Source organism: Pogona vitticeps, chromosome 6 (genome assembly GCF_051106095.1).
Source record: "Pogona vitticeps strain Pit_001003342236 chromosome 6, PviZW2.1, whole genome shotgun sequence".
In the NCBI taxonomy this organism is placed as follows: Eukaryota; Metazoa; Chordata; class Lepidosauria; order Squamata; family Agamidae; genus Pogona; species Pogona vitticeps.
In genome coordinates, this window is record NC_135788.1 from 43805513 (window position 1) to 43949691 (window position 144179).

Consider the following 144179-nt stretch of genomic DNA (forward strand, 5'->3'; position numbering starts at 1 on the left):
TTCGCAGTTGTTTGAAACCGCAGGGGTGGACGTAGGAATACTTGACCATCAGTATAGGGGGCTAAGGGATACTTGTTCCCAGGTGACCCTGTGCCATCCAGATATTATTCCTAGGGAGTATATAATCCCGAATGAGAGCCTAAAGGTGGCAGGGATTGAGGGACAGGTGATCTCGCTGCCAGTAGCGGAGGTACCTGTGAGCTTCCAAGGTTGGAGGGGAGTTTGGCGGCTAGTGATTTCATCGACTCTGCCAGCAGCCGTGCTCGTGGGAAATGACCTGGCTGAACATGTGAAACGGGTGCTAGTGATTACACGTTCACAAGCTACCACGGGGACAGTTCAGGGGGGTACTGATGAGCCCGAGACGGAAGCAGGTGGGGGGAGTTCAGAAACTGTGGTGGAAACCTTAACCACAGACAGTAGATTTGGCCAAGAGCAAAAGGCAGACGCCACTCTCCAAAAGTGTTTTGAACAGGTGACAGACGCCCAGCTAACACCTGAAACCCCAGTGAGATTTCGAGAGGAAAAGGGAATTTTATATAGAGAGACCCTGAGGAATATCTCAAAAGGGGGAGATGGGATCAGAAGTCAGCTAGTGGTACCTGAAAAGTATCGCCCCATGATCTTACAAAGGGGGCACTCTGACATGTTTGCTGCGCACTTAGGGGTGAACAAAACACAGCAGAGAATCACTCAGAATTTTTACTGGCCTGAAATAGGGAAGCAGATCAAGGAGTTCTGTAAACAATGTGATGTGTGTCAGAGGCAGGGGAATAACCGTGACAGGACCAAAGCAAAGTTGTGCCCTTTGCCTGTGATTGACACTCCGTTCAAATGCATAGGGGTGGATATTGTGGGACCTTTGCCCAAGGCCACAAAGAGGGGGAACAGGTTCATTCTCACCATTGTGGACCATGCCACGAGGTACCCTGAAGCCATTCCCTTGACTAACATTGAAACTAACACAGTGGCAGATGCCTTGGTGGGGTATATGTCCAGGATGGGATTCGCCTCAGAAATAATCACAGATTTGGGCGCATCGTTTACATCGAAGCTCATGAAACGGTTATGGCAAATCTGTGGAATTAAACACAAGGAAACCACTGCCTATCATCCTGAAAGTAATGGGTTAACGGAGAAGTTCAATGGGACTCTGATGCGCATGATTAGGGCTTACTTGGCGGAGAATCCAAACAATTGGGACCAGAAGCTGCAATCCCTTTTGTTTGCTTATCGATCAGTGCCACAAGCCAGTACCGGGTTCAGTCCGTTTGAACTTTTGTTTGGGAGAAGGGTGAAAGGGCCCCTTGATTTAATCAAACAAAATTGGGAGCAGATCACCCAGGATGACCCACAAGACGTTGTGACATATATAGACTCTTTAAGGAATGACCTAAAGAGAAACCTAGAGCTAGCAGCAGAGACCCTGCAAGCTCAAAAGGTCAGAAAGAAAGCTTGGGATGACCAGCAAGCCAGGGAGAGGCACTTTAACCCAGGGGAGGAAGTGCTTTGGCCTAGGCCCTGCAAAGAGAACAAACTGCAGCTGGGTAGCCCAGAAGTAAAGTGCTTGGGTCACATAGTAGGGGGAGGAGTGATCAAACCCCTAGAGGCCAAGATAGAAGCAGTTCGTGATTGGCCCAGACCCAACACCAAGAAAAAAGTCAAATCATTTTTTGGGTTGGTGGGCTACTACAGAAAGTTCATTCCGAGGTTTAGCGAGATAGCGACTCCGCTGACCGATCTGACGCGGAAGAAGACTGATGACCGCATCCCGTGGACCAGCGACTGTGAGGAGGCGTTCCAGAGGTTGAAGGAGGCCTTCATCAACTATCCAGTGCTGCGTGCTGCAGACTTCGACCGGGAGTTCATCATCTACACCGATGCGTCTAACAGCGGGGTAGGAGCAGTTCTTTGCCAGGAGGATGAAAATGGTGACCAGCATCCAGTGTCCTACCTGAGTAGGAAACTCCAGAAAGGTGAGAGACATTTGGCAACCGTGGAAAAGGAGTGCCTGGCCATAGTCTACGCGATCCAGAAGACCAAGCCTTACATCTGGGGGAGACATTTTATTCTGTGCACTGACCATTCACCACTGCAATGGTTAAAGACAATGAAAACCCACAATAGTAAACTTATGAGGTGGGCTTTAAACCTGCAAGACTATGACTTTGAAGTGAAGGTGGTCAGAGGGTCAGTGAACTGTGTTGCTGACGCCTTGTCAAGAAGACCCGAAGAATGAAGACGGCGAAAGAAACATGGACTATGTATATATTTTGGTGACCAAAGGTTAAATGTACTTGTTTATTAAACATGCTTGGTTTGTATGAATAAAGGTAACTTGATGTATTGTACATGGTAAATGTTTAAATGCCTAATTGATATGTTTATCCTAGAGTAAGTATGGTATTGTATGTTATTGTATAACTGTTTTTGTATGTTTTGGATCCAGGTTGTTTTTTGGAGAAAAGCACTTTAGCTTTCCCCCTACAAAACAACTTATAAAGAGGGGAGGTGTTACATACAGCACTGATGTTACCTGTCTGTCATGGGTTTGGAGGGAAAGTTCCATCCTATGGGGAGTGGAAGGCGGGACATCAGGAGGAGGGGCTGTACTGTATATATATGTGGAGCTTGTGTGGAGAAGCTGGGAAGAAGAAGCTGGTGTGGGAGTCTGTGTGTCAGACAGGGTACTACTGTGTGTCAGTCAGTACCTACCTGATAGGTTCAGGTGTCTGTATGGTTAGCCAGAACTGATAGGTTCAGGGTCTGTGCTTTATTTAAAGGTGTTCTGTGTGAACCAAACTGGTGTATGTATGATTGAGACTAAGCCACGTTACTGTATCTTATTCACTTGATCATTTTATTTTCCCTGTGTGTTATTTAAATAAACCTTATTCCTTTGTTTGTTAAAAATCCATTCCTAGTCTGTGTGACTCCTTACAGGGAATGGTTGGTGGCAGCTTAGTTAAAGTGTGGCATATCCCAGTAGGTCTGGGGTTGTCACAAGAGGTTCCCTCTATCCACTTTATCTATCTCCTGCAAAATTTTAATTGTCATTATTACTGGCTTACTACCTGAAGGTACTTTTACTTTCCAGATTTATTTTAAATGTCTTGAGGGTCAAATTATATATTACTTTAAATACATAGGCCAGCATCCTATTTAATGTGTATGTTTCCCTTCTCCAGAAAAACAAAGACACAACTTTTTGCATGACTAAACTCATAAACTGGACATGCACAGCAAAGTCAGACAGAGCTTAAGTGATTGTGTAACCCTTATGAAATTATAGTCCAGCCCAAATGGGTGGACTAAGAAAGAACAGAGCTGTGAGTAAGAGATTTGGATCAAAATGAGCAGGACAACTAAAGAGGCCAGAGCTGATGTTGCCACTTAAACTGCAAAGGTCCTTGCCACTTTGGTCTACGTTTGATTCCTATTAGACATGGGAGCATCTTATTTGCATCCCACAGGTGCCATGGCAGTCCATTCCCACCCCCCACCCTGATACAACCTGGTCCACTCACCAGGCTCCTTGTACCACGTGTTTCCTATAGCAGCAACATTGTGCCAGTTGCAGAAACAGTACCTCCAGTGCTGCCCCACCTCTCCCCACAGCCAACTGCTCCAGCAAGCAGGTGGGAAGATGAGTCTCTTCACTCAGCTGCTGAGCGGTTGGCTGAAGGGAGAGGCAGGGCAGTGCTGGTGGGACTATAGATTTGATTGGCATGATGTTGCCATTGGATATGCATGCTGCAAGGAGCCCGTGAGTGGACTAGGCTGGTTGTGGGTGGTGGAGTGGACCACTTTGGCATCTGGGGTGCAGAGTGTTAGGTCTTTAAGAAGAAGAAATGTAATTAACACTTGGTTAATGCAGGTGGAGTTATTTAGTCACTGCCTAGAAGGAGACAACCATGTGGGATTAACTACCATGAAGTGAACCACTAATTTGATTGGTTGGAGGTAGTATAAATTAAGAGGCTGGTTAGTGTGCCCTTCACAGTTCTGTTTTGACTGTCATGCTTATGTTCTGTCTGTTTGACTGCTGCATGCCTATGTTTATGTTCCTGTGAGTGCTATGTAAATATGTACATCAAGTAAATATTCTCTGCACTTATTCCTGGTGTCTTCCTGTGTGCCTTACTGCACTGGAGCTTCTGGTCCAAACCTTCGTAGGAGAAAAGGTGCTGTGATTTTAAATGCTAACCAGGCTGGTTCTGGGGGGTGGGAATGGACTACCTTGGCACCTGTGGTGCTGAGCTTTGTATCCGTATCCACTGAGATACGAATATGAAGCTCCCATATCTAATTCCTATATGTTTGTGTTGGAGAGGTGAATCCACATGGTCAATTCATGAATTGTATACAGTTGGAATTGATATTTTATGTATTGGCCACCAACCCCAGTTGAGGAAGAAGTCTAGATGTCTAAATAAGCAAACAGCCCCATAGAAATTTAAAGTGTTACAATTGCTTTTTCAGGATCATGCAATACAGCAGGAAACTGGTCATAGTTTGTGGATGACTCTTTGTTTTTTAAAGGAAGCCCAGGAGACTTTAATCTAGCCCTGAATAGTCAAATGCCATAAGGAGAGATTTAAATATTCCCCATGCCACTTCTGAAATTGCACCCTTCACTGCAAGTGGAGAATAGAAAAAAGAAATCAAATGAAAAAAAATGGCTCTAATGGAATTAAGATTTCTCCCCCCTGAAAACCAGAAATATCTTGTATCCAGATCCCTCTAGCCATGGAGAAAACTTTGCATAACTCCTATAAACTGAGATTTTTCTCTTAGATTTATCCGGAGATTTTAGTCTTTTAATGTCCTTTCTTCTCCCCTTAACAGGGAAAAAACCATTACGGCTTGTTTTGGTTTTGGTTTTCAGTATTTTGTAAGCTTCAATGGCATCTTCAAAGGTATTTCCTAACAAATGTTACCAAAGTGTGAACATTGGATTTGCATATTTTTGTGATTTCTATACTGATATTACATTTTATAGTACGTTTATATGATTTTCTTATAATAATATCACATGCTTTTAGAGGACTATGTGACAACAATGTAAGTAAAAAGATGGATTAAAAAGAAGAATGGGGCAATGATGCAAAGCCTGTATTAAAAAGAGATACAAAATCTAACATCCAGAAAGCAATTAGATTGGTTTACGTCTGCATGTTAGTGTTCTCTGTATGTTCCACCCTGTGCTGAAATGTTTACACAAAAGTATTTCAGCTGCCTCAATTCCTCCACAGAAAAAATTTGGGTGATTTTTTTTTCCCGGAGGGTTTTATCACTAGAATATCTCCCATTTTCTTTAGCATAGACAGTTCAGTAGGAACATTTAGTTCATGAACACATCAGCATATGACTTTTATAGCACTCTTAGAAATGAGCAGATTAAGCCACTATTTAAGAAGAATGTACTGTAACAGCCAGAGGTCATTTTGCACCTCTTTGTATACTAGAGTTATGTACCATACTTGCTGACTCTATGTACACAGCTATGAAAGGTGATCAAAATGAACAAACTACAATGCTTAGTTTCTTAATTACTGCATTAAAAATAATTAATAAACTTTATTAATAAACTGAAATTGTTGGCACAACAATTTTTGCTTTAGCAGATAAAAGTAACTATAAGCAAAAGTTTTACAACTCATTTTTAAATATTTATAAATACTAATTAGCATTATCTTTATATATTTTTATGTCTATGAGGTCTGCTCTAGGCTTTTCTCATTTTTTTCATAACTGTATATAACAAGGTCAGTGCATATTACTGCTTCTTGCTACACTGTAGAAAAATCAGATGACCTTCTTTTGATCCATTAAACATACATTCTTCCTTTTTAATGGGGGCTTAATCCTTTTATGACTAACAATGGTATAAAAATTGCATGCTGTTGAGTTAATGAGCAAAGGTTCCCAAGTACCCATTTTCAGAAATGTATTTTAAAAATGCATTTTAAAAATTTAACTGGTTCTTGTCATCCCAGAAATAGCATGTATATCTACCTACTGAAAATAAGAAAATCCTTTGACAACAGGCCTACTAAAATGTGCATCTTCAAACAGAATATTGGAGGGATATACACACAGGTAATTTGCTCAAAGGACATGCCCAGTTCCTCAGACATGATGCATTGAAACCACATAGTGGATTGAGGATGGCTTCAGCAATCTATAGTGGAGAATGTGGGTTATGGGGAATCTGGAAGATAGTGAAGTAACCCTTATCAGTACATCAGTGTATTCTAATACTCTTGGTCACCGTACGGGCATACATTGTTTGAGTGGATCCTCCAAACTTTGAGGCTTGCCCCCAGATTGGGAATAAGCAGTACTTCAGAAACCGCAAGCCACATCCTATTCATATATGGCAGTGCAGGGTGGCAGTCGTAAGCCATTCTTATACAGATGACACCAATGAACTGGCAGACTGATGCCTAACAAATACTGTAGAACCAGAAGTAAATTGCTGCAACACTGAATACTCCTAACCAGGTTTCTAATCACTCCATCCCACCCTTTTTTGCTCTCCATTTTGCAGGCCATTCCCCAAGTCAGCCAACATCCGATACCTACAAAACATGTTTAGTGTTCACTGTGCTGTTCCCTTAGTTTTCCCCCTTAAAAAAAAGGAGGGGGGACCTTTCTTTTCCTGACTCCTGGCCAAATAAAAATGCAACCCATGCAGGAACACTGGCAGTATCTCTTTCAGTTCAGTGTAACAGTTGAGCTACAATCATGATCTCATTCTTATGGGATGAGACTAGCTGGCAGTATTATTTATAGCAAAGAAGCCTGAACCTCCATTTGTGTTTAGAGGGTTGAAAGGACTGCTCCAAGGACCCAGATTCATTTTTGGGGTGAACATGAACCTGATAGCTCATCACTGGCCAGAATACTATTAGTGTTCATATAAGGTTTGCATAATTTGCCATGGTAAATGGGCAAGTTGTCAGTTGGTCCTGGTGATATGTCTTTGTTACACACCAGATTGTATAACCAAAGCCATGCTCTGGCACCTTACTAATTAGCTGCAGACCTGTAGCCAATTACACAAAACCTATGCAAACACCAATAATATTCCAGCCACTATTCCCAATGGCAGCATATACAGTACTGTGAACTATCAGAGAATGTAAAGGAGCTGTAAACAGAGATGTGTATGTATGTAAACATTCCAGAGAAAGGGCAAATTCTGGTCTGCATCAGTTCCACAGCCTGATATGTATATTTATTCCTTAGAAGACAATGGAAATCATTACTTGTTATAGTCTTCTCATATTCCCACCTACCTAGCCTTGTATAGATGGTGGGAATTTGGGGATAAATATGGAGACTGTAAATAAAAAACTGGAATAAACTAAGGTACCTCAAAATGCCAGATGCAGGGGAGGAGTATCAGGAGACAGGTATCTAGTTGTCTCATCTGCTCCCACAGGCATCAGGTGGGGCCACTGTGAGATACAGGAAGCTGGACTAGATGGGCCCTTGGCCTGATCTAGCAGGGCTCTTCTTATGGAGTTAATGTGATGAACCCAAGGTATTTTACAGTACTTTGGCATAGGTAGCTTCATGATTTATTTATTTACTTGCACAGTACAGGTAAAGTGGTTATCTGTGTTTACGGGAAAGGTGAAGTGCTTGGCAAAAAAGTTTCGACCAAACAGAATGAATATTTTAGATTTGTCTCCCATACAATGTAGTCTGTTGTGCTTTAGTTTACTTAATTGATTTACCTTAATTACTGTTTCACTTGATTCTTCTCTTTTCCCTTACCACACTCCTCCACAACCAGCAGTTTTATTTTGAAAAGTCAAAATGACAGCAGGATTCTGATGAATGCTAAATGTGCTATAAGTGTGATTTCTCCTTAGAAAGATCAATATATTCCCATCTCGTTAGTAGAGCACTTATTTCCACCACAACAATCAGTTCCTGGAGATTACAGCATTTTTTCCTGAAGCTTGTCCTGCACCCGTTTTGAATAGTAGAAAACCAACAATTCGGCTTTGAAACTGGGTCCGTTAACCTTCTTATTGAGAATGGTCTTCAGTTTTAATATTGCTCAACACAACTGGCTAGTATCTGGAAGTCAGATTGATCTGATGAATACAAATTAAATACATTATTTATGTCATGCAAGTATTTAAGAATTTATGTTTTCCATAGACCATGGGATTACTTGACAGATAAGGAATAAGCAGATAACCTCAGAAGGAATGTTCTATAAAGAGGCAATACCTACCAACCCCAGTCAGACTTGATAAACCAAATGCTACAGAAGCTTTTTAATTCTTTCTGCTGCTTTCTGGCCACCAAATGTTGTTGCACTTCACATTCCAGCAGCCCTGCCAGCATGGCCAATAGTAAAAAATGAAGAGTGTGAGAGTCAAGAACATCTGGAGGGCTAAAATTATTTTGCAGTATGAGATGCATATTCCATGAGTTTACAATATTTTTCCCCAATTAAGAGTTTTAAAAAATATGTTTGCTTAGTTCTTGATCCCTTTCCATTCTTTTTAAAAACTTTGTTCTCCTGTTGCCGATTGTGCTTCGATCAATGTTATTCCAATTTTCTTATATTTTTCACATAATTTTATTGTACCGTCCCTACATGCTTTGCCTATTTGTTGGGAAAGCCTGAGGGAGGAGGCTTTGATGCAATCAACCAACTAACGAATATGATGTAGTGGCACCAAGTACTGGCAGAGAGGTGTTTCACCTTATTTCCCCTTGTAATTAGAATCCCACAACCACATTCCTATTTGCCTCCCTCTCATCCCAAGGTTTCTGATCTGGGGGGTTGGGCTGACCTCACTTTCTGTTACCCCCTAGCCAAGCCCCCCCCCCCGGCCCCAACGGTGTAGGCTGTAGGGCGAAACGGAGGGCTGGTGTTAAAAAGGCTTCTCCCGGAACCCCCTTCCTGGGTTCAGTCCCTGGCAAGATGTCCTCGCTTCGGGAAAGCGCTGGCAGCACCTTCAGCAGGCCTAGGCGCAAGGGACAGACAGTCTTTGAGTAGCCATTTCTTTCTCCGCCGTCTCCTCCTCCACCCAAAAAGAAGTCTCTCCTCTGCGTGTCTGTGTGTGTGTGCGTGTGCGTGCGCGCGCTATGTGTGGAGCAGAGCCGGCGGGAAGGGAGCTAGGCTTGGGCTGAGGTAAGGCGGCGGCCGCCTGTTGCATTTCCTGTCAGGAGGAAGCGCGCGCTCTTTCTCCCTCTTGCAAACGCGCCTTTCTCCCTCAGCGGCCGCTTGCGCCCGGCGGTGGCTTCGGGCTTCGGTATAAGGCTCAAGGGAAGGGTGCGGGCGTGGAGGAGGGAGAGAACGAGCACGGATTCAGTGTTTACATCGCAGGGATATTCCGTAAGGTTGCATTTGGGCGGGTAGTCTCTTAATATTAAACTGCCTCGCTCTCTCCCCCTCCGATACCTCCTTGCCAAGTTGCTGCTTGCTGATAAGAAGGGGGTGCAAAGAAAAACCGAGAGAGTGTGCGTGTGAGGGAGTCATTTCGGCTCGACTCAAAAGGGCACAAAATCAACTAGTACGGATGAGGAGGAGAGCCCTCTCTTCCGTCTCCGGTGTATCTAAACACACACACACACACGAAACCTGAGGGAAGGGACGTTATCTGCGGAGATACGGATTCTGCCCGGGCTTGAAGATAGAAAGCGGCATCCTTGGATATCAGTTGAAAAAAGGGAGAGGTTGCGGACGTGTGCGCAGTAACCATTCTACCAAGCTTGGTGTTTAAAATGAGCCTGGGACACGCCCTGTGGTGTTTTCTCGGTGATCCACAGGCAGCCCAAGCGGAGCATCTGGGGGGATCCCGGAGCGCTAGAAGCAAAAGCTGGGGCCAGTAGGAGCAACAGGAGTGAGAGTTTCTGGAGCGTTGGGAAACAGGGGGAGGGGAGGGAAAAGAGAGACCCTACGGAGAAGCTGAGGAAGGGAAAAATGAAAGCACGAGCCCTTGGCGTGCTACCCGGAGCTCGTTTGCTGTGCGGGAGGGTGGCGACTTGCGGGCCTCTCTCGAATCCGTCTCTTGGGCGGACAGATTGTAGTAAAGGGAATAGGAATCAGAAGCGTAACCGAGCATGCCTGGCAGACGCTCTCATCTCGGAGGCCAGGAGGCTCCGAATGGCAGGGGCGAAACCCAACCCAACCGGAGAGACCTAGCTTGGCCTGACACGACGGGCAAAAGAGAAGAGAACGCAAACCTTTTCTTCCCCGGCGGGCGGGGCGAATCAAGGGATGCCCATTTAGGAAAGACGTGTTGAATACACAACGTGCAGACGCTCCCCCCCCCCCACTTAGCCGGGCTGGGAGGGTAAGGAAGCTCCCGCCGGAGGCTTCGCGTCCGCCACTTCTGCTTTTGGCACGTCGTCGGAAGAAACTCTCAGTAGGGGTCTACCCTGCCACCGAAGGCACATCTACCACTCCCTGATCGCAGAGGTTGCATGTGGCATAAATGATCCCCCCCTCTCAGGTAGGAAGGGGGCGAGGTCTCAAATGTAGAATGAGAGAGATGGGAGGGGGGAACCTTTCCGTGATCTCTCCGTCGCGGCAACACCTGTAGAGCACAGGCGATCGCCCCCCCCTCTGCAGAGTGACTCTCAATCGTTCACACGTCTGTATCTCTTGCAAGGCACTGCCTTTGCCACGCCCGGGTTGCAGGATGTTGCCGCCGCCGCGCTGCTTCAGCCGCCGCCGCCGCTGCTCCTGATCAGCATTCGGGGGGCGAGGGAAGCGAAGTGCGGCCAGAGCGATCGGGACGTGCCAGCCGGCTGGCGGTGCAACATGAGGCGAAGAGTCAGCGCGCAGCAGCCGCCGAACCGAGCTCTGGTGGGAAGCGCCTCGGGTTGCCTTGGGATTTTGCCACACTGAAGCACTGGGCGGGGAGAAAAACCAAACCGGAGAGAGCCCCTCCTCGCCGCCACCGGGTCAGTTCCTTAACGGCGCGGGACCACCTCGGGGAAAAAGGCTGCCTCCTTCATGCCTCGCTTGCGGCTTCCCCCAGAAAGCGTGCAACAAATGGCAGCCAGAGCTGTTATCCGGGCTGCGGTAGCGGCGGCGGCGGCGGCGGCGACTCCTAGGTGAGACGCAAAGGCTCCGATCTGCAAGCTGCAGCGCTCCATGCATGCATGCATGCCTGCGCCTCGCCTTCCTCGCCTCCTCCTGAGTCACCCCGCTGCAACTGGTAAGGCTCGTCCCCTCGCCGGTCACGCGTGTCTCGGGTGGGCTGATCATCCCTTCGCAGCCCAGAGCCCAACTTCAGATTTACGCTGTGGGGTCTCCTCCATTCCCTTTGGGCTCAGCACAATCCCCTTGTGGAGGGCAAGAGTGGGGGAGTTCAGACGTGTGTTCAAATGTGTGGCGGTCAGGCAGAATCAGAAAATGAAATGAAAACCAAGACAGCGGAATGCCCCCATCCACTGGGGCACCCTGACCTTAGCGTGTGTTATTTCATAGTCGTGTGTAGTAAAGGTGGTGCAGCAGTGTTCTCCAAGTGTCTTTCTGTGCACCCATTTCTGTTTATGTGTTCGGAAACCCCACACCCTTTGAGAAAGTGTATGCCTGTAGGTTGCACTTGCAACGTTTTGAGAAGATTGGGCAATGGCTGTAGGAGATAAAATGTTCTAATTGTGCCCGATTTTGCTTCTCATGGGGTGCATGGGTGATGATGACCAAACTACATAAGGTACAGGAATTGGTGCATGAGAGGTAGTAGAAATCCGGCTGCTGATAATTTATGAAACACAAAACAATAAATTCGTTTGAAATGTGTTGTTGATGTGTTCTATGCAAGGATCTGTTAGGAGAAAACATTGATTCTGAAAAGAACATTGATTCTGAAAAGTTTAGATGGAATCTAAACAGCATTTCCACATCATGGAAGTTATATGCTTTGGTGTATTGGAAACTAGAATTTTCAAAGCAAAAAAACCCTACATGTTTAATTTTTCTTCTGATAGCCATGACTTTTTCATAATGTGCAAGTTAGTGTGTGGTTTGGTGACAAAGAGCAGAATATATAAGCTGTGCTATAAATTGACATTCACATACCCCTTCACAGGATCAGTTTCTCATATTGCTGTAATAGTTTCGTTAAGACAAATCTGACTCAGAGTACCAGAACAATTTGCACTCTTGAGCCAATTCCCTGCTCATTGTTTCTCCAAATAACCCTTAACATCAGTATGAGACAGAATTCCAAATCTTCTCTTAAACTAGTAATACTGCAAAACAAAGGGTAGAATCTTAATCCTTGAATGTGAATGTGAAATTTCCATTAATTTCAAGAGGACATGGCTTGTGCCCAAAATTAAATTTGGACTTAGTTCTCCTAACCTCTGCAGTCAATGAGCAATATCCCGTTTGACTTTCCAGAGGGAAGTGAACTGTCAGCTTCAACTTCAGTCTAAATTCCCATTGCCCTTGTATTTCTAATAACTTATATCCTTTTGGAGACATTTACTATTTTGTGGTGTTTGGGGCCTTTAGTAATCTTTCCATGGCAAAAATGGAAGTTTAGCTTTTTGATGCTAAGAAAGAGGATTGTTAATAAGTCCCATGTGCCAGAAGGCAAGGATGGTGAAAATAAAGATTTGTTTGCATGAAACAAAATAAGCATATAATCATGAGAAGAATTCATGCTGAAGTAGTTCAGTAAGTAGGTAGTCCAATGAAGGCAGATCAGGAATCTTTATCTTGCTTATGGTAATTGGACTACTTTGTATCCCTTAGATGCATACTGAATGCATATTGAACCTAGTTAACTCCCTTAAGTATCAAGCTGCTGAAGCTACTTTTCAAAGCAAGGCGACTTGTTTATGTGATCAGTTATCTGATATCACAGTCCATTAATTCACTTTAGCTGCTGGTTTGTTTACACATTCAAGGGATGAACTGGAGGATGAAGTGAGTTGTGAAATCATACAGTCCAAAGGTGTTGACTTCCTGCTTTTTAAGCCCAAGGAAAGTGATCTATCCTAACAGCAACAACTGGAGCATTACCTTTGGTGGGTAAACATGGTGAAGAGCCATGCAAACACAATGTTCATGTGTGAGTAACCTGAAATGATCAGCAAAGGGATATAGTTGAAATGAGAGCTAGTGAGGTGGTGGATAGATGATTGGACTAGGACTGGCGATTTGGGTTCATTTCACTACTTGACTATTGGAACTCACAGGAGGATGGCAATGATAAATCATTCCTTGAATATCTCCCATACCTCAAAGACCCTATTAGGATGACCATAAGTTGGAAGTGACTGGATGGCATGGAATAAACAAATAGCTGAAATGACATAAAATTGTCCTTGAGTCAAGATTCTCAACAAGCACAGAAGATTTAGTAGAATTTTCACAGCTGTCTTGAAGTGAAATAGAAAGCCAAAAACAATTCTCCATCTGAAGGCAATTTTTCCAGAAATCAAAAAGAGAAATTAAATGTGATTATGTTTCCATTTGGATCTAAACTAGATATTGAATCACTTAATGGGATTTTTCTAGTTTTGAATTCACATCTTCATGCTTTGTCTCATTTATGGATAGCATTCATCAATTTGGGTGGCATTTCTTACATAATCAGAGAAAGGAAAGTATGGTTACACCTTGCCTGTGCATTTCAGAAAAAAACATTTGCTGTATAGGGCTCCATAGTATTTGCTAAAGTAGAGAACGTTTTGCCTCCTCAAGTGAAGCATTTTTATGCTTTTCATAGGGAGAAATGTAAGCATGTGCTTAAATCCATGGCAAGAAATGTGTAACATTGCAGGTGTTGTTGGACTGCAACTCCCATAATTCCAAAACATTAAATAAACGGGTTAGGACTTGTTGCGGTACTGTCCTACTCAGTGAAGTCCTTTGCTTTTGTATACAGAAAGAAACACAATTGAGTTCAATAACAGAGAGGAGCAAAGTGTGGATCGCCGCATGTTTTTGCACTGTGGCTCCCATTTTCCATGGTCAGCATAGCCAGTGGCAAGGGACGGTGTGAATTATACTCCATCATCTGGACACCTGCACTTTGCCCACCTCTGGATTAAAACCAAAATTGGTTTTGGTTTGGCCAGACCATGTTCTTGGTTGGAGCATTACCTTTGGGGAAGGGCCCTCCCCCCCCCTTTTTTTTGGTGCTGTGGGGAAGGAGAGTAATAAGTTCTTAGATACGGTAATATCACTTTAGGAATGCTTGCTGAAATCTTTGTTGGTCTTTTTTCTGGGCTGATAATGTTTTTTCACAGATTTCTCAAGTTTTGGGAGTTCTGTACCATCCATAAAAACAAGGGAGGAAACTGGTAATATGGATTCTCCTGGAAAATTGTAGAATGAATTAAAGGGTAGAATTGTATGCTATGGGTGATCTATAATTAGAAGAGAAAATTCTTTAACTGCTGGAAGCTTGATTGTCACAGCAACCACTTTTTTCATCTCACATAATCTATACATTACCTTGTTTTGTTTGTGATTGGTTTTCAAGAGCCAGACTTGGACTTTTATTTGTCAGTCTGATTTCTCAAACATGAAAGTCTTTCTAAATCACAACTCTGGACCAATTAGCATGATTTTGAACTATTTAGTGGAAGTTTCTAGAATTAATGAACTGTAGTTACACTTGTTTGTTCTTGAAATAAATCCATTGAAACCAATAGAATTTAAATTAATCATGATGAAATGTAAGCTTATTTCATTAGGACTACTCTAAGTACAACATTGATGCTCCTGTGTAGATTCAAATGGCAGTTGTTAGACTAGAGCTGTGTCCCTTCCCAAAATAAGTTCCTTTGCAGTTCATGGAAACCCATTAATTCTGCTAACAAGAGCTTGTCTTACACAGTGGTGCCTCGACTTACAAATGTCCCAACATACGACCACTTTGAGTTATGACCAGCTCTGGTGGCAAAATTTTGCTTCTACTTGCGATCAGAGCTTCGAGTTACAACCAGAAAATGGCAGGGAAAAAGGCAGGGAATTCACATCGCTAACCATTGGTGGTGAAGAGGCTTCTTCTTTGTAGCTCTTTCGCCCCAGCAGTTAGAGAGTGTGTGATCAGAGGAGGCTTTGGACTGCCTGGTAAGGTGTTGCTTTTTACTTTTTAAAAACTGTTCTGGGTGGGTTTTGCAGCGTGGTTTTGGGCTGGGTGGTGGGATTATGTTTCTATACTGTGATGGGTCTTGCAGGATTTGTTTGTTTTTTGGTATTCCCATTTATGATGGGTCTTTCAAGGTTTGTCTGTTTTTTGGGTCCCCCCCCATTTCCGATAGGTCTTGGGGTTTTTTTTGTGTGTGTGTGTTTTCCCCATTTCCTATGGGTCTTGAGAGGGTTGTTTGTTTTTTTCTTTGCTTTTTTTGCATTTCTGATGGGTCTTGCAGGGTTTGTTTGCTTTCTGCTTTGGTTTTTTACATTTCCGAAGAGTCTTGCAGGGTTTGTCTGCTTCCTGCTTTACTTTTTTTTGCATTTCTGAAGGGTCTTGCGGGGTTTATTTGCTTTTTGCTTTGCTTTTTTGCATTTCTGAAGGGTCTTACATGGTTTGTTTGCTTTCTGCTTTGCTTTTTTTGCATTTCCAAAGGGTCTTGCATGGTTTGTTTGCTTTCTGCTTTGATCTTTTTGCATTTCCAAAGGGTCTTGTACTGTTTGTTTGCTTTCCCCCACCCCCCTCAGCCGAAATGGATTAATTGCATTTCCGATAGGTCTTGCACGGTTTGTTTGGTTTTCTTTCATTTTTTCCCCTTCAGCCAGAACAGACTAATCGCATTTCCGATAGGTCTTTTTTTTTGGTGTTTTTTTTCCGGCCGGAACGCATTCCTATGATAAATGGTGCTTCAACTTAACGACCATTTCAAGTTACAACCAGAGTTCCAGAACCAATTAAGTTTGTAGTTGTGGCACCGTTATAGTTGAGAACTATAGTCACTGCAATTCCCATTTTTTCTCTAAGACAGAACTGGAACCAGTCAAAATCATGGTTTTCTTTATTTGTGTTGAAGCAAGTTGGTTTGTAGTAGCTGTTTGCCAGTTCAGATATAATGACAAATCATAGTTAGAGCAAACCCGAAAAAGAAAAAGTTGGATTGGAATATGAGAATCAGAGATACGACACCAGAAGTCAAATTGTGTGTATCTGAAATGAGCTATAAAGTGATACAGATGAGAAGAAATTCAGTCAAGAAGATGCAAACACAGGTGCACTGTTAATGAAGACAAGTTTTCACCAAGTGATTATATGTAGGAATGCAAAGTGTATATTACATGTCCACATTCAGCATATTTATACCATAGCAGGTAGCTGGCAGGCATGACAATGAATATTGCAGCTGGACTTTATAAAGTACTTGTCTGCAAGAGGTGGGGACTCACAGGCATTTTTATTGCTTAGATAAATTACGTTTCAGAGTGTTCTTTATGGATGTCCACCCATTAATGAGGTCAGTGTTAGATTACTGCGAAACTCATGATTGAGTTTTCTGTGTTCATTGCAGTAGAGCATTAACTGAAAAGTTCCAGTTCTAAAAACCACACACTCAGAGTGAGGCCCATAAGATATTAGTTGCCCTTAGTTGCCTTACCATGAACTATCCAACTTGTGCCTTTGCAAGATGGGGAGTGGCAAATACAATATTGCATAATCCATTTTTAAAATTATGATTGTAGTCTTCAGATAATCAAGACTTCTCATTTTTACAAGTCTTCCTGTTTAGTTAAGATGGTAACAAGATATTTCTCCTGGACACTTCCCTAGCACTGACCACCTGTTCATGGAGGAAACCACAGATTCTGGACAACCCCCTTCAGTTCCCAAGCAGGTGATCAGTGCTATCAAAAGCTGACAAGACCATCTGTTCAACAGTGGAAACCCTCGCAGATAGTGGCATATGTACAATCTGTTGTTGTACATGAGGATTTTTGGATTAAGATCATTGTGTTCAAATATACTGTACTATGCATAGAAAGTAAATGGAAGTCATTCTGTGTTGTGTTGGTAATTTGTGAATACATTTCTACAGGCTTTCAGTGACAAAAAAAATCATTATGCTGGAATCTTGTTGCTTTATATGCGGAGCATGAACAAGTACAAATGCCTTTTGCTTTAACAATCTATTTTTGTTCTGGGATTAAAAAAAGAAAGAAATCCAATCCATATGAAACGTCTTCCGAGCTCCTTTCTGTTCCAGCTTGAGCTTCAAGTATCTGTGAACATTAGTCTGTGTGAAAAGTGTTATGTAATTCTTCAAGCCAAATTTCCTGATGGCAGCTTTTGATTTAGAGAATTCTCAAGGCCAAAGCTTGTTATCACTTTTTTCAGCAATGACTAAGGGAAAAACTCTTAATGCTCATTGACTGGTGCCTGCAACAGTTGTTTCTAATTATGGCCTAGTGACTTGTGCAGTTCTGTAGGCTGAACTAGTCCTCAAATGTCTGTATTTGGTTGAAGTGGAAGAACTCTGCATTGAGATGGTAGGGCAGATCCGCACACTTTTGGCTTCTGGTTCTTCAAAGAATAACAACTATTATAATTTCTTTTTTACAGTGCTATGAATGGAAAATAGATCTGAATGTGAGGGTTTAATTCCACAGAATCACATTTTATTACTGACTCTGCACAGAACTAGATCTGTGGTGTAAGCATTTATAATATTACTTACCTGAAGAACTCAGGTTCAGAAATACCTCTGGATGTCAGTCACTTGTCATTTATATCTGGCTTTTTCTTTTTGAATACACAAAAAACACCTGGGAAAAAATTGTTCCAACAAATTGGCAACATTTTGCCACTGAGGGACTTTTTTTGTCCTGATCAATGTAACGGATTGAGACAAAAAAGGGTCCTATATTGCTTTCCAGTAAACTATGCAGAAAAACAGAGTGGTTTGTCAGTGTGTTGGCTGCATTCAGGAGAGATATGGACTTCCCACTGGGGTCAGAAAGTACAAGGTGAATATATTAAACACTAACCCTAACACTGTTGCTAACCCTCAATATGCTTGGATTGTCACAGGGTCAAAAAGATGCCACAGCACAATCGGTGCAAGTTGTTGTTGTTGTAGGCATCCTTCAGTCTCGAGAGACTATGGTAATGTGCTGTGAATAGAGGTCTTGGAACAGCGTCTAGTGTGGCTGAGAAGGCCAATTCGGGAGTGACAATCCCTTCCACACTGAAGACAAATCCAATCTATCCCCTGTCCAGCTCCCTGATTTTGCTGGTGTTGGGACTGCCTCTTTTGTAGTTGTAGTAGTAGCTGAGGTTTAACAAACATTTCTCCCACAGTACAAAGTGATCATGACTCTCTAGACTGTTGAATTGTAAGAAAGGCACAAGTGGTCAAAATGAAATGACTTGATCTTCTTTGTAGAGATTATTTGAAGGAGAAAAGGATGAGATTTTAAGGGATGGTAGAGCATATGCTCGGTTAGGTAAAGAGAAGGAGGAGAATGATGATGTTCACCTACTGTGCCTGAGAAGTAATCCCCAGGGCTAACTATAGGCACTAACATTCCTTTTAGAGTGCATGTATGAATTTTGCTTTGTTTTAATTCTCTTACCTTGTTTTAGGCTTCAGGTACACATCTTTCAGCTAAAAAGCAATATCTATTAGAAGTTTTCCGGAAGCATCAAATTTAGAGCAGTAGCTTTCATCTGAAGAGAATATAGAGGAGGGGAGCGAATCTGTACCACATTAGCAAAGATTTCTTCAGCTTGCCTTCAGAGTCAAGAGATATGTTTTCCCCAGGTTGGGCCATATTAGAAACTGACCGTTTATGTTTTGTTGTATTTTGCTCTGTGGTGCCTTGTTTAGGAGAGCCCAGTGTATACATCTTTTTTTTTTCCCCTGAAGAGAGAAATCAGAATTAACAGAGGAATGAAAAATGTCTCTTCTTGTATTCTGTGCATTTGGCCAAGAAAGAATGGCCGGAGAGTGGAGAATTCGCATTTGAGCCAGTACTTGGCTTTTGCTCTTATGTTTAATGCCTGGGCTTGGCTCTGGCACTTGCAGAGCAGTACCCCTGTGCCCCCAGCTGTCAGTTCTCTTGCACTGATGGTTTAAAGGGCAAGGCGCTTGGCCAGAGAGTGTACTTCTAGACATTCTTGAGCCACAATGCATTTCTTTTTAGATATTAGGTGCTGACTTAAATGTTGCCATATTTCTTGCCAGTATGATGCTGCTATTAACAGATGGCCTAATCTTCGGTCATGCTGTGGCAGAATGACGGAGTGTTCTGCTATTGTGAATCCAGTCATGTTGCTATTTTCTGGGGGGGGGCACAGCCCATTGTTTTAAACAACAAGGAAATTGAGCATAGGCTGAATGTAATCGTTCGTCACAACTGGAATAGCCCTGTTGGAATTAAGGATTGATTTAACAAGTTCCATTCATTCAACGGATTGGCCCTACTTGGGAACTGTTAAATTTATCTCAAGGTGTTTTTTGGTTACTGGCATGATGGACAGAGTTTTAAAGCAATAATAAGGTCCGAAGCCCTGCACGCTAAGGTACAAAAACTTGGTGACATGTGAACACCATGTGGTATAAATATTGTTTATCTCTGCTGTAGCCTCATGATTCATTCAAATGCTCTCTTTAATGAGAATTAAGAAAAGTTCCCAAGCTCTTGCATGAGGCAGCTATCTCTATATGCAGGTGCAGTTTTTTATATATTCAGGAAGTATGCCTTTACTGAATACAAACAACTGCAAGGAAATATAGCTAAAATGTGCTAAGCCCTATGGTTCAACACTGCACCTTTGGCTCTGTGGAAGAGATGACCTGGAAACCAAAACACTTTAAAGCTATCTACTGTAAGTAACTTTTGATCATTCAAAATGCCCTCATGAAGGAGTGATGGGAACGCAACTTTTTCAGAACTGAAGTTTTATTAAGAAAGTATAGCAAGATGACAGTTGAATAGTGAACTGTGGAGGCTGTAACAGCAATAGGAAGGAAGGAGAGGGAGGCGAGGCGTATAATAGCTTTGAGGGGATAGCTTTGGCTTCTGGAAAAGGATAGATGTGTTGTAGTGGGAATTGAAAAGCTAACAATAGAACAAGGTATGGAAGACATACCTTTCCTTCTTCATGCTTAGTCCAAACAGATAGAATAAGGATTTTTTTTACATTGTGATAAAATCCATAAAGAATACACCAGAAGAACATTCTTTTCTTGATAGTGGAAAGGCTTTTCTGGGCAGAGTCCACTGGAAGTGGGAATGCCTAAAAAGGAACGTTTAATGCAACTGAGGATAGCACAGATCCTAAGAGTTATACATTGCCGGGATAACTCAAGCCAGCATAAATCTTGGTGGCGAATTGTCTCAGTGACAAGTCAACCTAGGCATTTGCTTTGCTATTCTTGACTCAGTACTAGAGATTGGGGTACTTGTATATGAATATGAATACCCCTGCACAGCTGGACTTAATGAGGGTCTGGCCCCTGGGGCTGGACCGTCCACTTGTGGCTGGCAGCGGTGGCCTTGGTCAGCCTTCCAGTCACTCCCAGAGTGCCGCTCTCTTTCTCCTCATCTAGCCACTTGACAGCTGTACAGAGAGACTCCCCCTGCCTGGAGTTAGCTAGATGAGCAGAAAGACAGCGGCACTCCGTGAAGGAATCCGGACCCCTCATTAAGTCCAACTGTGTGGAAGTATTCATATACAAATGCCCCATCTCTATTCAGTACACAACAACTGCCTATGTTGATTTCTTAACTTGTGACAATTTACAGTTCTGATTTATGCTACTTGTGTTGTGTGAGTGAAAAATGTAATAGGATTTTGGCCAGCAGTCCAGAGTTAATCAGGTTAAGAATATCCCAGTCAGGATCCTTTTCTTGGATCACCTGGACTTCAGGCTTCAAAGGTGCAGGTGGTAGCATCCAGCCATGAATTCCAAAAACACACCTAAGACAAAATATTTGACAACAAGGGTGCTTCTGAAATCATACTGCTTGTGTGACTTGCTAGAGCAGTGATTCCCATCCTGGGCTATGTGTACCCTCCAGGTTTATGAACCAAGACATTTAGGGGTACATGAAAAAAAAAGAATAATGGCAGGAAAAGGCACTTACATCAACACTGCGAGACAAAATACAAGTAAAATGTCATGGAATTAATTGAACATTATGATGAGGGGTGGAGCAGGTTTTCTTCATTATTTAACTTTGGGATAAGCCCATTTCCTCACTTTGTTGTTTTGGTTAATGGTGGGGAGTCCTCTCAAAATGTGTTGCAAACATGCCACTACAGCGTGCATGCTTGGTGGCATGCCCCTCACACATTCAACTTTCACTCTCTGTTTTGTAAACATCTGAGTGCTGTCAAGCTGGTAGCTGAGTGCAGTATTGTAAGCAGACACCTTGGTCATTCCTGTGAGTGGTATTCTACTGGGTCTTCTGTGATGTATTTACTTGAATTTATTGTATCTTTTGAGTTTTGAATGTAAATATGTATCCTCTGTTCATCTTATTAGTAATTTGCTTTTTAGTCCCTATATTGGGCTGTATATTTTCAATTACGGCATATATTAATTACAAACATTTTGTTAATATGAAGGGTATAGTTTATGGGAATGGGCTGCCAAGGGGTTTGCAAGTGAAAAAAATTGGGAACCACTGGTGGTAGAATATCTCTGGGAATTTAAGTTTGGTTTTTCTTAGGCTCTGAGGCCAGTTATAGCTCTTGATTAAAAGGGTCATCAAGGATTAAGATGGTCCTAGAATGGAAATTTCAGAAACCCAAAAGAGAGAACATTATTACTTTCTTCCTGCTTGATAATGGAATCAGAGGAGGTTTAGGCGTTAGGTAGAGTTTAAAGTATTTTTTCGAAGGACATGTGGGATTTCTTGTAGCTAATTTCTTGTAGTAATAAACTTATTACTAAGTAATAAGTAATAAACTAAGTAATAAACTACAAGAAATTCATTAGATAATGAACAAAGAAATGTTGTACATCTGTCATTTCCAGAGATATCCTACACTAGTATATTAAAAAAGGCTTCCCAAACCATTCCCTTCAGATATGTTGGACTATAATTTCCATCCAAAGCTGTTTTGACATTGGGTTAATTAGCATTGTAGTGCAGCATATTTGGAAGGGACCAGGTTGGGGAAAATTAGCATGGAAGGTGTGTAGATCTTCCTATGTATTTCAGAAGCTTTTGTTAGGAAACTTTTAACTGTATGTGTCATAATTTGCTAGATTCTTTGCTGACTGTGTCCTAATTTGCCAAGTTCTTAAGAGCTCACCTTCCCAGACAAAATATAGCCTTTGGAGTCAAGATAAAGCTCTCTGGTAGAGCTCTTTAGCAACAGAACTGATGGCAACCTACTAACTATGCATGGTGGCTGGTTTGAGAACCCTTTGTTTTTGGTAGTTCCAGGTATGCATCAAAGCCCACGTAGTTCATGGAAGCTGTTAGGGCTTATGGCCACTTTGATGTATCACATATTGTACAGGAAGCGTATGTACATAAAAATGTAAAGCGTGTTCCCAGCTCATACAACTACTTGAAGCAGAAGAACTAAATGCTCTCTTATCTAATACATGTACAGTATTCAATTTATGTAGAATAGATGTGTGGTGAAGAGTGGGGGGAGGGAATCAGTGTGATTCAAACATGTACTTCACGCTTGGGCAAAAGTGACACCATTTTGTTACAAATGAGATATCTCTTTGAATCTTTTTTTTGAAAGTTGGACGCTTTCTAAAATTTAAAATTGGTCTTGCTACCAAAATAAGTGTTCCGTCCCTTGAGCGCTGCCTGGAGACTGTCCTACAATGGATGCAGTTGAATGGACTGAGGTTGAACCCGGACAAGATGGAGGTCTTGTGGGTGGGCGCTCCTGATGTCAGTGGTTTGGGGAACTCCCTCTCTTTTGGAGGGGTGACTCAGCACAAAGAATGTGGTTCACAATCTGGGTCCATCTTTACCCGGTGTTTTCCATGGAGACCCAGGTAGCATGGTTTGGTCCGCCCACTTACACCTTTGGCGGATTGCCCAGCTGTGTCCCTATCTAGACACAGGGGCGCTCACCATGCTGGTCCATGCGCTCGTAGTCTCAAGAATAGACTACTGTAATGCTCTCTACATGGGGTTTCCTTTGAGAGTGATGCAGAAGCTTCAGATGGTCCAGAATATGGTGGCCAGGCTATTAACTGGGGTGAAAAGATGGCACCATATTTTCCCCACCCTGGCCACCTTGCACTGACTACCTATTTGCTTCCACGTTTATTTGAAGGTGCTGACTATTACATACAAAGTCCTAAACAGTTTAGGCCTTCGATACCTGGCAGAGCACCTTCCACCTAGTTCTGCCTGTATCACCTGTCCCAGTAAGGCTGGCGTCTGGGGCCTAACGCTGAGTGAGGTCCAAAGGGAAAAAAACTAAAAATCGGGCCTTCTCGGCAGTCGTCCCTCGTCTCTGGAACAATTTACCTGTAGAGAACCACCTGTCCACCTCGCCGAGGGCCTTTAAGATCAATCTGAAGACATGGCTATACAGGCAGGCCTTCCCTACAGCCATCACCTTGCCTATTTTTCCTTTTCTTTTTTCATCTTGGATTCTGGTTAATTTGGGTCTTATTCTTAGTGCATTTATACTTCCATAGTTTATTTTCTATATTTTGTGTAAACTGCCCAGAGTGGACACATTCTAGATGGGCGGTATATAAGTTTAAATAAATAAATAAATAAATAAATAAATAAATAAATAAATAAATAAATAAATAAATAAATAAATAAGGCTCACTGTTGGGATTTTCATTTTTCAAACTATTTGATGCAGTGTATTCTTTTGACAGATTTGAGATGATAATTTTTAAATTTATAGATTTTCAGTGTTCAGTATTTTAAACCCATAGTTCTAGATACGACTGGAAAGCCAATATTTGTACCTTCATGACAGATCAGCTGTGGAGCAGTGGAGGGGGGAGCTGAGTGCACAGTTAAGCAGGGGTTCGAACTATTGGGTCTTAGACTTCTGTCTAATTGTGTAAATTAACCACACAGATCATTAGGGATGATTGAGTCATTGATCTGTTTAACTACACATAGATTGTTATAGGATTACTGAGAATGTCTGTAAAACAGTTGCCTTGGTTTGAACATCAGATTTGAAAGTCTTACTTGGAGGAGACAAAGAAAGAATGTAGTGATACTGTGATTATAGGGCAAAGGAGTTGACCTTGATTTCCTCCTGGGTAATTGAACTATCCTGTATGTTAGCATGCATTTTAAAATTTTTGTCTGGGTCCTTGTCTGTTTGTGAGGCAGCACTCCACATTGAAATGGAATGCTACAGCATTTGAAGTTTTTGACATTATTTCCCTTAACTGTGAATTTCTGATTTTAGAGCAATAGCTCTTCAATAGATCAGATACTCAGTGCTGGTGCTGGAGAAAGGTCTTCTCTTCAGTCTGCTGCAAATTGGAGATAAGCCATTTCCCTCCTTCAGTGAGTTGCAGATGGGGATTATATGCAAGTGTGTGAATGATTGTGTGAGAGAGACATTGGTGTGTTCCTTTGTGCCTGTGATGTGTGAGGGTTCAGTTTGTAGGTCTATTGAGAGTTACCTCAATACAGACTTTCGGTACACTTGTGGGGAAAATTTATGCTGTTATGCTGTTACAATGTATATGTCTGTGGCAGTAGCAAATGTATATATCTATGGCAATGGCAGGCCTCATGCTAAAACTGCAAGTCACTAGTTTCCAGTAAGGATGATCATTAACCTGCTGTCTATTGTCTCTGGGTAATGTAGTTAAAGAGTCTACCTCAGGAATGTTTACATTGGCTGTGTATTTGAAGTTAGCTGTGTCTGTTTACTATTAACTGTCTGTTTACCAGCCTGTCTGTTTACCAACCACTCTGTTTACTGATGCCTGTGTATTCAAGGAAATTAGCTGTCTCTGTTTATCAGCACTCTGGTTACTCTGTTGTGTATTCAAGGAAATTAGTTACCTCTGTATTGATTAACTAGTGCAAAGGTAGTAGAGTACAATAAAAAAGGGGGCGCGGCAAAGGAGAGAGAGATTCCTTCTGAACAGCCTGACGGCATGCTGTTGTTCCCGTCCTGAAACCACACTCGAGTGTCCCGTCTTTTCTTTTCCCCCTTGCTGGTCAAGGAGAAAGATCCCTGCCCTGAGGCTTCATCTGCAAGACCCCTACTTCCTCTCATCTTGCAGATCCCGACAAAATGGTGCCCTCTCTGAGGTAATTCACCTCTCTGAGGTCCATTCTTGAAGACCACCTACTCATCACGCCCGGTACGGAAGGGCTACAGCGCGCGCATGCATCCTCTGGATCCCGATGAGTAGGACTGAGGTCAACTTTCGGCAATTCGCACTCATCTCGCCTGGCACAGGCCCCAAGACGCGTCAATCATCCGCAAGGATCCCTCGGGTGAGTGGAATTTGTCAAGTAAGACACCTACTGTACACTTCTAAGAAATATGGGGACTTCGTTATCAAGTCTTCAGGAACAATTTGTAGTGTGTACTTGCCTCCAAGACACACGTAACATATTTTTCGATCCAGAATTCGAGGCTAATCTAATCAAACAACTCCCTCAAATTCTGCCTCCACTCCCTTCAGCTTCTTTGGCTTGCCTGGAGCAGCATGAGAACACCTCCTGGAAAACTCAGTTGCCTCCAAGTTCTGCCGTACCTCAGGCAACTGAGATTGATAACCATCCTTCAATGGATAGAACAGAAATTTGTCCAGAAACTAGCTGTGCAATTTCTGCTATCATGCAAGAATCTGCCATAGCAGTTCCTGTTGGATCTGAACTGCCCCCATCTCAAGGCATTCGCAAGCTGCAACTCAGTCTTAAAGACAAAGGGACAGCGGCTCTCCCTGAATGCTCTTCTGTCCAACGGCCTGTCTCTAACGACTGCAAGGCCTTGATAAAAGATTTTTTTCCAACAGCAGAAGGACTCACTTGCCTTCAAGAATGGCAGGATTTAGCATTTAAGCGAGCAAAAATTAATGCTGGTGCATCACCTGATGGTCCTCTAATGTTTATGGGAGGAGTTGCATTTGCTACTGCTGTTCAGCAAAGCTCCACGACAACAGCTCTAACTCAAGCAGCAGAAGTATCTATAAACGCATTCCAATCAGCAAATCAAACTGCATGCCTGACTCCCTTCCTTGCTGGTCTAAAAGAAGCAGCAGCTACCTCAGTGACTCCGCCAGTTCAGCCAAAGTTGCATTATGTCCCAGCGAATTGGGATCCAGGCCCAGATTTCTGTGATCATGGACTGGGGTACAAAAGCAGCTTTACAAGCATTAGATGCATCATATAAGGAAGGGGAGGAAGAAGAGAATCTAAGGGGGGTAACTGTTACACCCCAACATGAAGCTTGTTTTGAACTGTGTTTTCCATGTGCTAATCCTGTTTGAATGAAAAGTCCTACTCAGCCGGACATGGCAGTTATACAGATCATCAAAGAATGCCTCCCACCTGGCCAGTAGAGAGACTAATGCTGCATATTGGGGTGGGAGGAGGCGAACCAGAAAGTTTTCCCCCATCACCTTCCAATCTGGAGAAAGCATTGTTTACACTCAAGCCACTTGTAAGGATCCAAATGATGTCCTGCACACTCTAGGTTCCATGTTCTTAGAACTACAAATCCTATCATACTTTGCATTGCTGTGAGCATATGGGACTTCATACAAGCCTGCATTCCTGTCTCTGCCTTCCAGGAGTAACAGTGTCACATCCCTGAGAAAATGTTTGTTCCAAATGCTGTAATTTGTCAAAAATGTTTGTTTTTCTTTCTGCAGGATAAAGGTGCATGGCATGTGTTTCCTCTGTTAGCCAGATTTTAAAGGATAATGGATATTGAATTTTAGAGAAGCAATTCTTAGTTTTATACTCAGAATTAACTGCAGTTTTAGCCTTTGAGTTTTTCCTAATATGAATTTAATTTTGTTGTAGACACGATATGTTTATAAGTTTTTTCTTATTACATTTGATTGTGGGTTCCTTCATGAACTCATCCCTCGAAATAAGTTGCTGTTCTTTTGCCAAGCTCTATATGTATCTCTCCAGTCAAGTGTCATACAAGAAATTCATAGTGTGTGTGTCTTCAGTGGGGAAGTTGTCTGTGTCACATATTTCTATGCAAAAAATCTGTATACCTTAAGATGTTTTGCTTTTGCCTTTTAGCAATATGTTGTGCTTATATATTTGAATAATATGTTATCAATATGTTTTCTTTTCCTGAAAATTGTTATTACTCTTGTTATGCAAACATTATTGTAATTGTAATTTTAGCTATCCAATATTGTGTTTTCTTTAATCTACACTGTAATGCTGATGTCATCAGACTGTAAATCTAATTCTCTTGCCAAGATTCCAGGTTTCATCTGAACAATGTTTTAAAGTTGTAAAGAATGAGTTTTGCCTCTCAGTGCTACAAGGAAGCAGGTTTGGCTATTTGAATGCTTCCCTTATTTCCAGTGGTCTGGAACATTCCACATCTTGATACTATTCCGCCCTCTGCTGAAGATGAGCCTGACTTCATGCCATCATATCTGGATTCAGAAGATTCAAGTGGACAACAGCCATTGTTTTCAACAAAATAAATAAAAAACGGTTGGGATGTGGGGAAAATTTATGCTGTTATGCTGTTACAATGTATATGTCTGTGGCAGTAGCAAATGTATATATCTATGGCAATGGCAGGCCTCATGCTAAAACTGCAAGTCACTAGTTTCCAGTAAGGATGATCATTAACCTGCTGTCTATTGTCTCTGGGTAATGTAGTTAAAGAGTCTACCTCAGGAATGTTTACATTGGCTGTGTATTTGAAGTTAGCTGTGTCTGTTTACTATTAACTGTCTGTTTACCAGCCTGTCTGTTTACCAACCACTCTGTTTACTGATGCCTGTGTATTCAAGGAAATTAGCTGTCTCTGTTTATCAGCACTCTGGTTACTCTGTTGTGTATTCAAGGAAATTAGTTACCTCTGTATTGATTAACTAGTGCAAAGGTAGTAGAGTACAATAAAAAAGGGGGCGCGGCAAAGGAGAGAGAGATTCCTTCTGAACAGCCTGACGGCATGCTGTTGTTCCCGTCCTGAAACCACACTCGAGTGTCCCGTCTTTTCTTTTCCCCCTTGCTGGTCAAGGAGAAAGATCCCTGCCCTGAGGCTTCATCTGCAAGACCCCTACTTCCTCTCATCTTGCAGATCCCGACATACACTAGTTCCTGAAGTTCTCACTCCTTTCCCTAGAGCCCTGCGTATCTCTTTCCGTTTCCTCATTATATTCTCATCAGCTATGCCTTAGTTACTAATTGGTCTCTTGGTGCAACCATAGCCATCCGAAGAGTTCAACAAATGAGTAAGGTGTCATATTTTCTGGATCTTTCACCTCCTTTTCTCCCTCTTTTTGAAAAGATATTTTAGATGACACTACTACATTCTTTACTGCAGCAAGGTTTTATTGAAGACAACTGCAACTGGTGAAACTTGGCGTTTGACAATTCTCTCTTAGATTTTGGTTCCACCATTTGAAACCTTCTGTTCTCTCCTTCCAACTGAAACTGTCCATTATCAACACCGAATAAAGTTGGAGAGGGTATACAGTCGTGCCCCGCTGGACGATTACCCTGCTCTACGACGAATCCGCATTACGTTGACATTTTTGCAGTCGCTTTTGCGATCGCAAAACAATGTTTTAAATGGGAGAATTTCGCTTCAGGTTGATTGGTCCCCTGTTTCGGGAACCAATTTTTTGTTTTACGACGATCAGCAAACAGCTGATCGTTGGGTTTCAAAATGGCCGCCGGCTTTCAAAATGCCCCCCGCTGTTTTGTAGGATGGATTCCTCGCTATACAGGCACCAAAAATGGCCGCCGTATGGAGGATTTTCGCTGAACGAGCTGGTATTCAGCCCATTGGAATGCATTAACCGGGTTTTAATGCGTTTCAATGGGTTTTTTCATTCCGTTTGACGATGTTTTCGGTCTACAGCGATTTCGCTGGAATGAATTAACATCGTCAAGTGAGGCACCACTGTATATAGGCTTTGACACTTCTGCTCCTGACCCTTCTGGTTCTGAGGATAATAGACCCATACCTTCTTGTCTTGGGATTTGTGTGGTTTGGGCATGAAGCCTGTCAGTCTAGGGCTGGTCCCACTGCAACTGGGCCATTCCTGGTTCCCTCATGGACTGTTTCAGTTGGAAGGAGAGAACAAAAAGTCCCCTCTCTCTCTTCCCATCGTTGTTCTCACACGTCAGTTTATCCAAGTATGGCAGCTTGTGGGAAGGTTTACTGTGCCTTTCTTGTTCAGCTACTTCTTTGGGTTCCCTCAGCTGTACTCATTCCCCTGCTCAGGGATCTTCTTTGACAATATAGACCCATTTTCATGTCTAGTCTCTCCTCCTCCTCCTCCTCCTCCTGCCCCTCTGTCTCCCCTTTCTTTATACTTTCCTTGTTTCTACCCCTTTTAACAGTTACTTTATTCTCGGGCTTTTATTTTTCTCCTGAGTAAGGTTTAATGTTCCCTGTATCTCTTCTGCCTGGGGAATATTTTCCACTCTTTTAGGTTTTCCACATGGGTGAGGGGACGGTACAATGAGAGAGAGAGGGCTTCCTCCTTTCTCACAGTAAGTCTCTGGAAGTATCTTTCCTCAGTATATGTTCTTGTGAAAACCCATCATGTCAGTTAGATAAAGCAGCATGAAGATTTGATTTTTGAAGGTGCAGTGAAACATTTAAATGAGAATAATGGCATGTTATTTAATATAAAAAAAGAGTACAAAGAGGGAAAAGTTGGATGAGGAAAGGGGGGGAAAGATAAAGCATGCACATATTTGCAACAGCAAAGTAAGCATTTTTATGTCTCTCCAGTGAAAAGACATTAAAGCTTAGTTTTGTCCCTCCCATTGAAAATGAGGAGACTGCTTAAAGTTGATGAGATCATGCCTATCATATTTTAAACCAGAAATTAAATACCAAATGTTATGGAGATGAATAAATACTTGCAAGTCAGGTATAAAGTAAATAAGAGGAAATGGGCATTGTTATGCAATAAAATCAAAACAAACATAACCACAAATGTAGACCTAGGCAAGGAAGTAGAGAATGGGTGCATTGCATTATGCTGCTTGAATATATAGGGTTAAGTGCTTCATTCCTATCAGGCCCACATCTCCAGATCTTTTGATAATCCTGACCAATAGGAAAATTTCTTTTGCATCCCAAATATGACAAATAGTTCCTTTGTTAAAGCTGCTATATAAACCAGCCTGGATATGATCCTAAGCCTTACTTTCCTTCCTTCCTTCCACTAAAGTGTGTGGAGTCCACATTCACTGAGGAAAGCATGCCATCCTGCCCCTATTATTGCCTATTTAATCATTAAAATACAGCTGCTCTAAGGGGAGAGGTTAGTCTACTTCGGTAATCAAAACTTATCAAATTTGTGGTACAGGCTCTATTTAGAAGTGACCAGGGCACAGCAACATCTTTTTCTTCAGTCGTATTTCCTTTATGAAGAGTGCAGAGATGGCCAGCTGTTCTCATTATGTACAGGCTCCACATACTTTAAAAAATGACTTGGGGCTTCTCTTTCTCTCTCCTTGTCACACAAATAGCAAGAAACAAAGCCAGTCTATTTTGTAATCAGATATTTAGTCTCTCTATGGGGAAAGAGACTCATAATTTATTTCTGTGACTTCAGATGCACGGTAAGCTCACTTGCTATTTGCACCACAAGAGCCCACCTAGCAGTTCGTTTCTGGAGGTGATCCCTTATGAATGTTAGACTTGTGTGTTTCTCACCAGATCTGTGTTTTCGTTCCAAGAGTAAATGAAAACAATTTCTAGAGTGCCATTGTGATGTCTGTTTTTAACTTCTTCATTCCAGGGCAAAGATGGGCAAAGTTTGGCCCTCTAGATGTTGTTCAACTGCAGCTGATAGCTGATAGCATTCCTCACCATCGCTGTGCTGGCTAGGAGTGATGAGAATTGCAATCTAGCAATATCTGGAACAACGCACTTTGCCTATCTCTATACCACAGCATAGTCCTATGACTTATTTCTTTGCAGATATTCCACCCTCCATATTCACTGAGTATGTGGAAATAGGAGCGGTAGGCTGCTCCCTAGCTTTATTTCAGACCTCTTTGCATTTCGTGTGGGTCTTAATGATCTATGAACAATTTATAATTTTGAGTGACTTTGTAGGTTTGTTACTACTACTTAATAACATAATTGCTAGCGTTTGGGTTAGGGCAAGGGAAGGTTGACTCTAACTTTATCTTCACCTTGAACTATCTTTCACATGGCATGGAAAGAATAATTGATTGAATGGGACTGCAGCTCCCAGAATTCTTCGTGCAGCAGGGCCAGTTCCGGCCAGTGTCAAGTAGAACAGTGTCAGCCAAACAGAAATATCCCAGGAGAGTCCCAGATAGAATTCCATACAGTTGTGGGATGAGTTGTCTGCTGTTCTTTTTCATATATTAACTGCACACATAAGACTTGTATCCATTGCTTGGATAAGCATTGTAAAACTACTGTAGGAGCCCAGTATCCATGGGATCCGTATATACAATTTCATTATGGTCTGCAGAGCTCCTCTTATCTGTGAAGAGTCTCCCTAAGAGTTTAAAATAAGATTTTCCAGGGTATTTAACATCTCAAAAAGACTTTTCAGAGGTAAATGAGGTACTTCTCTTTCCACAGTTGTCCCCTACATGTAAAAGGCAATGACAATGGTCAGCAAGGAGGAAGAGGGCCAGCTCACTTGTTTCTACTACTCTTCATAGTTCAGCACTTACATCTGAGATGCTTTTCAGCAGAGCAGATGCAGGAGTGATCCCTATATAGGAACAGACACTGATTAAGTGCCATGGAGGGAACTTACATCCTAAGCCTGCTACGGTAATAACACAAACATGGTAAGAAAAAGCAGGGATGTGGACTTGAGTTATGTGACTCGTTGTCAAGCCAGACTTAAGTTACACCAATGTCTTTACTTGGACTTGACTCGCTTTTTTAAAAAAAGAATGATTTGGACTTGGAAGCCACCCCCTTTTTTTCTGGGGGAAAAAGCTTATTTTTAACGTGGCTCCGACTTGGAGCTTGGGACTCAGGGCTTGGTACCAAAGACTTGGACTTGGATCCAAAGACTTGGCAACATCCCTGAGAAAGAGCAGGGTGGTTTATGAAGTGACCTGTGCTAGCATAATGGTCTATATAGTGGTTGTTGATCAGTCTGTAAAGGTTATTAAAATGCAGTGCTTTTTGAATATTGGCTCTGATTGAATCTAATTATGTTGTAGTGTAGAACTGCTTCGTTAAAAACAAAAAAACAAGCCATATACATTCAAAATATTATAGTTAAAAATGTAGAACTGAGGAAACTGATTCACTCCATCATTCCACAGTGTAATTAGGCTGGTGCAGGCATAATCTACCTGCTGCTAATCATGGTTAGCCAGTTGAGAGCTACCATTAAGACAAACATATGCATCCTTCCACTTGGTATTCCATCTCTTCTTGCCTTGCTTAAGTAATTAATCAGCATCATAGGATTAGGGTTAATAGGGGATTTCCTTATCTGAAACTGTGGTGATAGCCTCAGTAAAGCTAATGCAAAAAAATCTGTAAAACTGATTCATTTGTGTTCGTGTGAATATGTCATAGATTTTTCACAGTTTTCATTGTAATTAAACTGATAATGAAAACATGTGTTTGGTTATTTGATTAGACCCCATTTTGCTGAATGTTGTAACTTGTGTGATCCTGACGTGATTTTGAAAGTGAAATTCTTGACAAAGCTTTAGGAGAATACATAATGAACAATGAACTACTGAAAAACATTGTGCTTACCCCAGGACGAGCTTTTTCAGGCTTCTGTCTCTCCCTTTCTCTCCCTCTCTTGATTTTTAGGCAGATAGAGTTGAGGATGTTGCGGTGTTTCTCCTTGAAAAGGACATGCTTTTTTCCCCAGTTCCAAGGAAGTTTTTTTTAAAGGTCTTACTCTGTTTCTATTGATCATGATATATGATTGGCTATTTGAACATAAACTAAGGTCAACGGCTGGATGATGTCCTTGTTCTTTTCCACTCATGGTGTCTGCCAGCAAAGCTGATTTTAATTAGCTCCAGCAAGGTAACTCTAAAGGTTCTCTGGAGGGAAGCAGCCTTTTGGATATAAATAATAGTATGGAGAATGTATGGTCACTTCAGCTCCCATGCAGCCCAGAATTCATCTTTGCTTCAATTTGATTTGGGGAAACAGTGCAGCATTGAAATAGTTCAAGATTAGCTTCATGTTATGGCCATTTCTGTCCACAGCATTTTAAAAAATTATTATTTTAACATCTATAGTCCACTGTATATCATTAGGACAGGTTGCACTATCTTTCTCATTCTCCAACTTTCATTTATCTCCCCCCTAAACAAAAAGAAATTGTTACGCATTAGTCATCATTTGTCTTCCCGTGGTTTTCCTGGTTTTTATGGCATCCACAGGCCCATTCAAAAAGTGTGCAGTTTGTTCAAAGAAGATTCACCTAACAGACATTCTAAGTGCCTCCATTGTCTCAGGGAGGGGCACCAGACTGAAAATTGCCAATTGGGTAAGACCTTCGCCATGGTAGCCTTGGGACGCAGGCAATTGTGTCACAGCTTTGGGAGAAATCGCTAAAAGTGATTGATATAAAGGCTACTCCTCTACCACCAGTTTTGATTTGCAAAACCCTGTTGAAACAAGTCCTTATGGAGACAATTCATATGAGTCTGTACCTCCCAAACCCTCTGACATGACAAAAGAGTCCATAGATTCAACACAGCGGACACTGAATCTAACACCCAACACTGAAGAAAGACCCCCAACATCAAGATCAGCATTGATTCCCAAATCAGTACAGTGGTGCCTCTACTTATGATCATAATCCGTTCCAGAAGATGGACGTAACTTGAAATGGTTGTAAGTTGAAGCACCATTTCCCATAGGAATGCATTGAAATGCAATTAATCCGTCCCAGCCAAATAAAAAAAATCACACAAAATCACTGCAAGACTCATTGGAAACGTGATTAATCCCTTCTAGCCAAAGGGGGGGGGGGGAGAAATGCAATCAAGTGTGCAAGACCCATTGGAAATGCACAGAAGGAAATGCACAAAGGGGGCAGGTTGAAAATGCAAAGAAAACAAAGAAAAAAACAGAAGCATGGAGGACCCACTGGAAATGGGGAACCCCCCCTCCCAAAGCAACCAAACCCCCAAGACCCATCGGAAATGGGGGGAAAAATCCAAAAAGCAGCCAACCCCCCCAAGACCCATCGGAAATGGGGGAAAGGCAAAAAACAACCCCCCAAGACCCATCGGAAATGGGGAGAACCCACGAAAAAGCAACCAAACCCCTCAAGACCCACCGGAAATGGGGAGAACCCCCAAAAAGCATCCAAACCCCCCAAGACCCATCAGAAATGGGGAAAAAACCCAAAAGCATCCAACCCCCCCAAGACCCATCAGAAATGGGGAAAAACACTCCAAAAAGCAACAAAAAAGCCAAAGGCGCATTGGAAATGAGGGGAAAAAAAACTAAAAACAAATCCCCCAAGACCCATCACAGCACAGAAACATAACCCCCCCCAGCCCAAAACCTCACTGCAAAAACGCCCAGAACAGGTTTTAATAAGCAGAAAATAGCACCTTACCTTACCAGGCAGCCTGAAGCCTCCCTGGAAACACACACACATACTCACAAGCAGAAGCGAGGCAGTCCCAAGCCTTCTCTGATCGCACACACTCTAACTGCTGGGGTGAAAGAGCTACAAAGAAGCAGCACCGTCACCACCTACAGTTAGAAATTTGAATTTCCTGCCTTTTCCCCCTGCCTTTTTCTGTTCATAAGTGGAAGCTCTGGTTGCAAGTAGAAGTAAAATTTTGCAGCCGGAGCTGATCGTAATTCAAAATGGTCGTAAGTAGGGACGTCCGTAAGTCGAGGCACCACTGTATTGTCATCTACCCAGAAAAAGAAAGAAATTAACTGTTTCTGACACTGGCTAAAAAGACAAACCCTAAACAGAAATCAAAACCAAAAGGTAAAAAAACCATATGTTTCTCAAGTGTCTACTTCAGAATCACCTCAATGCCAGTTCCCTCTAAACAAGGAGAGCAAGGATTTGCCCTGGGTCCACCTAGTTTGCCCTAGGTCCGCCTTGAAGGAAGAAACCTCTCTCTCTCTCGGCCTTGAGTAATGTTTTGCCTATTCCTGCCCTATAAATACCGTAAGTCCCCTGAACCTAGTGGAGCTTACTCCCAAGTAGTCATGTATAGAATTACATGGCAAGGCCATGACCTTCCTGTCTTTTGACCACCATTTGTAAAACCTTTTATTTATATGATCTATTGCCTGTCTTACCCTGGGAGGAATTGAGCATCCTTCTTCCTTACAGCCTATCTGAAATCAACTGTTGTTTGTTTCAAATCCCTTGTGTCACTGCATCATTTTCTTTTGCAGGTTTTTTGTTGCCATTTTAGTTTCAAGAGATCAGCAGTGCGTTAAAAAGAACCTTGCTCTCTAAGTCAAAATTGTATTTTTCATTTTCCATGGATAGTGATCCTGTTCACAACAGGGCTTATGATGGAAGGTGATGAAGTGAAACAAAGGTTATAATAAGATGCAGCTTACCAAAACTGCTGGTACCAGCATGAATAGCTCTTTGTTGAGTTTTCAAAAGACATCAAAAAACTTGTTTCTTTATGTATTCTCCCCCGACCCCCAATCCCTAGCTCCTGCTGCATCACTTGATAGTAAACTACTTCTTATTAGTTCTTAATTAAAAGTACAGCTGAATAAAATAAAGTTAGAAATTAATTATCTGTTTTTTCTGTTTTTAATTATCAGTAATGAAACCTTTCAAGACTTGTAAGGAATGCAGCTCAAATACAGTATTTAAGGGTTTGTCTTAATGGTCCAGTTTGGGTGACTGGGCTGGTTCTCTTTGAAGGCTTGGAAGTGATGTGTAGGGCTGCTGCTGCTGTTTACCAAGGAATTGCACCAGTTACAGGAACTAAACTGCTTGATTAAAATGAGTTATTTAAGCTACAAAAATTAGAACTCCCCAAAGCGGGTTTGATTGTAAACGCATTTGTCAAATCAGCCCATTTTGCTTAAACTTTCGTAATATTTTTTTGCCATCCCCCTCCCCCTTTAGAGGACTCTTCTCCTGAAGTTTGGACAGCCTTTTGCAGAGATGTGAGATAAATAGAGGCAATCTTCAGGGCAAGCAGAAGAAAGCAAACAGTACATATTTGTCAGAGAAATTAACCTGATAACAGCAAAGGGAGCACAACTGCTATTTTTGTAAGGCTGCACAACTGGAAATATAAATTCATGGGGAACATTTCAGATTGGACATCCAGTGAAGGTGGGATCTTGAAAGAAGACGTTGGAATATGATAGCAGCGCCTGGGGCAACATATATAAGCTTAAGCCCTGGAGGCAAAAACCTGACTTGAATGAGAAGTATCTCAGCTTGAGTTCAGTTTAAAGCCTGTTATGGTCATTCATCATAAACACTGCAACAAGCCATACTGACTATGCATACAGAAGGATGGTAGGGTGTGACTAGACAAGGGTTTGTCTTACGGTTTGGTCCAATTTGGGGAATGGGCTACAGTAGTTCGCTCCTTTTTCTGGCAGCCACATGATGTACAAATCAGTTGGGCTCTTATCCATGTCTGTCCACATCTTTCTGGGTTCCTGTCAGAGGCTACTTTTTTTTTTTTTTTTAGTTTGGGTAGGATTGCTCCATTTTCATTCCGTTTCTGACATGTATAATTGCTGGTATCGAACCAAAGTAGCATTGCTAGTTGTTTCCCCCAACAATTCAACTCTGTATCACTTGGGTGGCAAGCCAATGAAATGAGATGTCACTTACCAACAAATGAAAAAGAACACTTCCAGCTTTCTCCTGCTCCCCATGGAAGAGGGTAACAGGAGAGGATGCGGAGAGCAATCTTCCCCCTTCCTTTGGAATCCAGCACTGTTTCACTTTGGTGATGCAATGATGTGTCTCTTACCATTTTTTTTAATCCAGCTTTCCTCACTCCCCATGAAAAGGGAGATAGAAGAGAAGGTTGAGGGGAGGTGCCCTTTTCTTTTCTTTATAATCAAATGCTGTTTCACTGCAATAGAAAGCTGATGCAGTGATATGTCAGTTATAAATAGAGATGGGATATTTGTATTTGTGTCCTCCAGGAGACAAATATGAATATTGCCACCACAGGTGGCTGGGCCAAATGGACCCTCCCCACTGGAACGGGTCTGTCTACTTGCTGCTTGTGGCATGGCAGGTGCAGCCATCGTCATTTGTGCCTTGCCAATCACAGAGCTAGTCCAGCTGGAAGCTTTCCTGCCTCCCTGCACTGCTGGCCAATACAGTGAGGAGGCAGGATGACAAGTCTGCCCACTCAGCTGCTGAATGGTCAGCTCAGGGAGGCTGGGAACTCCAGCCAGGCTGCTTCTGTAATTGGTGTGGTGTGAACAACAGTGGTTGCGCCTGCCAACCTGCAAGCAATAAATGGATGGCCCGGTTATGGGGGGGGGGGAGGGTCCAATTGGCCCAGACACCTGTGGTAGTGATATTTGTATTCTATCCTGGGAGATAAATATGAATGTCCCATCTCTAGTTATAAATAAAATGCATCCTTCCCCTACTCCTTGCAGAGGGGGAGGCAGGAGAGGTTGCGGGTGCATGGAGACTGAGGAAGGAACACATGAAGTAAGATTACTTTGAGATGTGTTGTGGCTTCCTGTCCTGAAACCATCCAGTCCTAGCATGTGGATATAAAGATTGCTCTAAATCTCAGACCACATGTTCAAGTGATAGTGTTTAGCCTGATCCAGCCTAAGATAACTTCACTCTCCCGTCACACCTTTACAGGCCATCCTTGTGAGTTTCTCTCCTGCATAGTGTATCGGACTGAATATAGCTTTCAACAGCATCCTATGGAATATGGGATGTAGAACATGTTTGGTCTGCACATAGACAAGAATGGTGAGATCTGCCATCTCAAAACTGAATTTATATTCTGCTTTCCTCAGAGATTTTAATATTTGTCAAAGTGACATCTTCCGTGAATGTGATTTCTTTCCAGTGAACTCTGGATTCATTACTTGTGGTGAATTATTTCAAAATTGTGATCACTTGGGTACAAATAATTTTAAAGAACCATGCCCTTTTTTATGTTCAGAGTGTTCTAATTAGGGTGGAAACATCTGAACAACAGATTTTATTGATGTTGGTATCTTGCAATCAGCAAGTGTTCTGAAATAATTACTGTAAATGTGTTTGTATCTTCAAACAGTCAAAATGTCCATTTGCTTAAGATTCTCTTCCTTGAGACGCTGAAAAAATAATCCCTTACTCTTTGAACACATAATTGTCTAAAGTTGCCTTTTGTCAGTTTATTATGAATGATGTTGCAATAAATTAAATAAGGGGAGAAAAGGTGGAATACAGTAAATGTAGATTTCTCTAGATTTTGATTTGTTTTGGAAGTCTTCCTAATTCTATTCTTTCGCATTTAATTCTTTACACCATGTAAAGATGCTTATAGATGATATTTCTTTGTGCCAATTACGTAACTTTATTTGAAGCTGACAGTAAAATTGTTTGAAAATAAATGTAATTAGGTAAAGGTAAAGGTTCCCCTTAACATTTAGGCCAGTCATGTCCAACTCTAGGGCGTGGTGCTCATCCCCGTTTCCAAGCTATAGAGCCAGTGTTTGTCCGAAGACAGTTTCTGTGGTCACGTGGCCAGTGCGTTCCCTGTCTAGTTGCAGGTGGTACCTATTTATCTACTCACATTTTTACATGCTTTCGAACTGTTAGCAGTTCGAAAAGTAATTAGGTCTTTGTTTAAAAGAGAAGAATAAGATGGAAAAAGTGAACTAATTTAACAGAAAGGAACAATAATGACTGATAACATAAAAGCAAACATCAGTGTTTGAATTGGGATGTTAGTAAAGCCCACAAAATCTATCTTCAATTCACCTTACACATTTGTTTCTAGATGTACCATATTTTTCACTCCATAAGATGCATCTGAGGATAAGACGCACATAATGATAATGATGATGATGACGACAACAACAACAACAACAACTGCCCAGCCAGCTCATCATCCGGACGTTCTCCCTGTCCCAGAATGGGAGGAGAAGGGCGGTGTGGTGGTGATGGCGGCAGTGGGAAGCCAAAGAAAATTTGTCTCGATTGGTCGGGTATAAAATCCTGGTTTCTTTCCGCGTGCTATTGGGCTTGGGTTGGGAGGGTAAAAAAAGACTGGTGGGGGGATATGGAGCAAAAAATATGGTACTTGTTTTCTTTAGAATAAATTAAAATAAAAATATTTAAAAAATTAAACTCCGCCTCATCATCCGGAAGCGCTCCCTGCCCCGGAAGGGGAGGAGAAGGGCGGCATGGTGGTGGTGGTAAGCCAGTATCCATCTACAACAATTTACATTTATTTAAATACAGTCCTGTCATCTTCTGGTTGCTGCACAATGGTGGAGGGTGGGGTTTCACTTAACTGGGGCTTATTTTGGGGAGGGTAGTGCTTATATTACGAGCATCCCGAAAAATCTTACTATGGCTTATTTTCAGGTTAGGTCTTATTTTCAGGGAAACAGGGTAGCTACATGGTTGCCTGTAAGTAGATCATGTTGTTATCAATACCATGCCTTAAAGAAGGGGTGGGGAGCAACATACTCTCTAACTTTCAGCTCTGCTGGGCAGGGCTCTGCCTCTGTCATGCACGACTGCTGCCGCGTGTGCAGCCCCTGCCCCTCCCACCCACACGCAGGGTTTTGTTGCAACTGGAACCTAACTTGATCATTGTGCAGGGGGGAAGACAGCTGCATGAAGGGAGGTGGACGTGCGCGCGGGGCTCATATACCCAACTCAGAGGAAACCTTGATAGGGAATATTTGGCCCTCTTAATGTTAGTTGTTTTGCAACTACAGGCAACCCTATCCAGCAGAGCCAATGTGGAAGAAGAATAGGAATTGTAGTCTGACTTCTGGAAGGTTCTCCATTCCCATATTAAAGGCAAATTGGGGAAAATATTATAATTTAATTTATGTTGTTATGGACTGTGTTTGCTAAGTAGATATCCAGTTGTCCTGGTTTTATGTAAAATTTATTTGAAAGGCAGAAATGAAATAATGTGTTGAAGAAAGGGGACATTTCAGAACGTTTAACCAACATACTGACCCAGCAGAATTCTGCGTTTCCTGACTACTTTTTGCAGCCATGTCACCTATTACTATTTTCATTGAAGTCTTGGTGTTTATAGGCTGTCTTTAAGTCCTTAAAGAATTTTGTTGAATAGGCAAGAAAGAAAATATTGAGAACAATTGCATTGATGAATGGCAAATATTATGATAGAGCTTTGTAAATAGCAAACAATAAGTGAATAAAACAGCTAATGAACGAATAAAATAATTTCAGAATATGGAAATATTAATTCAAAGACTCATACTTGCATGAGTTGACAGGTATCTTCACTGGGCTACAAAGTCACAGCTCCAAAGTAACAGTTTTGCGGTGCTTGAGAAAGAACCATGCCATTCATGTAGGATAGGATTTATTGAGTAGAAAGATGGGGAACAGGATGCCGTAGTTCCTGTAAAGAAAACTCCATGGCTCTATAGCAAAGGGTGCTGGAGAGGCTTCTAGATTAGAACATAAGAAGAGCCAGGCAGGATCAGGCCAAGGGCCCATCTAGTCCAGCTTCCTGTATCTCACAGTGGCCCCACCAGATGCCTCTGGGAACACACGAGACAACTAGATACTTGTCTCCTGATGCCACTCCTCTGCATCTGGCATTTTGAGGTACCTTCTTTTTAAGCCTGGAGATTATACATCTTCATCACGGCTTGTAACCTGCAATGGACTTTTCCTCCAGGAATCTGTCCAATCCCCTTTTAAAGGTATCTAGGCCAGATGCCATCACCACATCCTGTGGCAAGGAGTTCTTAGGGTTTCAGCTGAGGCATTCCTTGAATTTTAGATGCCTGGCCACACTTATGCTCCTCGCCTTAGGCAGAGAGGCTACTACACCTGTTTGGAGCAGTTGGGGGGCAGTCATCAGGAAAAGAAAGCACCCCCCTTCTTTCATTTTAAAAGCATATTAAAATAAGTTAAATGGGGAGCAGTAAACTGCAGGAGGCAGCTCCCTTCCTTCCAGATATGGTTTAACTTCTCAGGAGAAACCACCAGTATCCTCTTTTCAGCTTACCTGGAAAAGCAGGACTGTTTACATTAGTACAGCCTCACACAAGGATGCCCTTTCAAGAACATACAAGCCAAAGAAAACAATAGCTTTTATTTCCTGAAAGCAAGGAATAGAAATCAAAATGCTCACCGAATGTGAAGGACAGGAAATGTACACTTCAATCTAATTTTCACAATTACAAGAGGGTTCTAAATTCCACATCTGAAAATAAAGAGAGTTGGGTGTAGATTCCAGGAGATGGTAGGGATTTGGACTTGGCAATTTGAGATCCAGAGTTTGCTGGGAAAAGAAAGGCTCGAGAATTTCAAGAAAGGGAAGACAGTCCTCCGCCCATGCTGTGTCTAAGGAAAGAACATCATGATCAGGGTTGGCAAAAACAACCTTCTTCTAGGCTCCTGTTGAACCTTCCTGAAAAGGTGCTGTCAGATTGAAACAGCTGGAAGAGAGGGAGATCTTTGGACAAATCTCAGGAGGGGAAAAACTTTTGAAGAGCCTCAAAACAAGAACGGGATTTTAGAACAAAGAAGGACTGGCAAGATTCTCTGGCTGAAGTTCCAGGTTCTTTAGATCAAGTTAGATTGCTGATGTTGTGCTAGAAAACTTCGTTGCACCACTTGACTAACAAATGGAAATATCAAGCCCGTCTTTTTGTGTCATCTTATAAAAGTTGATTTCCTTATCCTTTGGGCAATGTTGCCCATTGCAGAGATTTCTGAGGGTAAAGCTTCTTGCCTGGATGGATTCCCTCTCACCTTAATCAGTATTCCTCATGCGTGAGAGAGAGGGCGGGGAGGTCATGAATAGGGATACCTGACTGAGAGTTATTTTCCTTTAATGAAAGCTCAGTGATTTGACCAAATTCAGCATATTCAGCAAATGGCAAAGCCCTAACTTTCCTGAAGGACTGTGTCTTTCCAGCCAGCCTTCCTTTTCCAAACAGATTTCAGCTTCATCGGTGATTTCCACATAAAAACATATTCACACGTCTATTAATCTTTACGGAGATATTGTGCAAATGCAAGCAGCTGCCCTAGACAGGAATATGGGGATTTGGGGAGCTTGTTGAAGTTATTCAGTTCTGTGTTGAAGCTTGTTCTGTTCTAGTTCTGTATAAACTTTTCTCCTCATACAGAAATGTGTGTATGTATGTGCACTCATCGACAAAAGCATGTTTTAATGTATTATTGAATTGCAGCCAGTTTTCTTTGTGTGTCTTTAAAATGTGTGCATGTTGTCAAAAATATTTTTTTCCTTATTTCATGGAATGCATATGCAGATTCTAGCTGCAAATTTCAAGATGTTTAGTGTTTTGAAGAAGTGGATTTTATCTGAGAAAGCTCACACTGAGGTAAATTCATTAGTTTTAAAGATGCCACAAGTACTATTATTTGTGTTACAATTTTATTTGTACTTCTGCCAAAGGTAGTACCTGAGAAAAAGTGTCATGTACAACGCCATTTTTCCATTGGGCTTCTGAAACTGGTAGTGGATGCTCTGCTGGAGCTCTAAAACTGGCAGCCAAAAGTTTCACCTTTGCCCAAGAGTCCTCCACATTTGAGGCTGAGTAAGAGGAAGTAGCTACAAAGAGGTGTTTGCTATAAACACTTTATAAGTACTCAGTTCAAATGCTTGCAAAAGATCAAATTGTTTTCCAGGGCTAGACAACAATACGTCTTGATGACATCCAGTGTCAGATGTCTGATGAAGCTGTCTCACTGCTTAGTGTGAGAGTCAGCTCCACATTCAGGACCCATTAGATCGCACTTGGCTCAAGACAAGGAATGCTGATGGAGATTGCCAAGCCTGGCCCTCTGAACTGTTTTGGAAGACAGATGAAACTTACTTGTAAATCAGTAATATTGCAGAGCCTGGAAAAGTTACAGTACCATTATGAACTGTAGCTCCCAGAATTGCCAGCTAGCCTGGCCACTGGTGCTGCTGACTGAGGGTTTTAGGAACTTTTATGAGCTCAGTTGGTAATACATATTCTTTCCAGTCCATTTCTACAAAAACATACTTAAAAACAGACTGTAGAGCAAATTTAGTGAGGCTTGCTTTTGTTGTGTTTTTCCGCACACCTGTCAGAGAGCGAACTGAAATATTAGCCATTTATTTTAATATGATACAAATAAGAGCTGTGCAGATTTGTGGTTTTGGGTTATGTATTTGTCTTTTGCATAGATGGGAACTGTAGTCCAAAAAACATAGATGTGCACACCTCTAAAACAAATGTATCAAGAAGAACATAACCTGTACAGTGGTGCCTCGCTTAACGACGATAATCCATTCCAGGAAAATCGCCATTAAGCAAAAACATCGTAAAGCAAAAAAACCCCCATTGAAACGCATTGAAACCCCTTCAATGTGTTCCAATGGGGTCAAAACTCACAGTCCAGAGAAGATCCTCCATAGGGCAGCCGTTTTCGCTGCCTGTCTTGCGAGGAATCCGTCCCAGAAAACAGCGGGGAGCCATTTTGTTTACCCGGTGGCCATTTTGAAACTGCCAATCAGCTGTTTTAAAATCCTCGTTTTGCGAAGAATCGGTTCCTGAAGCAGGGAACCGATCATCGCAAAGCAAAAAAACTCCATTTAGACTATCGTTTTGCGATCACAATTGCGATCGCAAAAAGATAGTCGTAATGCGGTTTTGTCGTAATGCGGGGCAATCGTAAAGCGAGGCCCGACTATACTATTGTATCACCATGTTCTTGGCTCTAGATGAAGTTTAAAGAGGTACAAGAGTACCCTGAAATGTTTATTGGGTTTCTTATTGGTAGCAATCCATATCTGCTGCAGTCTTGAACTTGTGGGTCATAAGTCTTTTGTTCAGTGCCAAGTGCTTTGAAAGAGCACTGATGGGTGTTTTGACCTTTGCTGTGCAATACTCCCTGGCAATGGAATATTCCTTCTTAATTTTTAATGGGGCAGATTGTTTTCAGTAAAGGCATATTAAATTTTAAAATAAGATTTAAGTTATTTTATTCTTTTCTGTGGGTGGGTTGATAGCCACATTGGCTGGTAACAACAAGGGGTCTTGTGGCCTCTTGAAGAGTAACACATATTTATCATAAGCTTTTATGAATCTGATGCAATCCGCAGTCCATGACCCACCCCCCAAATGTTGTTAATCTGTAAGATGCCACCACCATCTCCTCCTTGTTTTCAGTTGATACAGAAAACTAAGGCTTGCTGGTTAGCTCTTTCATGATTCTGTGCACATCTACTCAGAATCAAAGCCCATTGGCATCAGTGGGGCTCAATGGTAAATAAATGCACGTCTTCATCATTAGTATGCATACAACTGCACAGTGAAGACTCGTGTCTCAATAGAACTGGGGTGAGTATTGAAAGCAAGAGCTAGTTGTGTCCCTAGCCATGTCTTTAAACAAGTGTGTTCTACTTCGCTGATTTTATTTTAAAGAAAAACTGCCATAAGGTCCTGATCCAAAATGTGCTTTTAATTTAGAATAGATCCATGTATCAGGTTTGTTTGCTTGTTTGTTGAAAATTGCCTTCTAACTTTTTGCTGTTTGCCCCTAAATGTTCTGTTAGCATTGAATAACACTTTTAGAGTAAAACAGTATGTGATTTCCATGCTCCCAGTCCACATCTGGAATGGAAATCTGCAGCTATTCTTCTCCCAAATAAAGGTGACCAGGTTAAGTATACAGTACTTGTTTAAATGTGTTACTAAAGCTTTGTGCCTTTGGTGATGAGAGAGGAGTATGAGAAGGGCACTTGCAAGTAGAATTCCTTGAAGAGTTTGGTATCTTGTAAAAGCGACAAATACTAGCTTTACAGCAAAAGGATGGAATATTTCTGAAGCTAAAGTTAGATTTTAGTTTGTGTTGGTTTATCCTGGGTGATATGTGTATGTTTATGAGTTTGCTGTATGGATTGTTTCCACAAAGATATAATTTTATGAACTGGTTTTTCATTAACTGCTTTGCTTATTTTGGTCTGAAAATACGTGGACTGTTATTCAGCAGGCAGACTGATGACTCATTCCTTTGCTTCCCTGACTTTTTGTAGCTGATTCTATCTGCTAGTGTACCTAAGGTCTAATAGGTATCTAATGAGATGTTAACAGCGTCCAAGAGTAGATCTTGTACTGCCACAAAGTGATTTCTTTTCTCTGGAATGACCCCAGATATACCGCTTTTGGATCCTATGCAGTATATCTGCAGTGGTATGCCCTTCAGGCTTTACTATGGCCAAACACCGCAGTCCTCTTCAGGCATGATGAAATAGTAGCAAGCAAATCCTTCCATGGGTGATTCCATCATTCTCCTCACTGGGAGAGTGGCCTTCTGAGGGTCTGCTGTCCTCTCTCCATGGGACTGAAGATCCTGTAAAATCAGCATTCCCAGTCATGGGGAGAAGTTCCATGTGTAGCTGACTGTCTCTTTTCGAGACTGTCCTTTCTCACTTGGAGATAATGACAGGCAGGAGACAGGCCTCAAACTATCTCCCTCCTCAGGCTTTAATATTAATTCTTTTTGAACACCTAAGTTTGGGTACTAACCACACAAAAGAGAATGCTCTAGCCCTATCTCCTTCCATTTCTGGTTTTGTTGCCCTCCTGATCAATCTGAAGAGGCAGAGCTCTGCTATTTGTGTATGCTTTCCGTGTAAGTAGGGACTCTCAGGGTCCTAACTCATTGACTGCACCTGACGTAGCAGGGCAGAAATACTGTACTAGAAACAGAAGGTGATGGGGCTAGAATGGTCGTATAGACCAGATGGGTGGGATACAAATCAATCAATCAATCAATCAATCAATCAATCAATCAATCAATCAATCAATCAATCAATCAATAGAACATTCCCATTTACCAGTAGTAATGGCAGAATAAGGCTTAAGAGAAAAATTCCATGGGGACAGAGTGAGCTGATGTAATCTGTGTGGAGGAGCAAAGATGAGCAACCTTTGCTTGTTTATCTCTTCTCTTGAAACTAAATCCTCAGCCAGCATTCAGTAGTCACATTGTATTCTGGTTCTGTGTGCACAGGATTGCAGACGTGTAGGTTCTTGCATCCTACTAGGTTTCCTCCAGATTAGATGTGCAAGAGATTGCAATTCCGTATGCATTCACCTAGGAATAAAGATCTGAACTCAGTAGAACTTACTTCTGAATAGATATGTATAGTTTGGACTGCTGATCTTTTAAGTACTTCCAGTGCTTTCATTACAAAAAGTGTTTTAAATTGCACAGAATAAAGAACATTCCTCCTTTTCACAAGGAGCCATGTTTTGGAGACAAAAATGTTTGCTCAAATAGATACCATTTGCATGAAAAATGATTTTTGCACTTCATTGAACTAAAAATAAGGAAGACCCATAATCACAGACCTTATTTATTTTATAATGCCATGCATGGATACACCATGTAAAGGATTTTTTGTTGCTGTTGATACTAGTTAATTTTCTGCATTTTTGATGTATAGACCTACAGGCTAAAGGAAATGGTTTGCAGCAATTTTTTGGAAGAGACTTAATTGAAGGATCAAAATAATTCACATTACATGCTTCAGTAATTTTTAATTTTGTTTCTTTGTTTGACTGTTCTTCTTAGCTTTTGCTGTTTGATGTTGCAGTGTTACTCCATGGGTCTTTTTTTCTCAATATTAGTTGTCAGTTCTTCAGTTTCTTCTTCTGGTGTCAGCTGACCAGGCTGCTGTGATGGGCACTGACACTCGCCCAACAAGGGAGCTGCCTTTTGTAATTATTGGTCACCCAGTAAATATGGCCTCGATGTACCTTGCATTCATGTTCTCTTATTGTTATCGTGGGTATAATGAAGAACTGAACAGGGATGTAGGCTGGCAGAAATGTTCCCTTCAGTGAGAAAGAAAAAGGAATCAAGTGTCTCTGGGATTTTGAGGCTTGGAGATATGAATGCTTTGTCTGAAGCTTATTTCCCACACAACACAAAATGTGGTGTATTTTCTGCTCCCCTTGGGGAGCTGCAGAAACCTGGGTGTGTGACACCTGCTGTACTGTTTCCTCTTATTAAATTCTAAGGAGTGAAGATAGCATAAAATGCATATGCAGAGATATAATTCATTTAAGTTTGCAAGGGATTTCTGAAGCAATCAGATTATTGATAGGCCTGCACACAGTATGGAAAAAATGTTCATTCCTGCTGCTGTGTTTGGAATGGTGGGGAACTGAGTACTTGAGGAAGGAACCTCATCTGACTGTCTGTGGAGACGGCAATCCACTGTTAATATTTGTGCTGTTGTGTGCTTAGGGTTGCCATATTCCAAGTCTTCAGATCTAGGTGGTCTAATCTGCATATCATACAAATTATGTGCCCTTACTTGAAGTCAGTATGCACCATATTCAATTAAGCAATTTAATTGCAGTGTTTTTTTTACCACAGTGTTTCAGCTTTGCCATCATATGTAGTAACCACTGTTCTGAGAAACTGATAGAGTGTAATGGTTAGAATATTGGGCCTGTAAAAGGGGAGATACAAGTTTAACTCCTGACTTGCAGTGCAATCCAACCTCAAATATACTGTATGCTGGTTGTAGTGGGTTTGGAATGCGCAGCAGGCTCTTGTGCTGGCACAACAACCCTTGTGTCCATACAACCACTTTCTGCTGGCTGATCACAATACTGTGATCATAGCACTGTTGCTACACCTGGATCAGCCGGCCCAGCTACTGTGCTGGCTGAGGTCTGCCAGCCCAAGAGCCATAAAAAGGGGTGAAGAAAAGGAGGAGTGGAGGAGAAGCTGACATCCCACATCAAACCCCTCTTAGCCTAAAATTCTTTGACCCACAACAAAAAAGAGGCATAATCGAAACACTGGTAGACTGTGCAAATTGGAACTGTGAAACTGAATTTCTCAGCACCAGACTCAACCATCTGAATTGGGCCCTACAGGCAAATGGCTATTCTAAGAATGAAATCACAAGAGCCATCAAACCAAGAAATAAAGTATTTCTGCCATACATCAAAGGGACCACGGACCGCATTGGGAAACTTTTGAAAAAACACAACCTACAAACAATATTCAGGTCCACCACAAAAATACAACAAATGTTACAGTCAGCAAAGGACAAAAGGGACCCCTTCACCACTGCAGCAGTATACCGGATACCTTGCAGTTATGGCCAGGTATACCGTATTTTTCGCTCCATAAGACGCACCTGACCTTAATACATACCTAATTTTTAGAGGAGGAAAAGAGGAAAAAAATATTCTGAACCAAATAGTGTAATAAAATATTTAATACAGAGCACCTTTTCACCCAAGCACGGTTTAACCCCAAACAAGCAGCTTTTAAAGCAAAACTAGCAGCTTTTAAATCAAGCATGCACGTTTCTACACAAGGAGGTTTCAACTCAAATGGAGCACCTTTTCACCCAAGCACGGTTTAACCCAAAACAAGTAGCTTTTAAACTAAATTTTACATTTTAAAATGAGAATACCAGGCAGCCCCAGGTCTCTCTCCCAGCTCTCTAACTGCTTGGACGAGCAAGGAAGCAGACAAGCAGCCTCTTCGCTAACTGAAAGTTTGAATTTCCCACTTTCCCTGCCTTCCACGCACATTAGGTATGCTAATATCTGTGCACTGGAGGATTGTGGGAGGAACACCCAGCCCCTGATGGGGGTCCTGCAGGGCACCCCAAAACATTGAGGAGCTCTCTTGGCCTCTGGCGGGACTGGGGCTGTGCAGCCCTGTTCTGAGTGGGAGGTCCAGCCAGGGGGTCACCATACCTTGGGGGGGCAGGGCACAAAAGGGGGCAGGAGATGCAGGGGCCACTCCAACTCATACTTACCTGGCAGGGGAGATACCATGATTATTAAAGTGGTTTTCCTAGGGTGAGGCAAATCCATTGCACTTCAGGTGTGCTGATTCCTGTGATTTCCCCAAATGTGGGAAAATCAACTGCATAATTTGTGGTAGTGGGGGACTGTGTTTGTGCTTTCCCCTGGTCTTTCTAGAATCACTCTTTCCCCTTCGGTCCTTGGCTGTTTTCACTGCCCTCTGCCATTTAAATTTGCTGCCATAGGCCCATTGTCCATGTTGGCTTTCCAGGTGGGCTCCAGGAGGCAGATTCTGGAAAGCCAGCAGCGCAGATGGCAGAGTGGTGAGTTCCAATGTGGCTGCCATGGTGAGCAGCTCTAGTGCCAGTTTAGAGACCTCCCAGCACAGTGGTGGGAGGCTTCTGGGTGGTGGTGGCTGAACCCTTTTTACAGTATTCGCTGCATAAGATGCACATACACTTTTTTTGGGGGGAAACTGTGTCTTATGGAGCAAAAAATACAGTATATTGGAACCACAAAACACAGCATCCACACTAGAATCAAAGAACATGAAAGACACTGCAGACTAAAACAACCAGAAAAATTGGAAGTAGCTGAACATGCCCTAAAACAAGTGGCACATGAAATTCTATTTCAACAGACAGAAGTACTGGACAACACCAGCAATCATGTTAGACTGCACAGGGAAGCCATTGGAATCCACAAAAACAAGCAGAGCTTCAACAAAAAAGAAGAAAGTTGAAAATTCAGCTCCCAGCACTGAAAAATACAGCCTGCAAAAGGTCAACAAACTCTACCCAGCAACAATGACCAGTGATCACTGCACACAAAGGACCAGCTAACAGCCATCAATCACAGTGACAGATAATCTCTCCCCCTTATCACAACAATACACCCACAACAAAAAACACACTGATCACCATAATCATCCAATCTCCTGAAATAGATAAAAGCTGATCCCACAGCTATAAATACTCAACTATCCAACAAACTGCAACAGAACACAGACTGAGTTCTGACTCCTGTCCTCTGAAGATGCCGGCCACAGAGACTGGTGAAACTTTAGGAAGAAAAACCTTAAGAACATGGCCAAACAGCTGAGAAAACTCACAACAACCATTGGATCCCGTCTGTAAAAGCCTTCAAGAATTCTTTGCACATTTATTGAGGTGTAAGATCCATTTAACTTAGGACATATATTTGAAAACCTATTCAAAGAGCCATACAAGTACAGGTTTTTCAAAAATGATATTGTAATTTCCTTATTGCTATTTGAAATGTTTTTACAGAAATTTACGATTCACAGCCATCATGAACTCAACATGTTCATTATGACTATTAATGAATATATGTTTCTAATTATTTATGTGCCTCCTTTTCTTCTTGTTCTTCCCAACTCTTTCTTCCAGGGTGGAAAATTAAATAGAACTTGATTTTTCTGGAGTCCAGTAAGATGCACAAGATTAAGGCTTGAGAAAGTTCATTTTTGATACCACACATAGTCCCTTGTCCAGCATTTATTATTGTGGTTTCATTTGTTTCTATGTACTGTTTGTAATCAGCTCTACAACCAGTTTTAGTTGACTGCAAACCAGTCTTTTCTGGAACTAAAATGTTCACCCATGAATGGGGAGACAATGAGCCTTTAATTTGGACGACTAAGAGATCCTGTCAAAGTGGATGGCTTTACTGTGCATTGGCCAGAGCCATGCTTTGATACTTCAGTGTCTGAGGCAAAGTCACAAATGACATGCCATCCCAAGTTGTTCTAGCATTTGTGACAGAAAATCTCATAAGTGTCTTCCCCCTCACTGATAGCAGAAATGCAACAGTAGCTAAAGTATCTAATCATTTGCCACCCATTCATGATACTCCAGATCAGCATAAGTTAAATACAACTTTTGAAAACAGCTATCAAATTGCTTCTTTGTGTGCATTCGTTTTCTTTACCCACCCAATCCAATCTATATCTATCACTGTCACGTTCCTTGTGGTTGGTTTCAGAATTTGCAGGGTACAATATAGAACATTGTGAAATGTGCAAACATGGTTGACAAGAAACAGTGGCGAGATGGAAATGAGTATGTTCTGCATCTTGGACAGTGAAAAACCATATTTTGCAAACAATTTATGAAAGTTCAATAGAGATAGGTATGTAAAATGCTCTAGATGTTTCCATATGTTACAAAACAAGGGACATGTAGAAAGATAATAGGCTGCTGATGCAGCCCCAAGTTCTCTATCTGCAGAGTTATGGTGTGGCAATGATTTGTCTTGGTGTTACTTCATTTACTCCTTAAACGTCAATGTCCATGCATCGTCCAAGGCAGTGAGGCTTCAATCTAGGAAGGTATATTTGTGAAACGCATACTTGAATCACACTAGCAGCCATCCATGCTAGTGTGCACATGAAACCAAGTTCAGCAAATTAAGCATACCACCAGTTGATCATTTAATCTGCAAGAATATTCCTTAATAGTGTTTACTAGAAAAAAATTCAAGAGGCAAAGCTGCAGCAAAGATTAAGATCAATACAAGAAGCCTAATTACCTATCTGTGACACCTATACTATTAGGGGGAGCTTGCCACAACCAAGGTACAGAAGGACTCCAGGAAAGGTTTTCTGTAATATCATTCTAAAACAAGGCTGAGTAATAACTTTATTAGACCACTAGAATAATAGCAGAGATTGAATCTGCTGAGTCAGTATTGGGGGCTATATTCTGCTACATTTGGAGTCTGGAGTCTTTTTTGTCCTTGTGGCTGGGAAGTCTAGAACCTAAATGCAGCAGATCACACATTAGATAAATCCCTAAAGCTGCAATCCTACATACATTTAGCTGTGAGTCTTGGGCAAATTGCTAAATCCTAGTGAGCCCCCAGAAGAAGGGACTAGTCTACCACTTCTAACTACTTTGTATCTAGAAACCCTATCAGAGGTTGCTGCAAATCAGAATGAATTTCATGTTGCATAATTATAATTTATAATCACCTTTCATTTGCTGGGGATTACTTCTTTCTAGATATAGTTAAGACAGCAGTCTAAGCTATTTTAACAGGAAATAGGCTGCCTTTGTTTATTCTTTCCCATCTGAGATAGGAAATATGGCTACTCTAATACCCTAGCCTAGATAATTAAAGAGGTAAGGTTAACATATTAATGTCTTCCAAGAGGCTTTGATATTCATGAGCAAAAGGAATGGGCACAAATATAGTAGCTCTCATTTGCAAATAAATTTGGGTCTTCATAAGAACCGTGTCAACATGTCTTGTGACGAGTGCTTACAAGAGACAGAAGACTACACTGAAATGATTTTTGTAAGTGCTTGGGAAAGGATAGGATTTTGAAAATAGAGTTTGCTGGAGGTAACAAGATCCCTCTGCCCAATACACACATTTGAAGCCAGCAACTCATAACAGACCAAAAGGTAGAAAATTCTTGCTCTAATATTTATGAAGTTTTTAAAAAGGATACAGTAAACAATGCAGTTGAATTTGAAATAACCTTCCTTCCAGCCACTATATGTGAAAAAAAAATGAATGTAGATGTCAGGGATTTGCTCTGTGCTACATTTGGAGAAGGTTGGACAGCATCTTTAACAATCTGATTTTCAAAAACTATTCTCACCCACTCATTACGTTAACGTATTTCTGCTCACATTTTTTGTCAACATCTGGCATATTCGCTAGTTGTATTTCAAATGCCAACCATTGATTGCTAATTTAAGCAGATATTTCATCACAGCTACTGATGATAACTCAGACATCCACACTTCAACGGAGGCTTTCCTTTAGGCATTTGCTTTGTGCCCTAAGCAATAAGTAGCTAGGGAACTTGTTGAAAAGCAGTCGTGACAATTGCTTTGTGTTTGGGTGAGAAGTGGTTAACTGATGCAGAAAGCCAGGTTCTTCGATTTTCGATTTTCGCTTGCTTGGTGAAAAGCAGTGACCACAAGAGGGGATCGTGGAGAACATCTGAACTGTTGACATGGGTGTTGTCAACATTCCAACTGGCCTTTGCTGCACAAAATTTTACATGCATTTTTCTGCTGGCAGCAGAAGCATTATATTGCAAGGCAGTGTCTGGCCTTTTGCTGATACAGTATCCTATACTCAAAAATTGAACAGAGACATTTTCTTCCAACGAATAGCAAATACAATAGGTCTTACAATATGTTGGGAAATGGTTTTTAAAATGATTTCAGCCTAAAATTATCAGCTTCCTAGGATCGTCATTGTTTAGTCGCGTCTGACTCTTCGTGACCCCATGGACCAGAGCACGCCAGGCCCTCCTATTTTCCACTGCCTCCTGTAGTTCTGTCAAATTCATGTTGGTTGCTTCGATGACACTGTCCAACCATCTCATCCTCTGTCGTCCCCTTCTCCTCTTGCCTTCACACTTTCCCAACATCAAGGTCTTTTCCAAGGAGTCTTCTCTTCTCATGAGATGGCCAAAGTACTGGAGCCTCAGCTTCAGGATCTATCCTTCCAGTGAGCACTCTGGTTTGATTTCCTTTAGAATTGATAGGTTTGTTCTCCTTGCAGTCCAGGGGACTCTCAAGAGCCTCTTCCAGCACCACAATTCAAAGGCATCAATTCTTCGGCGGTCAGCTTTCTTTATGGTCCAGCTCTCACTTCCATACATCACTGCAGGAAAAACCATACCTTTGACTATTCAGACTTTTGTTGGCAAGGTGATATCTCTGCTTTTTTAAGATGCTGTCAAGGTTTGTCATCGCTTTCCTCCCAAGAAGCAGGCGTTTTTTCATTTTGTGGCTGCTGTCTCCATCTGCAGTGATCATGGAGCCCAAGAAAGTAAAATCTGTCACTGCCTCCATATCTTCCCCTTCTATTTCCCAGGAGGTGGTGGGACCACTGGCCATGATCTTAGTTTTTTTGATGTTGAGTTTCAGACTGTTTTTTGCACTCTCCTCTTTCACCCTCATTACAAGGTTCTTTAATTCCTCCTCACTTTCTGCCATCAGAGTGGTATCATCTGCATATCGGAGGTTGTTGATATTTCTTCCGGCAATCTTAATTCTGGTTTGGGATTCCTCCAGTCCAGCCTTCCACATGATGTATTCTGCATAGAAGTTAAATAAGCAGGGAGACAATATACAGCCTTGTCATACTCCTTACCCAATTTTGAGTCAATCAGTTGTTCCATATCCAGTTCTAACTGTTGCTTCCTGTCCCACATATAGACTTCTCAGTAGATAGATAAGGTGGTCAGGCACTCCCATTTCTTTAAAGACTTACCATAGTTTGCTGTGGTTCACACAGTCAAAGGCTTTTGCATAGTCAATGAAGCAGAAGTAGATATTTTTCTGGAACTCTCTGGCTTTCTCCATAATCCAGTGCATGTTAGCAATTTGGTCTCTAGTTCCTCTGCCCCTTCGGAATCCAGCTTGTACTTCTGGGAGTTCTCGGTCCACATACTGCTGAAGCCTGCCTTGGAGGATTTTGAGCATAACCTTGCTAGCGTGTGAAATGAGTGCAATTATACGGTAGTTGGAGCATTCTTTGGCACTGCCCTTCTTTAGGATTGGGATGTAGACTGATCTTTTCCAGTCCTCTGGCTACTGTTGGGTTTTCCAAACTTGCTGGCATATTGAATGTAGCACCTTAACAGCATCATCTTTTAAGATTTTAAATACAGTGGGGTCTCTACTTAAGAACTTAATCCGTATTGGACGGTGGTTCTCAAGTTGAAAAGTTCTTATGTTGAATCTGCATTTCCCATAGGAATGCATTGAAAGCCATTTAATCCGTATCTGGTCTTTTCCGTCCATAGAAGTTTTTTTTTTTTCCTGTTCTTATCTTGGATTTCTATTCTCAAGGAGAAGCAAAATTTAGCAAATGGAGCTGTTCTTAAGTTGGATTGTTCTTAAGTAGGGACGTTCTTAAGTAGAGACCCCACTGTAGTTCAACTGGAATGCCATCACCTCCACTGGCTTTGTTGTTAGCCAGACTTTCTAAGGCCCACTTGACTTCACTCTCCAGGATGTCTGGCTCAAGGTCAGCAATTACATTGTCTGGGTTGTCCGGGATATCCAAATCTTTCTGATATAATTCCTCTGTGTATTCTTGCCACCTCTTCTTGATGTCTTCTGCTTCTTTTAGTTCCCTCCCATTTTTATCCTTTATCATGTCCATCTTTGCACAAAATGTTCCTCTAATATCTCCAATTTTCCTGAACAGATCTCTGGTTTTTCCTTTTCTGTTATTTTCCTCCATTTCTTTGCATTGTTCATTTAAAAAGGCCCTCTTGTCTCTCCTTGCTATTCTTTGGAAGTCTGCATTCAATTTTCTGTAACCTTCCCTATCTCCCTTGCATTTTGTTTCCTTTCTCTTCTCTGCTATTTGTAAGGCCTCGTTGGAGTGCTCCCCCCCGTCCTCCCAAAGCCCCCGCTGGCATTTTCGCCCAGCTGATCGGCGGGGCTTCGGGATGATGGGGGGAAGCGCTTTCCTCCATTATCCCGAAGCCCTGCCGATCAGCTGCGCGAAAATGGGGGGTATGGGGAAAAATTGCAAAGTGATTTTCCCCATAGGGAACATTGCAATGCGATCACAAAAGCGATCACAAAATCCACATTGCTATACGGATTCATTGTTAACCGGGGCGCCCGTTAAGCGAGGCACCACTATATATCCCATTACAGCTTTTCTCACTCTTTTGTTGACCATGAGAGCTACTCCATTCCTTCTACGGGATTCTTGCCCACAATAGTAGATATGATAATCATCTGAGTTGAATTCACCCATTCCTGTCCATTTTAGTTCACTGATGCCCAGGATGTCGATGTTTATTCTTGCCATCTTCTGTTCGACCACCTCCAGCTTCCCAAGGTTCATAGATCTTACATTCCAGGTTCCTATGCAGTATTTTTCTTTGCAGCATTAGACTTTCTTTTCACTTCCAGGCACGTCCACAGCTGAGCGTCCTTTCGGCTTTGGCCCAACCACTTTATTAGCTCTGGAGCTACTTGTACTTATCCTCCACTCTTCCTCAGTAGCATGTTGGACGCCTTTCGACCTGAGGGGCCCATCTTCCAGCGTCATATCTTTTAGCCTTTTGTTTCTGATCATGGGGTGTTCTTGGCAAAGATACTGGAGTGGCATTTCCAGTTCCTACTCCAGGTAGATTGCGTTTAGTCGGAACTCTCCACTATGACCTGTCCCTGCACAGCATAGCCCATAGCTTCTCTGAGTTACTCAAGCCCCTTCGCCACGACAAGGCAGCAATCCATGAAGGAGATTTTGGTAATGGATTTTGCAGTATACCTCCACACAGTGTGTCCTTTTTGTTTCGCTTTTGTGTCCCTAGTATCACAAGAGAAAGTTTCCAAATCTCAGGAGGGAAAATAAAGTTCCTCAGTAGGCTTGAGTGAAGGGAGGCTCAGACACTTGCTGAGTTTGCTTCAGGAGACCTGGCCTTTCTTCTCTTTCACTCATCCTCTTCTTTGGTCTGGAATGAAGATGATAGTTTAAATTTGAGCATCTCATGCTGTGTACTTTACTCATACAAATGGACTTTGTGACTTGCTTATATTTACAACAGAGGTTAAAAACCTTGAATTTTGTGACTGTGCTGAATGATGAGCAAGAGGAATAAGGCCCTTGTCTGTGTATAACGAGACGTGGTGGCGCTGTGGGCTAAACCACAGAAGCCTGTGCTGCAGGGTCAGAAGACCAGCAGTCGTAAGATCGAATCCACGCAACGGAGTGAGCGCCCGTCGCTTGTCCCAGCTCCCGCCAACCTAGCGGTTTGAAAGCGTGCAAATGCGAGTAGATAAATAGGGACCACCTCGGTGGGAAGGTAAACAGCGTTCCATGTCTAAATCATACTGGCCATGTGACCACAGAAAGATTGTCTTCGGACAAACGCTGGCTCTATGGCTTGAAGAGCGGGATGAGCGCCGCCCCCTAGAGTCGGACACGACTGGACAAAAATTGTCAAGGGGAACCTTTACCTTTTACTGTGTATAACAAAAGGACAAATAGACAGAAGACCCAAAAATGGAATAGGTACCCTCCCAAAGACCCCAAAAATGGACCAAACCCCAAAGATTTCCATGTGCATGACCCTAGTACACACCCACAGGCTCAGATGCAGAAGATAGCAGAGGAAAGCATAAGAAAACAAAACACCAGTATGGATCGGTTGTCTTGTGATACCAGGGACATAAAAGCAAAACAAAAAGGACACACTGTGTGGAGGTATACTGCAAAATCGATTACCAAAATTGTGAGGGAATTTTGGTGACAACAATTGAACAAATGGCTACAGTGTGGATTTCCTTTGTGACTGCATGTTTTGTCTTATATCTCCAGTATCTGTAAAGGCTGTAGCTTTGCTTCAGGTTCTTCGGGGGGTTTAAATTTGTGTTTGTGCGTGTGTGTGTGTGTGTGCGTGTGTGTGCGTGTGTGTGTGTTTAATGAAAGCTTGGATTTGGAGCCGTCTGATGGACTAGGTACTGGATGGCATTCCTGAAGTCCAGTGAAAAGCTAACCAACTGTGCAATATGGCAACTCTAATTGTGCCAGTGTATTTTGATATCATATGTAGATGATTTATCAGGAGCAAGTACACATCATATAGCAGTTTCCTAACTGGATCTTCTAATGCTTTTGATTTAAATATAAAGTATCATATTGGACTATATTCCCTATTGTATAGGAGCTGTAAAACTGGGAAAGGGAAATATAGGCCCATTCCCTCATGCTGTCTTCCTGAGATGTGAACAGACTTGTGAATACCTATACATGGGAGTTCCATAGTTGGGGGAGCATACTTTAGATAATAAAAATGCCTCATGAAAAAAGGATAAAATATTTCTTCTTACAGCACCATTGCTTCGGTCAAATTCAGTGTAATGCCCCATTCTCCTACTTCAAAGTGACAAAGGCACAAATTATGGTGGCCTTTAACAGGGAGAGCGTTAGACAGAAACTTTTACAGTATTTGATAAACATATAAGGCTTCTATTTCTGTCCCCAAAAGGTATTCAGTATTTTAAAACATCTCTGCAGAATATGAGAATAAAACTTTAGATTAGAGACATACTTAAGTATGCTGACCCAAGTCTAGATCTAACTATGCTGATGATTAAGATATATGGTAAAGGAAGGAAAGGAGATTTTTCAGGTCAGTTGGCTTCAAATAAATGGTTTTTTTAAGCTAGAGGGAATGGAATTTTTTTTTGTCATTTAGACCAAAGAAAATATGTAGGAGTTATAAAGCAGGTGATGATCCTGGTGGTGGTGGCCTATTTCTCATGCCTAGGAAAGTTTTCTTTCTGTCTGTTATTAATTTCATTTATCCAGGTTATCTTTAGAATACTCCTGTGAAGTAGGTCAACCTGATATGAAAATCAGTAGAAGGTTCCTTGTTGAACTTTGACTGAGCAGATGTTTGAGTGTGTATTCTTTACTAGATGGGTTCACAGACAGCCATATCCAAATATTTCCCATTGAAAGGCCAAAGCTTCAGTTTCTAGTTCATTCCTTGGTGGTCCTAGTGAATGGTTGCAACTGGACCTCTGGATATGCTAAAATGTTGAATTGCTTTCACTTTACCACCCCCTTCATCTCACCCCCAGTATCCAAACTACATGTATTGAATTAAACTGTTGGTTGCAAGTCTTTGCCACAGCCATTTTTAAAGGAAAATTGCTGGGGTTTTGAATCGTGTCCACATTTTAATATGGTTTCCTAACAGAAATAAGGCTTGAAATTCTAGCCATAATCCAATATGCACTTGTGTTGTTTTAATCCCAATTGAAAGTAGTGACCTTAAACTGGGTTTCAGTGCTGGATTGTCTTACTGGTGAACCTTCATTGAGTATTAACTTTAAAGACAGCTCAGATTTCGACATTGGAATGTGTTTGAGGAAATGCTACTCTTGAGTGAAAAGGTCCTTCATATCTGCAAATTATGTAGTGAATTTATTTTTGTGTTGTAAATCTAAATGTTGTACAGATTGTTCTGTCTCCATTAACAGAATAACTTTACAATAAATTTTATAGTTAGCCTACGATAAGCAAAATAAGCATGTCTGATCTGCTTTCATACACAACCCAGCCTGTTGTAACATTTACATTGAATAGACCATGGATTTAATTTTCAAAAATTGTTATATGGAATCATTTGCATATGCACTTGGACTTCATAACCATACAATTGTTTATTATGCATTTTGCTGTACAGTTATAACACATATTAAAAGTATAATTGGATTTCTAATAATGAAGGTTAAATACTTTGAATGGCAAAATAAGTCTTTTGACATTTCTCCCTGTTTACTTATCCGTTAAGAGAATGTTCATTGTTGCTTTATCTCTTAGGTGCCTTTTGTAGAAACTACATTGTGTAGCCTTCTGCAGTCTAGACTCTTTTAGTGAGTCATTGTTTATGCTGCTCATTACTTTTCTAAGAGTTTGGATGGAATGTTTTATTGCCATCTAATCATAAGTGAATTATCAGAGTATGTATAATTTTTCATTTTTATGGAGGTTATTGATGCTTATTTCATACTGAATGTTTGTTCAGAAATATTAACAAAAAGCACAAACTTTTTATCTGACAAAGTGACGAAGCTCACATCGAAATGAGTCCATCAGTCTTAAAATTGTTCTATATCAACTTTGGTATTTGACTCTTCATGTGTCAGGCAGCCAACTTGTTCATGACTGTCCTCAGTATCTATCTGGTGAAAGTATTAGAATGTATTAACTCTCATCTGAGTCTGTAGTGGCTAAAGAGCAGGGGCATGGAAGAGGGCACAGTGTAAAGAAATATATACAACTTTATTGGTTATAGCAACAAGATTTGGCATAGCGTAGGGCAAAAGATCTATTCATTGGCTGATCTGCCTGCCAGCTGATGTACTCATTTATTTTTATTTGTTTATTTCATTTTTATGCCATGGTGACTAACTCAGGACAGCTCACAAATTATGCAAAATAAAATACAGTGGTTTAAATTATTTTGCTTCTTTTACACAGGCAGAAGGCAAATGATATAACAGTCACTCATTTCCAGCTGACAATTAAAACTTCCCTGCTGGGATTCTCAAATATCTGCAAGCGAGCAGACCTATATGTCCCCGAGAATCACAGCAGTGCCTTTTAATTGCTGTCTGTAAGCCAGTATACCTGTGCAACAGGATTTCAGCCAATAAGTTGAAAAACAATTAAACATAATAATTATGTCTGCACAGGTGGACATAACGAGGTTCCAGCTTGGGGCTGGACCATCCACTCACCTCCTGCTGTTGCCACGAACTCCCCACTCCCTTTCTATTGCTCTGGAGCTTGAGGTCTGCGAGCCACTCTTGGACCTGTGGCAAAAGAAAAAGGCTCTAGAAATAAAACAACATGAAACTGGGCAGGTTTTATGAAAAATTCTGTCCCAACTTAAACAAGAAATAGAGGGCTGGAAAGGGAGCCAACAGTGCTGATTGGCTGGTCCATAGAATGGGCTCCAAGGAGCCAGCACAGCCATGCTGGCAGCCCGATATTCATCTGTAGCCCCCAAAAGGTTGTCACCACCCATCCCTTCATCTCCTGAGCCTTGAAGGATGCAAATGGAGACTGCAATAAGTTAGGGATCCTGGCTTCTGGACATTGTGCTTTTTTATGCAAATTCACAGTGAGTTCATATTATTTATTAACTGAAATCCTATTGCAAGAAGTTACAATCATATAACGCTGTGATATTATTAAATTTCTAAGTCTCCCCAAAGGTTCTGATGCTGCCGTGGGATCCTTTTCATCATTGGAAAGCCTCTGGGGCCTGCAAGATGGGAGGGAGTTCTTTAATTTCCAAAAATCACCACTGTCAAGAAAATTATCATGATGTTTGCAATTCTGAAAATTAAAGATTCTCTCCCCCACTCCGTGGCCCTCAGCAACTCCACCATGATGAAAAGCATCCCAGTGGCTGCTAATGTCATCGGCCATATGTGGCTTAGATCACAGAACAGGGTTTCAGCCGTTGTTTACTGTAGTTCTGTTTTGTTATCCAACTTTGCTAAGTACGTTGTGTATCTTTAGACAAACAATACCCTTAAACTATGTAGATTGAATTCAGGCTACATTAGTCATGCTTTAATTCCTCCCATTTAGTGACACTAAAGTTAGTTGTGGAATGATTGCCTTGTCTCATAGGTTTGGGTGGGATTAAAGCCTGAATGATTTTAAGATGCTTCTACCCCACCCCCGAAAAATATTAGCACAACAGTGCTTGGAACATTACATTAACTGAAAAAGTAGCATGACAAGATAAATCTTAGAGAACTTTATAAATACATCTTAGACTTTTATAACATTTAGAAACAGAAAAACAGTACAATGAAACCAGCCAGTGGCACATTTGGGTTCTTGTGGAAAGGCATCATCAAATAATTCTTGACACTTTATTGAACATTCTTGAGTTTTAATATACATCAAATGTACAATTCACCTAAATGAAACAGGTAATAACTCTGCCTTTCACCTTGTTCTTTCCTAACATGTTATGACTAATAAATTTCTTAGAAATATATGTGTTTGTTTTTGTGTGTGTTTCTCTCAGAGTTTCCCACTGATTTGCTTTTCTTTTTTCCAACCACCAGAAGTCGGGGTGGTGGTGATGGGCAGGATAGCTGTACAAAGCCTGTTCGCTATTAGTTCTATGACGACTGCTTCTGAGAGCACCTCTGGTTCCAATTGTATGATGAAAAATTACTTGCAAGTGGCTGTCATGTGTGCAGATATCCATATAATTGAACAAAGCTGTTTATGAGTGTTCTGCTTTTATTCTTTGTCTGAAACCAATATATAACAGTAGACTAACATTCTATGTAAATGGGCATTTATACAGTGGAATCCCATAGAAATATGTTCCAATGTATTCGACGAGTTTTACTCCTATTTCTTGGAATACTTAGGATCATATCCTTGCTTGAATATGTGCCAGCTGTGCACATGCAAGACGCCTAACAAATTACTAAGTCCCCCGAGTCATGATATTTGGAGGCAATGATGCCAGTGCAACATCCATCCTATTTTGGCCTTTCTTTTAAGAGCAGACCCAATTTAATTTTCCCTCTTATGTTACCCTGAATTCCCTCTTGGCAAGGGAGCCTCAGGAGGCTGATGGAGCCATCTTTCTTGAATGATTTGTGCTGCCACAGTGAGCCAGCTTTCGTAGGTACTGTGTACTAATGTGTTCCTTGCTGAATATTTCTGTCTGGTGTTTATGTCTTTTCCACCTCAGTGACTTTATTATCAACAGATCTTCCTTAGCCTAATTACAGTGGTGCTTTCTTCAGTGTTTCCTGTTCTAAATTACTGGTATGTGCATCTCATTCATTCTCTCCAAACACTCTCACTGCATAAACCATGTGCTAATTAGGGCAGGCTAGCAGGTGCTAAATTGTTGAGTTCTACCTTATTACTTCTCTAGGCTTGCTTTTGTGTGCGTGCGTGTGTGCATGTCTGTATGCATATATGTATACCGTGTAGCCCTGAAAATAAGACAGGGTTATATTAATTTTTGCTCCAAAAAACGCATTAGAGCTTATTTGCAGGGGATGTTTTATTTTACAGTCATGTCATCTTCTGGTTGCTGCACAATGCTGCACAATGGTGGTGGGGTTTCACTTAGCTAGGGCTTATTTTTGGGGTAGGGCTTATATTACGAGCATCCTGAAAAATCATACTATGGCATATTCTCAGGTTAGGTCTTATTTTCATGGAAATGGTATATATAAAAATGTTGTCCAATAGTCACTGCAGACTTTGGTAAAACTTAGAACTGCCGGATAGCTCTACAATTTTAAGATTGCTGTTGTTATTTCTGACTTTATTCCAATCTGTTTATAAAAGCCAAAGGAAACACCTCACCTTTCCTCTGCCTCATCCAGTTTACTTTCAGAGATAGCTGCATTCCCTCCTCCCACTACCTTGTGTTTATACTCTAAAGTAAGCTGTTCAGTGAGAGCATTAGGTGGTCCTGAAGATGATCAATAAAGAAAAGGAAGTTGACACCCTGTTTCCCCAGAAATAAGACCTAACCTGAAAATAAGCCCTAGTATGATTTTTCAGGATGCTCGTAATATAAGCCCTACCCCCCAAAATAAGCCCAAGTTAAGTGAAACCCTGCCCTCCACCATTGTGCAGCAACCAGAAGATGACATGACTGTATCTGAATAAATGTAGATTGTTGTATATGAAAAAAAAATCCCCTGAAAAGAAGCTCTAATGTGTTTTTTTGGAGCAAAAAGTAATACAAGCCCCTCTCTTATTGTCAGGGAAACACGGTATTGTCTAGAAAAGAGATGATAAACTTTATTTTTCTAGTGTCCTTAATCTGTTAGGGGTCACATGGTAGCAGTATGTGTGGCTAGTAGCACAGCTGGCAGGAGTCAAAGCTCAAAGTGGGCTAATTATCTCCCTTAAAAGACAAATATACCGTATTTTTCGCTCTATAAGACGCACCTTTTCTCCACAAAACAGGGGTGGTGGAAAGTCTGTGCGTCTTATGGAGCGAAGAAAACAGATTATTTTTCCTGTTTTCTTCTCCTAAAAATCTGGTGCGTTTTATGGAGAGGTGCATCTTATGGAGCGAAAAATACGGTACCTAATATAGCTTTCTAAAAGAGTGATACAATTGCTCGCAGGGGGTTGCAAGTTGCCTACCCTGACCAAAGAGGAAAAAAGTCACATATCCCAATCTCTTAGACATAATATGACAAATGGAGAATCACATTATAAATAAATGCAGTTTCAACTGGATTTTATAAGAAAGAAAGAAAGAAAGAAAGAAAGAAAGAGAAAAGGAAGGGGGGAAGGCCAAATCATCAGAAATATAAGAGTATGCCTTGAATTTACTCATAGAATAACATTGTCTGTGGAAGTAAACTACAGAGCCAAGTTCGGGCTGAAAATACAAGAAATTGTTAGAAGGAAAATCTGCAGTTTTGAATGGCCTTCTCTGCCTGCATTTTTCATTCTTCTGGTGAGGGCTGGCTATCATGATGCACACCTAGACTTCTGCATGGACCATTGATTACACACAAAGAAGGATTTGGGGAAATGTGCTTGTAACCCCTAATTAAATGAGCCTCTACTCTGACTGCATGTAAACTAACCAAGTGAGAACTCCACTTGCACAGAATTTCATGAGGAGGGACTGCTTATGCAGAGACGTCACTAAACACCCATTTTTTATAACATCCATGGAGGTTTAGACAAGGAGTGTGAAGACCAGGTAGTACCATTTAGCATGGTTACATCCCCACCCCCTACGTATTAGTTACAGTGGTGCCTCGACTTACGAACGTCCCAACTTAGTACCATTTTGAGTTACGACCAGCTCCAGTCGCAAAATTTTGCTTCAACTTGCGGCCGGAGCTTCCAGGAATGAACACAAAAAAGCAGGGGGTCAAAGGTGGGAAATTCAAATTGCTAACTGTTGGTGGTGAAGAGGCTGCTTCTTTGTAGCTCTTTTACCCCAGCAGTTAGAGAGTGTGCGATCGGAGGAGGCTTGGGACTGCCTGGCTTCTGCTTCTGAGTGAGAGTGTGTGCGTTTGCAAGGAGGCTTCGGACTGCCTGGTAAGATAAGGTGCTGCTTTCTGCTTTTTAAAAAGTGCATGTTCTGGGTGGGTTTTGCGAGGTGGGTTTGGGCTGGGGGTTGTGTTTCTGTGTTGTTTTGTTTTTTGGTTTTGTTTTGTTTGTTTGTGTTTTGTTGTTGTTGTTGTTTTTTGCAGCCCCAGCATCTTATGGGCTTGCTCCATGGTTTATTTTTGGTTTGTTTTTGCTTTGTTTTCATTTTTTTTAAGCCCAAGCTCCTTCGGGGCTTGCTCTCTGGTTTATTTTTTTGTTTTGTTTTTTGCAGGCCCAGCACATTTTTATGGGGCTTTGCAGTGTTTTATTTTTATTTTATTTTGGGGGTATTTTTTTTCCCTTCCGGAACGAATTAATTGCATTTCCATGCATTTCAATGGGAAATGGTGCTTTGACTTACGATCATTTCGCATTACGTCCATCTTCTGTAACGGATTATGGTCGTAAATCGAGGCACCACTGTATTCCATGAGACCGTCCAGTCTGAGCTAGAGACTTTTATATGTGCTATCTGAAGCCATGTTTATTGAATTTACAATGCAAAATAGAAGAATAGGACAGAAGGAGAAACTGAAAATATGGATCTTTTAGAAATTGAAGGGCACATTTTTAATTTTTGAACTTTTTAGAAAAATCTGTATATGATTCTGTTAAGGGAGGACCCTTGAATGCTTTACTTCACAGCTGTTTGTTTTAGTGACTGTTTTCTGTATGAAAACCATGCACAATATGTTTTAGTTTAATCAGAATTTTCAAGTATAAAAATGATGAATGAAAGTGGAAACTTGCTTTCTCATTCTCTCTTGCTCTATGGATTAAAAGTTGTGTGTGTGAAGATTTACCCACCCAATCAATTATAAAGTAGTATTTATAGAAGAATTTATGACTTGAAAGCTGGAGAAGCAAAGTATAAGGCTTTTTTAACATGAAATGAACCTATCAATCAGAAAGTGCTGATTCATTTCTACACACAGTATAATTAAGTGACTCTTTAATCTGTAATACAGAGCCAATCTATGCAGTAATGGTGTAATCAAAGCATAATTATAGCTTTAAAATTATGTTCATGTAGGTTCTCCTTACCACTTTATAATTACATAATTGCCTGGAGTTAACAGTTCATTGTGTGAGGTCATTAACTCTTTCCCTAATGTAAGGTTTTTCAGAAGTTGGAATAAACATTTCTAACTGAAGCCGAATTTAGAGAAATTTTATTAAGGAAATCTCTTAACTCCAGAGATTTCCCTCTTAATTGTGTCTCTTGATTTTGGTACTATATATCATGAGTTGTTTCATTAGATAATGACTATGCTGCATAACTTGAAAACTACTGATTAATGGTGACATCTCAATTATTCATTGAATCAGTGATCTTTTGAACTCCTTTTTTTTTACCTAATCTGCTGCTCACTTAAAAAAAATGTTTCCCTTATTTCATTAATATTTTGTCCTTCAAGGTGTTGTGGTCATTTATTAGCTGTTGATGACACTTAGCACTTTACAAAGGGCTACTCCAAACAGAGACACTACCAAGTCCTTGTATCCCACCCAAAGCACCATAAAAATTGTCAGATTATGCACTCAGTGGACCAAAGAGCAGAAGCTGGAAAAACTGCCTCTTTTCATTACAATTCTAGAATCCTCCAGTCAATATCACCACTGGATTAGGGGATTCTGGAAACTCTAATCCGAAGAAATAATTTCTCCAGCCTCTGAGCAAGTGGTAAGACTTTTCTGAAGCATCCTACTTTGGGTTGCTGTAGCATGATAGTGTTGGTGCTGTCAATTGTACCTGTGAAAGAGAACTCTGGCATTTGAAAACTACATATAAGGAGGTGCATGGCACTGCACAAGTGGTTTCACAACTTGTTTGGGCTTCATTGCTATACATGTTGCATGCACTGTTGTTTTGTTAGTGAAACATGCAACCCCTGGCAGACCAATGCCAGCTTTTGAACTTTTCCCTCAAGCATCACATTGGGTATAAGCCACAACATACTGGAAGATGGGAAATGTCACCGTTCTCCCTTCATCAGTTCTCCAATTACAGTACCCTCCTCCATAGATTTTCCCTGTGAGGAACCATTCAGATGTCTTTGTACTTCATCATGCTGCATAAAACATAACAACTGAATAGACCTAGTGGGATTCACTCTAAAGGTACAAAATTATTCTGTTCAGATCTTAATTGATTTTTAGTTAGTTAGGCATCCTTCAGTCTCGAAAGACTATGATAATGTGCTCTGTATGGAGGATTTGGAACAGCGTCTAGTGTGGCTGAGGAGGCCAATTCGAGAGTGACAATCCCTTCCACACTGAAGACAAATCCAATCTGTCCCCTGTCCAGCTCCCTGATTTTGCTGCTTTTGTGACTTCCTCTTTGCCTCGGCCTGCTGGACAACGGTCTCTTCAAATTAAGAGAGGCCATGATGCAATGCCTGCCTCCAGGCTGAACGCTCAGATGTCAGGGTTTTCCATCTGTTGAGGTCCATTCGTAAGGCCTTCAGATCCCACTTGCAGATGTCCTTGTATCGCAGCTGTGGTCTCCCTCTAGGGCAGTTTCCCTGCACTAATTCTCCATACAGGAAATCCTTTGGAATCCAACCATCAGCCATTCTCATGATGTGCCAAAGCCAACGTAGATGTTGCTGTTTCAGTAATGTATACATGCTGAAAATTCCAACTTAGTCTAGGACTACTCTACAGTGGTGCCTCGCTTTACGATTGCCCTGCATTACGACAAATCCGCTTTACAACGATCTTTTTGCGATCGCAAGACGATAGTCTAAATGGGGGGATTTCGCTTTGCGATGATCAGTTCCATGCTTCGGGAACCGATTCCTTGCAAAATGATGTTTTTCTAATAGCTGATCAGTGGTTTCAAAATGGTCACTGGGTAATTGAAATGGCTCCCCACTGTGTTTAGGGATGGATTCCTCGCTATACAGGCACCAAAAATGGCCACCGTATGGAGGATCTTCGCTGGACGGTGAGTTTTTACCCCATTGGAATGCATTGAATGGGTTTCAGTGGGGTTTTTTATTTCACTTTATGATGTTTTCGCGTAAAGGCAATTTTCCTGGGACAGATTATCGTTGTTAAGCAAGGCACCGCTGTATTTGGAACTTTGTCCTGCCAGGTGATGCCAAAAATCTGTCGGAAGCAACGCATATGGAAGGTGTTCACCTTCCTCTACTGCCGTGCATGAAGGGTCCAGGACTCACTGCAGTACAGGAGTGTGCTCAGGACACAGGCTCTATAGACCTGGATCTTGATATGTGTCATCAGCTTCTTATTGAGCCATACTGTCTTTGTGAGCAGAGAACATGGTAGCTGCTTTGCCAACGCGTTTATCCAGCTCGACATCTAGAGAGAGTGTGTCAGAGATGGTTGAGCCAAGGTACACAAAGTCATGAACAACTTCCAATTCTTGTGTGGAGATGGTGATAGAGAGAGGTGAATCCACACCCTGGCCCATGACTTGTGTTTTCTTCAGGCTGATTGTTAGTCCAAAGTCTTGGCAGGCCTTGCTGAAACAATTCATGAGTTGTTGGAGGTCTTCAGCAGAGTGGGCAACAATGGCTGCATCATCTGCGAAGAGGAGGTCCCGTATGCATTTCAGTTGGACTTTGCTCCTTGCTCTCAATCTAGAGAGATTAAAGAGCTTTCCGTCTGATCTAGTCCGGAGATAGACACCTTCTGTTGCAGTTCCAAAGGCGTACGTCAGCATGACAGCAAAAAAGATCCCAAAAAGGGTTGGTGCGAGGACACAGCCTGTTTCACTCTGCTTCGGATATCCATGGGATCTGATGTTGAGCCATCAAAAACTACAGTGCCTTTCATTCCCTCATGGAAGGATCTGATGATGTTTGTTCCCTGCATTTCTCCTGCAACTGTCTGAGGGAGAATACTATGTCAGTGGTGGATCTATTAGCTCGAAATCCACACTGTGATTCTGGATAAACTCTGTCTGCAAGCACCTGGAGCCTCTTCAGCACAACACGGGCAAGCAGCTTCCGTACACCGCTAAGAAGAGAGATGCCACGGTAGTTATTGCAGTCACCCCTGTCTCCTTTGTTCTTGTACAATGTGACGATGTTTGCATCCTTCATGTCCTGTGGTACTCCACCTTCCATCCAGCAGAGGTTAGATTAGGGGTTTCATGTTCATGACTTGTGCTTTAGCATGCAAAAGATGGAGGTAGATTAGTAGAATTGTTATTAAAGTACTGTACATTTATCCTCCATTAAATATTTAAATGAAGCTAATTTACCCAGGTTCAGCATGTTCCACTCAGCACATTGAAAAAAATTGTTCTCTACCTGACAGAGAAAACATTTTGATCCATCAGTGATTATATTTTAATATGCTTCTGCTTTAGGAAGCTCTCAGATGTAGAAAATATTCCAGATGTTAACTGAAGTCAAGCAAAAAATGAAACCCACTAATCATGGTTGTATCTAGTGCGTCCTGTTGGTTAGTTTTGTTTTTATTTGAGTGTATGGATAAGGTGGTAGATGGAGCAAAATGCTCACTTGCTACCCGGCTTTACAGGAGACTCCCTTTGGTCTTATAAACTGCCTGTGATCAAAAATCTAGTTACTTTTATAATTTGTTTTTCAACATTTGTAAATTTCCTTTGTTTACAAATTGATATGATGTTGAGATTTTTAAGAATTATTTACAGATTCCAACTACAGCATCAGTTATAACTATAATGGAAGAATCAGAAGGGGAAATAGTGTCAATTTCATTTTAGAGCCTACACTCTCTTTCAGGAGATGAAAGATTACACGAAAACATTTAATTGAGTATATTTGCGTGAAACTTTAAGCTACATGCATTGAACAGTCCTTAGACTTTTCAGCTGACCAACAAGATTTGTTTTTTCGATTTATATGAGCTATTTTAAATCTGGGGTCCTATCGGGCCACTTATTTCTAAACAGGGAGTAAACAGTTCTACTTTTAAAAAAATCATAACTCTAAAACGCTTTGCCAAAGATCCTCCAAATTTGGCACAAGCAAGAGCAGACTGCAAAATTTGGTGGTGATCTGAAGCCCAGTTTAAAAGTTACACTCCTTTGTTTAAGCTGCCTCAATTTTTAGAATTGTCTTACAGAATGTTCATTTGCTTTGCCAGCACAAGATAAAAATTATCTGTCTCTTAATTGTTATCTTGAGCTACACAGTCATATGGAAAACAGCATGTGCATTGTTTTGTGTCTGGAAAAGTGAGTGCAGTATAAGGTAAACAAGATGCAAAGGAAATACAGTGGTGCCTTGACTTACGACCATAATCCATTCCAAAAGATGGAATATAAGTCAAAATGGTTGTATGTTGAAGCATGCATTCCCATAGGAATGCATGGAAATGTGATTAATCCGTTCCGACCACACACAAAAAAATCCCCTAAAAATAAAAGAGTGCAAGTCCCATAGGGCTGGGGAAAAAAACCAACCCCAAAATAAACAGAGCAAGCCCCACACTGGGACTGCAAAAAAAACCCTCACAGAAACATAACCCCCCCATCCAAAACCCACACAGAAGAGTTTTTTAAAAAGAAAAAAACAGCACCTTACCTTACCAGGCAGTCCCAAGCCTCCTCCGATGGCGTCTACTCCCGGGCTGCCACTGAGGAGGAGGAGGCGGCGAGGCCAACCATGGCAAAGGGCAAGGCCGGGGTGAGCGGCCGGAGGTGCAGGTGTGGCCACAATGGCAGCCCGGCTCTGGTGGCTGCTCTTTGGGGCACCTCGCCACCCTCCGCGGGGCCGTTGGTGGCTCCCAGTCCTCAGCACGGGGGCAGAGGGGGCCCTGATCCTGGAGGCGGCGGCATGGGACCCTTCCTCCGGGATCAGGGCCCCCTTTGCCCCGGTGCCGAGGACCAGGAGCCAGCAGCAGCGGTGGCAGTGGCCCCGCGGAGGGCGGCGAGGAGGACTGAGGGACGCCTACACCTGTCCCTGCCACTGCTTCCCTTTCCCGGTAAAAATTAAAGTTAAAAGTTACAGTTAAAAAAATTTCCCTGACCCCTGCTCTCTAACCGTTGGGGCGAAAGAGCTACAAAGAAGCAGCCTATTCGCCACCAATGGTTAGCTATTTGAATTTCCCACCTTTCCCTCCCTGCCTTTTCCTGGTCGTAAGTGGAAGCTCCGGCCGCAAGTTGAAGCAAAATTTTGCGGCCGGAGCTGGTCGTAACTCGAAGTGGTCGTAAGCAGGGACGGTCGTAAGTTGAGGTACCACTGTAACATCATCTTGTGGGCAAGGAGTCTCAGGTTATGCAATTTAAAAAAAATTAAATTGCATAAAGATTTCTTGAAAAATACACAGAGGTAAAGGTGAGGATTCTCCTTAATATGTATTAATTTTGGTAGTAACATTTATACATCGTGGGTGTCCTGTATGGTTTAATTGTGTGTACCGGATATGTTCAGAAAGGGAAGCAACATATTAAAATCCTCAAACATTTGATATTTTTGGTTGGTGAAAACTTACTGGTATTCTTAATTATGCAAACAAGCATCAGATCTGTTTTACAGATTCAAAATCAAGCTTCATTTCAGTCTCTTTCTGTGGATAGTAATGTCTATATTGATCATTTATAGGCCAGTGCCACGCTTGTGTATTTGATTTCACAAGAACCCAGGAGTTAAATGTCATCCAACCCTAGCAGTGACCTTAGTGAGATTGATCTGCAGAATCCATCATCCTTTAGGCATAAACATGGTACATGGGTATTTTTGCTATACAGGCTGAGTGCATTAGTTTAAGTTGTTAATTGTCCTATTCATTCTTCTTAATTCCAGAAATCCCAATTTATGGTAACTAAAACTAAATCTGTCTTAAAGCATCTCATGGTGTTTTTATTTGGCTTTGGAAATAATGCTTTAAATCCGCACATATATTTACAGTTTTTCAGAATGCTGAAAAGCATCCCCAGAATACAATGGACTGTATCCTTAAAAATTAAATAAATGAATTTGGGGCATGCTTTCCCCTGAAACCTCTATTTTGGTGTTTTAGACTAGTCTCTCTGCAACTTGTAAATGTGTGATGGAGCCTATTAGATGTTTTCTAACTGGTGATTGGGGACCATAGCCATTCATTTATTGTTCCCTTCTGAAATTATGTCTTCCCTTCTGGAGTTGTTCGTTTTGCAATTTCCTTCCTAGGAGGGTGCTCACCTTAATCGTATCTTAGTGATTGTTACTAGATGTTCAGTTCCTTAACTCTATTAGAGATTTGTGTGCTAAAGCAGGAATTGCCTTTCTTGTGTTCCACAACTGTTTCGCATATTAAATCTCTTAGAGTGGCCAGAATCTTCTATCTGTGTACTTCTAAGTTACATTTCAAAGGGAATATTGTAGGGACTTAAACTTTCACATCCTACTTTGTGCTTGCTGCTATTTCAGTTTTCATGTGCTTTTTCTTCATGCTTCAAAAAGTTTTACGTTACACTTGCACTATGTCATTGGTGTTCCAGCTGTTACAATACATAGTAACATTCCATGTGTTTAGAAGATTTTCTTTAGTGCAGTTTTGCTAAAAAGCATTTCAGATCTAGAACTGTTGTTTCCTTTAAGAGCATGATCTGTCAATTTTGCCTCCATAGTTTATAGTCTTAATTTCTGTAGAATGTCTTAATTCTTGTCACCTTTTTTGATGCTACATAATAAAATGAAGTATTTTATTTTACCTCTTCGACTGTCCTAACATAATAATTCTATTACTATTATATTTTTCAGACATGAAATTACTATAGAATAATGTTTTCCCCAGGGAGAGCAGTAGTACTAATAGCCATCTGTGTATGGTATATAATGATAATTATTGTGTACCAACAAGTGCACTGAAAACCGATTAATCCATTCCAGCTGTTGTTTGTCCTTATGTCAAGGCACTGTTCGTACGTCAAAGCATTAGTTCCCATAGGAACTAGTGCTAAGCCGGTTAATCCGTACTCTACCACTAGGGGGAGAATTTTTTTCCTTTTTTCTTCTTTCGACCTAAGATGAACATAGGTCAAAAAAGGGCAGGAAAGATTTTTTTTATTCATAAGTCAAAGCTCTGTTCGTAACTCAAAGCAATATTTAGCGTCCAGAGCTGTTTGTAAGTCAAATTGTTCGTAGGTCAGGGCACCACTGTACTCAAAAGCACTTTACCATTACCATCTTTTGGAAAGTTCTCAGACTGCAGCCCAAGGTTATGCAGGGTGTCTTTTCTGGGTAATACACAAGGGAATCAAATTCCCAACCTCTGGCTCCACTGCCAGATACTTACCTTACTGAGCTATCCATATATGATATATGTGTAAGAATAAAATAGTAATGTTTTCCACTGGTGGCCCATAGTCTGACTGGCTTGGGGTAAGGTGCTTTCCTCTGATTGGACTATTTTCCCCTGAATTATAATTGGTTGTCTCTGTGCAGTGACAATGGGAATAGTGACTTTATTATCTTTTGGATTTTGTTGGCATTTTAAGCTGTGGACCAATACATTCAGTAGGATCTGTTGAACTCCTTTGGACATGTTTCACGTCATATTTATACATGTATATGTAGTCGACTAATATATGTTTAAAAAAAACTTCAGGAAGAAAGACAAATGTTGCTCATAAATGACAGCTAATTGTGCAAATATACCCATGCTTGTTTCTCATAATGCAAATGCATTTTATGAATACAGATTTTTAGACACTGAACTCAGTGTGCCAATATTTTATTTACATTTCCTGTCTCAGAGGTGAAGAACTGATGACTGTCTTTATATTTGTATGTAAGTTTAAAAAGAGCTTGACAAACAAAAATACTTCTGACTTATCCAACTTATCCAATGTATATAAGACCTTTACCAGGATTTAGCTTAGAACATTTTTTCTGAAGGTTTAATAATTATATAAAACAGGTGATTTTATACCGCACAGAACAAAAAAAATACATGTCCACATTATAAGAAAGAGGGGGAAACCTAATTCTGCATCCAGTTTGCTGAAGTATAGTTATTTGGATTTCCCCTCATTTTTTAAATAATTGTTTTGTCTAATTCTTATGTTACATTCCAGAGTCTAAAAGGAACAACAGAGAGTGTTGCAGGATCAGTTTTGTACAAACTTATCAACAATTCTTTTCTTTTCTTTTTGTCCCAAAGACCTCTTGCTCACAGGATATGAGATGGCACCATGTGATTCATTCAGCAAAATATCTTTCTACCTCGAGAGAAAAAGGGAACATCCAGTGAGGAGACTCACGCTGCTGTCTTGTGAGTAGAAGCACTAAAGAACTATAGTCATCAGTAATAAGAAACCAAAACGCCACCCTTATCAATATATTCCTACACTCTATAAAAGCAACTAAAATGGCTCCCCAGCTTTACTGTCTGCAACTGTGTGATTAAGTCAGTTGGGGTATTTTGACTTAGTATTAGTATAATGGTGGTTACTAGTTGGTTGGTTGGTTGGTTGGTTGGTTGGTTGGTTGGTTGGTTGGTTGGTTGGTTGGTTGGTTGGTTGGTTGGTTGGTTGGTTAGTTAGTTAGTTAGTTAGTTAGTTAGTTAGTTAGTTAGTTAGTTAGATAGTTAGTTATACGCCACCTTTCTCCCCATAAAGGACTCAGGGTGGCTTACAGTGGGTAAAATAAGACATTTAAAAACACTATATAAACATCATATTTAAAAACAATTAAATGCACAGTCAAGCATAAAAAATTGAAAAACATTTAAAACCGCAAGTTAAAAACCAGCATTCCTGAGTTAAATTAGTGATTAAAGGCCTGCCTGAAGAGGAAGATCTTTGCTTGGCAAGGAAAGGGGGAGGGGGCAACCTGGCGTTTTGAGGGGCAGTGTATTCCAAAGCCTGGGAGCAGCCACGGAGAAGGCCTTCTCTCATATCCACAATGTGAACTTGGGAAGGTGGTAGACCTGAGAGAAGGACTTCCTAAGAACATCTTAAAAGCCTAGAAGGCTCATGATACAATTCTTCAAATAGCCTGGACCCAAGCTGTTTACAATTTTATATGTAATAACTAGCATTTTCAATTGGGCCCGGAAACAGTCAGTGAAGCTGTTGTAATGAGGGAGTTACATACTCCCTGTAACCAGCACAAGTCAGCAATTTGGCTTCAACATTTTGAACCAGCTGAAATCTCTGTATAGTCTTCAAAGGCCAGCTCCACAAAGAGCATGTTGCAGTTGTCCAAGTGGGATGTAACTAAGGCATGTGTCACTGTGGCCAAACCAGACATCTTAAATAATGGGTGCAACTGGCACACAAGTTTTAATTGTGCAAATGCTCTCCTAGCCAACAGTGAAACGTGTGAATCCAAATTCAGGGTTCAATCCAGATTGTGGATCCGACTTTTCAGGGGGAGTGTAACCCCATCCAGTACAGGTTGAAACCCTATTAGGTTGGCAAAAAAGCTATAATGAATTTCCCGTAACCAGTCAGGGAGTTTAATCACTGATCTGAACTGAGATGTACCATGTCTGTGATGCTCCTCTATCATGCTCCTCTATCATGTGTTTAAAATAATACTTATTTTGATACAGTATATGGAGCAGAACAAAAGTTCATTTAATTCAGATGGTTATTTAGACCACATTGATTAGCTCTTGGGTCAGTTGTTTTCTTATATTGTAGCTGATATGTGAAAATCAAAAGTAAAAAACGTATTAGGTACAACTTCATTTCTGGAGGTAGTACTAATGTATAAGAATGTACTAATTGGTAGCTCAGTAACATCACAACACTCTCAGCATGCATGGTGTTGTGTCCATTTTAGATGTATGGCTGCCCTTTAAGGTGGATCCCTGTTTCTCCCATTTTATAGATCAGAAACTAAGACTGAACTGTTGTGAGATGCCAGGAGTATCTATGGCTGGGTTAGGATACCCAGGTAGAGGCTTTATAACATAGTTTAAAACATGTGCAAATTCTTCCCAAATCCAGAAACTAAAAGTGAAGATGAGTGAAATTTCATTCTTTTTCTGTGCAGTGTCACATTATGAGAATTTAATTGGCATTAACCTTTTTTTATGTTCAGATTCATTTATGTATAAATATAACTTGGAAGATGTGCAAGCTCTTCACTTCTAAATGAAAGAAAATATTAAGATAAATAAACTTTAGACCACATGGCTTGTAGTTCATAATTTAATTTTTTTAAAAGAAACTATGTTGTGGAATTTTGTACATTAGTATTCATAGTCTGCTCCTCTGTTTGAAGTTTACTGAGGAAAAACTATTGGAATACTAGATTTTCTTTGGTGGTATAACATAGAGAGCTTTCTATTTTATTTTATTTGTACAATAGTACATTCCATCCTTTATGTTTTATTTTGTTGCTATAGATCAGTGATAGCGAACCTATGGCATCCGTGCCACAGCTGGCACGCGGAGACCTCTCTCTCTCTCTCTCTCTCTCTCTCTCTCTCTCTCTCTCGGCATGCGGGCGGAGCACTACCCCCCACAGCCATCCACCCCCCACAGCCAAACCTCAAACTGCATGATTGTAAGCCACCTATCCCTGCAACCTTCCTTGGTTGCAGCACTTGTAGATCAGTTCTTTTAGAGATTGAATATAAGGCTGCTTTATTGTTTACTGCTATAGAACAACCCGGGGTAGTCAATCTGGCTTGTGAATTACTGCTTCCGCCACAGGTGACTGCAAGCAGGAGGGAAAGCTCCAATTAAGGTGGGAAGGAAGGTGTGAGAGAGGGATGGGTGGATTCATCAGCTTGTTTAAATGTAATGAGAGGAAACAGGGACATACTGAACTGATGCAAATTATTGCTGAAAATTTAGAGAGAGATGGAAGGAGGTTGTGTGTGAGAGAAACTGACTCTTTCATAAAACCATCAAAAATCTTTCCAAAGTGTTTGGGTGTGTGTATGTGTGTGAGAGAAAAAGTGAGACACAGAGAGACTTGACTCATAAAACCAGAATTAAAAAGGCATCAATAGCTAATCCCAATTGGTGGATTGCATTGCATTCAAAAGTACCCAGTAAAGGATTTTGGTAAGATTGTATTATGGTACATACTTGATTTTTTTCTGGCCAGCCTTACAAATTGCTTTCTGTTTGACAGAGTGGGAGGTGGAAGTAATTTTAAGACATTTTCCACATAGTTCTATTTTTAATCCAAAATATGGCCCTACAATGTCTTTTTCTGGTAAGTAGGGAAATTTAAAAAAGAAGCCTAAACATATTTGTCTTAAAACAGCCTTTGATGAAAAGATTTTTCTGCCCTCTGCACCATTTGAAATATTTAAAAATCTAATATTTTATTATGTGATTATTTGCCATTATATTTTATGACATTTTATATGTTGAATTTATATTATATTATATTATATTTGTAGTTACGTTTTTTGTTTGATTATGTTGTGAACCACCCAAAATAGCCTGGCTAGATGGGTAGCATACGAAGGAAGGAAGGAAGGAAGGAAGGAAGGAAGGAAGGAAGGAAGGAAGGAAGGAAGGAAGGAACATTTAATTTGGCAGCAATAGGTCAAGGTTTGAAAAATTATAGTACTCTAGAAATATATCAGAAATATATTATTAGAGCTTCATTGTATGTTATGGCATGGAGCTCTGCAATCCTGTGATGTAACACTTCTGAAGTGCAATGCTATCCCTGTTTATATAAGCGTAAGTCCCTTGTAGTCAATGGTGCTTATAGGAAGACAGGCTTTATAAATGATTATTCATTAATCTTTCTGGATTTTTAAAGGACAAAGTAACAGTATGAGTACTTAATCCATTCATTGCTTAAGTATAACATTCACAATTCCTCCACCTATCTTTAATTGAATTCAGTTATGCCATTTGTCAGGTTCCTTAGGTGATCTTCATTAAGATACTGGTTAGATCCCGATCATCTGAGGCTTCAGCAAAGTCCCCAGACTCTGTTTTTGATTCCCAGGGTCCCCAAACTGGGAACAGTAAGAAGCGCTGCCATGATAGATGTGACCAGTCATGGGATACTCTGCAAAACAAACTGTTGAAGTGAAAACAAAAGTAGCTTTTCTAAGTAAAGCATACAACAGAGATGGGGGTTGAGCTTTAAAAGACAATACTCTTTAGGGAGGCCTTTCAATCCAACCCTGTCTGAGCACCTCCCATCTGGTCCTCTTTATTGTGAAAATTTGTTGGTGTCTTTGGCTTTTATAGCTTTGATTTGTCATTGCTGTTTCTGTTACATTTTAGTGTCCATAGTTTGTTTGTCCTGGCTTATAATTGTCTGTAAACTGCCCAGAATAGTGCTTTGGGACTAATGGGGTGGTATATAAATTAAATATAAATAAATATAAATAAAACCATGAAAAAAGGAACCTTGCAAAGTTCCTCTCCACTGCATTTAATTTAGCTCTGCAATTTTTGCTGAGAACAGCAAGTACAGTATTTCAAGATTCTATTTAGACTCTAAATTGAACTGGGCAGAACTGGAATATTTAGCAGAGTCTCACTAACAGCAAACACCTAGTAAAAGACAACCAACAAACCTAGAACTAGATTTCTGAAGTGTGTAGCAATCACATTTCTGATTTTCTCATCCCCAAAGCAGGCAGAAGTATCATAGTTTATTCCCCAAATCTGAATCCCAGTCTCTCTGTTCCTGGTCCTGCTTTGACTGCAACACCAAACAAAAGGTCTTACTGTACAAACAAATGAGTGTGGCTTTCTTTATTGAGTCAGTCCACCTCATGTGCAGCCTTCCTATTTTGCTACTGCATTGCACTTTTTCCTGCATTGCTGCCTTTTCCAGTGAGCTTGTCTTCTCAAGATGTCACTGTAGTACACTACCCTTTCCTTGGTTATTTTAGCTTTTAGTGAGAGTTCACACTTAATTTGCTTTACTTATCTTTCTGATAAGTCATGATATCTGAAAATCTCATTTCCAACACTACATTTCAAATAAGTGAAATGTATTTATACATTTTATGTAGTGTATAAAATGTAGGTATACACTTATAAAAATTTGCACTGCTATATATAGCTGCTTTTCTAAGGGTAGCTTACTTTGGAGGAAACAAGTTCAGGATTTTCAGTGTACTTAATAATCTTTATAAATAGGGTGAATTTAATTCAGTGTAGCATTTTGCACTTGACTTTTTTCTGGAAGAGCTGTCAGTTGGAGGAATCAATAAAGAACCAGACAGACAAAATGTGTAAATGACATGAGTTGTTCTTTTAAACTAAAACCTCAGTATTCAGGTTTAATTGCAGTGTTGGCACTTTGAAATAAATTATTTGGCTTTGTGTTGCCGTTTGAGCACTCGGGCTCAAAAAGGTTCACCATCATTGCTATAGATACTTAAAACAAAATTGATAATGTTATGAGATATTATTTCCAGAGCTTCTGCCATAAACACATAGCAAAATGTTGTGCTACTTTTTTCCATCCAAGTAGACAAAAATGTTTTAAAGCAAATTAAAATTGGAAAGGAATTAGATGCTAAGAGTTGTGTTTGTGCTGTAAAAGCCCACAATATTTTGTTTTCCTTTGTTTTCCTTGATATTAAGTATATTATTTCCCTTCTAAAATAGTTTAATTTGGATTTGAAGTGATACAGATTATTTTGTTGCATGGTCATTAACCACAAAAATGCTTGCCTAATTTGTTACTTCTGCTTGAATCCTACTGTAGATCTTGTTAATGTGTCTTCTACTATAAAAGGAAGAAAGTAATTAAGTTTTATTACTATTGTTCTAGAAAACCTGTATTAAGAAAAGAAAGTCTCCCTTAAGAATTGTGATATTAGACTACGATGACGTCTGTTCTCGTGAAGATAGAAATGTGAAGCTGGAATTGGTAGTAATGTGATCCCACTTGTATATAAATAAAGTTACAGCTCTTTCTGTTGAAATTTCCATTTTATGCATCTAAAAACAAGCCCAACTGAACTACGTTTGGGTGAACTATTTCTGAATGTTCACATATAAGTTTGCACTGTAAACTGCATCTGTATCTTTTTGGAATTTGGCTCTTCTGATCTGGAAAGTGGTTGATTTATTTATTTGTCTGTTTTACTTTCCAGTGATGTTCTTTTAAAAAAGAAAATTGACCATGAAGAAATCTATGTATTAACACATCTCCAGTAACATCAACGAAGTGAATGAAGTTGTGGTTTTGTGCCTGACATCCTTTGCCACCACTGTTGGGTAAATGAGAAGTGGTTGTGTGATTATGCTGACATCCCAGCATGCATTTGGTAGACCTGTGGTTAACTCGCTCCCTCTCCATGTGTCTGCTCTTACAAAGCTTTGTCCTCATGATACTGTGTTTTCATTCTGCCAGTATGTGCCCCAAAGGATGCCTTTGTTCCCATTCTGGAGGCTTAAATGTCAGTTGCAGCAATGCAAACCTCAAGGAAATACCCCGAGATCTTCCTCCTGAAACTGTCTTGCTTTACTTAGACTCCAATCAGATTACATCCATCCCCAATGAGATTTTCAAGGACTTGCACCAATTAAAAGTCCTCAACTTATCCAAAAACATTATTGAGTTCATTGATGAACACTCCTTCAAAGGGGTGGCAGAAACTTTACAGATGCTGGACTTGTCTGACAATCGGATTAAAAGTGTGCACAAAAATGCTTTTAACAATCTAAAGGCCAGGGCTCGGATTGCAAACAATCCTTGGCACTGTGACTGCACCCTGCAGCAGGTCTTGAGAAGCATGGCATCCAACCATGAAACACCCAACAGTATCATCTGTAAGACTGCAGAGTTTGATGAACATGCTGGGAGGCCGTTCCTCAATGCTGCTGATCCTGACCTCTGTAACATACCTAAAAGGACTACCGACTATGCCATGCTGGTCACCATGTTTGGCTGGTTCACCATGGTGATCTCCTATGTAGTTTACTATGTGCGGCAAAATCAAGAGGATGCACGCCGGCACCTTGAGTACTTGAAATCCCTGCCAAGCAGGCAAAAGAAACCAGAGGAAGCAGATGATATCAGCACTGTCGTATAGTGCCCTGAATACAGTTACAGACTTAACAGAAATTAGATGTGGCTATCACAGATGCCAGATGTTTACTTCTAACATTCGTTGTAGACATGAGATTTTTTCCAATTAAACTGAATTCTACCACTGTCAAACTTTCTAACAAAGATTTCTGTTTCAGGGTGATAACACCTTTATTGTTTCTCTGGTGGTATTCTAAAATCAAGTAAACTAATATGTAAACATTAGTTTAGACCCATTCCAATCTTTAATAATGAAATTTATTTTTTTAATTTAAGACTGAATAAAAGCTTAACTTTGAACCATGTAAATATCAAGTTTTGTTGATCCCCAAAGTTGTCTGGTGATTTAACTGTGTGTGTGTGTCTGTGGACAAGAGAGTGTGTATTGGGTGGGCTACAGTCAGGGACTCCAGGTGTTACAAACTGGTGAGTATTCAACTGCACTTTCTCTGTTGTCACTTACTTTGCCTTCCTACATATGGACAATGATCAGTCTGAAGGAGGAGACAGTCTGCTTCCTGTGCCTGTGAGAATTCTAAAGATACGGGTCTTTATTCACATGGAATGGATACCTAGTGTGCTGTAATGGATATAATTATGGACCTGGGCTCAAATTCCTGATCAGCCATGGAAAATCACAAGGTGTGTGGAACTGGTAAAACCACTCACTAATATTTACCTTGAAAGCTCCATTAGGGTCACTTTAGGTCAGTTTTAACTTGATGGCACATAACATAACAAATTCATATATAAGATATCTATTGAGAGCAAAGAATCTTTTATTCAAATGTGTTGCCCTCCACATCAAGGACAATAAAATGGTGGATGTGGGGGGCAAGACTAGAATGATTCCCTTATCTGAGACTATCTGATATCTAACATGCAATAGTATTCACTCAGATGGCAAACTCTTTGACACCTAAGTATGTGTGAAGAGAAAATCTAAAAAAAATGGAAGCAAAAAAAATGAACCATTATGATTTACGCTACTCAAAATTCTTAGTATGTTTCAGGTATATTAGTCTGAGCTTTCTGAATCCTATGGAACTCAACCTGCTGAAGATCTGGTGAAAATGGATTTGTTCAGTTCCTAAATAAGCCCGTAAACCCCTGAAAAGATGCTGTGTAGTGTTAACGCTCTTGTTCTGAAATATGCTACAAGTATGAAAATATCACCCATTGTATTGGAAGAACAATACCAATTGTTATCATTATTTCCAGACAATTCACACATAGAGTACATTTTGTTTATGCAGTCTTGCCTCAGTTAATTCTAATTATTTCATTTCCAGAACCTGTAGCATTATGAAGAGAGTTTCAGAAACAAATATCTTTTTAAAAGGCATCCTTCGAATTAAGTTGTTAAAGCTTTAAAGAATACAATGGTATTGTGCCTCAGGATTGAATTAGTGTTCCCAGGAATTTTGTTACAGCATGGCAATTCAAAATAGAATTTCTTGTGTTTTCTGCGACATTTTCCAACTGCTACTTGATTGCTTTTAGCTGTTTTTTTCCCAGATAGGGAAAGCAAAAGAGTTCCTGGGCCAAGCACAAGGTGAAAAAAGTTCCACACAGTGCTTTGGCTGAAGACGCAGATGCCATAGGCTTGACTTTACCCCCAGACACCAGGAAGTGGCCAAACTCACTGATATTATGCAAACAGTGGAAGCATCTGAGTCTCAGTCCCAAATATTTCTGTACTACACTGCTCAGGAGGTCTACTGCTCTGTATCAAGTAGGTGATGGTAGCTCAACTTGCAGGCTGAAGCAACAAACAACGGCTGTTGCTTCAGCAACAAAGATGTAATATTCAGACGTTCAGTTAAGATTTGCTTTCCATGTTACTCTTATCCAATGCCATGGAAAAGTGATGGTGCCGAGAGCCTCAATAGGAAGAGAAGGAGGATAGAGGAACTACTTTTCTCTCTTTCTTTGTTATCTAGTTTAGTCCTATCCTGAACACCTTTTAGGGCTGATGTCATAAATGGGGGTAGAGGGTCTGACCTGGAAAAGTCACCTCTCAAAAGAGTAAGGCTGCAATGCTGTTGCCGAAATGAAGAATAAAAGGGGAACTGAAGAAGCATCCTCGTATTCTGGGAAAATCCACCCTCACATACCTGGTTGCAATGTTGGTCATGCAGTGGACTTGTGGAGGTGAGGAGGACACATATACACAATTTCCCTTGTCTTCTGCATTTAGGCAACAGGATACTAGCCTAGCACAAATGCCTTTTCCACCTCAGGTACATAGAGCTCATCTCTTCCAGTTGGATACTCTGCAAATTTAGGTGCATGGTGTGGAATTTTAAAAAAGTACAGTGTCAGTTTTTGCCTGTTATCACATTTGAAACCTAACATTATACTGTATTCCACATCATGTGTAAGTTAGACATCTCTCTCTTTGCCGCCTTGGAATTTAATTAAACTACACCAAATATAAGTGGAAACGAGATTTTTTTAGTAGGCAAAGAAAACTGAAAGATGCTTTTCAGCCAGAAAATAGCTCTATATAATAATTTATATATATATATATTTATTATTTATATATATATAACATTATTTATCTATAACATTATATATATATATATATATATATATATATATATATATATATATATATATATATATATATATATATATATATATATATATATATATATATATATATATATATATATATATATATATATATATATATATATATAAAGATTATATATTCTTCACATTTTCATTTACATTACAATGGATCAGAAGTTCTTGAACTTGGAAGTGCTAATCTACCAAAGATCTCAATGCACTGATATTTGAATTCTTGCTACAGTGTTTCATAAATGCAAAGGATTTTGATGCTTAGATATCACTTTATCTATACTTTGAGTTTTGCTTTCAGATTATTCTTGGGTAATGGAAATTCTCTTGGACATGTCTGAAACAGCAGCAGCAACAACAAGAACCACAACCAACCTATGACAAAACCCATATACTGCTCAGGTCTGCAGGTGGTGGATAGCAGAACAGTCTACAGATATGCAGGCTACCACTGATGATTGAAATAATTGTTGAGTTGCCCAGAACTGAGTTGACGGTGCTAGCAGGTTCTTCTTCGAGGCCTCTGAATGCACACAAATGGGTTGTTCTGTGAGAACATTTCGGAAGTTTCTAAAGCTTAAAAAATTTGACAATGAGACATCCCTCCGTGGAGCACATGCTCTGCCCTCCAAATGTCCCCTCAGTTCCTTTTTACCACCGTGTTGGTAGGATGTATAGGAACGACTAGAGCAAAAGAGCGAGTATTCTCTAATAGAATTATCTGGTTTTTTTTAATATTTATTGTTTAACTACTAGTAATAGGGTAGGGAATACAAAAGGTAAAAGGAAGTGGGGGGAAAGGGAAAAAAATTAGAGGATAGGAGAACACAGAATATACAATCATCCAAACTGTTCATATTTCAATAACAAATCAATTTTCTGCTTTTTAAAAAAACTTTGATTACCCTCCAGTTATCAACCTACAGTTATATTTTAGTTTAAACCTAAGTTACTCCAACACTGTGAGGAAACCGACACCATTTGTATTATACAGTGGTGCCTCGCACAACGAGTGCCTCACACAACGATAAATTCACACAACGATGGCTTTTTCTGAAAAATTTGCCGCCTCACACAACGATGTTTCCTATGGGGAATTTTCGCACAACAATGTCTCTTTTCACTCATTTAAAAGTGCCTTAAACTGTTTGAAACCTGTTTTAAATGCTTGGCATCGATAGTCCAGCTTGTGAAACGTAAGCAGACTTAATTTGGTGTTGTTCTGAGGCGTCGTTAATTTTTGGTGAATTTTTTTATTCTCCATTGAAAGCCATTGGACCGTCCAATGGCTTTCAATGGAGAATAAAAAAATTCACCAAAAATTAACGAAAACTCAGAACCACACCAAATTAAGTTTGCGTAGGTTTCAGGAGGTGGGCTAACGATTGCAAGCATTTAAAACAGGTTTCAAACTGTTTAAGACAATTTTACAGGAGCGAAAAGGGACTTCGCAAACCCATTCAAATGCATTGAGTCGGCTTCAATGCATTTCAATTGGGGAACCGCGTTCCCCTCAATGATGTTTCCTATGCCGATTTTCACTTAAGGACGGCAATCTGTTCCAATTGGAACGGATTAACCGGTTTTCAATGCATTCCTATGGGAAATGGTGTTTCACAGAACGATGTTTTCACAGAACATTTTTTTTGAACCAATTAACATCGTTGTGCGAGGCACCACTGTACATCCCATCGTTCAATTTCCTTTTGATTTGGACAGTCATTCAGCACGCCTGAAAGAGTATCCCTTTCTGTCACTTCCCGTATTTTCTCAGTACGATCCTCTTGTTTCCATAGCTCTGCTTTCTTCCAATTTTCGGAAAAGAAGGATGGATCCAAGACAGTAATCCAATTTTTAACATAACATTTTTTGACTGTAGTGGCTAAATAGCTCACTGGGTAACTGTTTAACCCATCTATGTTACCTGGTATCTTACTCAATAAAGGCAGTTCTGGAGTTAGTACAATTTCATTTAACTGTTGTTTAACATCTGATAACTTATCTTTCATCAGATCCTCTATCTGGCTCATTTACTTGCTGAAATCCTGTTATTATCTTTTGCATGGTAGCCTGCCATTCCTCATCTGATTTTTGTGCCCCTATTCCCAAATTTTGAGATTGGGCAAAGTTCCCAACATTTGATATTTTAATTCTTCAGAGGCCATTTCAATCTTTCCAATGAGTAGGGTCTGTATAAGTAGTACTATATCCTTGACCAAAGTGGCCAACACTCAAATATCTTTCCGAAATTTCCACTATTTTATCAACAAACCCAACCTACAATCATATACCTCCCCTAGGTTCTTCCATCCTTACACAGATGTTATAGTATATAAATCAACTTTTAGCTCAACAATTTAAATTACACCTGTGGCAATATTATGAGAGTCCCACACAGTCCATCCAAAAAAAAATCCAGACTAAACAGCAGTCTCTCCAGTAGATATCCTTATAATCTGCCTGATGTTCTTTCCATTAATCCAAAGATTCAATTAAAAAAAAAAACTCCAGTCCTGGTTTTCCTAGCTTCTCAGTCTAGTCGGTTGTGTCGTCTCACTGATGATTCACAGTCCAATTTCTTTCTTCCAAAAGCTTATTCCTCCTCCAAAAACCCAGCAAGATTCTGTTCTCAGAGTCCCACACAGTCTAGGGAGAAAGGTCCAGGCTAAACAGCATTCACAAAATTTCAGTCTCTTAAAGCCTGTTCAGTGGTATTTCACTCTGGGATTTTTTCCAGAAATAAAAGATTTTTCCGTCTCACTCTCTCTCTCTTTCGGCCTTGAACCAGCCTGCTGTTTAAGAATCAGTTTCGTTTTTGGAGAAGCAGGCTGGTAAGCAAAACTCGCTGCTCCTAATCTTCTTTTGGCCAAGTATTTTCACTCTAATTTCTTTTTCAGCTTAATGGGGTTGTTCATAAATCAAAGTCTTCAGCTTACTTTGTTGTTATATATTTTCAATGCTGTATTGCTTGTTCTCCTCTCCTCGGGGGGTGGGGGTGGAGTTGCTCACAGCTCCACCCAGAGCACAGAGTGCGGTCCTCTGAAGATGCCGGCCACAGAGAAGATGCCAGCCTTCAGAACACGCCCAAAAAGGCTGAAAAACCCACAACAACCATTGCTCACAGCTCTCTGCCAAAATGGCTCCCGCATCCGATCTGTGCTCAGGTGAATTTTCAGAGGGAAGAAATACCATGTTGCTGCCCAATCTTCTTCATTCTGGTGCTCACCAACTGCTTCAGAGAGACTTCTACTGTTCTCCCCATCGATCCCCCATTTCTAGAGGGACCCCAGACAGGGTAGTTACAGCTTTTCCCGGGAGCTGCTGGCAGCACCATGACAAAGCTCCGCCTCCAGAATTATCCAGTTTTTATTATTGATTATTATAGAATTGGAGTCTATTATTGTTTGACATCCCCTTGTGATTAGCCTGTATTTTTTACACTTATGCAACAGTTTTCTACCTTCCCACATTTTTCTACCCCCCCTTCCCCCACAATTCCGGTTTCCCTTTCTTTCCCATTTTTATGTCCCCTCCAGGACTGTTTAAGCAGTGTGTTATATGTACAAATAAAATATCACTTACTGACTGGCACGATAAATGCTTATTTTGTCTCGGAGAGCAACACCAAACCCAATCGTGCCCTGGGTGCAAAAAATTGACAAAACCGGCACTCAAACTAAGATTACAATGCCTCAGATCTTACCTCTGGAAGTGTTCTCTCAATTCAAGTATGGAAGTGATAGCTTCTCCAACAGCTAAGGAACCACCGCGAGCAGACTCTGCTCGTTCCCTATTGAGCCCAACAGCTCGCTCAATATCGAGCCCGACGCCACTATCGGGTAGACAAAAAGAAACACAGAAGTCTTCGAAGTCAAGGTTGAGTTCCACATCTAGAGCTCAGACTCATTCTGAAGATCTTACGAAAAAGAAAAAGAATAAAATCAAATCAAAGAAACCAAAGAAAACATCTAAATCAACCACTTTTGAACCACCACAGACTATGATTCCCTCACCGATCTTAGAGGAATTGTCTCGAGAGGCCCATGTCTCAACATCTGACAGGGATGAACAAACCTTGACATTGGCACAGGCTGCAGCATCAATAGCTAGCCTATCGCCTAGCATAGGCCCCTCACAGGCTGAAGTGCAGTGCAGCCCGGCCTCGGCCCATTGAAGCCTTCATTCATCAGGGCGGGCAATGCTTATCCAGCTGTCGGATTCGGAGTATTCTAGTCACTCCCCGCATAAACACAAGGAAAAACAATGACACATTTCTCCATCTCAGCACGTTTCTCAACACGGAGAGCAGTATTATACTGAACCACATCACTATCTTACCATACCTGATTATAGATACAGGCAACACTATTATGACCCATATTATCCAGAAATGCTTGGAAACCAAATCTATTATGGCGAACCCACACAAGTCAGGTATACGTCTCCATCATGGCATTTCCCATCCAGATCACCATCTCCAACAAGACATCAATCTCAATCAGCTATGATCCATCATCTAACCAGGCCGGTACTTAAAAGGTCCACAATATGAGAAACTACGCTACCAGCAAAAAGAGCTAAACAATAAAAATGACATACTTCTGTGCATGTGTCCACAACCTATACAGGTCCTTCCTCACATGACACGAAAATACAGTCGGTACCGACCTGTTCAACCCGCAATCTGTTACCGCAGGCATCAATCACCAGGTCACATCGTTCTCCTTCTGTATCGTCTACAACATCCCAAGTCTCGGCCTCCACAACATCTCGAGAGTCACCATCAAACCTTCCCACCCCTCTGTCCATGTCGGAGAAAGCCACCCTCCATCACCCTCGGAGGATTTCACCTCCTATTCACAACTAATCCTCAGGATGGCCAAATCTCTGCAACTGGACATTCAAGAACCACCCACACAGAAAAAAGATTTGGTCTTCAATGATTTAAATCAAAATAAGACTGCACTAATCAGCTTAAGTTTCATACTGGCCATGTTTGAACTTATAAAGAAGTCATGGGACAAGTCACCCTCATCTCTTCAAATTCCATGCTGTGTTGAGAATCATTGTAAGACACATGGATCAGATACAGCATTCCTCTATAAGCACCCAATGCTGAACTCCATAATCGTAGAACCAACACAACCCAGAGCCCGGAACAAGTCGGCTGTGGCACCAACAAATAGAGAGGGTCGCAAACTTGATATACTAGGTAGAAGTCTTTACTCACGTCATTCTTAATGAGGGTAGCAAACTACCAGGCAGCCATGGGCACCTACCAGCGACAACTATGGGACAAAATCTTACTGACTCTTCAGGTGGCACCAGAGGCCATTAGAAGCAAGATACTTAATACATATACGGAAGCGTCAACGTTAGCAAAACAACAAAGAATTGCAACAAGACATACGGCAGATGCAGCCATGTCTACCTCAATTGCTCTTAGATGACATGTATGGCTGTGTTCTTCAAACATTCTAGATGACACCAAAACACAAATAAAGGACTTGCCATTTGATGCCACCAGCCTCTTCAATTCTAAGACAGACGAATTAATGGAAAATATTCACAAGATTAGAAAAACTGCACATTCAGCCCTACTGGTACCAACAGCCCTACCAGTACCAAATACCACAGTATCGTAAGCAACCCTACTATCAAGAACTGTATCTACCCTTTCAACAATCATACCAGTCATTTCAACAACAAGCTCAGGGAAGATCTTACCCACCAGCATCGACACCTGCACCTCAGTCCTTTCGACCTCAACAATCTCAGAACTGACATCAACCCTTTCGAAAACAACGGAGAAAGGGTAAGCGGTACCAGTAACTCTTTACCATCCATATTCCAAATAAGACTTTCCCCTTTCCTCTCGACATGCAAAAAAAAAAAAAAATTACTAAGGACAATTGGGTCTTCTCTATCATTCAAAATGGTTACTTTATTGAATTCTTATGTACCCCACCCTCAGGCATCATTTGAACCACCCCATACTCATTGGCTCTACGTGAGAAAGTATTCTCACTCCTACAAAAACAGGCCATACTCATAGTTCCTTCATCTCTATCTAATGAAGGATTCTACTCCCAATACTTCACGGTCCCTAAAAAAGGATGGAGGACCTCGACCTCAGAAACCTAAAAAAATTTATTTGACCTCGATGATTCCGAATGTTAACTCTTGACATTATTATTCCCCTCCTTTCACAGGGAGATTGGTTCGTTGTCATAGACCTACAAGATGCTTACTTCCATATTCCATTCAACCTCTCCATCACAAATTTCTTTGATTCAGATTCGACAAGGTATCTTACCAATTCTGCTCCCTCCCTTTCAGACTTTATACAGCACCGAGGACATTGACTAAATGAATGCCACCAGTCGCAGCCTATTTCGACTCCAGGATGTCACTATTTTCCCATCTATAGATGACTGGCTCATAGTTCATACCAAAATGCTACACAACTAACCCCCGACACCTTGCATGACCTGGGCCTCAAGGTGAACACAACCAAATCTCATCTGGAACCCGCACAGACAGCCACCGACATCGGCGCCTACTTCAGTTCTCTCCAGGCCAGAGCATTCTTACCCCAAGAAAGGCTCACCAAATTAAGATAGGCCATTCGACCTTTCGAACCTTTGACATCAGTATCAGCCCACCAAGCCCCACATCTACTCGGGCTCTTTGCATCTACTACATTCGTCATTCAACACGCACAGCTCAAGATGAGATCATTACAAGCATGGTTCCTGTCACTATTTGACCCCATGACAGATCAGCAATCAAAACTTCTTACTGTGACACCAGAACTTACAAGCCAGCTCATCTGGTGGACATTCCTCCCGCATCTAGCAGTAGCAGAACCTTCCAGCCTCTGTAATTATCTATATAGGTGACTACCAATGCCAGTCCTTCGGGATGGGGAGCCCATTGTCGAGGACACAAAATACATGGCCTGTGGATGAAAAAGGAACAGTTATTACCTAGAACTCTTAGCAATCATAAAAGCCTTTCACGCCTTCTTACCACTTACTGAAGGACAAGCAGTACAGATAGCCACAGACAACACCATGGTGCTGTACTATGTGAACAAACAGGGAGGTACCCACTCCCTTTCACTCCTGTATCTGACCATAGAATTATGGGAATGGTGTTATCTTCACCACATCTTCCCAGTGGCAGTGCATGTCTCAACAGAAGACAACTACATTGCAGATTACCTGAGTTGACTTCCCACACGAACACACACATGGTCATTGGACAATCATATCTTCATATCATTTGCCATCGATGGGGACATCCATCTGTTACATACAGCACTGATGTTACCTGTCTGTCATGGGTTTGGAGGGAAAGTTCCATCCTATGGGGAGTGGAAGGCGGGACATCAGGAGGAGGGGCTGTACTGTATATATATGTGGAGCGTGTGTGGAGAGCTAGGAGAAGCTGGAGGAAAAGCTGAGAGAAGAAGCTTGAGTGGGAGTCTGTGTGTCAGACAGGGTACTACTGTGTGTCAGTCAGTACCAACCTGATAGGTTCAGGTGTCTGTATGGTTAGCCAGAACTGATAGGTTCAGGGTCTGTGCTTCAAGTTAAGTGTTCTGTGTGAACCAAACTGTGTGTGTGTATGATTGAGACTAAGCCACGTTACTGTATCTTATTCATTTGATCATTTTATTTTCCCTGTGTGTTGTTTAAATAAACCTTATTCCTTTATTTGTTAAAAATCCATCCCTGGTCTGTGTGACTTCTTAGAGGGAATGGTTGGTGGCAGCTTAGTGAAACTGTGGCATATCCCAGTAGGTCTGGGTTTGTCACATTGATTGGTGTCCAGCGTGTGGGATACGACTGGTCCAGTTGTCCAGTGGTCCAGCAAAGCCTTGGCAAGAGTGCCCAGAGCAAGGGGGGTCTAGTCAGGGACAATCTGAGAGCACGTAGGTAATCTTCTAGGTGTACCTCACGGGGAGGTGCGCTAGTAGAAGAACGTGTAACCTCAGATTGGGGACTAGATTAGGGAGCTCTGAGGCAGCCTGTTTTGGCGGGAAAAAAGCTGAGGCAAAACTGTGTAGTAGCAGTGATCTAGCCTGCCTGCTGAGAGGCCTAGCAGAGGGGGGTAGACTCTGGCTCGCAACTGTTGCAAGTTAGTGCTGAAGAACAGCAGTAATCTATAGAAAGCTGGTTCTGAGGAAAAAGAAAAAAAAAAGTGGTCGCTTTATTTTGAGGCTTGACTTTTGAAAGCAGCCTGTTCTGGGGGGGGGATTATGCCCTTGACTCGAAGCCAAATGGCAGAAATGGGTGAAGTGAAAGACCCCCAGGTTGACCAAGGTTCTGAGGATGAATTTGGCTCAGTGCAGGGTGACAGCACGGGAGAACAACCCAGAACTCAGAAAATTGCTCATAGCCCAACAGCATGAACTGAGGGTGAGGGAAATGGAGGAAAGATTAGAGAGAGAGAGAATGGAAAAAGAAGAAAGACTAGAGAGACAGAGAATGGAAATGGAGAGGGAGAGAGAGAAAATTGCTCTGGAAAAAGAAAGAATGGCGTTTGAGTTAAGAAAATTGGAACTGATGAACCAGAACAATAATAACAATAGGGATTCTGAGGGAGGCCAATTGTCTAAAGCTGACCTGAAGAAATTCCCTGTGTACCACAAGGGAGATTGTCCTGAGGTGTTCTTTTCCCTCGTGGAAAGAGCGTTTGTGGACTTCTCAGTAAGGGAAACTGAGAAGATGACCATTATGCGATCTTTAATCAGTGGCAGCCTGGCAGAAGTCTATGCAGAGATGCCACAGGAACTGATGAAAGATTTTGCAGAGTTTAAAAAACTGGTGTTTGCCAGACATGGGATAAATGCGGAACAGCTGAGGCAAAGATTCAGGTCAATCACCAAGAAACCAGAGCAGACTTTTACCCAAGTGGGGGCCCAATTGGTGAGGCTGCTAGAGAAATGGCTATCTCAGGAGGGGACAGAGACCTTTCAGCAGCTCAAAGACTTGATAGCGCTGGAACAGTTCTATTCAGTCCTGCATGGGGAACTGAAATTCCAGGTGAGGGAAAGGAAACCGAAATCTGTGGCAGAAGCAGCCGAGATCGCAGATTTTATTTCCCAAATAAGAAAGCCCTTGGTTGAGGGGAAATCGATGGGGAAACCTAAAGAAACCTACAGCAAGTACTCTCAGGGACCAGGGAAAAGCCAGCAAGGGGGAGGGGCCCATGGTGAAGGGAAGCCCTCAGACATGAAACCAAGACCTCAGATTTTGGAGGGAAAACCAAAACAAGATGAGAAAGACTCAAAATATAGCAGAAAATGTTATTTCTGTCAGGGAAAGGGCCATCTAATCTCAGAGTGTGAGAAATTAAAGCAGCTAAAAGGAATTGTGCCTCAGGATTCGAGTGGAACCAAGCCAAAAGCTGTGTTCTGTGTCCAGAAAGAGCAGAGCTCCTTGTCACTGAGGGAGCCTGTTGCCATGGCTACTCAATCTGGAACAGTTACATCTGCTGATCAGGCTGAGGAAAATGGTCCTCTTGTGGAGGTCAAGCGCTGCTTGCTCGTGAGAACAGATTCACAGTTGTTTGAAACAGCAGGGGTGGACGTAGGAATACTTGACCATCAGTATCGGGGGTTGAGGGACACTTGTTCCCAGGTGACCCTGTGCCATCCAGATATTATTCCTAGGGAGTTTATAATCCCAAATGAGAGCATGAAGGTGGCAGGGATTGAGGGGCAGGTGATCTCACTGCCAGTAGCGGAGGTACCTGTGAACTTTCAAGGCTGGAGGGGAGTTTGGCGGCTAGCGATTTCATCGACTCTGCCAGCAGCCGTGCTCGTGGGAAATGACCTGGCTGAACATGTGAAACGGGTGCTAGTGATTACACGTTCACAAGCCACCACGGGGACAGTTCAGGGGGGTAATGATGAGCCCGAGACGGAAGCAGAGGGGAGTTCAGAAGCTGTGGTGGAAACCTTAACCACAGACAGCCGATTTGGCCAAGAGCAAAAGGCAGACGCCACTCTCCAAAAGTGTTTTGAACAGGTGACTGACGCCCAGCTAACACCTGAAACCCCAGTGAGATTTCTAGAGAAAAAAGGGAATTTTGTATAGAGAGACACTGAGGAATATCTCAAAAGGGGGAGATAGGATCCGAAGTCAGCTAGTGGTACCTGAAAAGTATCGCCCCATGATCTTACAAAAGGGGCACTCTGACATGTTTGCTGCGCACTTAGGGGTGAACAAAACACAGCAGAGAATCACACAGAATTTTTACTGGCCTGACATAGGGAAGCAGATCAGGGAGTTCTGTAAACAATGTGATGTGTGTCAAAGGCAGGGGAATAGCCGCGACAGGACCAAAGCAAAGTTGTGCCCTTTGCCTGTGATTGACACTCCGTTCAAATGCATAGGGGTGGATATTGTGGGACCTTTGCCCAAGGCCACAAAGAGGGGGAACAGGTTCATTCTCACCATTGTGGACCATGCCACGAGGTACCCTGAAGCCATTCCCTTGACTAACATTGAAACTAACACAGTGGCAGATGCCTTGGTGGGGTATATGTCCAGGATGGGATTTGCCTCAGAAATAATCACAGATTTGGGCGCATCGTTCACATCGAAGCTCATGAAACGGTTATGGCAAATCTGTGGAATTAAACACAAGGAAACCACTGCCTATCACCCTGAAAGTAATGGGTTAACTGAGAAGTTCAATGGGACTCTAATGCGCATGATTAGGGCTTACTTGGCAGAGAATCCAAACAATTGGGACCAGAAGCTGCAATCCCTTTTGTTTGCTTATCGATCAGTGCCACAAGCCAGTACCGGGTTCAGTCCGTTTGAACTTTTATTTGGGAGAAGGGTGAAAGGGCCCCTTGATTTGATCAAACAAAATTGGGAGCAGATCACCCAGGATGACCCAGAAGACTCTTTAAGGAATGACCTAAAGAGAAACCTAGAGCTAGCAGCAGAGACCCTGCAAGCTCAAAAGGTCAGAAAGAAAACTTGGGATGACCAGGAAGGCAGGGAGAGGCACTTTGACCCAGGGGAGGAAGTGCTTTGGCCTAGGCTCTGCAAAGAGAACAAACTGCAGCTGGGTAACCCAGAAATAAAATACTTGGGTCACATAGTAGGGGGAGGAGTGATAAAACCCCTAGAGGCCAAGATAGAAGCAGTTCGTGATTGGCCCAGACCCAACACCAAGAAAAAAGTCAAATCATTTCTTGGGTTGGTGGGCTACTACAGAAAGTTCATCCCGAGGTTTAGCGAGATTGCAGCTCCGCTGACCGATCTGACGAGGAAGAAGACTGATGACCGCATCCCGTGGACCAGCGACTGTGAGGAGGCGTTCCAGAGGTTGAAGCAGGCGCTCATCAACTATCCAGTGCTGCGTGCTCCAGACTTCGACCGGGAGTTCATCATCTACACCGATGCGTCTAACAACGGGGTAGGAGCAGTTCTTTGCCAGGAGGATGAGAATGGTGAGCAGCATCCAGTGTCCTACCTGAGTAGGAAACTCCAGAAAGGTGAGAGACATTTGGCAACCGTGGAAAAGGAGTGTCTGGCCATAGTCTACGCGATCCAGAAGGCCAAGCCTTACATCTGGGGAAGACATTTTATTCTGTGCACTGACCATTCACCACTGCAATGGTTAAAGACAATGAAAACCCACAATAGTAAACTTATGAGGTGAGCTTTAAACCTGCAAGACTATGACTTTGAAGTGAAGGTGGTCAGAGGGTCAGTGAACTGTGTTGCTGACGCCTTGTCAAGAAGACCTGAAGAATGAAGACGGCGAAAGAAACATGGACTATGTATATATTTTGATGACAAAAAGTCAAATGTGTCTGTTTATTAAACATGTTGGTTTGTATGAATAAAGGTAACTTGATGTATTGTTAATGGTAAATGTTTAAATGCCTAATAGAGTGTAAGTATAAGTAAGTATGGTATTGTATGTTATTATATGACTGTTTTTGTTTGTTTTGGGTCCAGGTTGTTTTTTGGTGAAAAGCACCTTAGCTTTCCCCCTACAAAACAACTTATAAAGAGGGGAGGTGTTACATACAGCACTGATGTTACCTGTCTGTCATGGGTTTGGAGGGAAAGTTCCATCCTATGGGGAGTGGAAGGCGGGACATCAGGAGGAGGGGCTGTACTGTATATATATGTGGAGCGTGTGTGGAGAGCTAGGAGAAGCTGGAGGAAAAGCTGAGAGAAGAAGCTTGAGTGGGAGTCTGTGTGTCAGACAGGGTACTACTGTGTGTCAGTCAGTACCAACCTGATAGGTTCAGGTGTCTGTATGGTTAGCCAGAACTGATAGGTTCAGGGTCTGTGCTTCAAGTTAAGTGTTCTGTGTTAACCAAACTGTGTGTGTGTATGATTGAGACTAAGCCACGTTACTGTATCTTATTCATTTGATCATTTTATTTTCCCTGTGTGTTGTTTAAAGAAACCTTATTCCTTTATTTGTTAAAAATCCATCCCTGGTCTGTGTGACTTCTTAGAGGGAATGGTTGGTGGCAGCTTAGTGAAACTGTGGCATATCCCAGTAGGTCTGGGTTTGTCACACCATCTATCAATCTTTTTGTGTCAGAGAACAACACCAAATGTCTGAGGTACTGCTCCCGAGCCGGCATCGACCTGAAATCATTAGGTGATGCATTCATGATAGACTGGACTGGAGAACTACTATACCTGTTCCCTCCAATCCCTTTGATTCAGAGATCAGTCATTCGGATCCGTCAATTCCAAGCCAACACCATACTCATAGCTCCGTGGTGGCCACGGCAACCGTGGTTCACTCACATGAACCATGGTCACAATGTTGACGGATGAATTCCATCTGCCGTTTATACCCAGCCTCCTGTCCCAGAGCAACAGGATGATCCTCCACCCCGACTTTCAGTCTCTGACTCTAACAGCTTGGAGGATACTCCTGTCTTTTGAACCGTCTTAGACCGAGCTTGAAAACCATCTACCCAAAAGCTCTATCAGAATAAATGGAAGTCTTTCATTTCCTTCACTGAATCCCAAGACTTGATTGCAGTTCCAACTTCTCTCAGAACAATACTTACCTACATTCCACACCTCTTTGATCTAGGACTATCACACTCAACCTTGAAGGTTTATATATCAGCTCTTGTGGCCCATCAACCTCCTCATTCACAATCAGCAAAACTTTTCTCACACTTGACATTAAAAAGATTCCTTAAAGGACTTCAAAATATTCAACCTCCAAGACAACATATTATACGCCAATGGTCATTAAAACTGGTCCTAAACTCTCTCACTAAACCACCTTTTGAACCAATGGCTACCTGTAATATAAAATTATTGTCCCTGAAGACAGCATTTCCTGTGGCAATAACAACTGCTAAGCATGCCAGTGAATTAGCAGCTCTTTGATCAGACCCACCATACCTACAATTCCATCTAGACAAAGTCACCCCGTATTTTGATGTGTCATTTCTGCCTGAGATTGTCTCTGATTTTCACCTGAATCAACCTTTGATTTTACCAACTTTATTCTCTTTTCCTTCTACATCCATTGAGTGCATGCTCCATATGCTGGACGTCCGAAAGTCTCTAGCCTTATATATCAACAGGACAAATGCATTTAGGAAGTTTCCAGGGCTCTTCTTTTGTTTCCAAGGTACTCACAAGGGCACTCCAGCATCAGCTCAGACCGTCTCTCGTTGGATAGTTCAGAATAGCCTATGAACTTTCAGGCAATCACCTCCTGAGCATTTAAAGGCTCATTCCACTAGAGCATTATCAACATCCACTGCTCTCCACCGTGGAATAGAACTACCAAATATCTGCCTAGCAACAACTTGGTCCAATCCTTCAACCTTTGTCAAACATTATTGCCTTGATGTCAAGGCAAAGAATGATGCTGCATTTGGCAGAGCGATCCTGACATCTCTTCTACCATGACGTCCCACCATCTGGTAAGTGAGCTTGTCAGTCACCCATTTGTGTGCATTCACAGAGGCCACGAAGAAGAAAGAGAGGTTACCTACCTGTAACCATGGTTCTTCTAGTGGTCCTCTGTGAATTCACACATCCCTCCCTTCCTCCCCTCTGTCCGTCATGTTGTCTTTTAATATGCTACCTTGACAGTGGCAGACTATGGAAGGAACTGAGGGCACTCCACGGGGGGATGTCTCATTGTCAATTTTTTTTAAGATCTAAAAACTTCCAAAATGTCCTGCGCAGGCACAGAACAACCCGTTTGTGTGAATGCACAGAGGATCACTAGAAGAACCATGATTACAGATAGGTAATCTCTCTGTTTGGGTGTGTAGTCCATGGCTGGACTATGCCCATTAAAACTAATTAGGCTGCATAATGGCACTTAGACATGGCAGAAAAGCACCACCATCAACAAAATGCTACCCCCTGCTGTCTTGCAGGTAGGGGAAGAGTCTCTAAAGATTAAGGGAAAGAAGACCTGGGAAACACCTGTTGGCATCAAGAAGGATCATAGGAACACTATTACTGAATGACTGTATTAGCAGACAAGCTCTGATGTGAACAACCTCAAATCCCAGGACTAGGTTCTGGACCAAGACCCAAGCCAAAATTTGCAGAGGCAGGAGTGCCAAAGAGCCCAGCACAAGGATGAGAAATACATAAGTGTTCTGTGCTGTCAAGTGGGAACCAAGTTATAGCTACCCTAATAGGTAAGTGAGATATTTAAAGTAAATATTTCAAGGTAAGTGAAATATTTAAGCAGTGATCTTACCAGTTCCACTCCCTCAGTTTCCATGGCGGAGTGGGGATTCAAACCACACTGAGAATCTCAGATACCATTAGGCTGCAGAAGGGGACAAAAGAAGATAACGAGATTGTGCATTTATTATATACTGTAATGTGAATGACTGTCAAGACCTGTAATGTCTGGGATAGAGGAAAAAAAACTACATGAATCTTATCAATGCAGACCAAGGACACATTTTGTCAGCAGAACATTGCAGGCTGTAAGTGCATCATATGAAGAAGAAAAAAACAAGTTATGTTGCACAGTTGAAGATTTGAGGGAACCTCCCCAACCCACAGACCTCTCTGAAATAAATATCAACAAGCATGTCTATAGTATAATTTCATATTTCAATCAAATTTATTTTGGTCATTTCTGCATATGTACACCTCTCTGTCACTGCAAATTGCACCTTTGGGTAATGTGTGGAAGTGGTGGTGGAGGCAGCAGGATGGAAGGAGGGACGGACAGGCACAGGAGAGGGAGGGTCTGCTTTCCCAAGCTGCTTGTTCCTTTAGGAAGCTTGGCTGCTTCTGTCTCTTTAAGAATGCTCCAGCTGTTCCCTGGGAGGTGGAGAGAAGGGGAGGATGTGACCAGTCAACCAGTCTCCTTCCCAGGCAGCCTTTTGTGGGACAAAGTTTGAAAGGGCAGAGAGAAACCAGGAGACACCTGCAGGGCTGCTTGGGAAACTGGGCAGCTGACAAGCTGCTTCAGTGTTCTTAAAGGGACAGAAGTAGCCAATCTTTCTAAAAGGACAAGCAGCTTTGCCAGCAGACCATCTCCCTCTCACCACAGTGGCAGGGGTGAGTGGCCAGTTTGAGGGCAGGGCAGGCAGACGCAGGACATAGCTGATATAACCCCTCAACCAAGATACTACACAACTTAAAAGCAGATTAAAAGTTTTCCAGAGAGGATGCACATACGAACCCAAATATCATGTGACATGTGATTTATAAACCAATTTAGATTGGAGCTTATTGCAAGGCAAATGTAAATATAAAAAAGCCCTTAGCCTTTAGAATGCCACAGTGTTTTCGTCTTTGTTTTTTATTCCTTATTTTGGCTTTGCCCGATATGCTAGCAGAAATTATTATAGCTACCTCTTCTAAAACTACATCTCTGAATTGTTAAATATTCTAAGATCACAGAACACACAAAGAAAGAAAGAAAGAAAGAAAGAAAGAAAGAAAGAAAGAAAGAAAGAAAGAAAGAAAGAAAGAAAGAAAGAAAGAAAGAAAGAAAGAAAGAAAAAGAATTCTGCCTGGTAATTAAGACTAGAGTAAGATTTAAACAGTATTCAAAGGAATATTGGACAGCCCATTGCTTTTCTCTGTGGCTGAAGGGGTAGCAAAACTTAGTTAAGATGTAGGTTAAGGTAAATGTTCCCCTTGACATTTTTAGTCCAGTCGTGTCCGACTCTAGGGGGCGGTGCTCATCCCGTTTTCAAGCCGTAGAGCCAGCGCTTGTCCGAAGACAGTTTCCGTGGTCACGTGGCCAGCATGACTAGGGAACGCCGTTTTACCTTCCCGCCAAGGTGGTGCCTATTTATCTACTCACATTTACATGCTTTTGAACTGTTAGGTTGGCGAGGAGCTGGGACAAACTGATGGGAGCTCAGTCACGTGGATTCGATCTTATGACTGCTGGTCTTCTGACCCTGCAGCACAGGCTTCTGCAGTTTAGGCCGCAGTGCCATCACGTCCTAAGATGTAGGACCTGTGTTTAAAAGCTTAAAATCAAGTTTGAAACACTACAACTGAATAAAACTCAAAATTCCAAGCTATCTTGACTCATTGAAACAGAAACTTAAGGTAAAAAGCTTATGGAGATATGTATCCACCAAAGTAAACTACAGAACTATATCTTTCAAATGAACTAGAAACAGTTCTACCACAGTTTGTCCTGAGCAGAAGAGAAGTTGGAAGCTATTATTCCACCTGAGGAAGATCTTGAGTAGTACTGGGTAAATCTGGGGTCTTGTGTTGCTAGACAGAACTTAAACATGCCTTGGCTACAATATGAATGTTGAGCGTATAAGTCCCTGACATGTTTGTTCCTCTGTGAAGGAAAAGAGGGAGATGTGTGAAGCACTGGAGAAAACACAAGATTAGAATGCCCCTAGAATAGATACAATCCATATGTTTTGGTGGAAACAATTGTGTTCAGCTCACTTAAACTTGCCTATTTTTAATGAGGCTCTCAGCAACCCTGATCTTATTTCAGAATTCTTTACACAAGGAATAAGTCATCTCCTTCATAAATCTGGTTATCATTTAAATCCTAAAAATTATTGACCTCTCAGCTATTTACCTCCAGTTTACAAGTTGTTTATATCAATTATTTCAAAAAACATTTACAGTTTTCTCAAGTGCAACTGCATCCTAACAGACTGGCAGAGGGGCTGCATCAAGAAATCCTCCAGTTGTAAGGAACTGCTCACTGTAGATTCCTTCATATTGAAACAGGCTCAGAGGAATTCCAGAAATGTTTCAATTGCTCAGAGTGATTACCAAAACGAATTTGATTCCATGTCCCACTCATGGCATCTGGAAATTTTGAAGATCTGTAAAATTCATACTACAATTATTACTTTTGTATCTAAACTCATGACAAAGTGGAGGACAAAATTAAGGTGCAGATACCTCCTCTTTAATAATATGATGCAAGGGGGGCATTCAGAGTGATTCTTTAAGGCCTTTGTGATTCTGCTTAGCTTTAAATCTCCGGTCAAGACAGATTAGCAATAGTGCTAAATGCTACAAGTTTGATTATTAGAGAAATGGCCCCTGTGTTTCACACTTCATGTATATAGATTATACTGTACTAAGTTGTTTGCAAGCAGTCCTGTGAATTGAATAAACTTAAATACCATGGAAATATCAAAGTGAATTTTGGTAATAATAACTGTTCCTGTTCTCACAAAAAGAGGCAAATTCTTGGACGACAGCAACTATGAGCTCACTAAAATGGACGGCTTTTTCAGTGCTTAAGGAGCAGAAAATCTATAAATATTTTAGGCATCTAAAAAATCTCTGCACAAACCACAAAAAACTTAAATCCTTATTCAGGAGCAAGTATTTCAATAGAGTGAAGGTGGTACTCAGAACAGAACTCAATGGAAAATGAAAAAATACTGCTGTCAATAGCTGGCCAAGCTGAGTGTTAACATGTTATTTTGGAATTGTGGCTTTAAATAAGGCCATCTTTAGACTGAAACTAAAAGATTCATATGCACAATCCATAACTAAGTTATCTGGACTAGATACTATAAGAAAACAATTATGAAACAAGGTGTAAGTAACATATGTAGGACCTGTCATGAATCTGAAGAAGCAGTTCATCATGTCATATCCAAATGCCCTAATCAGTGGAGTAGGTGTGCTGTCATAAACAAGTTGCAAAGATCATTTTTTTAGCAGTTGCCTAAGTCTCATTGCTCACATCTTTTCCTCCATATTACATATTGCAGACACCTCCAATTTTAGAGAATGAAACTGCAATCCTATCCTGAGACAAGCAAGATATCATGAATAAAACAGCTGATTTTAATATGCTGTTATACACGTCTGGATAAGCAACAAAGAAAATCAGACCTGATGGGAGTTGATGTTCAACAAGCAACCTCAAAAGTACAGAAAGAGGAAAAACTATTAAGGCAAAGAAGTATAAGAATATGGAAACGAGATCAGGTCATTCTCCTCTCCATACTAATTTCAGCAACTGGAGTCATTACAAAACTCTTGGTTAACAATTTAAAACAATTGCCAAATGCTGCCAAATTGCTACCAGAAATTCAAAAATCAATGATTTTGCAAACATTTCATCTCACTTGCAAACTTTTAGGATTTGACTCCCAATTCTTAGGTTCTGCCCTGTGGTCCACCCCAATAGCAACAACCGGTGCAGCTTTTTCAGTGAAGTGCAGGCATGACAGACTGAACACAAGCTGAATTGGGTACTTTAGATTAAAGAACTGGAAGACTAATGACCATCCATCACACGCTACTTCCACATAGCAACATCAGCCAACTGTATCTTCCATGGAATGAAGATGGATGTGGAATGCAACAAGTCTAACAATGAGTTTTGAGCAAGAAAAGAGAGGCCTAGCAGAATATATGAGGGAAACTCAAGGAGAAGCATTAAGAGACATTGATAAAGTAGAATTATTGAAGACCAAAGAAACAAGGGAAGCCTATTGAAAAGAGGAGTTAGCTATGCAACAAAAACAATGACACAATAAAGTGCTCCATGGCAGTATCTTAAAATCATCTAGATAAAAGCTGACAGTAAAAAGACAGAAGGTTGAAGAAAGAAACTGATGGGCTGATCCTTGCAGCACAGGGCAAGCACTTCATACAAATGCAGTTCCACCCCAGAATGAGAAATTATATAATGTCAGTAGATCTTGATTGTATAAAGAAGCAGAAAATTCTGGTTGCAACAAGATTGTGTAATATGTTCCAGTGCACCCGCAATATCTGCAAGAAATATACCAGTGACCAAAAAATGGTGGGACCACTAAACTGAAAAAGTTGTTGGAAATTGAGAAGTCAAAATACTAAGAGACTTCTCAATTCAAACTGATAAATATCTGACTCACAACATACCAGATTTGACAATCATTGAAAGGCAGCAGATCGTAGATGTGATAATACCTGGATAGTAGATGTGATAATACCTGGGGATGTGAGAATCAAAGAGAAGGAATTTAAAAAGATTAATACAAAGACTTACAAATTGAAATCAAGCAGTTATGGGAAAAAGAAAAAGAAAATTGTTCAGATTGTAATTGGTGCCTTAGATGCAATACCAAAAGACCAAGAAAACTAATTTTGTACTAATTATAAAGGAAATTGCAATACCCCCACAGCAGAAGGCTGTATTACATGGAACAGCACATATTTTAAGGAAATACCAATGGTTATCCTAAGTCCTTAGGAAAGACCTATTCAAGGAACTAAATCCAACCAATTTTGGTGTATATCATCATCATAATCTCTTCTGATTCAGTTTTTATTTCTGCTTCATTGTCTTCTTGCATAACATTTCTATCATACCTTTCCACTTCTAGGTAATGCTGCAGGCAGCTCACACTCAGCATAAGATAAAGGAAAAGAATCATATGAAATAAGACACAATGAAGCTAATATATATTTCTTCATGTAGCTAAATCAAACTCAGTGCAACAAGATCTGGAAGCAACAGAATATGCAAAAATACTTCTTCTTTAGATGTTCAGGAGTCATCTCTAGATGTTACCTACTTGACATCACTGTGTTCACATATTATACTAAGCTATGATTTATGTTAATCATGATTTTTTGTTTCAGCTGTGAATCACAGATGGCCAGACAAACCAATTTACACCACTTCTTTTGTATTTGTCTCTTATCCCTTAATTCTAATTTCAGGTGATGTGGAAAGTTGGGCCTATAAGGATAAATTATGATTCTGGTGTTAGATATATTAAAAAGTCATGGTTAAACTATTCAGAGTTCATCAGTCAGTACTCTGCAAGGTTTCTAAATAAGGTTTATATCCAATTAGCAATCCATGGTTTCTTTGTGAAATATGTGTTTCTTTGTGAGATACAGTATACTACTACAGGCCAGAATTCAGCAAACCACAAAATGACTATTATATGTAAACCTGGCCGTAGAGTGATTTCATCCCATTCTTAGCAAATCTGTCTCTGTGTATCTTCTGATGGCTGCCTTTATCAGAAGCATAAGCCTGTTCCTTGTCCAGCTGAGTTACGTTTTTCAAACTAAAATCTACTACATTCTAATATGAGTTGATAGAATGCCATTTCCTGGAAGAGAACTGTAAGATGAAATATGAACTGCCCTTTTGAATGCATTTTCTCCACCAGTCTATGAATAAATTTTTAAAATGTATCTGTATGAAATGAAAAACAAGAACTTCTGAATGTTATCTAAAGAAACAGCTTATGTTTTTACTTTCTCTCCAATTTGCTGAAGATTAATTCTGGACTGCAATGTGGAATTGTACACTTTTTTGCTGTTCCTTCTTTTAAGAAATCTGTATCACAAAACCAAACTCAAGCTTTTTTTGCAATGATGCTGATTTAGGACACTTACCATGGTTGCAGTGATATGGATGAAAGATCCAATTAAAAAACAAAATGCAGATATTTGAAGAGGAAAAAAGTAGTTCTGTAATTTTGCTCACTTACTAAAGGACAAGTCACAGCAACCAAGCAGAAGGTGGTGGTGGTGATTGTTATGTGCTGTCAAGTCAGAACCAACTTAGCGACTCTAATGGGGTTTTCAACATAACTGAGATATTTAAGTAGTTTTACCAGTTCCACACATCCAGGTGTGTTCCCATGGCTGGGATTCAAACCCAGGCCTCCTAGGTCCTAGTCCATCACTTTATTCAGTTCTTCCCAATGCTAACTGAAAGCCTTCTTTTTGACAGTTTGATGATTTTAATTGCTGCACAAGCAATTCTAGCTAGAGAATGTGTATTGAATTACTTCATCAGCTTCCCACACCTACTCCCGTTGCAAGGCCTTGTACCCACTATGTGTATGTATTTTCTTTCATTATTATTTTGGCAAAACAGCATTTGTTTTCAAAAAGTAAAAATACTAATTTGAAGCTGCAGTATGGGAAGCAGGGCATCCCCTTATTATGGAAGGAGCTGCACAGACTATACAGAAGAAAAAGATGTCTCAGTGCAATCAGAAGGTAAGAAAAGATTGCATCTGATCACACTGGAAAGGTTCACTTTGCTGGGAATTGTGCCAAAAAGCGGGACCAGAAGAGTCCAGCTTAGGCATGGATTGGGGTTGGGTGAATCACTATTGCCTGTATGTCATGTGATCTCTGCGAAATAGCTCACACCAGGCTGCACCACAAGCAGTCCAAAATACTATTTCCTCATCTGATCACACCCATGGATAATTCATTGAGCTATTTAGAGCTTCGAATGCAAAGCCGAACAGAGGCTAACTTCATATTTGTAGGTTTTCAACTAGTGACTCAGGACCCACAAACTGTATTGCACTCTGACATAACAGAGGCCCCACTGCTAATTTAACTTTCAGAAAGGGCAAGAAAAGAGGACAGCTCAATGTGAAGAAAGGCAAGGGCTCTGTTCCCTATAGTGGGAGTGTATAAGGAGGTGTGGCTTTTGCTGCATTGTAAGTATGTGTGGAAATCAACTGTGTGGTGACCCTTTCTTCTCTGTTGGTTCATCACAGACAAAAAGGGAAAGACAGACAAATTCAGAGAGTCAATTGGATACCATGTTGCAGATTCGGAATAAAGGGAAACCAGGATCTGATTGTAGGCTTGGAGGCCAAGAAGGCTAGGAAGGCCACTGTAGTTAATTCTCCTTCCTTTCTCTAAAGCCCTTGTAGTTGTATCTTTTACAAAGGCCAAAATGGATGACTCCTGTGCCTTTTGCTTTCAAGGGTAGGAGTAGAACAGGTGCCGCAGGAAGTGCAGTCTTTCTGAGTCCTGAAAAGCAGGCAGGCAGGCAGGCAGGTACGTGAGGATTTAGTGAATGCTTTGATTAAAGAAAAAGGTTACTCTCTAAACACCTGACTTCATGGGCTGCCTCAGCTCACTGACTTGGCAGCAGTTTTCCTTGCTATTTGGCAGTTCCCTCACTGATCCTCATCAGTTCCTAGGTGATGTGCCATTTTTCTCCATTACCTTCACAGCCTCAGGATTTAAAATTGTAATGCTCATGCTCTAGTATTCCCTTCAGAGGTATTAAATTGGTACTCTGGTGTGTGTGTGTGTGTGTCTGTGTCTGTGTCTCTGTGTGTCTCTGTGTGTGTCTCTGTGTGTGTCTGTGTGTGTGTCTGTGTGTGTGTGATTAAAATAGTTGGCAGTGGGAGGTAGGAGACTGCAGGGAGACATATACTCTTACTCTGTTTTTCCCTTCTCTTGTCTTCTTCAAATTATGAAGCCAGTTACATCATTTGCCCTATCTTGGTAAATACTGACACCAACCAAGAGAAAGATGGAGGGAGTGGAGCAAGAAAGTACAAATGCTCCATCTGTAAGATCCATCTAGTAAACACAAATATATCTAGTTTAGCACTTAGTACATTTGCCTTGATTGCATTGTGTCCTTACATTCAAGGGTATTTTGGCCTTACTTACTTGATCAGCTCTACAATGTTCTCCATTACCTATAATTGTACTATTCTTAGCCACCACCATGTCTCTTTTGTGGTATTATTATTTTTTTCAGGGGTGGAGAGGGAGACCATATGAGTGACCATTGAAATTAGTCACATCCAGACAAATATCTCCAGGAACTTGTTAGAAAATGCTGATCAATCATTTGTGACATTTTTCTGAGATAGGCTACAACTTAGTCACAGGTATTGGGAGGGCACATGGAGAAAGCAATCCAGGCCCCTGCTGATTGTCATCACTCGCAAAATGATACATCGCCCTGTTCTAGTACAACACTATTCTACTGCTCAGGGCTAACCCAAGCTCTCTCCTAATGTACACTTCTCCCTTGAACTGCATGGCTTTGAGCAGTGTGATTTGGTTATGCATAAATGTTTTCAATCAATCAATCCTGTGCCCTTGGCCACCCAGAACCCCATGAGTTCAACAGTGAAGGCCTCAAAGTAGTCTACTTGCTCTTAAATGCAACATATCTAATTTAGCCACTAGATCAGGGGATCATAAGGTCCTTTAAGGCTCATTACACGTAGTTCTTCAACGTGGTTCTCTATGAATACACACTAGTGGGTTTAGACAGCGCCTGCGCTGGCCTCTCGGAATTTTCTAGAGCTGCAAGAGAAAAGTAACAATGTTTTAGGCTACCCTATACCGCGCATGCCTAGCCCGCCAACGGCTCAGTTCCATTTTTCCGCCAAAAGGAGTTGGAACCTCTTGGTTAGAGCTCAGCTATTTGGTTCGTTTTTCGCCTTTTTCTATTATCGCTACCCTGACCTTGGAACGTTTCTGACTTTGTTATTGGCCTCTGGTGATTTCGGCTTAGAACGTTTGGTGATACCTCGATCTGTTTGCCTGTAGCGGCCTCCCACTGGGGCTTATTGGCCTTTATTGGCCTCCTGCTGAGGCGCCACGCGCCTACCGGAATTCCTCAATTACTTGGACTTTCCCTTTCCTCTTGGCGATCGCGCCGCAATACTTGGAGTTTTTTCATTGCTCCTCTTGGTCTATGCCTCCTAAAGAGAAACCATCCCCTAGGAGAGGACCTTTCCGCCTGTGCACCACGTGTTCCAGAAAGCTGCCCTTCCAGGATGGACATTCCCTTGTTTGTACTGCCTAGGAGAGTCCCACGCGGTGTCCCACTGCAGGCATTGCAAGCAGTTCACTAAGGTCACTCTCAAGGCGCGTCAGCAGCGACTAAAATATTCCCTGCGGAAGCAAACTTTGTCGGCCTCCCAGCCTTCGCAAATGGAAGTGGCTCCGTCTACATCGTCGGTACATTCCGAGGTGAAAGTCGTTTCGGCGCCGGTGCCTGAGTCGTCTAAGGGGAAGGCGCTCAAACAATCCTCCAAGAGCAAGGCTAAAAAGAAAAAGACCCCCTCCACAGTCCTTACCTCGGCATCGGTCTCGCTTTTTTCATCGACCGAACCTTCTCTACCGCCGGCGTCCAAGCACCTAAAAAAGAAGAAAACATCGTCTAAGTCCTCGTCGAGAACTAAAGAACTGACGCTTGTCGTTCCTTCCATTTCGACGTCGCTTCCTTCGCCGATACTCGAGGATTCCTCTTGTGATCGAGAGTCGACGTCGGATTTGGCTCCCTCTCTGCCTCTTAGGCAAGAGCCTTCGGTCGTTGTTGAGACGTCGCTGACAAGAGGCACTTGGAGAAGGTAGTAGCCGATCTACTGCAGGTCCCTCATAGCCCTATCTTGACCGGGCTAGGGACGGGATCCCGGTCTTCCACACCGGGATCCCCAGGCTCCACGTCTCCGTCTATACCTGGGAGACCTGTTCAGCCTGTCGAGGCCCCCTCTCCTCGGCTTCCAGTGTCCGATTTAGAGGAGGAGCCTGCGCCGAAGAAGACCCGACACCACCGCAAACGTAAACGCGGTTCCGGTGTCGACAGGCACAAGAAGCACAGACGTCGAGACTATTCTTCCTCTGACTCCGATGACAGCAGAGACAGGAAGAGGTCTCGTCGTCGGCGTCGTCGACGGGACTATTCCACGGAGTCCTCGTCCTCGACATTGAGGGACCGACGAAGACACAGGAAGAGGTCCCGATATACCTCCTCCTCCTCGTCCTCGACATCGCCGCCTAGGAAACGCCAGCATCGCAAACGCCCTATTGTTTGTGAGGATGCCTCCTCGGCGCCGACTAAGTAGACTGATCCTCCACCGGGTCAGCCAAAGCCATCTCTGTTACATACAGCACTGATGTTACCTGTCTGTCATGGGTTTGGAGGGAAAGTTCCATCCTATGGGGAGTGGAAGGCGGGACATCAGGAGGAGGGGCTGTACTGTATATATATGTGAAGCCTGTGTGGTGAAGTTAGGAGACGCTGGGATGTGAAGAAGCAGCAGCTGGGAAGAAGAAGCTGGTGTGGGAGTCTGTGTGTCAGACAGGGTACTACTGTGTGTCAGAGTACCAACCTGATAGGTTCAGGTGTCTGTTGGTTAGCCAGAACTGATAGGTTCAGGGTCTGTGCTTCAAGTTAAGGGTTCTGTGTGAACCAAACTGTATGCATGTATGAATGAGACTAAGCCACGTTACTATATCTTATTCACCTGATCATTTTATTTTCCCTGTGTGTGATTTAAATAAACCTTATTCTTTTATTTGTTGAAAATCCATCCCTGGTCTGTGTGACTTCTTATAGGGAATGGTTGGTGGCAGCTTAGTTAACGTGTGGCATATCCCAGTAGGTCTGGGTTTGTCACATTGATTGGTGTCCAGCGTGTGGGATACGACTGGTCCAGTTGTCCAGCGGTCCAGCAAAGCCTTGGCAAGTGTGCCCAGAGCAAGGGGGGTCTAGTCAGGGACAATCTGAGGCGCGTAGGTAATCTTCTAGGTGTACCTCACGGGGAGGTGCGCTAGTAGAAGAACGTGCCAACTGGGGAGACTAGATTAGGGTGCTCTGAGGCAGCCTGTTTTTGGCGGGAAAAAAGCTGAGGCAAAACTGTAAAGTAACAGTGATCTAGCCTGCCTGCTGAGAGGCCCAGCAGAGGGGGGGTAGACTCTAACTCGCTACAGTTGCAAGTAGTGCTGAAGGACAGCAGCAATCTATAGGGAAAGCTGGTTCTGAGGCAAAAGAGAAAAAAAAAAGTGGTCGTTTTATTTTGAGGCTTGACTTTTTAAAGCAGCTTGTTCTGAGGGGGGGATTATGCCCTTGACTCGAAGCCAAATGGCAGAAATGGGTGAAGTGAAAGACCCCCAGGTTGACCAAGGTTCTGAGGATGAATTTGGCTCAGTGCAGGGTGACAGCACGGGAGAACAAAACCCAGAACTCAGAAAAATACTCATAGCCCAACAGCATGAACTGAGGGTGAGGGAAATGGAGGAAAGGGAAAGAGAGAAACAACGGCAATTTGAATTAGAGAGAGAGAGAGAGAGAATGGAGAGAGAAGAAAGATTGGAGAGAGAGAGAATGGCGTTTGAATTAAGAAAATTGGAACTGATGAACCAGAACAATAATAACAATAGGGATTCTGAGGGAGGCCAACTGTCTAAAGCTGACCTGAAGAAATTCCCTGTGTACCACAAGGGAGATTGTCCTGAGGTGTTCTTTTCCTTAGTGGAAAGAGCGTTTGTGGACTTCTCAGTGAGGGAAACTGAGAAGATGACCATCATGCGATCTTTAATCAGTGGTAGCCTGGCTGAGGTTTATTCAGAGATGCCACAGGAACTGATGAGAGATTTTGCAGAGTTTAAAAAACTGGTGTTTGCAAGACATGGGATAAATGCGGAACAGCTGAGGCAAAGATTCAGGTCCCTCACAAAGAAACCAGAGCAGACTTTTACCCAAGTGGGGGCCCAATTGGTGAGGCTGCTAGAGAAATGGCTATCTCAGGAGGGGACAGAGACCTTTCAGCAGCTTAAAGATTTGATAGCGCTGGAACAGTTCTATTCAGTCCTGCATGGGGAACTGAAATTCCAGGTGAGGGAAAGGAAACCAAAATCTGTGGCAGAAGCAGCCGAGATCGCAGATTTTATTTCCCAAATAAGAAAGCCCTTGGGTGAGGGGAAAGCGATGGGGAAACCTAAAGAAACCTACAGCAAGTACTCTCAGGGACCAGGGAAAAGCCAGCAAGGGGGAGGGGCCCATGGTGAAGGGAAGCCCTCAGACATGAAACCAAGACCTCAGATTTTGGAGGGAAAACCAAAACAAGATGAGAAAGACTCAAAATACACCAGAAAATGTTATTTCTGTCAGGGAAAGGGCCATCTAATCTCAGAGTGTGAGAAATTAAAGCAGCTAAAAGGAATGGTGCCTCAGGATTCGAGTGGAGCCAAGCCAAAAGCTGTGTTCTGTGTCCAGAAAGAGCAAGGCTCATTGTCACTGAGGGAGCCTGTTGCCATGGCTACTCAATCTGGAACAGCTACATCTGCTGATCAGGCTGAGGAAAATGGTCCTCTTGTAGAGGTCAGGCGCTGCCTGCTGGTGAGAACAGATTCTCAGTTGTTTGAGACAGCAGGGGTGGACGTAGGAATACTTGACCATCAGTATCGGGGGCTGCGGGACACTTGTTCCCAGGTAACCCTGTGCCATCCAGATATTATTCCTAGGGAGTTTATAATCCCAAATGAGAGCATGAAGGTGGCAGGGATTGAGGGACAGGTGATCTCTCTGCCAGTAGCGGAGGTACCTGTCAACTTTCAAGGCTGGAGGGGAGTTTGGCGGCTAGCAATTTCATCGACTCTGCCAGCAGCCGTGCTAGTGGGAAATGACCTGGCTGAACATGTGAAAAGGGTGCTAGTGATTACACGTTCACAAGCCACCACGGGGACAGTTCAAGGGGGTAATGATGAGCCAGAGACGGAAGCAGGTGGGGAAAGTTCAGAAGCTGTGGTGGAAACCTTAACCACAGACAGCAGATTTGGACAGGAGCAAAAGGCAGACGCCACTCTCCAAAAGTGTTTTGAACAGGTGACTGACGCCCAGCTAACACCTGAAACCCCAGTGAGATTTCTAGAGAAAAAGGGGATTTTGTATAGAGAGACCCTGAGGAATATCTCAAAAGGGGGAGATGGAATCAGAAGTCAGCTAGTGGTACCTGAAAAGTATCGCCCCATGATCTTACAAAGGGGGCACTCTGACATGTTTGCTGCACACTTAGGGGTGAACAAAACACAGCAGAGAATCACACAGAATTTTTACTGGCCTGACATAGGGAAGCAGATCAGGGAGTTCTGTAAACAATGTGATGTGTGTCAAAGGCAGGGGAATAACCGCGACAGGACCAAAGCAAAGTTGTGCCCTTTGCCTGTGATTGACACTCCGTTCAAATGCATAGGGGTGGATATTGTGGGACCTTTGCCCAAGGCCACAAAGAGGGGGAACAGGTTCATTCTCACCATTGTGGACCATGCCACGAGGTACCCTGAAGCCATACCCTTGACTAACATTGAAACTAACACAGTGGCAGATGCCTTGGTGGGGTATATGTCCAGGATGGGATTTGCCTCAGAAATAATCACAGATTTGGGCGCATCGTTCACATCAAAGCTCATGAAACGCTTATGGCAAATCTGTGGAATTAAGCACAAGGAAACCACTGCCTATCATCCTGAAAGTAAGGGGTTAACTGAGAAGTTCAATGGGACTCTAATGCGCATGATTAGGGCTTACTTGGCAGAGAATCCAAACAATTGGGACCAGAAGCTGCAATCCCTTTTGTTTGCTTATCGATCAGTGCCACAAGCCAGTACCGGGTTCAGTCCATTTGAACTTTTATTTGGGAGAAGGGTGAAAGGGCCCCTTGATTTGATCAAACAAAATTGGGAGCAGATCACCCAGGATGACCCACAAAACGTTGTGATATATATAGACACCTTAAGGAATGACCTAAAGAGAAACCTAGAGCTAGCAGCAGAGACCCTGCAAGCTCAAAAGGTCAGAAAGAAAGCTTGGGATGACCTGCAAGCCAGGGAGAGGCACTTTGACCCAGGGGAGGAAGTGCTGTGGCCTAGGCCCTGCAAAGAGAGCAAGTGTCAGCTGGGTAGCCCAGAAACAAAATATTTGGGTCACATAGTAGGGGGAGGAGTGATAAAACCCCTAAAGACCAAAATAGAAGCTGTTCGTGATTGGCCTAGACCCAACACCAAGAAAAAAGTCAAATCATTTCTTGGGTTGGTAGGCTACTACAGAAAGTTCATCCCGAGGTTTAGCGAGATTGCGGCTCCGCTGACCGATCTGACGAAGAAGAAGACTGATGACAGCATCCCGTGGACCAGCGACTGTGAGGAGGCGTTCCAGAGGTTGAAGGAGGCGCTTGTCCAGTATCCAGTGCTGCGTGCTCCAGACTTCGACCGGGAGTTCATCATCTACACCGATGCGTCTAACAGCGGGGTAGGAGCAGTTCTGTGCCAGGAGGATGAGAATGGTGACCAGCATCCAGTGTCCTACCTGAGTAGGAAACTTCAAAACGGTGAGAGACATTTGGCAACCGTGGAGAAGGAGTGTTTGGCCATAGTCTACGCGATCCAGAAGGCCAAGCCTTACATCTGGGGAAGACATTTTGTTCTGTGCACTGACCATTCACCACTGCAATGGTTAAAGACAATGAAAACCCACAATAGCAAACTTATGAGGTGGGCTTTAAACCTACAGGACTATGACTTTGAAGTGAAGGTGGTCAGAGGGTCAGTGAACTGTGTTGCTGACGCCTTGTCAAGAAGACCTGAAGAATGAAGACGGCGAAAGAAACATGGACTATGTATATATATTGATGACAAAAAGTTAAATGTACCTGTTTTTTGAACTTGGTTTGTATGAATAAAGGTAAATTGATGTAATGTATATGGTAAATGTTTAAATGCCTAAATTGCTATGGTTAACTTAGAATGTAAGTATAAGTAAGTATGATATTGTATGTATAACTGTTTTTGTGTGTTTTATCCAGGTTGTTTTTTGGGAAAAAGCACGTTAGCTTTCCCCCTACAAAACAACTTATAAAGAGGGGAGGTGTTACATACAGCACTGATGTTACCTGTCTGTCATGGGTTTGGAGGGAAAGTTCCATCCTATGGGGAGTGGAAGGCGGGACATCAGGAGGAGGGGCTGTACTGTATATATATGTGAAGCCTGTGTGGTGAAGTTAGGAGACGCTGGGATGTGAAGAAGCAGCAGCTGGGAAGAAGAAGCTGGTGTGGGAGTCTGTGTGTCAGACAGGGTACTACTGTGTGTCAGAGTACCAACCTGATAGGTTCAGGTGTCTGTTGGTTAGCCAGAACTGATAGGTTCAGGGTCTGTGCTTCAAGTTAAGGGTTCTGTGTGAACCAAACTGTATGCATGTATGAATGAGACTAAGCCACGTTACTATATCTTATTCACCTGATCATTTTATTTTCCCTGTGTGTGATTTAAATAAACCTTATTCTTTTATTTGTTGAAAATCCATCCCTGGTCTGTGTGACTTCTTATAGGGAATGGTTGGTGGCAGCTTAGTTAACGTGTGGCATATCCCAGTAGGTCTGGGTTTGTCACAATCTCTCCCGCCTGTGCATCCGGTGCCTGAACCTGTACCTCAGGCACCTCGACCTCGTAAACCTTCTAAGGCTAAGGATGCTAGCTGTCATCCTAGCATCCTTCAATCATCTGACGAGGATAGTCAAGACCTGCACACCTCTTCTGAGCAGGAGGATGAGGCCACCTCAGAGGCGTCTCTGGACTTGCCACCTCCAGGCGAACCTCTGGGATCAGACGCAGCGGATATCCATCCTTCCTCCCCATCTGAGGACTTTTGTTCCTACCCACAGATGGTTTCGAGAATGGCCACAGCTCTTAAGATGGAGATAGAAAAATCTCCTTTGCGTGAGGATGACCTTATTTTTGGTGACATCCATAAGGACAGGTCTCGTCCAGTCAGCCTTTCGTATGTTCCCAAACTGATGGACCTTATCATGGAATACTGGGAGCATCCTGCTGAATCTCCCACTATGTCCAGACGGACTGAGAACATGTACCGCGTGCACGGGGCAAAAACCTCATTTCTTTTAAAACATCCAGCTCCCAATTCCTTGGTGGTGGAGTCTAGCGTTTCCAGATTACCAGCTAAGGGCCACCCAACTCCAACTACTAAGGAGGGAAAGGACTTGGAGGTTTTGGGAAGGAGACTCTATTCCATGACAACCTTTGCACTCAGAGCTCTCAACTATTTAGTAGCTATGGGTGCATATCAGAAACAACTGTGGGAAAGAGTGTTGCCAGCTCTACAGGTGGCCCCAGAGGATATCAGACAAATGTGTCTCAACGCCCATGCCGAGGCCTTAACTGTTTCCAAGCATCAACGCTTGGCTTCTCATCATGTAGCTGATGCGAATGCGAGGAACTTAGCTTCTATCATTACATTAAGGAGACATGCCTGGCTACGCTCGGCTAACATTGTTGAAGACATCAAGGCCAGAATCAAGAACTTGCCCTTTGATGCATCGGGTTTGTTTAGTGGAAATACTGATGAGAACCTTGAGAGTTTGCATAAGAGCAAGAAGACAGCGAAGTCTTATGCAGTGCAGCAACAAACTAGAGCCCCCAAGTTTCAATGGCGGCCTAGATCTCAGCAACAAACTTACCAACAGCCTGGCCCTTCAACATACTGTTCATTCCGGCCTCAAGCAGCTCCCCGCTCTTCTCAACCGTCATCTTCGGCTTCGAGCTTCAAACCTCAGGCCTATTAGCGTCAGTCATTTAAACCTGGGGGAAAAAAGTCAAAACAATATCTTTGACTTTCATCAACCCATCCGGTCTATCAATCCACTCACAAGACTTTCTCCTTACCTTCCAAACTGGAGACTGATTACCCAAGACACCTGGGTCTTGAACATTATAAACTCCGGCTACCGCCTGGAGTTTATAGAGTTGCCTCCTCTGGGCTGGATCAAGCCTACCTCGTTTGATCCCATCCTAGAGGACGAAATTCTTACCCTTCTGAAGAAACAGGCCATCCGGATAGTTCCTCAACGAGACATCCTGAACAGGTTTTACTCCCGGTACTTCACTGTTCCGAAGAAGGATGGTGGCCTGTGCCCCATATTGGACCTGAGGGACCTCAATTCTTACCTCAAACCTCGTCGCTTCAGGATGGTCACTTTAGAGGGGATCCTTCACCTGTTGAAGAAAGGAGACTGGTTTGTGGTGGTGGACCTCAAGGATGCCTACTTTCACGTTACGATACACCAAAAATACAGAAAGTATCTACGTCTTATGTTCAAAGACACGATATATCAGTTTGTGGCTCTCCCTTTCGGTCTCTCCTTGGCACCGAGGACCTTCACCAAATGTATGGCCCCAGTGGCAGCTTACCTGAGGTTGCAAGGCATCCAAATTTACCCGTACATCGACGATTGGCTGATCGTTTCCAGGACCAAAGCACGGGCATACCGGGACACTCGTTATGTCCTCAACACTCTTCAAGCCCTGGGCCTATCCATAAATTGCGAGAAGTCTCATCTAGAGCCCTCCCAAACGATGGATTACATAGGAGCACGTCTCGATGCGATACAAGCTCGCATGTTCCTTCCTCTAGAACGCATCCACAAGATCAGGAAGGCAGTTCGCAAGTTCCAGCCACGACGGACAGTATCTGCCAAGTTAGCCCAACATCTACTTGGCCGTATGGCATCGACAACAGCCACCTTGTCTCATGCGCGGCTAAAGATGCGCTCCCTGCAAACCTGGCTCCTCACCCTATTCGACCCAGAGAGAGACAGCCAAAGAAAGCGTCTAAGGGTCACACCGGAACTAGCAAGTCAACTACAATGGTGGACATTCCTCCCGCATCTTTTGGTCGGCAGGCCTTTCAGGCCTATTCAACTTACCAGACAAGTCACAACAGATGTGAGTCTGTTGGGTTGGGGAGCCCACTGCGAAGGTCACCAGATCAATGCCCTCTGGTCTCCAGAAGAGTCGACGCTGCACATCAACCATTTGGAGATGTTAGCAGTCATAAAAGCCCTCAGGGCTTTCCTCCCCCTGGTGAAGGGCAGAGCCATACAGCTAGTCACGGACAATACCACCACAATGTTTTACGTGAACAAGCAGGGAGGCACAAGATCAAAGTCCCTTCTGTTCCTCACTGTTCAGCTTTGGGAGTGGTGCTACCAACAACACATCTTTCCGGTAGCCATCCACATTGCAACTACGGACAATCAGCTGGCGGACGACTTGAGTCGCCGCTCATCTCAGACCCACGAGTGGGAACTGGATCAACAGGTGTTCCTCGCACTCTGTCGGATGTGGGGTTGTCACATACAGCACTGATGGTACCTGTCTGTCATGGGTTTGGAGGGAAAGTTCCATCCTATGGGGAGTGGAAGGTGGGACATCAGGGGGGAGGAGCTGTACTGTATATATATTTGGAGCTGGTGTGGAGAGTTAGGAGTTGGAGTCTGTGTGTCAGACTGGGTACAACTGTTTGTCAGTTAGTACAAACCTGATAGGTTCAGGTTTCTTTCTAGGTAGCCAGAACTGATAGGTTCAGGGTCTGTGCGTTACCTTAAAGTGTTCTGTGGGAACCAAGCTGTTGTGTGTGTGTGATTGGGGCTATGCCACGTTCCTGTATCCTATTTACCTGATTCTTTTATTTACCCTGTTTGTTGTTTCAATAAACCTTGTTCTTTTGTTTATTAAAATCCATTCCTGGTCTGTGTGACTCCTTACAGGGAATGGTTGGTGGCAGCATAACTACAGGGTGGGATACTCCAGTAGGTCTGGGGTTGCCACAGGGGTCAACCTCTAGTGGACGTGTTTGCGACCTACAGCAACAAGAAGTGCCTACATTACGCTTTCCGGGCCGGGAGAGGAGAGGGCTCCCTAGGGGATGCTTTTATGATCCCCTGGGACGTGGGACTAGTCTACCTATTTCCGCCACTGCCTCTTCTCCAGAGAACTATTATCAGGGCTTTGCAGATGAAGACAGAAGCAATCCTAATCGCTCCTTGGTGGCCACGTCGACCGTGGTTCTCCACACTGTTTCAGAGTGCCGTAGACAACATGACATTACTGTTACATCCACATCTTCTCACTCTGGACGACGGGAAGATTCTGCATCCGGACCTGGAAACCCTCCACTTGAGGATTTCCCATCATTAACTGAAGTCATTGATAAAGCTCGTAAACCAGGGTGCTTTATCAATGTAAATGGAGAAATTTTCTGAAGTTTGCTAGGGAACGCAACCTGCAGTCGTCCCCAGTGACTTTGTCTACTCTCCTACTCTACCTCAGACATCTTTTCGATTTTGGATTATCCAAGTCTACTCTGAAGGTCTACACAGCAGCTATTGTGGCTTTTCAACCTCAGGGTTCTGAGTCATCCCGCTGGTTTTCACACCCAACGCTTAAAGCTTTTTTCAAGGGCTTGAGCAACATGAGGCCACCGCTGAAGAAGCCAGTGCCACAATGGTCTTTGCAGACTGTCTTACACAGCCTCACTAGACATCCCTTTGAGCCTATGACCTCGTGTGACCTTAAGTTCCTGTCATTCAAGACCTTGTTCTTAGTAGCCATCACTTCGGCTAGGAGGGCTAGTGAACTCGCAGCCTTGCGTGCAGATTCTCCCTATCTTCAATTCTACAGGGATAAAGTTGTTTTACATCCTGATGTTTCCTTTCTTCCAAAGGTGGTCTCTGAGTTCCACGTTAACCAACCTTTGATTTTACCAACGTTGTTTCCTGAGGCAGTTACAGATGTTGAGCGCATGCTTCATTCTTTGGACGTTCGAAGGGCACTTGCCTATTATGTTTCCAGGACTAAAGATTTTAGGAAGACTCCTAAGCTGTTTCTTTGCTTCTATGGTCAGCGAAAGGGTTCGGCTGCTTCGTCATCCTCTCTCTCCAGATGGTTGGTCTCCACTATTTCTTTGGCCTATGAACTACAAAAGAGACCTCTCCCTGAGGGTCTTAAGGCCCATTCAACTAGGGCTGTGGCCACTTCAACAGCCTTACTACGGGGAGTCGATATTCAAGAAATTTGCAGATCGGCTACCTGGTCTAACGTGTCCACATTTGTCACGCATTATAAGTTGGACCTTCGGGCTAAGAATGAGACCAAGTTTGGACGGGCTGTCCTTACATCATTACTACAGTGACGGCCCACCATCCAGTAAGTTTGCTTGCTAGTCACCCACTAGTGTGGATTCATAGAGAACCACGTTGAAGAAGGACAGGTTACTTACCTGTAAACATGGTTCTTCAAGTGGATTCTCTATGAATACACACGTCCCGCCCGGCCTCCCCACATGTCCGTCATTAGGATCGAGTCCCAACTCTTCTTTGTGGCGGGCATATGGAACTGAGCCGTTGGCGGGCTAGGCATGCGCGGTATAGGGTAGCCTAAAACATTGTTACTTTTCTCTTGCAGCTCTAGAAAATTCCGAGAGGCCAGCGCAGGCGCTGTCTAAACCCACTAGTGTGTATTCATAGAGAATCCACTTGAAGAACCATGTTTACAGGTAAGTAACCTGTCCTTTTGTATGTAAAGAAGTGTCAATGCTATGGAAGAGAATCCCGACAGAGAGAGAGAGAGAGAGAATCTCTCTCTCTCTCTCTCTCTCTCTCTCTCTCTCTCTCTCTCTCTCTCTCTGTGTGTGTGTGTGTGTGTGTGTGTGTGTGTGTGTGTGTGAGAGAGAGAGAGAGAGAGAGAGAGAAGAAACTGTTTATGCTTTGTAATGTTTTTTTGGGGGGGATCATAAGAATTATAAATAGATTTTGAACTACATGGAGGTCCAGTATCCCTAAGCCTAGCATTGTTTAATGGAGAAGAGTTTTGCGGTCTGGTTTAAGAATCCCTCCTTCATGCCTATTTTATTTTATTTTGTATGTGCAAGAAACATGAACACTCCTGGTTTGGTGATTTCTGGCTCTCTAATGCTTGCCAAAAGCTGGACTTACCAGTCAGCAACAAAATAGTTAAGAGGGACGTGGTGGCGCTGTGGGCTAAACCGCAGAAGCCTGTGCTGCAGGGTCAGAAGACCAGCAGTTGTAAGTTCGAATCCACGCAACGGAATGAGCACCCGTCGCCTGTCCCAGCTCCCACCAACCTAGCGGTTCGAAAGCATGCAAATGCAAGTAGATAAATAGGGACCACCTCGGTGGGAAGGTAAACAGCGTTCCGTGTCTAAATCACACTGGCCATGTGACCACGGAAAGATTGTCTTCGGACAAATGCTGGCTCTATGGCTTGAAGAGCGGGATGAGCGCCGCCCCCTAGAGTCGGACACGACTGGACAAAAATTGTCAAGGGGAACCTTTAACAAAATAGTTAGTAGTCATTCTGCCTTTCTAGCTGGTACAGTCTGCTTCAATTAGCTACTTGAATGGACTCTTTCTGTTAAAAATAATCCTGTAAAACGAATAGCAAAAGCTACTGTGTGTTGTTTGGCGGGATTCCTACAAAGCATGCTTCATCAAAGAACCATTTCTTATATTATGAAGAATTGCATACACAAGAGTGCTGCTGGTTAATTAATGTCTCCAGTGTTAAGAGATTGAGTGTTCCTTTGTGCTTCATAAACTGAATTTTTATCGTTGAAAAAGTAGACCAAATGAGATTGAAATCACCTTGCTCCATTGTATACTGTTGCACCAGATTATGAAAGCCTTAAAAAGGCATGGTTGCAGAACTCAGAAAAGATACTTTGTTGCACTACAGTTCCCAGAGCTAGAGGCCATGCTGGTTTGGGAGAGTTATGGGGATTTGTAATCTAAAAAAGTAAAATATCCAACCTCTAGTCCTTGATTACTCACCCGAGCTCAGTCAATGTTGTACAATAAGCTAGGTTCATGTGCCCTGTTGTGTTAACTACCAATACACATAACAGACCTGTTTACTTGTATGTACCATCTGTTTTGTAGATTGCAATACACTTGCTGCTCAGCAGACATGGAGTACCAAACACTGTCTGAAATCCACTAGCAAGTCATAACTAGTGGAAGCTCATTGATTCAACTTTCATAGGTGTCAACTTACCACATCCTCACTGATTCAATCGGTCTGCTCTAGTTACTACTAAATTTCTGTTGATATGAAACCATTAGCCGCTCAGTTGAGTACATACACATATAGCCAGACCTATGTATAATTCTCCTTCTAGATTTTGGAGCATTTCCTGGCGAATTTATATTAATTCATATGAGTCTGCAGTATGACCATTGGGCTGCTATCCCAGTAAAATGTGAGAAACCAGCAGCCTACTTTCATGAACAGCAATAACACTGCTTTCCTAGCACTGCACACCTTGCACAGTTGCGGAGCATCAGTAGGACCAATAACCAGACAAAAAAGTGCTGCAATCCAGCCCTTTGCTCCCCACCTCATATTGCAGGTAAACAGCACTTCACAACATAGTTCGTGCACCATCCAGCTCTATTTTGTAATCACCCAGAAAAAAATGTGAATATAACGTTCTCTTCATGTGTTAGATTTTGTCTGTTCAATCAGGTCAAAGTATGAGCAATCTGTTTTGCATTAAAGGAGAGCTGGGAAAAAGCATGTTTGTGTCTGTGACTGTGTGTGTCTGTGTGTGAATGAGCGAGCAAGAGAGAGCATAATTCATTGAGTATGTCAGTTAATAAGAATGTAATAGGCAAAAATCAGTGCTTTAGTATCAATGCAATAATATTAATGTTTTCTTTTAGCAGCTCCTTCGCCACTATGAATATGAAGGTTTAAGTGCATTTTTCAGAAGAAATATTTTGAGTCACTTAGCTTTAATGGAATGTACAATGGACTATAAACATTTCTGCATGAAACTTATATTAGCTCAGTTTCCTCTGGATTCATCTGTGGAATCAAGGTGCTTATATCTAGCTATCTCAAGCTTTTTCTAAACACACACACACACACACACACACAAAAATCACCTAAGCAAGCTTTGAAAAATCAGGGCCTGCTGCTGGAAATTACAGTTGCATTAATCAAATCAACTTACTGTAAAATATTTGGAAATTTAAAAGAGAGTGGGAGAACATGAAATTTCACTTAAGTTGTAGTAAAGTAATTAGCAACTATATACATAATGTAACAAATGGCTGAAATGTGCAGAGGAAAGCATATTTCCCTAAAATAACCCACGTGATGTTTGTAGCAAGCATTCGAAAAAAAAGACAGGTAAATCTGGGATCAGTTTGCCCTCACACACCCTTTCTTGGGCAGACTGTTATTGATATGTGTCATCAAGTCAGCTATGACTTATGGCGACCCTATGAATGAAAAATCTCCAAGATGTCCTGTCCTCAACAGCCATGCTCAGCTCTTGTAAACTCAAGCCTATGGCTTGCTTTAGAGAGCCAAACCATCTTATATTTGGTCTTCCTCTTTTCCTGCTGCCTTCAACCTTTCCCAGCATTATTGTCCTTTCCAATGAATTTTGCCTTCTCATCATGTGCCTAAAGTAGGACAGCCTCAGTTTCACCAATTTTGCCAGCAGAGATAGTTCAGGCTTGCTTGGGAAGACTATTCCACTGTGATATAGAACATCTTCCTGATAGACAGATAATTGAAACACAGGATTCCTGTGACAGCAGTAGAGATGAATACAGATAGAGAAGCAGGAAGAATTGAATTATGGGATATTGGAGGAGCGTCAACTGCACATAATAATTGATCATTGAAATGTAAACACAGGCTTCTTCTTAGGTGTGATCAGATTACTGGAGTTAAAAGTTCAGAGGAGCAATAAATATTATTTTCTTTGTTTGTTTTCAGCCCACATCTGCTCTGATTAGCAGTAATTCTCCAAGGTTTCAAGCCTAGAAAGATTTGTTCCAAACCCTGCTACCTGATCTTCTTTTTCTTTCTAAAAACTTGAGCAGCATTACATGTTTCCAATGCTCTTATTTATTCTGTCATTCCTGACTCTTTTTTCTTCTTGTCAGATAGAATAATTTAAATGCAGTGGGCTAGGGGCAATCCAACTCGATGAACCAGTACGGAAGAAACTGACAGGACAGGGGAGTGAGTATACCAGCCCAAGGGTCAGCATACTTTATTCCTGTTCTGGAGATGATCTGAAATTCCGGCCAATCTGCTTCCCTAATGCTTCCCCCTATTGCTTGTACTAATAGCAAACCACTGTTTTCCTTGAAGGCAACAAGGAAGGTAATTCCTGTTCTATCTACAGAACTTCCTCTTTAATGGTGGAAGAGAAGATCCTCTGGAACCTAGGACACATGTATGCATTTGTTTTATTTTATTTCCCTGCTCTATTTTTAGATATAAAGAGTGAACATTTAAATTAAAGTCACAATGCTTGTCATACACACATATATTTTTAAAAATGAGGGTGTCATAGATTAAGGAAGGTACTTACTGGAGAACAAATTCTTTTTCCATCTGAAGTGGAACCATTCAGGATGTAAAGCATTTGCTCTTTCATTGAGTGTACCCTCCCTGCACTCTTTCAGCATGTCCTTTTTCCTTTCATTTTGCAGTTGTTGGAATAGCAACCTGTATATTGCACCTTTAAGAGGTTTTGATGGGAGAGACTCTGAGTGAATGTCAATCACTAAGACTAGCCAATTGTTTCCCTCTGCTCCTGAAAGCCTATTTCCTGCCTCTTTTTTTTTTTACCCCAGCCAGGGTCTGTCAGGGTTCAGTGTATGTTAGGTTCAGTGCGAGTTTTAGGAATGTGTCTGTTAAGCGATGTTAGAGTCTGTTAGTGTTTAGCAATGTCTGCATTGGAGGCAAGTTAGTAATGTCAGTATTCTGAGTGTTTATGTAACCAGTCAGTAAATGAAGAAACTAATGAACCCAACCAGTTAAAGTATCATAATATTTATTTATTTATTTATTTATTTATTTTATTTCTATCCCGCCTATCTGATCATATTAGACCACTCTAGGCGGCTTACAGTAAAAACAACAATGTAACTTTAAGACTTTACAGCAGAAACGTAAATAAAAAATAAAAATAAAGAACAGAATAAGAAAAAAAGATCGTCAAGGGTTTTCTGTTGGGAAGGCCCGCCTATACATCAATGTTTTTAGTTGTTTCTTAAAAATGCCCAGTGAGGGGGCCGCGCGAATCTCAGGGGGCAAGTTGTTCCAAAGGCGAGGAGCCACCGCCGAGAAGGCCCGGTTTCTGGTCTTTTCCTTTCGGGCCTCTCTCGGCGTTAGGCTCCTCAGCCTTATCTCCTGGCTCGCGCGAGTGACACGGGTAGATCTAGGTGGGAGAAGGCGTTCCGCCAAGTATCGAGGTCCTAAACCGTTTAGTATCATAATATGCAACCAGTGAACATGTTTTGTTTCCATTCTGACATGAAGATTTTGTAAGTAAAAGAGAAACGTATTTATTATTTCTAAACGAGTCTCTGACTATATTGAGAATGTATGCCAGCTGAAGTAAAGTGAGGTAATTCTGACTAAAATTAACTATATGTATACCATAAGGGGTGATGAGTTTAAGGGAGACTTGTAAATTAATACATATACTAATCTGCTCTGTGGGTCTCCGTCTGGCCTGCTGCATAGCTAGAAGTTTGTTTTTCATTTTAAACCAGAAATTACTTCGTGAACATGAAATGAAATGAAACCATTCTGGAGTTAAAGCATTTGTTCCATCATAGAGTCTACCCTCCCTGCCTTCTTTCAGCATCTCGTTTTCTTTTTAGGTTGCAGCAACTTTCTGCCCTGATCTGATAGGAATAGACTTGGAGTCCTTTATACCCTTGCTTATGAGAAGGGATGGGCAAGAAAAGAAATTGATCAACATTTCCATATGAGCCAATCTAATTCATGTCTCCCAACCTGACGAGTGAACCAAAATGCCATTAGACTTTGATATGCATAGCTTCTTCAAATGTTGCAATGCAGTTTTTCAAGCCTAAAATATAGACAGAAAATATGTATATGATCCAGGACTAAAACACATAGATTGGCAAAAACAATGCATAGAAATGCATTATCATGCCAAACAGCCTAGAAAACATTGTATTGGATAGACCTGCAAAATGCTGTATGAGTGAATAGTCAGGCATACTTTTTTTTTTAAAAAAAATCACAGATTGAAGTAGAAACAGTAAAAATTAAAAGTTAGGAATTAGGAAATGCAACAGAACTGAAACTGGCAGATCTGTCCATCTCTACCTGGGAGTAAGACACATTGAACAATATAGAATTTACTTCCAAATAAGCATGCATAGGATTGTTTCAGGCGAGATGTGTCAGAAATACTTTGTAGATGTGATACCATTAACTGGCATTTCCCCAGTCTAGTATTACAACAGCCCCCATTGCCAGATGTGCCACTTTTAATTATTTAGGAATTTGTGGCTTGCTTTTCTAATTGTATGCTGTCAAATCAATTCTGACTTATGGTGACATTTTCCAGGGTTTTCTGGGTATACTCAAAAGTGCTTTACCGCTCCCTTTTTCTGGGGGCATCCTGGGACTGTATAGTTTGCCCATGGCTACACTGGCAGGCTTTTGTCCTAGGAGGCACAGTGGGAGATCCAACTCCCAACCTCTGGCTCACTGAGCTATCCAGCCAGCTGTTGCATTTATACCGTGATATACTTGACTGCACACTGTCCTGAAATACCAAATAAAATGGAGGCTGATAGGTAAACATTTAAAATAGGTAAAAAAAAATTAATGGGGCTTTGTTGTCAGTCTCTTGTATGGCTCCGACTTGAATGGAGAGAGGAAGAGTGACAGAGACATAATAAGAGCAGAGACGGTGAATGACTCATAGCTGCAGCATTATGAAATCACTTTAGGTCACAGCAGTGTCAGCTGTGTCATGCTTGGACAAGACAGTCTGGGTAGAGTCCCTCAGAATTTCATACGTTATGCCCCATTAGTCATTTTGTCAAAGAACCTAAGTTCCACCATATTAGAGCCAGAAAGCCGACTTCTTCCAAGAGAAAGACCTATTGAGGCTTTAATGAATGCATGTTCCTCAGTTTGCTTAGAGGGGAGTGCCAGACTCCAATCCCACTGTCATAATTTTCTTTACACTGTAGTGGAAGCGTCTAAAGAGGAGACACTCCTGCTCATATGTAGCCCTTACATGCAAACAAGCATCCACATTCTCCTGAGTTCTTGCCCGTCTGTTGAACCAATATGTGAGCAATAAATTTTTCATTTGAAATTCCTCCATCATGACATGAGCACATGTACAGATGAAGATTATGCTTGGTGTGGAGAAAGTACATAGGGAGAAACTCCAGTTGCCCCATAATGCTGGAATGGTGGGGGATCCTGAAGTACTTCAGACAGTACGTAGTTAAACTGTGGAAGTCACTGTTGTAAGATGTAGTAATGGCTACCACTGGAAAACTTTAAAAGTGGATTAGGTACATTTATAGAGACAAGGCCCATCAATGGCAAGAATCCTATTAGGGTTCAAAAAACAAAACAAAACTCTGCATAACACACTGTGAGTAATGGTGGCTGAGTGGTGATGTGCTGGGGTGCCCCTTCATTGCACAGTTGGGTACATGACCTGGCACACATATGAAACTCAGTTTGGCATCTCATCAAGTAGCTGCAATGAGCTCTTGCAAGTTATGAAAATCTTATGTGAATACTAGTAGTATTCTGGATGATGGCTACTAGTCAAGATAGCTATAGACCATGATAGTTGCAGGATTCTGGGATTCGTAGCTCAAAAAAGTAGCATTTCTTGTCTCTACACAGTTGTGGTAGGGAGGTTTTGGTGGTAATCAACAATTAGAAATGCACTCTCAGGATCTTACAACCTTAGAACTCCAGAGCTGGAAGGGACCTTCTGGGTCATCCAGTCCAGCCCCAGTCAAGGAGCCACATTGGGGCATTGAACTCCCAACCTTTGGCTCTGCAGCCGGTTACCTAAACCACTGAGCTATCCAGCACTTCTTAGGCCCAAGTGTCCAGTTCTGAGAGATGTGAGAGTTGTGATCCAAAAAGTAACTTTCTCCATTTTTAGTTATGCTGAGGTACCATTCCGGTCTAGCTTGCTTCTGTATATGGCATTGAGATAGATGAGACCATCTTGGCCACTTCAGACAACAAAAGGTCTTCAAGGCTGGTTCATTTTTCTTTTTTTATGTCCTTCTTCATGGTTAAAGTGCTAAAGCCACTGCAAACCCTGTTCTAACCATGCTGTCAAAGAAATATAACCTGAAAGGAAGTGGCAAAGGCTGGTAGAAGGCATTAGAAGGCATTTGTGAGTTTGGGATGAGAGGGCAGGAGAATAGTGATAAGTATTTTCCATGGCCTGTTTGACTTGGAAAAGAATCAGACTTTAGGCAAAAATAGCTCTATTTTTGAGCCCATTCTCTTCAAACAAGGTAGTGGTAGCCCCTCCCTTGCTTTGTATGCTGCCCTGCTGTTCTATTGTTGTTTTTCAGCATCTTGGAGACCCTTGAGGGTGAATTGCAAAATAAGAAATATGCTAAATATATAAACAAACATATATGAAGAAAAGAGTTAGGCCTCTAGTCTTGAGATTGCATAGAATAAATTGATGCCAGGGCACGCTGTCTAAAGGGCATGTGTTTCTCATCGGTAATTAATGTAATACAATCCATACTGCCATGTCTGGCTATAAATACAAATTGGGCAGCCAGAAAGAAGTTGCTCAAAGGAGCTTAAAAAGAAGCTCCAGTTTTCCAATCTATACTCCAGTTTTTCAGACTGACAAGGGATTGTGCAGTCAGGAGGTGTGTCTTGTTTGTACAGAGAAATGGTACTTTTACATTATGTAATCCCCACAGGCAGAGCTAAAGAGAAGCAGAGCTTGAAAAATATAAGGTTTTTTTTATTACAATTCCTAGAATCTCCCACCCAGTGGACATGTGGGCTGGGTGGCTTTGGGAATTGTTGTCTAACAACAGCAACAACAAGAAAGATGATGATGTTCCGGATTGTGAACGGCTGAGGATGAAAGTACGGATTTCTGACAAACAGAGCAGCTGCTCTGAAACAGCTGCATTTCCATGGGGGGGGGGCATCATGGAGGCCCTTCTAGAGTAAGGGATGATGGCATGGACACTATGTTCCTAGGCTATTTTACTGCTATGTGTGTGTTGCATGATGCACACTGTGCCATCTTCGAGCTTCTACAACCTGGTTCATGGTAAATGCTGTTGCAAATTAAAGGTATATATGCTATAAGTCTACAAGGAATTGCTTGGAAAATGATAATAGTACAACTAGTTAAAGTGCACCCTGGGGCTGTCTCTTAGCCTATTACAGCGTAGAGCCTGAGGGCAGGCTTCAGGGGACAATGACTTGCTTCCATTACTTGGCTCAGCACAAAAAATTGCTGCATTCCCTTGTGCACAAGGCTTGATCCAGATCTAGATATATTTAGGGCAGACTCTGATTTCAGTGGGATGTAAGTTGAAGATATGCCAGAAGTGTAACAAATTGGTAATTCATAGACACTACTGTAGTTCCTTCAATGGCTAGAAGCCTATTGGGGTTTATAGAAAATCTGCTGTGGCTAATGGTGCTGATTGGTGAAGTGCTGGGGTGCTCCTTGGTTGCATAGTCAGGCATGTGAGAAGGCATGCAATTGAGGCACAGTTTGGCATCTCATCAAATGGCTGCAATTAGCTCTGGCAAGTTATGAAAACTTTAAGTGAATGCTAATAGGATTCTGGCCAATTGCTACTAGGTTGGATGGCTATAGATTACTTCCAACAGTAGAGGCAGTGTTCCTTTGTTGTATCAGTTGCTGAGGAAGTAATATGGTGATAGATGCCTTCATGTCCCTCAGGGCGAAGCAAGTGCTTGGCCACTGAATGAACAGAATGCTAGACCAGAAAGGCCCTTGGTCTGATCCTGCATAACTTTTCTTATGTTGTTCTGAGTAAGTTGTCACATGAGTTTAAATGGATCTTCTCTAAGTACTGTATGGTTAAACCTGCACCCATCTGAAACCATTGAAGCTTTGGAGTCTGAACTGCTATTTCCCAAGGGACTCAAGCTTTGTTATAGATGTCCAACTTCATCTTGATTGCACCCTTTCTGCTCAGTCGGCACTATAAATCTGTACAAAAGTGACAGGCTTGCCTTTGAATTGAGTGAGATGGAGGGTGCACAGCTGCACAAAGACATTTAATGCCAGATGAAAGCAAAAGCAGCCACTAATTTAAGTAGACCTACCTTTGAAGACAAGTGGATACTTTGTTCTCATTCACTTCAGTCACTGAAAGCAGATGTACAGTAAGAAAAGGGTGTGCAGCAGTAGGCAATGAGTACAGAGGAATCAGTATACAGTGGGTTTGGCTAAAAGTGGCTGCTGCTGTGGCTGCTGCTGCTTCCTTGCTTGTGCCAGGAGCAATCCAGTGGTGCTTCTGGAGTGGAAGAACCAGCAGCCAGGGTGCTGTCATTGTCCAAGGGATGCCAAAATGTGTTCACAATCCTCACATTCTTCAGGGAGGCTGCTTCCATGGCCCCCATGTATGCTTACATGCTATCTGCCTACATGATATGAATATCTGGACCTCCTAGTGTTTTCCCCAGTAAGAAATGTGTTAATTTCTAATAAAAAAGATGGAGGGAGAAAAGGCACAGGCAAGTATCCATAGATCTGGTAGTTCTCAGTTGTTACTATAATGGATGTAACTATGCTAAGACACACAGATTATTTACAGGGAAATTGCAGGCACAGTCTGACAATCTGAATATATGAACCTGGGGATATTGGATAGCACAGTCTCATAAGAGTTTCCCTCCACAAAAGTAGCTTTTCCAGACTTTATCCCTTCAGTGAAGCTTTGAGGAAGGCCTACAGGCAGTAGCAATGCCTTGATGAATGAATCTGTGGTAAAAGAGTCATTTATAAATGCACAAGGTCGTTTTATATTACGAATGCAATAGCTACTGTGTGCAACTAGGTTGTGGAAGGAAGGAAGGAAGGAAGGAAGGAAGGAAGGAAGGAAGGAAGGGAGGGAGGGAGGGAGGGAGGGAGGGAGGAAGGAAGGAAGGAAGAAAGAAAGAAAGAAAGAAAGAAAGAATGAAAGAAAGAAAGAAAGAAAGAAAGAAAGAAAGAAAGAAAGAAAGAAAGAAAGAAAGAAAGAAAGAAAGAAAGAAAGAAAGAAAGAAAGAAAGAAAGAAAGAAAAGAAAGAAAGAAAGAAAGAAGACCTTTGACAAGAGGGCTGCTTTATCCAGTGGTTACTTAATGCTTAAACAGAATGTGTGAGCTATTCAAAAAGCCTACATGTGATAAATTTTCAAATGGAAGCACCGATTTTACTCTTGACTGCAGTATGAAATTTTATCTCTTGGAGATTAGACTTCCACAATAGCTTTGGCTCAGGAATTGCCAAAGTGAAAAGCACTTCTCTTCTAATATGAACTTGCTTCCAAATGTGTAGAAGCCACACTTGCTTCTATCTTCGCTTGTAAACTGTTAACTCATTTCCTCACAATGTTCCGTGTGTGTTAAAGAGGGACACTTGACTGCAGAGGGGGTGAGACATTGTCACTCACCTGCTTGGATTAATAATAGCAAGTAGTAGAGAGGTGTTTTAGACAAAGTAGACTACTCCAGTGAACCTGCACCCTAATCCTAAATGTTCTTATAGCTCTGATAGCAAAATCTAAGCAAGGGACTGCCCTGTTTTGATGTACTTCCTTGTACATCAAAATGCAACTTGCATCATTAGGTGCACAGGTTGATACTAATGTGGGTCCAATGTCTTTTTCTTTCCAGAAAGGTAAGTCCTAGCAAAATCTTGCCCTGTTTGTAACTTAGCTCCTCTGTAAAATCATTTTTTAATCTTATTTGATATGTCTAGCCTTGCAGGAGGAAATGGCTTTCCATAATAGAACATTAGAATAACATATACAAATTTCAATAAACCAACCAACAATATAAAACCTGAAGAAACAGTAGGTAGTAATCAATATAAAAGCTAAAATGTAAAAAGTCTAATCAGATAATCCTCAGCACTTTTAAGTGCTGTTAGAAATATGAGAGAATAGAACAAACCTGACCAGCTGCTTAAAAGATGGGGTCAGGTGAAGATATATGGGAGAGTTTTCAACGCTATAGTCTAAGACTGCCCTTTCTCTGGGAATCACCTGGAGCAAGAGGAAGAACTCTGACGAACTTAGATTTCAGCAGATGCCCTCTGCATATCTTGAAGGGAGATACAAAAGAATTCCAGTCACAGAACACAAATGTCTATTTGGCTACACACAGATTGAAGACATATTCCATTATTCATTGTTCTGCCCCCTCTATAAGGACCCCAGAGAAGGATTTTTGTTACTTATTATCTAGCCATTCCAATTGCACACCCAAGGAATTAGTATTAAGATTTTTTTATTGACAATCAACCATTCATTACATATGAATTTATTACGCTATTTGCGTTGGCAGCCAAGAAACTGAGGTCTGGTTTTCTCAAGGACCATAATGCTATTTAATTTAATGGTTCATAGTTTGTTTGTTTGTTTAGATTTATACCCCACCCATCTAGATCAAAGGTCTACTCTAGGTTTAGTTGGAGATGCTCAAAGAAGGGTACATTTTAAAACATGTAATTATAAAATGTATGTTTTTTAAAACCTGGATTTTCTTTTTATAGCATACATTGCATACTGTAACGGCCTACGGCCATAAACAATAAAGTTTCAACTGGCTGACTGATGAAAGTTAGCTTTGTGTGGAAGAACTTTAAATATCTCCAGGTCCACACCTTCTTTAAATGGTGCCATAATGCCACACAATTACATATGGTGGACAGAATTTACACATCTGTGGTACATCATCTAGTTGTACTGGCGTGAGATTCTGCAAGTCTGATGCAAAGAAAAGAATATTCCATGAAACAGATGTTTATTTATTTATTAATTACATTTTTACCCCATCCCCCCCAGACAGCGTCTACTCGGGGCGGCTTACAAATATAAAAAATCATAAAATTAAAATAAAACTTCATAATCATTAAAACAATTAAATCAGTAATATGGTGTGTTCAAGATGGGAAATGATAAAACAAAGAAATAGAATTCAAGAATTGACAGAAGGAAAGGCCTGCCTAAAGAGCCAAGTCTTTAAATAGCTCTTAAATACACCCAGCGAGGGTGCCAGGCAGATCTCTGTTGGAAGGCTATTCCATAATCGAGGGGCCACTGCCGAGAAGGCCCTGTTTCTTGTTCTTTCTTTCCAGGCCTCTCTCAGTGTTAGGCCCCTCAACTGTCCCTCTTGGCTATGCCAAGTAATTCGGGTAGATCTAGGTGGGAGAAGGTGATCTGCCAAATATTGAGGTCCCAATTTAGGGCTTTATACGTCGTCATTAACACTTTGAAGTCAATGTGGAAATGAATGGGCAGCCAATGTAAGGCAGCCAGAACGGGGGAGATATGCTGGTGTTTTCTCACCCCACTAAGGAGTCTGGCCGCTGCACTCTGCACCATTTGAAGCTTCTGTATCAATCTCAAAGGTAGCCCCATGTAGAGTGCATTACAGTGGTCTAATCTTGAGATTACAAGCATATGGACGAGAGTGGTGAGGAACCCCTCATCAAGGTAGGGTTGCAGCTGGGCAATCCTCCACAGATGGTAATAGGCAGAACGGGCTACGGATGCCACCTGGGTTTCCATGATAAGTGCCGAGTCCAGATGTATTCCCAAGCTGCGGTCCCCACTTTGTGTGGTGTCACCCCCCCAAAGGAGAGGGAGTTTCCCAAACCGCCAGTGGAAGGGCCACCCATCCTCAAGACCTCCATCTTGTCCAGGTTCAGCCTCAACCCATTCAGCTGCATCCATTGCAACATGGCCTCCAAACATCGCTGAAGGGACAGAACAGCATCCATTGAAGTAGGTGAAAAGGAAATGTAAAGCTGGGTGTCATCAGCATACTGATGGCACAAAGCAAAGCAAAGCAAAGCGTGCTGCTTATATACCACCCCATAGTACTTCAAGCACTCTCTAGGCGGTTTACAAGTTAATTATGCAGGCTACACATTGCCTCCCCAGTGAGCTGGGTACAGTGGGGTCTTAAGAACGGCTTGAGTTAAGAACATTTTGACTTAAGAACCACTCTCATAGGAAAATATTGACTTGACTTAAGTACTTAGATTTGAGTTAAGAACTGAAAAAAAACCATGTGGGAGGCAGGGAAAGTGCAAAATTTGAACTTTCAGTTAACTGTTGGCCAGTGAAAAGGGTGCCTGTCTGCTTCCTCACTCCTCCCAGCGTTTAGAGAGTGGACTGGGAGACAGTCTTCAGACTGCCTGGTACTGTACTGCCTGGACTGTATTTTCCCTGCCTTCCCTGAACCTTTCTTGACCTAAGAAAAAAGAAACAAAATATCCCCCTCTAGTGGTCGAAGGCAGAATAGCAGCTTCCCATTAGTTTCTATGGACGGAAAAGAGCAGATACGGATCAAATGGTTTTCAATGCATTCCTATGGGAAATGCAGATTTGACTTGAGAACATTTTGACTTGAGAACCACCTTCCAATACGGATTAAGTTCTCAAGTCAAGACCCCCTACTCATTTTACCGACCTCGGAAGGATAGAAGGCTGAGTCAACCTTGAGCGTCTACCTGGGATTGAACCCCAGGTCGTGAACACAGTTTTGGCTGCAGTACAACGGTTTTAACCACTGTGCCACGAGACTCTCACAGAGCCTCACACCCGCTGATGACCCTGCCCAGCTGCTTCATATAGATATTAAACAGGATTGGGAAGATAATCAACCCCTGTGGAACCCCATAATTGAGACTCTGCGGGGCTGAGACACTCTCCCCAAGCTGTACTTTCTGGGGCCAGTCCTCCAAGAAGGAATGGAGCCAGGCAAGTGGCAGGCTACCGATTCCCAACTCGGAGAGCCTCCCCAGGAGGATACCGTGGTCAACAGTATCGAAGGTGGCTGAGATATCGAGGAGGACCAACAAGGACATATTGCCCCTGTCAGCCTCCCTCAACAGGTCATCCAACATTGCGACCAGTGCCGTCTCTGTACCGTGGCGCGGCCTGAAGCCCGACTGAAATGGATCCAGAGCATTAGTTTCATCCAAGAGAGCTTGAAGCTGATCAGCCAGCACCCTCACCACCACTTTGCTAAGGAAGGAAACATTGGCGACGGGCCTATAATTGCCAATATCATCCGCCGCCAAATTTGGTTTCTTCCTAATGGGCCTAATGAGTGTCTCCTTGAAGAGACACTCAAGAAGAGACCCATTAATTATCCCATTAATGGAGAGACCTATTAATTATTGCTGTGGCCCATTCCGTTGTTATAGGCCTGGCTGCTTTGATTAGCCAGGCTGGGCAAGAGTCAAGAGAGGAAGTGGTGGCCTGACATCGATCAAGTGCTTTGTGGGGCTATTCCAGGGTTGGGCACCCAATGACCCTCCATTTATTGGTCATGGTGGCTTGGGTTGATGGCAATTGGAGTCCAACAACATCTGAAAGCCACGGGTTGCCCATCCCTACTTTTCTGTGAAATAACAAAGAGCTTTCACAATGTATCAGCTGACATGTAGTACATACCACAATCAAACTAAGCTGGGTAGAATTGTCATAGGTAAAGTATATTGTGCTGTATACATACAGCAACCGGAAGCAGGTGATTTATGCAGTGGGTCAATATCTACATTTTGTTGAAACAAGGAAGAAGGCTTGTTTGTTGTTTGGATACTTTTACTCCTGCCTCTTCAGTTTTACAGTGATGTGGTTCTTTAATTTTTGGTGAATTTCCCCCCCCCATTGGAATGCATTGAACTGTAGGTTTGACAGCTGACAATGGGGGGGGGGAATTCACCAAAAATTAACGAAGAGTCAGAACAAAGCCAAATTAAGTTTGCAAAGGTTTTACAAGGTGCACTAATGATCCCAAGCATTTAAAACAGTTTTTGAACATTTTAAGACACACTTAAAATAGAGAAAACGGACATTGCTAAGCGAAACAGGGGGACCTAAACTGTCATCGCTAAGCGAGGCAAGGTCCCAAATATCACTATGCGAAATTTCCCCATTGGAAACATCGCTAAACGGAGCGCAAGATCGCTCCAAAAACCTCATCGCTAAGCGAATACATCGTTAAACGAGGCAATCACTAAGCAAGGCACCACTGTATTTGGAATGTAAATGGCTGGCAACTTTCAACTCAGGATTTCCCATATCATGAAGTAGGCATGTTTTAGGAAGTAGATCTCAGGACTTTCTACAGGACACATTATCACCCTCAAAGTGAAACTGGCAGTGGCTAGAAATCTATTGCCAACTTTGTAAACACCTCTTGTTAGGGGAGAAAAAACAAGCAGATGTAGGTGAGACATATCATACTTTAAAAGAGGGTGCTTCCCTACCCTCATAGCTGCTGGATCCCTAATGTGTGGAGAGGTTCTCAGCAGAAAATGTATAAGCTGTATGCAGTGTGAGAGCCAAAGTAAGAAGCAGCACTGCTGTGGATGCAAATCCACTTGGTACAATGCTAAGTATTGGATGGGACTTGGGAGATCCAGCTTCTACTCCCCACTGAACTATGAAACCTACTGTGTAACCTTTGGCCAGCCACCTTCTTACCTCACAGGATTGTTGTGCAGATAATGCAGGAGGGGGAGACTATATATATTGCTTGGAGCCGGTTGAAGAAAATGCTGGACATGAATGTAACAAGCAGACAAACAGATAACTGTATTCTCGAAAGCTTTCATGGCCAGGATCCGATGGTTGTTGTGGGTTTTCTGGGCTGTTTTCTGTTCTTAAGGTTTTTCTTTCTAATGTTTCGCCAGTCTCTGTGGCCGGCATCTTCAGAGGACAGGAGTCAGAACTCAGTCTGTGCTCTGTTGCAGTTTGTTGGATAGTTGAGTATTTATAGCTGTGAGATCAGCTTTTATCCATTTCAGGAGATTGGATGATTATGGTGATCAGTGTGTTTTTTGTTGTGGGTGTATTGTTGTGATAAGGGGGAGAGATTATCTGTCACTGTAATTGATGGGTGTTGTTAGCTGGTATTTTGTGCATAATCACCCAATCTCCTGAAAAGGACAAAAGCTGATCCCACAGCTATAAATAGTCAACCATCCAACAAACTGCACCAGACAGAGTTCTGACTCCTGTCCTCTGAAGATGCTGGCCACAGAGACTGGCAAAACGTTAGGAAGAAAAACCTTAAGAACATGGCTAAACAGCCCAGAAAACCTACAACAACCAGATAAATAACTGCTGCACTGGATTGGAAATCCGTTGTATACATGGTTTCATGAATGTCATGTCACTGACATAGTGGGAGCCGGTGCATGTCACATCCTATACTTATGATTACAAACCTATTGCTCTGGGAGTCACTTATCAAGATGACAATGTGCTGAATAGGTCAAAAATGCATGCTGATCAGCACACAGCAGTTTGCTCGCTATTTATGGGGAAACTGTCGCTTTCTGTTCCTCACTGACAGTTTCATTGTAATGAAGCTAGTGTATAAAACTCTTTGGGTTACCTAGATAATGGTCAGCCCTCTTCCACAAATGGGAGATACCAGTTGCCCATGCAATATCAGACCTCAAGGACCATGCCCAGCTAGACTGTTTCCTTTCGCTGGAATGTACCATGCTGCCCCCATGTCAGACATCTACACAACGAACGTTCTTTGGCATTCTGTCTTCATCAAGATTCAAAGAATGGAGTTCTGGCTGATCCCAAACTACCCAATTAGCACAAGTGTCATTGCAGAAGATTATGGGGGCAGAGAGTTCTGATATGAAAGAGCATCACTGTCCAAAACATTTTGATGCCTGGGGCAAAGAACAAGATCATTGGGCTGACTTCCCATTCCACCCACAAAAGTGAGTATACTGACAGGACAATTTCATCAGCATTGCTTATCTGACAGTGTCCTTCATTGCCCTTGAAGGCAACAGAAGATGCCAAGCAGGCCACCTTGCACACTTGTCTCTTTTCCAATGCTTTGCTGCTGTTCCCCCAGGACCTGCCGCCAGAAGTGTCTGCCTCACTCTGCTTAATGGTAACCTGGGTCTTGTGGAAAAGCTCCCCACTAGCTATCAACTCGCTTACAGTTTTTAAGAATGATTATTGCAGACAGATCAGTAGAGAATTGCTTGGGGATTACCCTGTTCACTATGACCTGTTTTAACAGCTGCTGTTTGCAGGAGCACCGCCTTGAAACAAAATATAAACATGAGCTGTTTCCCTTTTTTTAAACTCTCCACAACTATCCTTTAGTCCTTAGCCATGTTTCTTTCCAAGCTCATTTATTTATAATTGCTAACCTATGTGTCGTCTGGATTTAATCACAGTCTATTTAAGAGACTGCAGTTTATAACGAGATGGGCTCCCATTTGTTCTGGCTGTTGTTGTAGATGCAGTGACTATTTTCACCTCTTAGCTTATAAATGCATCTGCTCACATTCTCAGCTGGTGTGAACACTTTGATAATATATACACTTGGTAGGGTTAAGGTGATTTAGACCAACTAAAAACTGAACATCTTACAATATTTTCCTTTAGTATGTTTTCCTTTAGTTCTCTTCTATTTTTAGTATAGTTACTCAGTTTCCATCCAATTATACTAGTAAAGTCAACACCTGTCCTTCTAAATATAAACCAGTACAGAATTAATTCCAGCTTGTCTCTGACTGAGGTTTATTGTACTGTTTCCTGAGCTGACCTCTGTTACTCAAACTTCATTTAGGGTCATCCATTTTGATAAACTGCTTTGGCTTAGCAGGGGTCACTCATCTAGAGGGACATACTACAGTGGACCCTCGACTTACAGACGGCTCGACTTACAGACTTTTCGAGTTACATACTTCTCCGGCTGCATAATTTAGATTCAACTTGCAGCCAGAGAATCGACCTACAGACCAGAAAGAACCCAAAATGGAACAAAAATAGAATAAAAACCGCCAGTTATGGGATTAATCAGTTTTCGATGCATTGCAGGTCAATGGAGATTCGACCTACAGACTTTTCGACTTGCAGCCACCATTCCAATACGGATTAATTTCGTAAGTAGAGGGTCCACTGTATTTGGAAGAGATGATCGGTGACTAGGAAATACTTATACTTTCCATTTATTCAAGCTGGCAAACTCAAAAGCAAACAAGAGAAGGCGCAGGGTTTTGTTTGTTTGTTTGTGAAACTGCAGAGTGGTTCCTTTTATTTAAAGAAGAAAAATCAAATTTTCAATTGGAATGGAGGGAAAACCTGTTGCTGGGGCCTGCATTTTCCTTTGCTCGCACAACCAGCGAGCCAGCCAGCCAGCCAGCCATCTCCTTAATATGCCACCTTTCTCTCCGGAGATGATTCAAGGCAGCTCACAATCAATTAAAACAACACTATCATCAACACTAAAAGCACCATATGAAATTAAAATTAAAAAAACAATTTAACATATGAGAATTTTAAAAACCACCATAAAAACAGTTTGAAAACATTTTTAAAATCTCCAAATTCAATAGATATTGTATTAAAGTATTCCCCACTAGAAGTTATAAAAACAAACCTAAATGGCTTATACAATCAAACAAACAAAAACCTAAGAGATACATAAAACACACTGGCCAAAATCCTGTTGTATAGCTCCACCTACATGATGGTAATGACATCACTGTGGGCACTGATTAAAAAGGTCTACCTTCCTGTTACTATCTGGAATTATCATGTGCTTCCTTTCTCACGCGAATGTGACAGCAGCCCAGAGCTGCATAAGTTACATTTTTGGTTCAAAACTTCCCAAACCCTACAGTTTCTAAAAAGTGACCTCCAAAAAGTTACTTTTTTCTACCCTGTACATCAATGAATTATATTTTTGAAAATGCTGGTATAAGAACAGGGGAGAAAAGGATCTTAGAGATTATGACATGTGTTTCAATCTCTCTCTCTCTCTCTCTTTCTTCCTCAATCTCTCTCTCTCTCTCTCTCTCTCTCTCTCTCACACACACACACACACACACACACACATACTCACCTAAAAACCTGAAGATGCCAGGTAGCAAACCTGCAACCTTTAGCAAACACGGTGTATGCTTCATCATTGAGTTACATTCTTTCTCACTTTCATTGCCCACTACGTTGAATTGTAATCGTAAACAATATTAGTTTACTATCAGCTGCATTTGAAAAATAAATAAATAAAGAGTATCCCCCTCCCTTTTCCCTGCCTCATCGCCAGCTGGGTGACAAATCTAAATAATTAATTTTTTCTATCTCTGTGTTTCTAGGCTGACATTTCCATCTGAAAAGAAAGGGCCATGTTTAATTAAAGAAGAAAGTGCCAGGGTTTAACAACACTTCACTCACACACATATGCAGTTTAATAACATGCTGTCCTTTCTCAGCAACACAGTTGCTTTTCAAGCAACGTTAACTCCCCCCCCCCCCCGCACCTTCCATTTCTAAAATCAGATTTCTCAGAATCGTAATAGCAGCAACACCAATCTGCCAAAAGCTTCACAGAAACACTTGGCTTAAAAGAGACCAGAAGCATGAAATTTGCACATGTAGATATTTTCAGATTGACTAAAGCCATTCATCTTTAGCCCTATCCTTCAGTATTGCACGGTAGTTTGTTTTCTTAACAACTCCTTAGTTCAGGGGCTCCAGGCTTTACATGGCTCTCCCTCCTTTCACAATCAGTCTACTGTACTTCCAAAGAAGGGCAGATGGAGACTCCACGTGCCAATTGCATTTTGTAGATACTCCTATCTGATCTGTCTGTGCTGTGCCTGTTTCTTGAGAGGTCTGATTTGGCCACGTGACACATGCCCTAGTTACATCTTGACTGGATTACTGTAACAAGCTCTATGTGGGGCTGCCTCGGGAAAGTGTTTATAAACTTCATAGAGTCCAAAATGCTGCAGTCAGAGTGTTAACTGGGGCTTGTTACAGAGAACGTATAATTCCTCTGTTAGAAGAGCTCTACTAGTTGCCAATCTGTTTCCAGGCACAATTCAAAGTGCTGGTTTTAACCTTTAAAACCCTAAACACCTTGGGTCCAAGCTATCTGAAATACCTCTTCTTCTTCGTGGTCTCTGTGAATACCCACTAATGGGTTTAATCTGCACATGCGCAGAAGTCTCTGAGATATTCTAGAGCTTTAGATACGTTTGCCAGGGACCGCCCCCCTAGTACACGTGGTCCGCCCATCCTGGCAATTACCTCAGTTCCTTTTTGCCGCCACTGAGGTTTCTCCTCTCATCAAGCTCCGTTCGCCAATTGCTTCATTTCAGCTATATTCAACAAAGGGAAAATTGTAAGAGATTTTTGAACTTATTTCTCCCTAATTGGATTGTCCCCTTTCCCCTTCCTTGCCATTTATGGCACCTTTTCCCCCGTTTAAAAAGTGCACCTCGTGCTCCAACACCTCGTCCCCTCACAGACGACCACGATCTCTGCCTCTTCTGCCTGGGAGAATCTCATCAACCATCCACCTGCCAGTTTTGCAAAAAGTTCACTAAGCAGGCTCTTAAACTCAGACAACAGCATCTTAAATCATTTCTCTGGGAACATTCTCTTCAACCAACTCAAACTATGGAATCCTCTCAAACTTCCCAGCCTCCTAAAGAATCTCCGGGAATACGGGATGCTTCTCCAACTTCTAAGCCGATTCCCAAATCTAAACCAAAATCGACTTTGAAATCTAAGTCTTCTATTTCAACTAAATTCACCCCAGTACCGACTCCTCTCTCAACATTGGAGCGCCTCAAGCCTAAGAAATAATTTTAAAAATCATCTCTGAACTCTCAACGTGCTAAACATGCCTTTGTACTGGAGATGGTCCCTCTACCAGACCAGCCCAGTCTTGACTGTCCAGATGAGACCTTCTTACCACCTTCTGGTTAACCACCATCTCCACTACTTGCACAATCTCCATCTTCGGCAATCACCTTGGCTGAGGTCACTGTCATTTCTCGATCAGCATTTTCGAGCCCCAAATCTACAGGTTGCTCAGTCTCTGTTGTGATTCTGAGTCGGTGTCTGCTGTACCCGACATATCACCCCGTGTGAGTGGCTAAGGAAGACTCATCATATGCTAGAGACGTGCCATTCCAATGCCGATCCCATATACCCCTTGAGTCCAATGAGGCCTTTGGCATCTTGAGAGCCTCTCGCTCAATCCTGCCTCTTGAAGTGGGTTACGCTCTATGAACTGAGACCATATTATGAACCTCCACCTAAGCGCTCCCGACATCGAGCTTATCGATACTATCACTGAGTTCTACATTGAACCCAGGCCCTCTTGACATTGATATTATTATCCATCTGATATGTCTGATTCTTCATCTCCTCGATACCGACCACGGTTTCATGATTATTATTACTACATCTCACCTGACAATTATACCGTACCGCCTCCTCTGGTACCGAAGTCCCACAGACCTCATAAGAGGCCCCATCCCGAGCTTCTCCAAGAACATCTCGCGGTACCAAAATGATCCCATGCTCCTGCTAAAGCTTATTCGCTCACCGTACAACCCACTACACTCTCCCAGGTTTGAGCACCTTTGGTACAGGTGACAACTACATATACTGGACCTTCATGCATGCTTTCCGGTACCACTCAACCTCACCAAAAGAAATGCTCTACACATAAACCTGTATCAGTACCGACTCAGCAACCTTCTCACAAGTCTCAATCCTTCATACCACAGCCTCCTCCTGCTATCCCTCTTCCATCATAAGCCGTGCTTCTAAAACATCATCTTCTCTATCTTATGATTTCAATGCCTCTGCTTCCATACCATTACAAGAGTCCCTTCCTAATCTGCCTACACCAGACTCGGATGTGGCAGATGTCACTCCTCCTTCACTCTCGGATGACTTCTCCTCCTACAGTGGGGTCTTGACTTAAGAACGGCTCGAGTTAAGAACATTTTGACTTAAGAACCACTCTCATAGGAAAATATTGACTTGACTTACATACTTAGATTTGAGTTAAGAATTAAAAAAAACCACGTGGGAGGCAAGGAAAGTGCAAAATTTGAACTTTCAGTTAACTGTTGGCCAGTGAAAAGGGTGCCTGTCTGCTTCTTCACTCCTCCCAGCGTTTAGAGAGTGGATTGGGAGACAGTCTTCGGACTGCCTGGTACTGTACTGCCTGGACTGTATTTTCCCTGCCTTCCCTGAACCTTTCTTGACCTAAGAAAAAAAGAAACAAAATATCCCCCTCTAGTGGTCGAAGGCAGAATAGCAGCTTCCCATTAGTTTCTATGGACGGAAAAGAGCAGATACGGATCAAATGGTTTTCAATGCATTCCTATGGGAAATGCAGATTTGACCTGAGAACTTTTTGACTTGAGAACTGCCTTCCAATACGAATTAAGTTCTCAAGTCAAGACCCCACTGTACTCGCATCTAGTCCTCCGAATTGCTAAAGCTATGGAGTTAGATGTTCAACAGCCTGTTCGACCTCAGTTTGTGTCATGAGTTCAGCCAAAGAAGATCTGGAGTCTGACAGGTTAATTACAGCTGAGGAAAATGCTGGGCAATCAGAATTGCAGACAGCTGAATCATCACCAGATGCTCCTTCCCCAGTAACGAGAGTGAGGGATAAGCTTCAGCAAGGACTCATGACACAAAGATCAGAGGCTCACATGAATGCTTCCCATAGGAACATCAGGTTGACCAGCTCTGAGTTTTAGCAGGATGAAGTGTTTAAATGACTGCTGTTGCTATAAAATCTGAACCCAGAGGCTTGGAAGTTTGTGGAAGCAACAAGTCAACACTCTGACTCGCAGCCACACTCCTTGCTTATCTTGGACCTTGTTCTCTGGCCCAGGCAGCTGTGGTTCACCATGCTCAGAGTCATCTCCACAAATTATCTCTGACTGCTTCTTGTTCCTCACCTCCTCTCTCAGCATCAAGGCAGGACTCACCACCCCGACCTCCACACTCTCCATCCTACAGCATGGAGAATTCAACCTCAATAAATACCATCTTGGCTAATGCTCCAAAACCTGTTCCGACACAACTATATTCCTATAAATGGGCTGTTTTCACAAAATTTGCAATGCAATGTCATCTTCCAACCAATCCAACTACTCTTCACACAGTCCTTGAATTCCTGTCTCATCTTTTTCACAAGCAACTCTCCCTCTCTACTCTCAACGTTTATGTTTCGGCGATTATAGCACATCAACCTCGAGATTCCACTGCAGCTTTGCTCTTTCATCACCCTATGTTAAAACTCTTCCTTAAATGTGTCTCCAATATGCGACCTTCCGCACCTCCCCCGCCTCCACAATGGTCTTTGCATACTGTTCTTCAGTGTCTTACCCGTTCCCCATTTGAACCGCTTGCTACTACATCAGAGCGCTTCCTCTCCCTGAAGACTCTCTTCCTAGTAGCCATTACCTCTGCTCATAGAGCTTCTGAACTCGCTGCTCTCCGAGTAGATCCTCCATTCCTCCAATTCCACCCAGATAAGGTTACCCTTTTTCCTGATGTCTCCTTTCTTCCAAAGATGGTATCGGACTTTTACCTCACCCAACCTATCATTCTACATACCTTTTTTCTGTGGCCTACGACTGACCTCAAGCAATCTTTTCACATGTTGGATGTCAGATGAGCCTTTGTGTTTTATATCTCACGGACTTCCTTGTGACACAAATCAAAGAGACTATTTGTGACTCCACACCTCCCTCATAGAGGCTCTCATATCTCAGCTCAAACTGTCTCCCGCTGGATCGTTACGATTATAAAGTTGGTGTACCAGCTCGCCAAAAAGCCTCTGCCTGCAGGCATTAAGTCTCATTCTACCAGGGCTCTGGCTACTTCTACAGCTTTTCTTTGTGGATTACCGGTCCCAGACATTTGTAAAGCTGCTACTTGAGCTATGCTCTCCACATTTGCCACCCACAACTGCCTGGATGTCAGGGCCAAACAAGATGCAGTGTTTGGTATAGCTGTAATTTCTTCTGTTCTTCCGTGACATCCCTCCTCTGGTAAGTCAGCTTGTTAATCACCCATTAGTGTGCATTCACAGAGACCACAAAGAAGAAAGAGAGGTTACTTACCTGTAACTCTGGTTCTTCGAGTGGTCATCTGTGAATTCACACTTCCCGCCCATCCTCCCCTTTGTCCGTCACATCTGTCTCACCATTGATGCAATGGTAGGCCACTCTTCGGAATTGAGGTAATCGCCAGGACGGGCAGACCACGTGTACTAGGGGAGCAGTCCCTGGCGAACATATCTAAAGCTCTAGAATATTCCGGAGACCTCTGCACAGGCGCAGATTAAACCCGTTAGTGTGAATTCACAGATGACCACTCAAAGAACCAGAGTTACAGGTAAATAATCTCTCTATCTCAGTCTATGACTCTGCCCAAGCATTAAGATAATCAGGGGAGGCCTTTCTCTCAGTCCCACCAGCCTGGGGGATCACAAGCATGCTTGTTGGGGACATAGGGGAGGGCCTTCTCTGTTGCCACTTTTAGACTCTGGAACTCCCTCCCATGGGAAGCCAGACTGGCCCCATCTTTGCTGGCTTTCAACTTAACAACAGGCAGTCTGAGATGGGGTTTTCCAATTGTATTGTTGTGCTCTGTTGCTTTTAAATGTGTTTTTAGTTCTGATTTTATTTACTTTTTAAATTAGATAGTGAATTCTTTTTGAATATTTGTATATTTACTGTTTTAGCTTTTGAACATTGTCCTTTTAATGTTGTAAGCGACCTTGGGTCCTTTTAAGGAGAAAAGCATGGTAAAAATATTTTTAAATAAATAAATATTTCTACATTAAGCAATTCCTATGAATAGGAATAAATTTAAGCATTTGAGTGCAGATCTAGAGGTTGGGAGTTCAATTCCCCGCTGTGCATCTCAGAAGAGCTAACGTGTGTGGCCTTGGGAAAGACATACAGTCCCAGGATGCCCCCAGAAAAAGGGAAACATAAACCTCTTCTGAGTACTCTGTACTTAGAAAACCCCAGAAAGGGTCATCATACGTCAGAATTGACTTGACGGCACACAATTATTATTATTACTATGAATGGAGAAGCACAGATGGCTACAATGTCTCACTACCCATTAAACTGTATAGGGGAGGCCTCTCACTGAACTACATTCCCTGTTGTGCACTAGGGTGATTCCAATCAAGCAGTGGGACTGAGGGGCATT

At 42.0% G+C, this 144179-nt stretch overlaps 1 protein-coding gene and 1 non-coding gene across 3 annotated transcripts; both read left to right on the top strand.

Moving 5' to 3' along the window:
* The first annotated feature begins 9108 nt into the window (after positions 1-9108).
* LRRC3B (leucine rich repeat containing 3B) lies at positions 9109-80938 on the top strand. Of its 2 annotated transcripts, none has more exons than XM_020807780.3 (3): positions 9109-9166; positions 73806-73916; positions 79692-80938. In XM_020807780.3, exon 3 carries the CDS (start codon positions 79857-79859, stop codon positions 80631-80633), a length of 777 nt encoding a protein of 258 aa, XP_020663439.1. In that variant the 5' UTR covers positions 9109-9166; positions 73806-73916; positions 79692-79856; the 3' UTR covers positions 80634-80938. The 2 variants fall into 2 exon arrangements, with proteins under 2 accessions (XP_020663439.1, XP_020663432.1); XM_020807773.3 differs by lacking the exon at positions 9109-9166 and adding an exon at positions 9366-11201.
* LOC140701482 (U1 spliceosomal RNA) lies at positions 49053-49216 on the top strand. Its single transcript, XR_012080413.2, has one exon. It is a non-coding gene; the product is annotated as a U1 spliceosomal RNA (small nuclear RNA).
* Positions 80939-144179: the final 63241 nt, after the last annotated feature.

Bases quoted from the DNA above. Each gene is read 5' to 3' on its own strand.
- LRRC3B (XM_020807780.3), top strand. From the start codon at position 79,857: ATGCATTTGGTAGACCTGTGGTTAACTCGCTCCCTCTCCATGTGTCTG.